At 39.5% G+C, this 144,179-nt stretch overlaps 2 protein-coding genes across 9 annotated transcripts; both read right to left on the bottom strand.

Annotated features, from left to right (window-relative positions):
- Nucleotides 1–43,558: 43,558 nt before the first annotated feature.
- LGSN (lengsin, lens protein with glutamine synthetase domain) lies at nucleotides 43,559–70,524 on the bottom strand. Its single transcript, XM_036916272.2, has 5 exons — nucleotides 70,379–70,524; nucleotides 56,985–57,111; nucleotides 56,153–56,344; nucleotides 49,975–50,141; nucleotides 43,559–44,976 (listed from the first exon to the last, which is right to left on the bottom strand). The coding sequence occupies exons 1-5, from the start codon at nucleotides 70,406–70,408 to the stop codon at nucleotides 43,777–43,779; spliced, it is 1,716 nt and encodes a 571-aa protein (XP_036772167.2). The 5' UTR covers nucleotides 70,409–70,524; the 3' UTR covers nucleotides 43,559–43,776.
- Nucleotides 70,525–75,611: 5,087 nt separating this feature from the next.
- On the bottom strand, nucleotides 75,612–127,288 carry LOC118927729 (uncharacterized). Of its 8 annotated transcripts, none has more exons than XR_008994481.1 (5): nucleotides 122,898–127,286; nucleotides 102,183–102,239; nucleotides 86,469–87,994; nucleotides 86,064–86,218; nucleotides 75,612–77,617 (listed from the first exon to the last, which is right to left on the bottom strand). XR_008994481.1 is itself a non-coding variant. In XM_057494347.1 (3 exons), exons 1-3 carry the CDS (start codon nucleotides 123,565–123,567, stop codon nucleotides 96,507–96,509), a joined length of 963 nt encoding a protein of 320 aa, XP_057350330.1. In that variant the 5' UTR covers nucleotides 123,568–127,281; the 3' UTR covers nucleotides 88,005–96,506. The 8 variants fall into 8 exon arrangements, 2 of the variants coding, with proteins under 2 accessions (XP_057350330.1, XP_036772166.2); XR_008994482.1 differs by having other exon boundaries at nucleotides 86,064–86,201; XR_008994485.1 differs by having other exon boundaries at nucleotides 86,064–87,994; nucleotides 122,925–127,288.
- Between the last annotated feature and the right edge of the window lie 16,891 nt (nucleotides 127,289–144,179).

Raw genomic sequence — 144,179 nt, 5'->3', positions numbered from 1 at the left:
CAACAAAGATTTATTTTTACTCTTTGGAACATCAGAGTCAATCTCATTGAAAACAACAGTAACAACGTTGGCCCGAGACCCTCTACAACCCTAAAATAAGCAATAACTAAGTAATAAATTCTTTTGCTTAGAAAATGTTCCTTCAGGATATAATTTATACTTCACTGGAAAGACTTGCCATCACTTTCAATGTGCCCAGTGGGAACCAAAATAAGAATATAATTGTTCTTCAAAGAAAACTTATTCCAAAAAGTACAAATAGAACCTTGTACCAACAAATACAAATAGAACCTTGCAAACAGATCCTAGATTAAAGCTATGTCCTCAAAATATTAAAGATTCATATAAATCTCTAGCCTTACTAAAGAAAACAGCTTAGTTATACTATAACCCCAACGATTTTGCACACGACCATACAGCTGAGAAGTTAGCTTTGGGTTCAAGTTGAGCATCGAATGGATCCTTTATCCCAAATTCAGGAATTACGATAGGCCTAAAAATGATAGAAAACAAAAATACACCTTGCAGAATTCATTTCCATGCTGGACAATATACAAGTACTTAGAAAATAAAAGATGTCCTTAATAATCTGGTAGAAAAAGTAAAAGTAAATTTTTAAAAATTAAAATAATTTTTCCATTTTTTGGAGGGAAATTTTATGAGATCTGAAGGGATTTCTAGCTGTAAATGTTTTAGGAACTCGCCCCTGGCTCCATACTATGTTCTGCCATGTGATTGGTACCACACAGCTACGCTCTCTATGAACATGGATCACAGCTCATTCGGGCTCTATTGAATTACTATCCCCACCCATCAACTCGGATCTCACCCCAAAAGTTGCTGTGATTTCAAGATTTCAGCATCCCTAATATCACACATTTCTGCATGACTGTAAGACAAAACCTTCCACTGTTATCTACCCTCCATTCAAAGATTTTTTTTCATGGCTCGAAAGAGCATTTTGGAGTCATTTATAATAGCCAGCATGGATTTAGCACTCACTATATGCCAGGCCTATACTAAGCACTTTAACAAATATTATCTCAGTTAATTCTCTCTCTGTCTCTGCAAGGTGGTACTCAGTGCCTCTATTTTACAGGTAAGGAAACTGAGGCTCCAGGTGGTTGCCTGCTTTGCTCAAGATCACACACTAATAACAGCTAGATGAAGTTTATTAAATTCATAAGGTCACTCACTCCTTCTATTATTTATAATTTATAGTTGATCCTTAAAATCTCCCACATTCATTTGTGCAGTTAGCTGGAATATTAACCACACTTTTCTTTAGATTTGCTTCCAGCTAATTCTCTTGGCACTTACTAACAAGGCTATAGTGATCTTATTATTTAATTTCTCTTCTGTTGTCTGTCATTTCTTTGACATCTCACTTCCTGTTTACTTAGTTAAAGGAAGTCTTCTAAAACCCAACCTTCTTATCTACCCCGGCAGAGCGCAAAAAGAACAAAGCCTATAAGCTATAGACAAGCAATCTGTTCCAGGCTAAGCATGAGTTACAAGATGAGAGTAGATGACTTCACAAGGAAACGGGGTGCTCCCCTCACCTGTACTGGGCATTACTGAGACCTCAGCAGGAGGCAACCCTGCCAGGAGCATGTGCTCTTGGAACCAGACTGTGGGTTTGAGTCCCGTCTCCAACACTTTGTGTCTCCATTTGTTCATCAACAATATGGCATAACACCAAACCCATGAGGCTTTCTGGAGGATTAAATGACTTAATATATAAATGCCTAGAGAGGTACTCAGAACCTAGTAAGCACTATGTAACATTATTATTTAAAGAAGGTTTCTAAAATACCTGCCACAGATATATTCACATAATTTCAAGAGTATATTTAAAGCGTTAGGGTGTTTAAAGTATTTACTATTGTCAGTTATGAGTGTTACTGCCATTCTGTTCTCCATCCCCATTGGTACAGATAATAAGGAGCTTGCCAAATATGAGGACATTTGGTTATAAGTCAACATCTACTATGTGGATGGGTACTGGGGGGGGGGGTATTTGCTTAGTTTTACTGAGTTGACTATTAAAACAGTGCAGAGACCCAGCTGCTGCTGAGAACTCCCAGGTGTGCACAGCCACAAACACTGTGTCACAGCCTTCCTGCAAACACCATCCTGTCCCAGCCTGTCCTCATGCAAACCGTCCTGCTCAGGCTGCTCCCAGACTGAGCACTTAATGGTTAAGAGCTCAGAACCTGATGGTGCTGGGTTAAGCCCTCATCTGCCACTTAATTCCCAGGTGGTTTTTCTAGACGTTACTTAACCTCTCTTCTGCAGGATGCCAGTAATGGTCCAATCTCAAAACGGAAAACAAAACTACATTGTAAGGGGTCTGGCCTGTGGCTGACTCTCTAAAAGGTATAGCTGTTGTTTTGATTGCTGTCACCTTTGTCACAGCCATCTCTGTTGTTTTCCTTCCTCTATCCTTCTATTATCCCAGCACCTTGCAGAATCCTCCATTCTCTCCCAGTCTAGGAGAAATGAGCTGAAGCCTGTCTAAGAGAAACGACTGCAGGATTAAATAAAGATGCTGGAAAGACAAAAGCACAAGAATCACCTACTAGTCTTTCCAATTCTCCAAAGCTTTCTTGCACGTAGGCTTTAAAAGTTACTCACACTCGCTTTAACTTAGTGAACTGACCTTCCTTCTTGTAGCTGGTTTCAGCCAAACAGAAAGAGGAAATGGTAGAGTTTTACTCAGGCTGGAGAAGCATTTAGGGTCAAGTCCCTTTCCTAAGTGGCTTATAGTGTGGGAGAGGGAAAATAAGAAAATAATTTCAAAAGGGTGACAATTTAATAATAGGCTATTGCAAGTGTTATTAAAGCTGTGAATGACTTTCATATAGACAAAAAGATGATTGAGAGTCCTTTCAGTGGCATGTTGGGGGCTTCCTGATTCTCTAAGAATCTGTGTCTTCTACTGTCTTTCACTGGAATATTCCACAGCCATGTAGAGATGGAAGTTAACCTGCAAAAAATTAACGGTGATACAGATGTTCCTTGCTCAGTTATGTAAATGGCTCCTGTTTTGGACAATGCAAGTGAATCAGTCCAGGTCATATACAGATCTCCATAAATCCAGTTTTCATTTGTAGTGGTTGTCACATCGTACTGGGTCACTCATTAATTGATAAGTTAAATAAAAGAGTTAACATGTGCTTTATTTTATGTTTATGAGAGACACAATTTTATCATTTGGAAAACTACCCTTTCATGAAAAGTACAAAATTAAGATGGAGGATCAAAGGAGTAAATCCACTACAGTGAATGACAAGATCAAGAAAGACTTGACAGAGCGACTTAACATGAAAAATGTTAAGAGAAATAAGAAATTTTCCAAGAAGACAAGAAGAAATAAATTCTGGGCAAGGGAAATAGCAGGCATAAAGACTCATGAAGGAGAAACGGTATTTAGTCAAGTGAGGTGCAAAAAAAAGGTAAGATGCAGTTCTTACTGTCAGCAACTTTACAACTAGAAGACAAACAATTCAAACAAACAAGTATGACTCAGTGTAGTAAAAAGAAACTAAAAAATGACAAGGGTACTGTGACAACAGAGGGAAGCACATCAGATTCTAGAAAGGGAAACTAGGAAGGCTTTTTGGAGGAGTTACTGCTTGCGATGAGTCATGAAAAATAGATAGAAACCTGGATGGAGAAGGAACAATGGATCTGAAGCCAAGGATAAAGCACATGGAAGCATGGACTCTCTGGTAGTTGAGGAAAGTGCTGACTCAGTGTATCCCAAATGCTACTCCTTCACAGAGTTCTCAACTAGGAGAAAAATGTAAACAGTAAGAGCTGTAGCTCTTCATTTATGCCTAAAACACCCTAGAAATGGGTCATGAACAATCCCTAGCCCAGAAGTGTATCTTGCATGAAACAAACATCCTACCCACCGTCCAAATGGCTTCTCTACCTACCCCCCAGGTTAATACTCAGTCAGTTCAGTGCCTGCCTCAGCACCCAGAAATCGCCCTCTGCCTCTCTCCCCTCCCTTTGCCCTCTTCTCCCTCCCTTCTCCATCCTTCCCTGCTGAGCTTCTGGATCTTTCCTTCTCCATCCCCTCTGTTGTCCCGTGTCTCGCTCAGGGCTTTATGTGAGGTCCTTATGGACGCCTCTGGAGGGAAGATGGGACCCTCAGACTGAGGTACCTACAAGACAAACGAATCTTCCTCTTGCCTTGATTGCCTCTCCCAACTTAAATCAATGTACTATTATGTTAATAAAGTCTGATGGAAAAGAAAAGAAAAATGGAGATAAATAGAAAAGAAATGTATCTTCTGCTGTACTCTCTAGGGAGATTTGTTTTTCATAAAGCAGTATTTATTTACTCCAAAGTATCATGGTTTATTCTGTACTAGTGAGTTTGTGTGTGTGGGTGCATGTCAAATGCTCTTTTTTATGAAACATTAATTTTAATATCTCTTTTTGGCAAAGTAAAAAGTGGCCAGCCCCAAATCACTATCTCAATGTTGTTTTCATTGTCCTTCATGAAACCCACAAGTCAGAGAACTATATCAGATAATATTCAAGAGATTTTCCAGCCAGACCAGATTAGTTAAATTCTTCAGGGCTAGGACTCTGTTGCAAACTATTAGGCTGTTGGTCCGGTGTTCTCTCAACAGTTACACACTAGAAGATTTCAGGGGATCTAAAACATATCACACACAACTTGGAAAGCATTAGTAATACAATCAATGTCAGTTCCAGCACTGAGAAATCAGTTTAAGATGTATTTTGGTATTGTACTAAATTGGCATTCAGATTTGTAATCATAACATTCATATCAAACCTACCTAGCATTATATTCTCTGGACTCGAGGAGCTAAAAGATAATTTAGGTGATTATGCAATCTCATTTCAAAAACTCAAAGATAACGTATCAAAATTGTTCATTTGCACTGACTCCTAACAAAACAAGTGGGATAGGTTGTTTGTAAAGGAGATTTTTTTTACTCACCTTTAAAACAAAGCTTTCAAAACTTGAGCCACATGTTTCATGAGAGCAAAAGAGCAAAACCATTATATTCACCCTTCACAGGTGAAATACCATGTATTTGTAATGACTCACAGAGCCACACTCAAGCAATCTGAAATGACAAAAGAAAAATTTTTTCTGCATTTAAATAAAACACAAAGATGAGCCCAGAAAGCATGAATTCCATAATTAAATGACAGTTGACCAAAATATGTATGCTGACAAGTTGCAGATTTTTTTTAATAATTGAAACATCAGCATGATAAACAATAAACTGGTTTTTTCTTTTTCACTTTAAAAATCTTTAACTCCCAGAAGAAGATGGTCAAAATAAGAGGCAACTCATGCTGCACCAATCTTTCTCAGACCAGACTTCTGCGAGTCCTTATTAAGCACTAGTAATTCAATGCACAAATTAAATGATGTCTCTGTTTTAATTGGAATGCAAGCCATTTCTTATTGTGCCACAATGGTATTTTTTTGTTAAATGTGATTGCCATTTAAATTTAACTTAGCACAGTAACAAAAAGTAACATTATGTGGACATACATGCAACATAAACATATGTGTTCCATATTATACTAAAAAGATGAATATACACATATAAATATAAATATGTGCATATATATGCCTATCTTTAAAAAAAGGAAGACTGGGAATATAATCAGAAAATTATAACATTAGTTTTACCTATAAGAGTTGGGTTGGAAGAGGGCAGAAGGGTTACAGTGGGAGTGACACTTCTTTGTATATAGTTTTTACATAGTCTATAAGAAACATGTTAATATTCTATATACTTTTTAAAAAATAAAATCAACAAGAATGAGAAATGGGGTGAGGGGAACTAAAACTGAAAGCAGTAAACTAAAAATAAAGCTGAAATAAATGAACCCAACTGTTCTTTCAAATGAATGATGAAACCTCAGAGAAGGGTGGAGGCAGGGGATCGATCCAAGTGCCCTCAGTGGAGAGAGAGCAAGATATTTGTATGATCATGAAGTGTCTCCCCATAGATTACTTATTAGTCGTAAAAGAAAGAAACAACTACGCACTTGAGAAACCACACCTTGACCAAGTGGTCAGAATGAGCACCACAGAGCAGACTGACGTAGCGTGTCCTTAGACAGGATGCCCTAAGAAAGATACAACAACCCCGCTTTTGTAATATTTTGCAAGGCAACACATGACCTGAGTCTATTTATGTGGAACCATGAGCCAAACCCAAACTTTGAAATAACCCACTTTAAATGGGAGATAGGGATAGAGGGAACTATGGTCTTCAAAAACATCAATGTCACAAGTCAAAGAAAGAGTGAGAAAATATCCCAGATTAGAGACTAAAGAGAAATGACAACTAAATTTGATACCTGATATTAAGTCTAAATTCTTTGGGGAAAATGTATAAATGACATTACTGGGTCAATTGATAAAACTGAAATACAAATGGTAGTTTAAAAAATATTGCATCAGTGTTAAATGTATGGAAGGTGATAACCGTAATTCAGTTACAGAAGAGAATAATCCTTATTCTTAGGAAATATAACTAAATTTCCTAAGGAAAAAGCCATGATATATGGAACTTAAATGATCCAGAAAAAATTAAACATACATGTTTATAGATACATTTAGGAATACACAGACACACAGGATAGACACTACATGGGCCAACACCATGTACTCCCCATCGCCAAGGTTACTAAGGCTGCTGTAGTTACTGCCCTGCTGACTGTCCAACCCGCCAGCATCAGAGACCATTGGGTAGCCTCAGTAGGGCAGCTTCCTCAAGGAGGTCGGCCAGCCACTTGACAGCAGGCAGATGTCAAAGCAAGAACAGCACCGCACAAGGTTAAACAGGTAAGAAAGATTTTACTCAGCAGTATTCCAACATAAAAGAGACTAGAGAGCAGTCTAAACTCAAATCCTATTCACATCAAAGGGCAGGAACGTTTTTAATCACAGGAATGAGCTAGGGGGAAAAGTACTGAAGGACATTAGGGAGGCGACTGATCAGTGAATTGTGAGGTGCACACTGACTCTTCCCTGAGTTTGCAAATGTTTCTCTCTGCGATTAGGCCTCTGTGTTTGCTAATCAGTGCCCGCTGAGGTTAAGCCCCTAACCTCCCCTACAGACTGAGTGACAGGGGTGCAATCTTCCATGATGATCACAGTTCAAAGGGATGGATTTCAGATCCTTGAGAAAGATATTCCTAAATTATAAAACTGGCAAGAAGCTTTTTAAAAGATTTACATCTCAAAGGGGCAGAGAAAAAAACTGCAATTAGAGTTTTCTAAAGTAAGGAAATGGAAGTCATGGGCTTAGAAGTCAGGAAGACCTATCGCAAATTTAGCCAAGTTGAGCTTGGTCACCGATCACATTAGTTCTTCCTCCCAGAGGAGCCAGTGTTTTACCCTTCGTGGAATTGATACCCGTTACAGACATGGGTTTGTCTTCCCTGACCTCAGCTTCCATCAGCCCCTCTTATCTAAGACTTGGAGAATGAATGCCTCATCTACTGACCTGGTAAATTGCACAAAATTGCCTCATACCGATGAGCCCATTTAGAGCAAATAAGGTGAGAGAAATGGCACAAGATCATGAGATCCACCGCTTGTGTCATATACTCCATCACTCAGAAGCAGGCAGCAAAACAGAACAGTGGAAGGGCCTGTTAAAGGCTCAGCATTAGATTGAGGACAGCACCCTGTGGGGTTGGGCACTGCCCTCTAGGATGTACTGTACCAGCAGCCTACGTATGATGAAGTGTTCCCAAATGCTAAAATATATCAGTAATAGAAAGACTGGCTCCTCTCACCACAATTCCTAATGATACATTTACAGAATTTGTGTTTCTCAACTCCTTGATTGAGAAGTCTCTGCCAGACTAGAGGCCTTGATTCCTGGCATTGGGGGAAGAGGGGCATGAAGGAGAGGAAGTGGGAGGGAAGGTGAGAGATACAAGAGGGAAACACTTCCACCAGGGTATCCACCAAGATTTCTACGTGATGCTATATGCAGCTACCTTTTGGTAACCCTGTAGGCAGAGGAGTTACTGTGCTGGCAGGAGAGATGAGTTCTGATTACTGTGAGAAGCTGAGTGGCCACTGGACAATGGGCTCAGGGAGGAGCATGCTTCAAACACCGTGAATTTACTGGGTCATGCCTTTGCATGTCTATTCAGAGCAAAAATGATGAGCCAACTATTGTAATCACTAGCCAACAATGCCAAAAGCAGGGCTCAGAACTTTCAGAAATAAGAACCAGTTAACTCAAGCCAAGCTTTGGATACCGGGGCGCTTCTTGCAGCTTACTTACTGGCCAAAAGTCAGGAAAATTTAGCATGAGAGGCAGAAGAAGGAGATGCCAAATACCAATTATAGTCTTGAGACCAGCTGCAGGATTAGGCCCTTGGATACTGCAGCTGGTCACCACCTTGAGAGGGACTCTATAATAAAGGACTGAATAGGAGGCTTAGCAGAGCTGAATGAAACAACAGTGGATTGTATCAGACACCTCCTGAAGTGTCACGTCAAATCTTCTGGCTCCATCTCTCAGTCCAGCTATGCATACAGTGCCTAGCATGTTTCAAATGGCTTCCTGCAGATGCAGCTTGACAGTCCCTGATTTTTCTTTTCTGGCCTAAGTCTTCTCTTATTCATGCAGGTCTTCTCTTACTCATGTAAGAGAGTTTACACCTATAGAACCACCCTTGACCAGTAGAGGAAGGGAACTGATCATTGAATGCTTCCCTGTTTTGTGCCCAGAGAGGACAGTTCTGCAATATATGTTACAGGCACTTCAGAAGGTTCCAACGAGATACAACCCCAGGCTCCATAATGGGGGTCAACTCAACAAGGTATTTGTTGTATTGCCTTTCTCTCATTCCTCTTTTACCTCTTCTCTTACTCTTCATTTTTTGGTACCACTTCCCCCACAAAAATACTTTTGTCTAAGACTTTACTAAGTCCTCAATAACCTAGACAAATTGTTTATAACCTCTATGAGCCTCGTTTTCATCATATTTACAAACAGGATGCTATTTACCCAGGGTTTTTGAGGATTAACAGAGGGAGTGTATATGAAGCATCTTCAACAGGAACTGGTCAACATTTAACAAATGTCAGCCATTCTTTCTTTTTCATTTCTGCTACAGATCACTGTAAACTTTCTTTCCTCTGAATGACTTTAGAGTATATTTGCATGGAAAAATAGACAAAAAGCCAGAAACAAACAAAAAATGTCCATTTGATGTTTCTTGCTAATTTGTTCTGCCCTGGATCATTTTCACATAACTCAAAGTAGTACAAACATTATAAACTTGCATTTGTGACAACCAGTCCTCTGAACAGCTCGTATTTCCTTCTAATAACAATTTGAAGAAAGATGTAAATTAAGAAGGCTCTTAATAATTGATGAAGCAAAATTCATGCAGAGGTAGGAGAAGGCAAGATCCACAAACACATGAAGAAATTCATCTTACACATGAGACATCCACTCCCCTTGCCCAGAAGAGTTAAAAGGAATGATGGATGAGATGGCAGGTCATTTTGTAGGGGTCTTAGAAGTTGAGTGAATTCAGTTTCAATTTATAAAGGCAAGGTCATCAGTTGGGATAGAAAAAGAGAAATTGATAAAGGAATTTAGGATTGAAAGGCTTGGAATAATTAATATTAGGTTAAAAAAAGGATTTTATCAAATTAAGTAGATGGAAAAGATAATTAGCGCAAAACGGAGATGTGGTTGAGGAAGACAGAGAGCCACGCTGAGACTGGAAGCCAGAAAAGGTATTAAAGTGTGGGTGGTCTCTGCAGATTAAGAGGCCATAAGAGGATGGATCTGAATGAAACCATGGATGAGGGGATTCTGCAAAGAGTTGCAAATGGATTTACTCCCTAAGAAGTTGAGGTTTGAATTTATACTTTGATGCAGGGTTCTGCTTAAATCTGGGAAAACAACATCAATGAGCTTCAGGGAACTGAGGTCTTCTACATAACATGATAGGTTGTGATGTGTAGCAAAATTTCATCTCTACAGATTATGGTTCCTTCTGAAAAAATGTGTGTTTTAAATGTGGAGTTAGTCTCCCTCTTGCCTTAGTATTAGTGCACATTCTTGCAGGTCAGGTTATTTGCACAGGTTCTCAATATGCATTAGGAACAGAAACCCTCAACACTCCAGTAAACGCTGGCTGTCCTGATCTCTACCAGGAATCAAACTGGAGTAAAGACTTGGGAAAATAACCAAACTGAGCTTTGGCAGTCAATACAGACAGGACTGGTGATAGCCCATGAGAAATATTAATCAAGACAGATGTTGAAAATTTTAGAATTTTTAATGTTTTGACCATTATTTCCAGGTCAGGTTTAATGATATTTCTGGGATTTGAAAATCAAGGCCCCACCCTAATGGCTGGGGGTGAGATTATTCCCCTGAAATGAGTGTGCGGACTTCAACTTACCTCTGTAAGTCATTTTAGGAAGAAGAATATCCTAAGGTAAAAAGACCACTTGAATCCTACTTTCAGCCAAGAAGAAATAAGAAGGATTGGATTTATCTTCCCTCCTTAAACAATTGAAAAACCAGACAAATATATAAAATAATGATTTCCAAGACAATGAATATCTGGCAACAAAAGACAGAGACGCCTAAGAGACAGGGGGAAAGTGACGGGAGCCTATGACTGCCCCGATCGCTACCCAGAGGGAGTTGCCAAGCTGCAGCATGGTGAGCAGGGATCCACATGCTCAGCGCTGCGATTAAACTGGGATTATGGGGAGATTTAAGCAGCTAGTGTTTCCAAGGCAAGCGCTACAGAGGACAGAGCTGCAGAGAAAGTGTTCCAGAGATGTGAAGAGGGTCTGCCTCCAGTCTTCAGCTAAGTGCTGATCAGAATGCATGGGAGGAAAGGATGGAAGGCCAAGGAGAGAACCATGCTCCGGGAGCAGAGGAAGCAATACCCAGAACTCACCCAGGGCACAGAAATCCTTCTTCCCAATAACCAGAATGGAAAAACCATGTTGTGAGTCAGTGGATAGCATATCCTAAAGGGTTTTATCTCAGTGGCAGGGAAACTTTGGCTTTAAACAAGCCTCTGGTCCACCAAAGAGGAACAGCAACACCCAAACAATTGGTCTCTTTCTAACAGTTGGATGGAAGAACAAATCTCAAGAGTATTTTTTAGAAATAAAAAAATAGTAATCAAAAAGGTAAATCTCACAATGCAGGAACCCAAACAAAAGTTACATGCAAAGAAAATGGAAAATTTGTCCTCCAAATAAGGGAACAAATACATCAAGAAACTGACTCAGTACTGGCATGGATTATAGAAATAGTAGAGAACAACATTAAAACAGTTATTAAAACTGTATTTTACAGCATATGAAGAAAAGCCATGGAGATTTTTTAAAAGACTCAAATTGAATGTCTAGATATGAAAACTACCATACCTAACAAGAATCCTGATATGACAAGATTAAGAGAAAATTGGACATAGCCAAAGGAAAGGAATCAATGAACTTGAAGACATAGCAATAGAAACTATCTACAGTGAAACAGAAAAAAGACTAAAAAAAAAAAAAAGAACAAGGTCAACTGGCTTAGTATATAAGTAACTCAAATCTCAGAAAGCAATAGGGAGAGAAAAAATATTTGAAGAAATAATGGTCAAGTTTTTTCAAATTTAGGAAAATTATAATTTCACAGACACAAGAATCTCACTGGATCCCAAACACAAGTAAAAAGAACAAAACTACACAACTTAAAATTCAGGAAATTTTAAAATTGCTTAAAACCAGTGAAAACAGAATTTCTTAAAAGTAGCCAGAGAAAGATACATTATGTCAAGATACCACAGATAAGTACACTAATCAGGGGAAACCAAGAAAGACAAAGACAGTGTAGTAAGATCTTTTAACATAATGAAAGAAAAAAATCTCCAACCTGCGATTTTATACACAGTAAGAATATTCTTCAAAAGTAAACACAAGTTAAAGATTTTTTCAGGCTTACAAAAGTAGAAAGAATTCATTATCAGTAGAAGGCTCTTTCACTACCTGATTTTCAGACTTATGTCAAGCTATCATCATTAAGACAGTTTAGAATTGGTGTAAGAAAATAGGCAAGCAGATCAGTGACACAGAATCAAGTCCAGAAATAAATCTGTACATATATGGTCAACTTACTTTCAATAGAATGCAAAGGAAACCCAGTGAAGTCACATGAATAAGTGTAAAGAGCTAAATAGGGGGCTTTAACAAGACCCTGCTATTTGTGTGTACTTCCCTTTCATTAGTTTTAAACCTTTAGTAAAGTCTTATTAAAAAGATACAGGTTAGTTGTCTTTGGTGTGCTGTGATAAATTAGGGAGAAAGACCTGTCCCATGCTTGGGCCTAATTTCCCATGGGGATAGTACCAGGCACAACCTTCAGGTGTGTGTCAATAACTACCTCTAGCGTAGGATAGCCGAGCCCAAAGGAGGGGCAATCTCTCAAGGATAATAGTAGCAGAGTTAGCATCCTGGCAGGATGACAGGGAAGCCAGAATGATTAACTCTAAGAGACTATTTCCAGGAGAAAAGTGAGAAAGCCTTCTAGGAAACTCACAAAACTAGATGGTGGGACATCATGACAGCAAAGTTTTTTTTTTGCCATCAGGCTGCTGGAGCCTCTTACCTCAATAATTTAATGCATAAAAAGAAATATAAAGTTATTTTGCAGTATCAACATGGAAAGCAAAGAAACATGGTTAGCAATAGAAATGGAATGCTAACTAGGTGGAAAATTCCTCAATAAATGTGGGTATGCAGGCATTCAAAAGATGACAGTGATGATTCATAGTAATACACACAGATCACAAGGTAAGAGCCTTGCAGGAGTCAGTGCAAATTTCCTGCCACATTTTCACTAAGGCAAAGTAGCAACAAGAAGAGCATCTCCCAGTACTGTCCAGCATGGAACATGGAGAATGAGTAGCTTACATGCAAAGGAACCACTAAGAATTAGTCTCTGCAAGAGAATGGCACTTTTTGGGCAATGCAAATATGTGGCAGATGGAAAGATATGTTTTATAATGGACTGGAACCACACAGAACATATTTACTCATTTTTTCAATGAATTTTGTCTTGATTAATTATTGTGCCCCACATAATGGGAATTATCAAAAGAAAAACAGAAGTAAGAAGGTGGCCCATGGTAAGGGAAGTACCAGTATTGTGACAACAAGAATTATGGTAGGAATCAAGGAAGTACAAGGATTCTACCTTTTGCATGATGTCTGTGAATAATAGAGAGGAAACGTTGATACTAACCCATGTAGTAGTTCCATGAAGACACAGGCTGACTGGTATTGCCATGGGCCTAAGATTATGGGATGGAGACCCTTAGCTCTCCACCAAAATTCATTCTCACCTTACCCAGATCGTGGATTATCTGATCCCTTGTACAGTTGATATCGTGACTTAAATTTTATGAGTAAAAATGTGTCTGTCTTCTGGACCAGGACTTCTTTAGTACTTCTTCTACAATCTCTTCTCCCTTCCAGCTAGCTCTCTTTACCAATCCAGCTGAACAAAAGTGACATGTTCTAGAGATGGTAGAGCTTTAGGATGAAAAGAGCCTCCGAAACACCACTTGGAGAAGAGCCACTCATTCAGTTGAATACCCAAGCTGAACTGTTCATGAGCAAGAAATTAACATATGTACTGTACTGCTAACTTAATACATTTTGCAATGTATTTATTATAGCACTTTGGTCTATGCCAAGCTATAGATACAAAAAGAATATTGTTTAAAAGCAATTTTGTCAACTTGAATAGATTTCTTTCCTCAAGAGCCAAAGGGTGAATATCGTTGACCTCTGAAGACATTCCCTCCTTGCTTAAGCCAGCTTTTGTATTCAAGAGTTCAGGACTCAGTTGACGTGGCTTCTTTTGGCTTGAAAGAACCATGTGTCCAAAGAAATCTTTCAGTAATTGACAACAAGAAATTAGTTCCCCACTCCAAAAATTCCTCACCTCTTGTTCTGCAGAAAAAATAAATACTGTTTTCTGCCTCTGAAATAAGAATGTGAGAAATTGTCTTTTCCATCCACAATGGAAATAATTGTTTAGCAACATCTGTTACAAAGGAATAACCTGTTTATTTTTAAATAGGAGCTAGGGCCATGAGACTATAATAAATTCATATGTTTACTTATCAATGTTTTTTCAGCAAATGCTGTGTGATCGTGTACTATAAACATGATCCCTGTCTGCAGAGAACTTGGAGCGTGGCAGTAAGTGATGGCACGTGAACACAGTGTCGTGTAATGGGGGCTAACACGGGACAACAGAAGCTAGGGGAATGTAGAGCCAGTGTCCTTAGCCTGGATTTGGGGCTTCCAGAGGGCTCAGGGGAAGCTCCATACAAGCTGGGAACAGAAGGGTAAGTCTCAGTGAGCTACATGGAGAAGGGCCAGAATGTTCCAACAGGAGGGAAGCAGTGCCAAGACCTGAAAGCACCAAAAATGAGAAAACTACCAAGTCTTAAAGGTGATGGGGATGCATGTCAGACACTTATTTTGCCATGGGATCTGTAGAACACGTTTTTCTGGCCTAGAAAATGGCTTTAATGTTAATCATTTTCTTACTTGACTTTCTCCTTAACTAGACACTCTTCATCACTATTAACAAGACAAAAGATTATAAATGAAATTCAGGCCTGTGCTGAGCTGCCACTTAGTGGGATAAGAGGAGGCGTGGTGCTGATGGGCTGAATGGGAGGCGGGTGCCGGAACACAGAGCTTTTGCCTCTGGCGGGAGCATTTGTAGGAGACTTTAGTGAATCTTGGAGACTCTGTTAGAAGGATTTCTCCTCTATTCTGCTTCAGACACCAAGAGCAGCCTCCATGGAACGAGTCTACTGACCACGACACTATCTCAAGCTCTCTTGACGTGGCTCTTACAAAGGCCAACACAAAAGGAACAGACACAGTTTACCTGGGGACACTTCAGCTCCAGAAGGGTCCCTTTCACAAGACACATTCACATTCAGTCTAATTTCTCTGGCTTTGCAATCCTTTAAAATAGCCTATCTCACTCTCCTTATGGGGCTTGGGGCAGACAGACAGCAAATAAAATGTGCTAATTTGAATTTGAGATAAATGATCATCATTTTAGTATCATCATGGCCCTAATATGTGGAACATACTCCCTGGAGGGGGGAGCTGACCTGGCAGGACATCATAAAATCATGTTTTTCCCAGGGCTGAATGTACTGTGTTTGAACCCACATTTCAGGGTTGTCGTGAAACTGCATCACCTTGTTTCTACACCTTACAGAACTGGGAGCTGGGGCTTCACCACTACTTGCAGAAGTCCTGAGTCGGAGTGCTTGGGGCAAGGAGCCGAAGACAGCTGGGGCTTGGTTCCTAAGCGCTGTCCAAAGTGAAGAACTGACCCTGCTGATTTGAATCTAATGCCTTGGGGAAAAGGAGACACATGGAGCTACTTAGAGACAGGTTGTCACAAAAATTCTCCATGTATCTTTAAAAGGACAGGGTGCCCCATTTGAGGATCAGCATGCTAGAGTAATGCTCACTGGGTTATATGTGGCGGGGGCGAAGGAAGATGTTTTATGTCCTTCACTGACAAGGCATGGTTCGACTTCTGATGAAGCAATACAAATAACAGGAAACACCTAATTGCTTTTACCAGGGACTTATCCCTGTTCTAAGTATCAAACACACGTCGGAACCTACAGAGTCTCACATGCCCTCCAGTAGGGGAGCTAGACAAGGAAACTACCAGGGGGTAAACAGTTGACGTGATGCACACCCCATAGTTTAGGACCTAGGTTATGGGCTCTCGAGCCTATCTTCTGTGTGTTTTTTGTTGTTTGTGGGGGTTTTTTGCCTCATACCTACATTTTATTAAAAAATATATTGTATTTTATAAATGATAGTAAATCAGAATTACGATAAGGTTCATTTCTGAGATTTGAATATGAAGCAAACCAAAACAGATATAAAGACTATTGGAAAAGAACATCTTGAGTGGTTCTGCTACCAACTTTCCCTACTCTAGGAGCCCCAGTCGTGGTCAAATGCCACAGATCTGATGGGAGACATGATCTTCAGCTCTGCTTTAACAATATTTTTAAAAAGTAATGAGATACTTTGCTGGAAATAACAGAAGCATACTTATATTTTATTATTTTAGTCTATGTATATCCTTTTCCTTGTAGAATCTTTTTTATTCAGAAAAAAATCCAAAAAACGAGGACGTTTTCCAACCACCCACAGGAGGGGTATGGGTGAGGGGAGTGGTCTGTCCATCCAGGGCCCTGCTCCTAACTCATGTGGCTTGGCAGCGACAAGGGGTGTGGGGGGTAATGGCCCCGGAACGTCAATGGCATGTTTGTGTGTGGGAAGGAGAGGGGTGCAAAAGCAGGAGGGGTGGGGGAAGGCCAGACAAGGTCCGTACCGGGAACTCCGCAGGCGGGAGGCCATTTCCTCACATCTCTCAGTGACACACCATCGTGGCCGCCCTCTTTCCCCATCAGCAGGGCTAGTCTTGGTAGGCACGGTGACAGTGGTATTGAAGGTGGAGCTTCCACTGGTATGAAGGATGTTTCTGGCCCCAACTATCAGCCCATTCATGAAAACACTTGGCCAGTCAACCAACCGGGACACCAACCTCAGCTGGAGGGATGCGGATGAAGGTTTTTCCAAGGACAGCGACGGCGGCCCAGACCAGAGGGTGAGTCGGAGCCCAGGACGGCCGTGGCCTGACAGGTCCCACAACATTATCCTGCGAGGCTGTGATTTAAAGGCGCAGCATCTCTTTCTGAAGAAGTGAAGAGAAAACTGAATTTTCTATTCTGATTCAGTCTGGTGTCTGTCCTTCCCAGTCTTGACCACTTGTCACATCTGTTTAGTGTGTAATATCAATAGTATTCTAATGGTGTTCCACGCTGATCTGGGCATTTTGGGAGTTTTAAACTTCAAATCTTTAAAACTCAAAACTTATTTAAACAATGCCTGTCATCAACTTGAGGTCTATGGAGGACTTACAGGACATTCAATATGTTCCACTCCACGCTACCTCCTGTCAGTCTGCAAAGGACTGTGAGCTTCCCTTTGCTAAACCTCTGTTCTCAGCTCCTAAATCATGTACCTCACACGCCAAAAGCTCCCTTTGAAAATCACCCAATGTAGACAGAAACACTTGGGCCAGAGGTGCCACTTTTCACCACTGTCACAGGGGTGCCTTAGAATATTTATGTCTTCCCCAGGATAGTGCAGGAATCCAGAAATATTCAGCATTACTTTAGGCTCCTGAAAGCTGGCAATCCCAAATATTTGCACATTAAGTTGTGATTTAGGTATTTTATATACATTATGCATTTTCTTCTCATAATCTATGGGAATTTATTATTTATTTCTCCTTTAAACAATGCAACTGAATATTACAATGTTTAAATAAGTGTCCACATACTGAGTGAAAAAATTAGCAGTTAAACCCCCATATTCATGTCCTGGGAAATTGCTCTACAGCGTTTACTTGCAGTTTGCTTTTAGAAGGTTTTGGTGCTCAGAATGAGTGCAGCATTTGAGAATTTATACTCATTGACTATAATACGCTGTGAATCCCTATTCAGACATTTTCTTTAAAAAATTGGAGAAGTCTTTCCTTCTCCAATTAAAACAAGGGAACAATTTGGAAATAGCCTATTTCCTGTATCTGTCATAGCTTGTTTTAGTCATGTCTGACATTTTATTGGCACTATGTAAAGCAGTGTAATTTAATGAGATGAGCACAATTTAAAGATAATATACATAATTACCCTTATTTATCTAAATAACAGTATATGCCATAAGGTTGTATCTTCACAGACTGATTTGACTAAATTTTGCTTAAAAAAAAACTAAAAAAAACAGTTGAATTCCAGTTAGCACACATATATGCATATACACACACACACAGAAATATATATGCAGAACTTGACAGTTCTCTCTGCTCTAACACTACTAATGTGTTCTTAACAAATCTCAATTTAATAAAAATCATATAATATAAAAAGCTGAGTCACTACGGTGTAAGAAAGTAGAGACTGGAAATGTCTGACTTGCATAACAAAATTAATTTTCTTACAATGACTCAAAAATATTGAGGGTTCTTTTGCACTAGAAGTACATGAACATATTATCTTAAAGACCTCAAACAATGTAGACTGAAACAGAGAGCAAATATTGCTCAAGTCCCCATCTTTCTCCCACATTCCCCTTGAAAAGCTTTAACTCCTAACCATCTTGTGTATATCCTTCCACATATTTTTCTGTGCATCTATACACACATATACATTTATTAAATGATCCAATCATTCCTCTTCCCAGTATTTACCCAAGAGAAGTTAAAGCAGCATATGTCTATACCAAGGATTATACACAAATATTCATTGCCACTTTCTAAGTAATAGGCAAAAACTTGAAACAGCCTATAAGTCCACTGACAAGTGAATGTATACACAAACTAAGCTATCCTGGGTATGGAATGTTTATGTCCCTGGCCCACAAATATGGGCTTGTCACATGACAGGCTTTGGCCACTGAGAAGGGAGTAGACTTATTTGTCATATCTAAGCAGAAACATTAAATACAATTGCATTGTTTAGCTTGGTCTTTCATGCTCCTGTGCCTCCTACAGAAAAAAGCCCTGTCCCAGATAGAAGCTGTTCCTTCACCCACCCACCCCCTCTTTTTACATAATTTTGCAACATTTATTTTACTTAGAACAATGTGCAAGTGATTCATTTAAAAACCATATAGATGCAGATTTTACTGCATCACAAAAAATTGAAAAGCACAATTGAAATATCCAAATAATTGTGAAGGCCAGAGGTGGAATGCTAAATGTGGGCCATCTCAATTTAAAAATGAAAAAGATTGAGGAGAATCCCTGAACCTGATGGGCAGCCTATGACCTAGTCCAGCTCAGTACAGCCACAGCCAAACCATTAGCCCTCATGTAATGTGACCAACAGGAACAACTGTTATTATAAGCCATGAAAGTGTTGGGATTCTGTTATTGCAGCAAAAGCTGACAGTTAAAACTGTATTTTGTATTATTTTTATTTTCTTCTTAACTGAAAAAAAACCTGAGTATGAACAGCTGTTTCTTAACATAATAACAGAACAGATACTTTTCATCTTTTTAATACTGGAAATACTCAAGTGTCATTTGTTTACATTAAACATTAAAATGATCAGCTGAAATTTTTTATTTCTGTCAAGTTACTTTTATATCATAGCATCATAATTTCTGTTAGTCACTGTCTTTTGATGTTGATTTTATATATATATATATATATATATGAAAATTCTGATGTTCCCTATTCATTTGTGTGGTTCTATATGTTTAGTAATTTTTTTCTTCATCTACAAGTATCTAGTCCATGATCTTCTAAATGAATATTTTTAGGCTTTGGTTCATTCTCCAAAAAATGTTAGTTTAGTTACCTTAATTAAGTAAAGTCTACTTCTTAGCCAAGAGTTTTAAGTGGGACTATTTCTCAAAACTGTGTAACACAGGTTTTTATTCATAAATTCTTTACAAATGCAATCAAATGGAACTCAAAATAGTCATTATAGAAACTACTGAAGAACAGGCTCTTAATTCTTTGACTAGAACATTCACACTACCATATGCTTAAAAATACAAACCATGCCTTACATATTTTAGAATATACCTAGAAAATAAAATCATATAGACCTATTTAATGAGCAAGTGTTTCACTAGCCATTATTTAAAATTAAATAGTAGTCTTATCAAGAACAGTGAAGTATCTGAAATAATTCTCCACCCACAAGCCAACAAATTAGCCTGCCCCAATTTCGTGGATGCTGTCTATGTTAGAGAAAAGGACTTTGTTACTCAGAGCCCAGCAAGCCCCTGATTAAGTATACTTGCATCATTTTTCCTTGTCCCCAAGTCCCACAGAGTGAATGCAAATGGGCCCAGATTAATGCTTGCACACACAGTGGCTTGCAATGCAGGAGAGAAACTCTGAGTTTAGGGAACCTTAACATTTTATAATGTTCAGTAAGCATGTCTGCTCTCGGCTCTGCAGGGAGACACTATGTCTTCCAAGGCTGTTTGCTAATCAAACACCCTTGAAAAAACAGAGTATGTAACCGAGGGTAGTTAGCACCTCTTATGCAACATGTGCAGAATCATGAAAGATTCACAGAATATCAACCCCCAACACAATGCCAAATAAATTCTAAGTTGCACTTAAGTTAATACAAATCAATAAAACCAACAATTTTAACAAATTTTCAAGCTACAGAAAGACCCAGAAAATATAAATGAATATTTATCTAATATCTTGAGAGAGAAACGTTCTAAGATTAAAAATAATAAAAGAAATTCAACAGAAAAGATTGATGGACAGAGCTACATAAAATTTGAATTTCAGCACAGAAAGACCACAGCAACAGAAATAAAAGACTAATGAAAGACTGGGAAATATCTGCAATAAATATGAAAGGTAAGTGCTTAATATCTTCACAATAATAAAGACATAAAAAAGTAAGCAAAAAAACTAATCTCCCCTATCCCTAGTAATGAACAGATAAGTCACAAAAGTTCAAATAAACTATAAAAATAATTAATTCTCAACATAAACAAAGAAAAAATGTTATTAATCAATAATGAATTAATCAATTCTTTGCCTACCAAGTTAACAAGCTTTCTTTAAAAAAGATTTCACTTGTAATGAGATAAGAACATTCATACCCTGTAGAGGAGAGATTCAAATAATACAATTTTTTCTATAAAGCAAAGAAGCATTATAGATTATTTTTAAATGCATTATGTATCATTTTTAAGTGTTGGTAACCTATGATTTAGTAATCTCTCCCAAAGGAAAAAAAAAAACATGAATATAAATGAAACTCTATTCACAAAGAAGCCACTGCAGCATTATTTATTGGAGTAAAAAACAGGAATCAATCTAAATGTCTAAAATGGAGAAAAAATTAAGTGAATTATGGCAAATCTATTTAGAAGAATGTGTAAATATTATTTGTATATGCACAAAAAGTCTTTAATTCAGCCTTTATCAAAATTAAAGTGTATTCTTTTTACAGAAAGCTTGAAAGAGTGAAAAATTGCTGATATGAGGACTGTTGAGAATGTAAGGTATATGCATTAGTATTTATTGAGGTAGAAAAGAGAAAATATATACCTCACGTATAAAACAAAACCTGAAATAAACTATTCTTATTCCCTATCTTTTCTAAATCTGTTTATTTAAAAGGTCAAACATCTTATTCTAAGAACAAACATTTTTTATATTTTCATGAACTCTTGGCATTTTTCATCAATATTATGAATGTTAAAGAAAATACTAGTTAAAATTTCTGTTAGAGAAAATGGCATTTGTTGGCTGAAAGTTGTAAATTTTTAAATTGATTTTATTTACTGACTTAATGATAATTAATTTAACCACACTGATCTAGCAATGTTTACTTAACCTAACCAGTATGAAACAATTTGCACATTTAGAAGAAAATATCTAAAAATTTTCCTCCTTGTAAAAACAATTAGTGTGACTCTAAGAAAACAATGAAGAATTTTTGGACAATAAAGCTTTTCCATTATAATGGAATACTCATGAGCTCTCAGTGACCTGTAAAATATTCATGATATAATGCAGGTGAAAAAAACAAGATTAAAAATACTAAGTGTATTCCATTGTGTATATGTACCACATCTTCCTTATCCATTCATCTACTGATGGACACTTAGATTGCTTCCATATCTTGGCTATTGTAAATAGTGCTGGGATAAACATAGGGGTGCATATGTCTTTTTGAATCTGAGAAGTTGTTTTCTTTGGGTAAATTCCTAGGAGTGGAATTCCTGGGTCAAATGGTATTTCTATTTTTAGTTTTTTGAGGAACCTCCATATTGCTTTCCACAATGGTTGAACTAGTTTACATTCCCACCAGCAGTGTAGGAGGGTTCCCCTTTCTTGGCATCCTTGCCAGCATTTGTTGTTGCTTGTCTTTTGGATGTTGGCCATCCTAACTGGTGTGAGGTGATATCTCATTGTGGTTTTAATCTTCATTTCCCTGATAATTAGCAATGTAGAACATCTTTTCATGTGCCTGTTGGCCATCTGGATTTCTTCTTTGAAGAAGTGACTGTTCATGTCCTCCACCCATTTTTTAATAGGGTTATTTGCCTTTTGGGTGTTGAGGCATGTGAGTTCTTTATGTATTTTAGATGTTAACCCCTTGTCGGATATGTCATTTACAAATATATTCTCCCATACTGTAGGATGCATTTTTGTTCGGCTGATGGTGTCCTTTGCTGTACAGAAGTTTTTTAGCTTGATGTAGTCCCATTTGTTCATTTTTGCTTTTGTTTTCCTTGCCTGAGGAGATGCATTCAGGAAAAAGTTGCTATTGTTTATATTGAAGAGATTTTTGCCTATGTTTTCTTTGAAGAGTTTTATGATTTCATGACTTACATTCAGGTCTTTGATCCATTTTGAGTTTACTTTTGTGTATGACAATAATCCAGTTTCATTCTCTTGCATGTAGCTGTCCAGTTTTGCCAACACCAGTTGTTAAAGAGGCTGTCATTTCCCCATTGTATATTCATGGTTCCTTTATTGTATATTAATTGACCATATATGCTTGGGTTTATATCTGGGCTCTCTAGTCTGTTCCATTGGTCTATGGGTTCATACAGTTTTGGATAGTTAAATTTTTTTCTATATTGAGGAAAAATGATTATTGAAGATTTTTTAAATTCCAAATATATCAGTTGCAAATTTCTCCTCTTTGCAGAGTATTACGGTAACATACCATCATATTTTGTGATTTGAGAACTCCTCCCCACAACCCAGTCATACTCAATTTTTCTTCCAGAAAGATGTCATGGTGCCTAAAATTCTCCTATTGGTGTTTTTTCCAAAATATATAAATATCTCTCCAAAAAGGTAAATATCTCTGATTATATTCAAGAAATTAAACTGAGCAATAGTACAGTAGTAACTTATCAGATATTTTACATTTGATGCATAGAACATAAAGCATAGGATAAGAATCAGATGGAGGAAGCAGCGCTAATGACAAAGACCCTTGAAAGGGGTAGCAACGGACATCATCGGTGAGTTTTGCTTCTTACCAGTTTTAACTACAACTGTCTCTGACATGTCATTCAAACATATTAACCCCCAGGATAATCTTTAGATTGTTTAATTGTTGGCTATACCTATGATCATGCATTCAAAAGGTTTTATAAGTAGCCCTCTAGCTGTGCATCTATGTTAATTACACTGGATGACATTTCTTATTCTTTTTTGCTATCAAATATATTGAACACATAAATCAATGTATCAACCTTTTAAACTTAGATTTAATTATAGGATTATACATTAATTGTTTTCTATTGCTGCTGTAACAAACTACCACAAATTTGGTACTTTAAGCAACAGATTTGTTATCTGACAAGTCTGAAGATCAGAAATCCAAAATCATTCTCACTGGGCTAAAACCAAGGGGTCTGCAGGACTGATGCTTTCTCAGCATGCTAGGGGAGAAGCTATTTCTTGCCTCTTACAGCTTCTGGAGGCTGCCACCCTCCCTTGGGTTGAAGCCACATTCCTTTCCTCCAATCTCTGCTCTCCTTTTCTAACCTAGATCCTCTTGCCTCCCTTTTATAAGGACCCTTGTGATTACACTTGCTTCACCCAGGTAATCTAGCATAATTTTACCACCTCCAGATCCTCAATCTAATACCATTTGAAGAGTCCCTTTTGCGATGTAAACGAACAGGTTCCAGGGCTTAGGATGTGAGCACCGCTGGAGGACTACCATCTACCACAGTGTAGTGTAAGTATTGCCAAATAACCTACTAGGATTTCATTTCTTTGAAAGTCATTACAGAGATATAAACAAGATTACAACTATGCTGTCAACTGAGTAAAATTTAATATTCTTTTCACTGAATCAAACATATCATCAATATTTTTAAATAGCTTAAAATAAGTTTCAGAGAATGTTGTCATCTGATAGACCTAAGATGTGTCAATAAAGTACGTTAAATGATTGTAGAGATAAAGATAGTCAACCCTTTCTTTTGTTAGCATTTGCTAAATTTGTAAAGAGCTTTTTCCTTTTGAGTTTTTAAAGACAATTTGAAGACTAAATGTCTGTGAATGTCAGTAATTTATTCAGCAAAGAATGTCATTTAATTAAATTGTAACTAGTATAGCTGTTGGGACTGTACCCTCGGGACCCTTTGAAAATAAGAAAAGAATGATTCAAACTGTTTCTTCTGATTAGAAATAAGGAAGTTGCTGGGGAAACTAGTGGCATGTTAGTAAAGAAGAAAATTAAAAGCTCTGTGAAGGTTCTAATGCTGAATGTGACTTTTTTTTCATTTTTCTGACAGACCTAAGCAGTGTGGGTACAGAAAGGCCTGGATTTGTGTTTTGACGTACAGGAAAAAGCAGTGCAGTGGAACCCAGAACAGTACAGCAAGCAAAGTGAACTAGAGTAGAAAGGTCTTGCCATTTCCACCAGATATATGTCAGAAAAGAGGTATTATTTTTAAGAAAAATAGAGTGCTTTAAATTCTCCAAAAATTCCCAGCAAGTTTCCAGAGCACTTAAGAAGATATGGAATTTTATACTGCCTTTAATAAAAGCCAGAATTTGTCAACTTTCTAAGAACTAAGCCTTTGGAAAATACAAATACAAGTATTACACTAACAATATTTAATCAACCCAGAAAGTGGCCAATAAGCTGACAGAAACTCCCTTGTTTATTTTTTATTTTGTTGACCACTTTGGCATACTATAGATGGAACCAAAATTTTATTCTAATTAAAGAAAATCATCAAAATCACAATAAAGAATGTGAATTTCAATTTGTAAGTACCATCAGATGTGCATCAACTGCCCACTGTGTTCTAATCACTAAACACAAATAAAATACAAGTCCTTGCTCAGCCTCTGCAGTGACACCTAACCTGACCCAGAAAAAAAGCTGAAATATTTACAGGGGCCTAACGAGGCCCCAAATGTTCTGTCCCCACCTTACTTCTCTGGTTTCCTCTGCTGCTTCTCTCTGCACCTGCTCAGCTGACTACAGCCTCGCCCGAGAACCCCGCAGAACCCGCAGCCTGGCTGCCTGAGGACACTGGCCAACCCCAGAACCATGTCTTCCAGGGATCTACTAAGCTAACTCCCTCCCTCCTCCCACTCTTTGCTGACATCTCACCCTCACAGTGAGGCCTGCTATCCAAGGACTCTATTCCGCTCTGTGAGGTGGCCCCCACACCACCACCCTCATGATTCCAGTACCCTCCCCTCAGCTATTCTTTTTTTTCTTACCATGGCACTTGCAGCTTCCCAACATCCTATACAATTAATTGATTGATTTTTTAAATTGTTTCTCTCTCCTACATTGTAATACAAGTTCTACGATGGAATTTTCATCTACTCTACTGACTAATGTATCCCAAGAACACAGAACGGTGCCTGGCACAGATCAGGCATTCATGAACCATATGCTGAATAAATGAATAAAAACTGAGGAAAGGGATTGTTTAAATTACACTCTAATTCTTGCAATCAATTGTAAACTATATGTCCTTATTTTTGCAGAAGGCTAAACTGAGGACTGGAGAAGTTACATGATCTGCCCCTATCATACTGCTGGCAAATAACCAGCTGAAACTCAACTCAAAATCTTAAACGTTTTCCAACATACCACATATCGATACCAGTTTTCATGCGTTAATTCAATACTTATTTCCTCAGTGCCGAGACCACACAAAGTGGTAGGCTATGGGAATTATAAAGTAGAATAAAACATGCTGTTGCCTTCAAGGAGCTTGCTGTCTGGTGGACTTTAAAAGGAGAACAGTCAGAGTGGGATAGATCCCATCTGGTCATCCAGCCAAGCACGCGGAGTTGAGCTTTACCCCAGCGCACCTACCTCAGCTCCTTTTGCAGCTCCTGTTTGGAAGTTGTCAGCATGAATAATCCCTCGAACAGCCGTCCATGTGATCATCTGAGAAAATGGAAGGCCCTCTGAATTCTGTTTTGCCTGGAAATGTCCTGCAGCCCACAATTAACAGCTTGGTTAGACAGTTACAAGTGCTCCCATTGCCCTTGTCGTGTGTGTTCTGCAGTTGCTCTGAGTTGTATTTTGTTTCCCTTTGATCTATGGCTAATGCACATGAGGACAATAAATAATTACTTAGGTAGACACTTCAGGCCAAGATCTCAGGCACCTCTAAAGCATCTAGAACTTGTACCGGAAACTCAGGAGGAACAAGTACATCAGGTTGAGTGTTACGGTCTGAATGACTAGGTCCCTTCAAAATTCATGTTGAAACCCTAACCCCAAAGTAATGGTAATTGGAATTGGGGCCTTGGGGAGAAATTAGGTTTAGACTAGGTCCTGAGGCTGGGATCCTCATGATGAGATTTGTGCCCTCACAAGGAAAGGGGGATGGAGAGCACACTATCTCCACTAGCAGGCGCCCGGGTAAGGCCACGTGAGCACACCGCGGGAGGGCAGCCATCTGCTAAGCAGGAAGAGAGCCCGCACGAACAACCAGACTGGCTGGCACCTTGATTTTGGGCTTCCCAGCCTCAGGAACCAGGCAAGAGAAATGAATGTTACTGTTCAAGCCACCCAGTCTATGGTATTTTGTTTTAGCAGCTGAGCTAAGACAGTAAGATATTATAAAATAAGAGCACCAGCTGAAATACCTGAGGAGAAATATCAAAAGTTTCCCCCATCAGCATCCCCCCCTGACTCCTTTCAGAACAGACCTTGTCCAGACAAGACTGCAGGTTTTTTTGCTATAGGAAGGGAGTTGAACACATAAGCCTTTTAGAAAAGACTCTGAACTGTTGTCATGGGAATTATCCATATTATATGTGAGAAAATGTTTACTCCTTTGAGACTAGATGTTAGCTGATTACTCCCAAGATCCTGGTTGGGTCTGTGATATCCATAAAATCTCCACCTAATGTGCAAACCAGACCAGGACTTTAAAAGACAAAAACAAACAAACAAAAAGTATATTTTTGATTTAGGAATTCAAAAAACAAAAACCTATTTTCAATTTAGGGTGTGGCTTAAAGGAACAAGAGATGGGTGGAGAAGAGCAAGGCAGTGAGCCTGTGAAGGACTGGCTGGGTGGACAGAGATGTGGGGAAACAGCAGCTCAGATGAATACAAGAGAAGAAGCAGCCACGGTGGTGTGAAAACACAGAGTGGGAAAAGGAATCGTAAATAGTTCAGTTTAGCTGGGCCATGGGGTCCTTGAAGGAGGTGCAGACCATGAGGATGAGAGCTGAGGAATGTAAATATTGTTCTAGAGGCAGTTAGGAGCCACCACTGTCTTTGATTCAGGGAGGTGACAATATATGAACCATATTTCAAAAAAATTAATCTGTGTGTAAGAAAGACTGGATGTCTATATTATTAGTGGGAAAATGAATAGGGAGAGGATGATGTTCTGTGTATAAAATGTCAACACATGAAACTCATTATAAGAAGACATAAACTTACTTTGTCATCCAAGAACCAAAATACGGTTCATAGGACAGGACTTGTGCATAAGTTACCTAATTAACTCCTTTCATCGAGAATGACCAGGTGTGTGCCACCCTGAGAGACCTCTAGTGCTAACAGGCTTTTATATTATTCATTATTCTGCCTGAAAAATTCTCTGGAGAACCCACCCACTGAGAAGACCTTAATCTTCCAGCCTGGAAGAATCTGTCTTCTTTGTTAATTATATGAATCCAGTCCTCAGAGATATTACTAATTTGTGTGAAGAATGGAAAGCCTCTTAAGTTCCCACCAACTATTGCTAATCGGAGATTGAGAAGAATGGCTGGCATTCTTAGCATTCCCTAATGCATATGTTCTCTGGTCCAAACCACTCTGGTGGTCTCTCAGAAATAATGTGGGCCATTGGAGAATAAACCACACATTTAAGCTAATTACTCTATAGTTCTAATCAAACACAAACGACTTTTAATAAGCTCTGCCCCATCAACATCATAATGTTATACATTATAAAGGTCCTTCATCATACAAGTCTGTCTGAAGACTTCCTTTCTCTCTTTACCTTTGAAACCACTAATTTCCTGTTTGCTTTGCAGTGTCTCTGAAACTTGAAGCTCTCACCTCATAGCCTTAAGCTGCTTGTGAATTCCACATCTCTCATCCTGTCTCCCACTGGAGTTACTCACCTTCAGAACACATCTGTGGTCTCTATTACCACTGGCCCTTGGAAGTCTTTCTCTGTGAATTCTTTTTTTGTGTGCTTTTCTGAGTCTGTGGTAGTTACCAATGATTGTTTTAAAAAAGCTCACCAATACTATATTTTTTATAAAGTAGTAATTGTTTTTATGACTCACTTACAAGTCTTGGGGGAATTGTACGTGGGGTTCCTACTAAGAAGAAGGGAATTTCTGCAATAGTAACATAACTTCCTTGTTCTCTCTTGTCTTTGAAACTAGGCTATGAGCATAGTAGATGGAATGATTTTTTTATTGCAAGTCTTCTTGCCTTTTGTAATCATAGGCTTTACCAATGCAGCAAAATAAATGTAACCAACCTGCCATTCATATTCATATAGTCTGTGTTTTCAAAGAGGCTTGAATACATTAAAACATTGAAATTGATGCATGATATCAAATAGATCTTATTTAATAAATATCAGCATCAAATTCACCTGTTATGTTTTCCAATAATTTAAGAAACTTAACAGCATTTTAAAGATGAGAAAACTCAGTGTAATGAAGCCAGAACTGATCTTTTACGCTATTTCTGCATACCTAAGATAGAAAAATAATAATTCTGTGGATGATGATTACAATACTGCTAATGCAAATGTGCTGGGTTAATTAGAAAGAACACACTAATGACCCTACTAGGAAATGTTCAAAATAAAATTGCATTTTTGAGACCACCTACATTTTTAAAAGCAGTATAAGAAGACTAAAATGAAAAACAAACCACCTTTAAATTTTGTTTTTCCTTAGAGATGGCAATTCAGTTTTACAATTATTCCAGGCTTGATGTGCATCTGCTTAATTATCCTTCTCTCCTTGTCATCCTCTCTACGTATTATTGCTCAGAAGAAAGGTAAGTATATATTATTAACAGAATGGCTGCCTCTTACTATCTTCCACAGGAAGACCACACTAAGCCCCTTGCATGTTATTTCACAGGAACCTGACACAAAAAAAATATCCATTCCATAGCTAAAAACACAGATGTCTCGAGTTTATATAATGGTAAGTGGCAGCAAATCCATCTCTTTTGCATCATGAGAGTCATTTGACTAATTTATACATAAGTCAAGATAAGTTTATCAGTAAATAATATTACATTTGCACAAACATTGTCTCCTTTTCTCTATGTCCTCCTATTCTTCTTCCCCCTGAAAGGTGTTTCCCAGCCTAAAGTCCAGTTCTCTGTGATCTCCCCTCCTGCTCCTCAGCCATGAACTGTACTGTCAGCAGAAGTTCCCATGGACCTCCAAGGACATATGCCCACAGAAACTAGTTAGTGATTGTCAAAGCAGGTAAATATTTCTGTTTCTCAAGTACCTGGCTGCATAAAATATCACTAAGGAGGTATTTTCTTCAAGGCAGATTTTGGGGGACTTACACTCAAGTAATTCTCTTTCGTTGAGCTGGGCTGAGAATCTGTACTATCACAGCCGGCCAAGATGATTCTCACTCACAGGCTGGTTTGTGAACTACTGGCTAAATCTGAAGCAGAACTGATGTCAGTAATTCCTGAAGGCCAAATGAAGAACAGCTGAGAGGCACATTAAACTCACCTTGGGAGAGCTTTAAAAATCCTGATGCCTAGGCACGGCGCAGACCAATCACATCAGGATGTCGGAGGGTGTGGCTTTAGATCAGTGCTTCTTAAAGCTCCCTAGATGCCCACAGTGTGCAACCAAGGTGACAGCCACTCCTTCACCCGGTGGAAATCACCCGTTTGTTCTGTTTTGTTTTTCTCCCAGGTCAGCTGTCTCTGGTCCTTCTTCCTGTCTCTGGGCTGAGCTGTCGCCCTCACCAACACGATGACGTATGAACATCCGTCTGCCCCTGGAGCGCAGTGCCACCAGGAGCAGACACCTGGGTCTGCAGCTCCCAGCTGCACTGCTTACCGCCGGGTCAAAGTATCTAAGTGTCCAGGACTGAACGTGAAAAAAATTCATCCCAACTTCATTCATTTACTCAACAGATATTCGAACTGAATGTAAACATTACCTTTCACTTTTTAAAAGAAATAGGGATGGTTTTCTATTTCTGACTTGCTTGTACACATCCACACCACAAACTCTGAAATAGCCACACACATAAACACACACACTTAACCCAAGTAATCTTCGTTGCAAACTCTTGCTTAAAACATTGGCCCTTTGTGTTTTTTAGGACTATGATGGAAGAGAAGAAGGCAGACGTGTTAGGCTCTCCAGGCTGGATTGGACACAGAAAAGACAAAATTAAAATCTCAAAGATTATTTAAGTTTGGAGGTAAAGGTGCCACGTGGAACCCCTATGTTTACATAGCATTTCTCTGCTACTCCAGTCCCCAAAGAGCATTGTCAGTAAAAGCTTTAAGGTGGGTAGGGGAATGGTTCAGATCCCAGAGAGAGTATAGGAAGCCCATGGTCCACACTGACACAGCTGTCAGCATCCAGGGTCAGGCAGTCAAAAGCCAACGATGTGATAAAGGGCTAGAGGACTGTGAGTCATCTACACCCACTAGCATTTTTTCTGTTATAGGTTTGAATCTCTTCTTATCTAAAATCTACCACCATTCCTTTTTTTTCCTTAATGTGCTTGAAAATGGTCCAAGGTGCTCTAAATCACCCCAACAGTTGGGATGCTTTCCTCATTTTCTGCCTTAAGAATCTAAATCAGGGGAGCACAGTCTGATTGGTGATTGGGAAGTGGAGAGAAACTGGAAATTATCTCCAGTTTATGTCTAAGTCAATTTAAATCAGGGGATGGGCCCAAATTCAAGCAGGACAAGCTCACAGTTTTATGAGCCAGTTCAAAATGAGTTTTAAAACAAATTTGGAATCCAAAAGGCAATTTAATTCAAAATTCCTCTAGGCAGAAAAGCAATGGCGCTTTAAAACATGGCAAAATGAAAATAAAAGGGCAGATTCAAGGGTAAAAATACTTTATAAGTTCCAGTGACAGCACAAAAAATTCTATTAAATATGGGATAGTAGGAAGCTGACATTGTACAGCATTTTTATTTTTTTTAAAGCACTAGACTGTAAATTAGTCAATCCTGATATAGTTCTGGCTGTGCCAGTAACAGCCCTAGGCAAGTCATATAAAAGGTTCTGGACATTAGTTCCTCAGGCTTAAAGGAATGGGTGAGGGATAATTGGCATATTTGACATTCTGAAAATATTTGGTTCTCTGTCTACTTGGAAACCTCACACTTTGGGTTGTCTGAAAGGTCTACATCATTTGGTTGTTTCAAAAGTGAAACTGCTTTAAAATCAAATATGACACTTAAAATTCCTCCCTCCTACAACAGACTGAAACCCAATCTGATGTCATCCTACTTAAATTTAGCCCATAGAAAATTACGAGTTGCATTGAAAAGACAAATATGGAGAAAATACTTCCAGGTTGGTAAAATATTTCCTCTAGAAACTGTTTTTCATTAATCCCAAAACTGTTATAATTAAAAGAAACCATAGAGTTAAGTACTATTTCTCTCTGGCAAGAAAGAATACATTTAAAAAAATTTTTACTAATTGCTGGATAAGATGTTTCAGTGCTTGACCAGCATGCATTCTCTTCCCTCCTGCAACTTTCTCATTCCCTCTGAACCTCTTTCCCATCATCATCTTGCCCCCCACCACAGAAAGGCTTCTCTTAGCCCTCAAGCTCTTCATGAGTTTGTGGTTCAGAAAATCATTTTGTCCCTTCCTGTAAGTTTTGCTCCTTTCCTCCAAGTGGCTCTGATATTTGACATCATAGAAGCTATTACATTTATTCTTCAGAAACTCATTAGCTATCTGGAGGCAAGTCTTGGAAATAGGACTTCATTCTTACCAGAAATAGCATGCATATAGCTTTATTGCCTAATGCAATGGCAACTACCTAGTTTAGAAATAAATAAAGACACTTGATTTACCATGCAATTCATAGAAGCTTAAAGGTGAATCCTATTGTGAATCTCCATTGATTTAGAGTAAAGCACAGAGAAGCTTACCATGTAATTCTGTTGTAAAATGCTATCGATTTACTGTACGATATATAGAAGCTCATGGTGCAGCTTTATTGAGAGACTCTCGGTCACGGTGCAGCAGCATGGAAGTGGTCGCTTGGTAGGGAGACTCTCTGATTTAGTATGGATCCCAAAGGATTTTATCATGTCACTCCATGGTAACAAAACTCAAAATTTCATTAATTCATTTCAAGTTTCTCAGCAGAAGCCCTTCGGTAGCCCATGTGGTTCTAAACATCCAGGAACCAGGGCCCGCGCGGTGCCAGCATGGGAGTCATGAGCAGGCAGCCTCAGAACAGACGGTGCTGCCAGACTTCCTCTTAAAAGGATGCAAGATTTTATCCTCACCCAAAAAGTCATTAATCCCCAAGTTCACAGCATAAATATACCAAATCTGGCAGGAGAAATAACAGTGTTATAATCAGTGGTGTTGCCTTCATTTTAAGATTTGCTATATTTTATAAATACTTTGAGATTGCTTGAGAACATCTCAATTTGCCTGTATTTCATTTTCTGTTTGGAAAAGTCTGTTAATCATTATTTGAACTACATAGAACTAAACAAGGTAGTACAAAATAAAATAGATTGTTATTTTAGGAATGGTCTTTTTAACTCTCCAGGAAAAAAAAAATCTTACAAGATCTTTGAATTTCAAAACGATACAGAAAAAAACATAAAATGTATAAAATGGTATATTCTTGGTCTAAATACTGTTATCAATCCATAATGTTTTATTTATAAGTTTAATTATAGGTATTCATCATTGGAAAAAATCTTTTTGTTTGATTAAAAGGTTATCATAAATCTGCTACCTTTTAAAATAAGTTTACTTTCCTTGAAATCTATTAAAATGAGCTGTTTTCAGAAGAAAGCCCAGCGTCAAACATCATTTCTTATATATATTAAGTTTTTGTTCTTTAAATACATTATTCAAATCTGCCTTGTCTTAACCCTGAGTATTTATTCTTTGACTTAACATGAAAAATATACTTAGTTGTAAGAAAATGAATGAATATCCTGGCACTTCGGTCTTTTGTATTGTTCAAGAAACACACTGTGACTTGGTATGCTAGAAAGATTCCTTTCAACTTCACAGGCAGATGAAAATCCATTCTATGTGGGATTTCTTCCAAAAAGTTCCACCACAAATGTTGTCTTATTCTTACATGCATATAGAATACAATTATGAAGAACGATGTTTGAGAGACTACTTGAATCTGATATACTATTGTATTTTCTGTCAGTCAAAGATTAACTACCTCTAAAGTGCATTACAAATAACAAAGTAACTCTTTAAAAATCATTCTTACTCAAAAAAAAAGTGTTCCCTTATCATGTCCAAAGCAATGAGAATTATTTGGAATGGGAAGGAGGAAAACAAACATAAAGGACAGAAGACATCAGTGTTAGGTGCCTAAAATGGGTCCCTACATTTGCTTCCTCCATACATGCCCCACCCTAAATGTCTTCTAGAGAACTTCTTTTTTAAGCTATAGCCCCCAGCTGGGGAGATCTCAAACTATATGGACAGAGTAAAAGGAAATCTATGTTTTCTCTTGTCACAAAAAAATAATATTGTAGTTCACTTGCAAATATTTACTTCATACTTCACAAATGTCAGGCATTATTTTAGGGGCTTTCTATGCATTAACTAATTTAATCCTCACATTGACATTTAAGACTTTATTATGAACCTCCTTTTACAGATGCAGTAACTGACCACAGGTTCATGAAAGCTTCCCAAGGACACAGAGACAGTGAGTGGTAGAGCTGGCACTAGAACCCAGAGAGTCTTATTCCAGAGACTGTGTATCACAAGACTCTGCATTACATGGTCCCAATAGGCATAACCACTGTACCTTTTCAAATTGCATATTGTGTTTGTGTTTTAATATAGAAGTTTAGATATATTGTGGATAAATACATTGTTTCTCTCTTTACCATTACTCTGTGTGTGTTTGTGTGTGTATCTGATGTGAATAACACATTTCAGAAATTTGAGAATCCTTTACAAGAACGTGGACAAATGCAATATGTACAGTGTATTTTCCTATAGTGGGTATACATCCTGACACAGCTGTTTCTGTCCTCTGAAAAAATGAGCTTATTACTGGAGAGAATTAAGATGCCTTAAGAGAATTAAGAGGCATTGCATAAATCCAGCCAGTGATGAACCATAATAACCACATGACTTCTTAATCATGCCAGAATTTTGCCCCCTGAGAATACCAGAGAGCTCAATAAGGTTAAATGTGCTGCCAAAATTCAATTCTTAAAAATATCCCAAATCCAGTAAGTTGGAAACCATTCAATCAGAGACTATTCTTTTTAGAGTTTCTCTCCTTCCCTAAGAGTATGTGATGAAGTGAACTGAGATTATTCACATGTCAAGAATGCAAACTGTCTTAGCTGCAAATGTGATTAACAGTCATCACATTGGACCTAATAGCCCAGCAGATACCATACTCTTTTGAAGCTGTAAAAGCCTTCCTTGGGTATGAAGAAGATATTCTAGGTGTGAGAACAGCTGTTTGGCTTCTGTTGCAGTTTAGAACAGCAAACATTAGCCCCAGGGGCAGAAGAGACAAGAAGCATGGAAGTAGCATCTTGAAAGCAACGGAAGCCTTTGTGTTTTCTCCCTTCAGTTCAGGGCTTTCGGAAATCTCTGAACTGTTGGACAGGTCTTGATCTTTCGGGGCAATACTTCTCAAACCTAAGCATGCAGAGGAACGCCTAGAGCACTTGTGAAACACACAGTCCTGCGCCACAGAGCTTGCATAAAACGCGCAGCGATGTTTCTGCTGCTCCAAGGACCCCTTCGAGCAGCTTTGAGCCCTGCCATTGAAGGACCTCCTTGTAACTGCTGTCACTCCTGCAGCTGTCTCACTTTCTCACTGTGTTTTTCTCTTCTCTCATACCAGTGGGACAGTGAAACAGCTCAGGCAACCCCAAGACATGCAAAAACAATGACTGCCATCTGAGCTAAGACCAAACACGAGCTGTCAGGCCACCATGCTGCCGAGGGCTTTCATGACTGGGTGGGCACCTGAGGGTGGACAATGAGTAACCCTCAAGTAGAGGAACCGTTCTTATCCCTCTGCCTCCATGAGCTTCACCTATGGCAAAGGACCTTACCAACTGAGGTCTTCAGGTGCCATTTCATACCCTAACGAGGAGCCAGGATCTGGAATAGAGTGCCTGTGGGGTCCCATTCAGACGCCCTCTGCACATTCCAGTCTCCGTACCACATTCCCTACTCCACTTTAAGTTTCTATTAATCCAGCTCAAAGCAAACTTTTCAGTAGCTGTTAGATGATGAAACCATGCAATTGTTCATTTTGTGTGACATTTTTAAAGGAATGTCCAAAAAATCTTAGCACAAAACATTTACGAAGCTTCTTGGCAATGTAATCTGACTACGTACAGTATTTCTAAGTTAAGAAAAAGAGGAGGACTCATTGTAACAGGTCTGCTGTTGCAGATAAAGAGTATCCTCTTTTTATCAATGGAGGAATTGTGGCTCAGAGAAATTAGGCTACTTGTCCGAAATCATGTGCCAGGAGCATAGAGAGAAATAGCCGACCTGCCGTGAGCCACAGTGTGTGGGGTGAGGTGAGGCCATAGCTGAGGCTGCACAGTAGGGCCTGTCAGCCCTTCAGTAGTTGGAGGACATGCCTGAGACTCAAAGACCAACAGTGCCAGAAAAAGCTGAAGTGGGACTTCTACATGGAAGTCAGTGAAGCAGTAAATAGCAGAGGACCAATGTATAGATTTTTAGGCTAAAGGTCATGAGTTAAACACTGGATGTACTAAGTCTGAGATGCCTGGGAGACATTCACGTGGAAGTGCACTTTGACAAATCCGTTTGGCACTCATCTGCTTGTATATGGAAACTGAAGGTATGGGACTTACTGTGGACGCTCACTGAGTTTTCATGTCATCCCATGAAGATTCCCCCTTTTTCTGTCCCATCCACATTATGTAATAGAGTAGCAACAATTGTACAATGTGATTTCTCCTTCCCAGACCGCAGTTACCTAGGGGAAGAGTGGGTACATGGACCAAACTGAACCAGGCAATTTGAAATCGGAACTAGAAAAGTCCAGCTTCGGGCAACATGTCAAATCTAAATTCAGTCTGCTGCTGCCGTGGTAATTTTCCATTGTATATAGATAGAGAAAACCAGTCTCCAGTAAGATAGAAAGCATAATGCTAGCATGAAGAGAAACAGAGAGAACAGATGTTCTGGTTTATCTACACTGCTTTGGTGCCTGCTTAAATCCCTTTTGGAGACCTAGCTGCATCAAATTTCTTTGGGTCCATGAGCAGCCATCTATCTCCACCAAAAAATGAAACTTCCCTTTTGTTTAATCAAGTTCAGTTTGACTTCCATTACATAAAGCCAAGCATTTGATCAGTAAAAGGTAATACTAATAATAGATAAGGTGTTATGGGGACACTCTTTATAATGAGGAGCGGACTTTTGAAGAACAGAGAAGGATCCTGATTAACAACCACCATTAGATATCAGACAGAAGAGAGAAGTTCACAGGAGGTGGAGAAGTAACCAGAGAGAGTGGGACTAAACCTAGAGCCTGCAGCGGCTGACACGTCCAGAGAAAACCACCTCCACAGAGGCAGAGGTCAGCGGCGCCACATCTACCTGTCCAGTAGTGCGAAATAGAAAGAATGAGATATGCGGCCAATGGATTTAACAAGAGGGGCTCCCTGCTAACCTTGGTGAGAGCAGCTGGAGTAGTTCAGTGTGGAGCTCTAAGGAGTGAACGGCAAGAGGAAGGAGAAAGAGCAAGGACATGTCACCCAATCAGTACACTTGATTCTGAAGGGGAAAGTAGGAAGGGCGCTTGGGATTAATCCAGGGTCTTGTCTTTGTTTTTGTTTTTGTTTTGCCCTCTTGGGATGTATGGGTATGGGGGAGGAGGAGGGTGTATTATACACATTAGAAACATGCTAGCATTTTTAAATTGTGATGGGAAAGAGGCACCAGGAATGGGCCCTGCTGGAGATGCAGCAGAGAAAGGGACAACTGGTAGCTTTAGGGCCTGAGAAGGCCAGGAGGGTGGGATCCTGAGCGCATCTAAGAGACACCTCTTTTTTGCAAGCAGAGGGAAGAGGGAAACTCCCTGAGGCTGAGGTAAGATGCCAGCACACAGAGAACTGAGAAAGGGGGACAGCCAGATGCAGCGACCATGAGTGTTCGTTTTCTGCTCGCTTCACTAGTGCATTTCTTTTCCTTCTTCAGTCCTGGAGACAGGCGTGCTAAGAACCTCTGCCATCCTGGGCGAAAGAGATTGGAGCCAAGGAAATCTGTGAATCACATGAAACCTTTATTATTTAATGAGTGGCATCCTCCACTGCCCTTTGGTTCTCTTCTACAACACATGTGCTCTGTCTTCAATCCATAAACATTTATGAATATGCCTTATTTCCTCAATCAAACTGAAAACTCTTTGTGGGAGAGAACTATGTATCGTCCAGTTTTGCACCTTCCTCTCCAGTAACTTACATGTAAAATGACTCTCAAAAGCAATTATGTAAACAAATCAAATAGGCATGCTACTTAGTAGCTATCAGTAACAATTCAAAATCTAACCATCCTTTTTCACTTCAGACTACCGAAGTGTCAACATTTCTGATTACCTTGTAAAAACTGAGTTAACTTATATGTCCTCTAGAAAACTAGTACTTTGTAGAATTTATTTAATTCATAGGTGTTTCAGAGGTTTTATAATCTGATTCATTTAAATGAACTTTCAAATGAATAACAACTTATAACTGGGCTTTTTCAAATCATGTCTTTCGCAGTTTATTAAATATAAAGCATTTCTTCTTTAGACCTTTCCAGAACTGTTCATTCCAAATCCATTGCAGCTGCATCTCGACTTTTAAAACTCTGGACTAATTTCAAGCACCACATAATGAAGCCGATGTTTCCATGGTTTCATATTTCTAATGGCTCTTGAATATACTCTTCAGTATCAGTGATCCAGCCTTTCAATACTCCTCTCTCCTCTGCCCTTGATATTGAGCCTTGACTTAATACCTGCTAACCTTAAACAGATTCAAATACAAGTCATGTGATTGGAAATTCATTTCTGCTGTTAGTATTTCTAATACATTCTTTTTCAATTTCCATTCATTTAAGATCTGGTTACTTCCATGTTTCCGACTAGGTTTGTGATGAATTCTGTGCCACCGGTACTGGCTATTGAATGGTATGCTGCTGCCCTCTAGCTTATGCCTGAAAAATTCTCTACATTGCAACAATTTATTGCAAAAAATTCCTTGTTGTATGCCTCATAAATAGATATCATTTGGTTTTCAATGAATTGTATATTAGCAGCTTTATAACAAATTTTATAGTGATTAAAGTTACACATTTCTTTCCTTTCCAGATAAGATTAAAATGACCAGTAAGTTATTGATCATATTAATCACTGACATTTTAAAACCATAAAAAAGAACATAAAACTCTATTATTTCATTGTATGCAAGGTTCTCAGCTGATTACCTTTTCACCTTAACTTATACTTTTTGCTTTCAGGTAAGCTGGCTGTTTTTTAAAATTCAATGTACTATCTTATCTTTTATTCCTCAAGTAGCTGGAGAGAAGTATGAAATCTTTTATGCTCTCAGTGAATGCTGAGTACTTGTCAAAGGATATTTCTGAAGATGGAACAAAATAATTTCAGTTCAAATTTCAAGGACTGTCAGAAATTTCAGGCAGGTCTTAATGTTAAGAAAAAATTATGAAACTACTCAAGTCTTAAAACTACAATTCTTCTCTGAGGAAAGTTCTGAAATAAATGCTATCATGGCACGATACTTCTTTGTGGTGAGATTTTTCTGGTCTGGATAGAGTTCTCAGACACAGATAGCTATTACCTGAAAATTCCACATCTGGTTTGCTGAGATTTATTTACAGTCGAACATACGGACTAAAATTCAATGAAACTGCATTAAATTGAGCTGATATTAACAAAAAGGAAAAGTCCAATTATTTAAGTGTCTACCTCCATTCTGGTGCCCAGAAGGATAAAAATTGAAATATAATGTGCAGCATAATTTTCCGTTGAGCTCGGCTGGAATTCTGTAGTGAATGGCACTTTGGTATAGCACAGAGACCGTGAGATTCAATGGATAAAATCTGGAATTTGACTCCCAGTTCTCTCAACACTGAATTTCTCTGAGCCTCACATCTCTTATTTTTGAAATGATGAGCATACTTTTCCCATGAGAGAATGGTAGAGACCATCAAATAAGGCAATGCACGAGAAAGCATCAGCATGTTAATCCAATGTAAACACTAAATTGTGCCTAGTTTTCTGATTAAGGCATACTCTGCTTCTTTCCCTTTCTCCTTGATCAAAGGTTCTTACGCTGAGTATCTTTATGTATACTGTTTTACAGTCAGGCTTCTTTTTAAAATTCTAGCTAGTTCAGCAGAAAATGAATTTATTAAAAGATATTAGATAGTTCCCAGAATCTGAGTGGGGGTCAGAAAATCAGATTTGGAAGCTGCACCTGACTGTTTCAGAGAGACCCTAAACCACTGCCTCTGGGCAACAGGCCACCAATGCCACCCCAGGACATGACTGCTGGGTGGCTTGTCACTGCGGCCTCTCTCGGGCTGGAGTGGAGTCCATGAGGGCTAAATCAGTGCCTCTGATTGGCAGAGTCTTTTCACCAAGGCTGCAAGAAAAACTGGAGAAGTGAGGTTCTGACTTCTACCCTGGGAGACAGGAGACAAAGGGAGAGGAATTCCACAAACATGCAGGAGACTGTTGAAGGACTGGTTCCACATGGCCAAAGAGTATGACCGTTCCAACCTGCCCTCTGTTTTTTCTGATCTCCATCAGGCTGATCAAATTGTTTACTCATGAGTGCCTATAAAAAGACAAACTGGAGAAGCTCAGCTAAGGGCAGAAATTTTGGGGCCGCTAATACACCACAAATCATTGGCTCTCCCAGTTGTCCCCACCTCTGCTTTGCACTCTCTCTAGGTAGGTGACCATGTGGGAGAGAATACTATCCTGCACAAGCACTGAGCTGTATTACGCTTACACTGGAGACATTGATTGATCGGTTGATAGGTGGATGGACTGACGGAACATTTACTAACTCCCAGAACACCTGCAAGGAATAAGAAATAGAAATGTAAGATCTGTGCCCTTCACTCTTGGAACTCACATCCTAATTAGCAACTCTGTCCTATAAACCAGTGGCCAGAGGCAACATGAGAAGAGCTTGAACAGGGAAGATGTGAGGCACAGGACACGGATACAATGTTTAGAGATACAAGTTCTAACACTTGTAATGGGAAACCAAAGATTAAAGGTATCATCCATAATACCTATATCACCACATTTGGTAAATCCAGACATATGTCAATAGATTATTTTGTGTGTTGCTGGTAAGTTCAGACTTTACTGTGTGCTTTCAATTTTTATTCATATTAGTTTTCAGATCTTTCAGTCCCTTCAAATCATCACTTTAAGCTTTTTTGTTATCCAGACACTGTAGAATGATCATAAAATCATTATGAAATTAAGATCATAAAATGTCCTTGAAAATAGAAACTTACTATGATACTAATGTTTAAGTTTCTAGTCTTAAAACATCATAGTTTTTAATTTACACTTATGTATACTCATTTAATAACCAACTTTAAATTCAGTAATCACATTTTCCCCTAAGCTTTGATTAGAACAATTATAGTAAATGAAAATAAGAAAACAATTTCTGTAAAGATTCATAAAATGGCCTTTTCAAGCTATAAAGCAGCCTTCCAAATAGTCTTTTTTTACCCAGCATTAGGCCTACAAAAAACTGTTCTTTCTGTTCTGCTTAAGATACACTGATCCAAAACCCTTTCATTGTCCACTCAAGCTCTGTATCATGGTCTCTTATAGTACTATGGCTCCCAGCAGAAGGCTTGGCCCACAAAATGACCCAATAAATGCTATTGAATGAATGTCTAGCCCTCTTACCTAGACTAAGAAGCATCAGAAGAAAGTGCCCTCAAAAACAGAAAGCCTATGAACAGATAAAAGAAATAGAAAAGACACAGACAACTGACCTTTTACATCTATTCCAATTTTTCTGTAGCCCTGATCTCTCTTTGGCCAAGGTTTGCCTTCAAGCACAAGGAATGTACATCAGCACACACCTGAGGGAAATTTCCAAGAAGCCGGCAATGCCAAATTATGTTGTAAAGTGATTGGTAACACATAGATGAATATATTTGTCCAGTGAACACTGAAGATAATATTCCCAGTTACCTAATTCCCTCACTCTGACATCCTGAATATTGTTTTAAGTTGTGCTAATATAATGTCATAAGGAAAAAAAATAAAGGCTACAAACATCTTGATTAGCAGAGTTTTTATAACATCTTTTGCCTGCTGTGGTAAAATGGTAAAACCAAGCCAGAACACTAGACATTTCCATAAGGGCCCATGGACTTTGACGGGGTCCCTACCGCTCTGTTAGGGCAAAAGACAATACAATTCTTTGCATGTGTGGATCCCTCTAATTCAGATTCTCTTCTCTAGAAGCGGAAAGACTGAGGAAGTGTCTTTCACTGTTTCTAGTTATCTTTATTCTTTCTTCCCCAAATCCTTCAAATCCCCCCACACACACACACAAGTAAGAATAAAGACAAATTTTGTCACAAGTAACAAAGACCCAAAATCATTGTGCCATAAAGGAGACGGAAGCTTGTTCCTCAAGTAAGAATCCAAATGTAGGCAAATCGAGTTCTGCTCCACGCAGCACAGCCTCCGCCTTGTGCGGGCTCCATTCCCAAGGGCATCACTCTTGCCACTGGGCTTCACCAGCAGGAAGGGGAGAAACAAAAGTGGGGGCAAGGGTGGGGAACCTATCATCAGTCCTTTGAGGAAGTTTCCTATGTCTTCTACACAACACTTCAACTTACATCTCTTTGGCTTGAATCTGATAACATGGCCACACTCAGCCACGACTGAAGCTCAGAAATGTCATCTTTATCTTCCATAGCGCATTCTCAACTGATACACTTAGGTGCCATTTCACTGAGGACAGAGGGGAAAATGAACATTGGCAGATGACTAGCAAGCTGCCATGGGGCTCTTTCTGCCATACAAGGTGCAAGATTTCATTCTGGTAGGCTTCAGGGAAAATCCCTTTCCTTTTCCACCCCCGCTACACTACCTTTCCTTGTACCTTTTAATCCATCAAGGATTTTGTTCTTATGTTTATTCTGTATTCAGACACACTTCTCAAAAGAGAAAAGAAGGAAGCAATTAATGAAGGACAGACCAACTTTCACTATGTGGGTCCTACCAATTTGAATAGGAGGACTTGAGCCAAATTCTAATCCTCTACTGGTGTGTTTCCTATCTAAACTGAGACGACAGTCACTTTTAATTAAACATAAAATCTTCTGTTTGATCCTAAGCAGTAGAATAGAGTTTTCATTTGCTAGTAAGTGGATTTTGGACTTCTTCCCAAAAGAAGCTAAACTTTAGTGATAGTTACAATATTATCTCATTCTAACAAAGGTCTGGAATATTTAATATTCTCTGGATAGATAGTAACCTCTGTGGGCAGCAGAATCCAATTTAAATACAAATTTAAGCTGCAAACATAGCGCTAGTTATCTAGACAGTTGTTCTCATACTTCACAAAGCACCAGAGATGTTTTTGAAAGCTCTAGTTTCAAGGAACAGAACACATGTAGAGAATTGTCCAGTCCTCCCCCTCTCCACAGATACCCATTGCGTTTAAAATTTCTGTATTGGCCTTCTGTATGAGATATTGTTTAAGAAGTATTTCTCAACTTTGAAATATTCTGACCTCATTGTTCCCAGCCCAAATTCTATTTCATGTGGCTTTGTTTCTTTTGGACAGTTTAGCCCTGAAGTTCCTTGGCCTTTCAGGAGCTAGTGAAGAAGAGTAGAAAGAAAAAGAATGTAGGAGGAATTTTCTGCTGACTTGTCATCATAACATATTTTTGCAATGCTTGCAAAATAGATCCTCCATGTGTCTTGATTAGTGAGATTATGTTACTAGGTATTCTTGTCTCCCTGACGGTCATAACCTATGTGTATGACTGAAATTATTTCTTCTTCATCCTTTTAATAATTTGCTAATTCTTAAATAATTTTTATTTATTGCCTGAGGAAAACTGAATAATTCTATCAGGGCAACACACACCAAGGAAATGACGACTCACTGGCAAGACCTGGAAAATTTGCGTATTACAGCTTCACCACAACTTTATTGTTTGTTTATGTTAGCAGAGTCCTCCCAGAAGTCCCACTGCATCTGCCAAATAGTCCATGGGGACAAAAAACGATGGAAAGCGTTTGTCATATTGTTGTTGCTGTTCATTTCAAAAAAAAATTCTAATCTTGTCTTGCGGGAAGATGAGCTACTCAATAAAAATCACATCTCTAAAGGCTTCCATTCTAAATAAAATACTCTAAGAATTTATTTCTCTCAGCATCAGTTTCTTCACTTTCTAACTCATACTTTTTCATGGCAACAAAATACCGAATAAAAGTTTCTCCCAGAGCCTGTTTCAGACATTGATCTTCCTCCAGCGCCACAAGAGCATCTTCCAGTTTCAATGGGATCTGGGGACGTTTTGATTGGCAAGGGTCTGTGCTGTCATCTGGACCAGCCAAGACACCATCGCTGCTTTGAAGCCCATCCAAGCCTGCAGCCACGGTGGCAGCCAGCACCAGGTAAGGATTCGCTGTTGCTGAGCCCAGTTTGTTTTCTATCTGGGTGCCTTTCTCCCCATGACACTTGATGTTAAAAGCGCAGCTGTTATCGTTGTATCCCCACGTTGTAGGCACACTCTCCTTGGGGTCCTTACTCTCCTTGGAATAACGCTTCCGGCAGCTCACGGCAGGAGCCATGAGGCAGCTGAGAGCGGCAGAGTGTTTCAAGAGCCCTGTCAACCATTTTCTCCCAGTGAGGGTGAGCTGCTCTATTTCAGAATCGCTGCAGAACGTGTTCTTCTTCCCATCAACATCCCAGAGACTATGAGACAAAATTCCAGAATTGCACAGTCCAGTCTCAATGAAAAAGCTAGTGATGTAATTATATTTCCTTGCCACTTCTTTGACACCTGTTCTGAGGGTAAATGCATTATCAGCTGAACTGATGCCAGATTCAGGCAGAAAACAGATTTCCACCTGACCAGGCCTGGTAGAGGAGGAAAAGCTCTCGACATTGGCCCCAGTGTGATACAAGCCATCAACGAGTTCCTGGATGAAGGGCTGGTCATGATTATTTAGCAATGCTGAAGCAGGAAATGATATGGTCTTTGAATTGATAATTTCGGGCACACCAAAGATGCAAAAATCATAGATGAAAGCAGATAGCAGGGCAAAGCCAGAATCCTGCAGCTGGCTCAGCTGCCGCTTTGCAATGTACCTTGGGGAAGTCAAGAGGGGCTCGCCAGTCACAGTGAATGTGTCACATATCACTCGTGCAGTCCTCTCAGCCCACGGCAGAACTCTAAAGGTTGATAGCTCTGGCATCAGGACTATATCACTATTAAAACATGTTGCTCTTATGTGATCCACTTCATTGTCCTTAGGATTTGGTATTGATTCAAGATAACCTCTGGGCATGTAAACGCCATGCGTCACTTTTTCCTAAAGAAGTTAAAAGAGCAATCAGGTTTTGAAACTTGAAAACAAACAAAGAGGTGGGGGAGGGAAACCTTGGTAGTGAGGAACATCTGTTTGTGAGCCCTGGCTTAATATCAGATAAATTTTAAGTATTTTAAAATAAAACCTCCAAAGGTATTTAATAAACAACTCTTGGTATTTTTAGCCTTGAAGGCTTTATTTTATATGCTCTTGGATCTGAAAATAGCGGTTCATAAAGATAAGGCATAATGGTAAAGAAAATATCTTTATAGCAAATGTCGAAGGTAAAAAAAGCCTTATGAATTATTTGAAACAGTCATAACAAAAGTACTTTTTAAAGCACTTCTTTTTTTATGGCATAGTTGCTAATACTTAACATAATACTTTATTTTGGCTTATTCTATTGTAATCCCCATAGTTAACTGACTCTCAAGTCAACAGTAAATAATCTTCGGTCTTTCTCAGAGAGCAGACTCTGGTCAGTCCCACAACCCAGAGGACAGTCCTCCTGACCCGAGAGGGGCCAGGTCTGTCTGCTGAGCTGCTCTCTCTTCACTCACTTCTACAACCCACATAAGAATGAACTACCTCATGGTCTACATCTCCAAAGCTATAGTTTCCAAATGCTGTAGACTTCAAGTCAGGATAAACTGGGCATCACCAAATCTCACTTCTAGTCCTTGCTTTTTCATTACTCGTGTGAAGCTACACAAGTGGCTAGATTATGTGCCTTGGCTTCTGTGTCTGTGGAACACAAGTGTTAGACTGAATGACTGCTAAGGCACTTTCTAGCCATATTCCAAATTGGGTTCAATGGATTTGATCATTTATTGAACTCTTGCTGTGTGCCAGACAACAAGGAACTGATGAGGTATAGAAATTGTGTAATAGAAATATCAGCGAGGTTTCATGTGTTCAAGGCTACCTACACTAATGGGCGGAGTAAAGGCCAACTATAAGGCTTGGCTCCCACGATGTCGGTGAGCATCATGAGGTTAATAAGACCTACTAACATTCTGCAAGCCAAACTTACATTACCTGCAAATGCCAGAGCATGGCTACCAAAGAGGCGTGGTGCTAGCAGAGGCCACCTACTGGTCCACTCTTCTGCCTTCGTTAGCCAATGCCTCTTTCACTTTCTACCATTTCTACATTTATTTTCAAATGCCATTTGACATGGCTGATCCAAATCTGCTTTTGCCAGTAATAAAGTTGAGCAAATCCAACACTATTTAGTGCCTGTTTAATTTCTCAACTCACTCAAGGGCCTGTATACATAAACTTTATACACACACGCGCGTGCACACACACACACACACATACTGTGGAATTTTAGAGTATTTTCATATGAAATCCTTTAATTTGAATTTTCACTCTAAGAAATATTATTTCCCAACTTGTCAATTTTTTAGTTTGAAAATACGTATGTTAGTTTGGTATGCATCTAAAATGAGGGATAATGAATTTTATTCATGAGATTCCAAGAGTTCCAGCAATTTAAATTTGTGTTTGTGTTTACCTGGTTGTGAACAATAGAGAACAGCTTGTTACCATTTCAGTCCAATAACTCTTCCTGAATTTAATGGTACAAAGTCACACTTAATTCTTCAGGCTAATTAGTCTGTATTTTTTGAGCACTCTCTTCTAACACTGTCATTTTCTCTATTCTTTTTTGGACATTCTGAATGCATATTAGAGTATTCTTTATTAGTAGCAGGAAATACATAAATACATATAAACATATCTTACTCATGACAACAAATAGTCACCTTCTGTGTATGAATAAAAGGCACAAAGACAACTACATTCTCTAGTATAGGCCATTGTGGACTCAAAGTGCTTGTGGAACACTGATGGACAGTGACTGCAATGGGGCATGGGGGGGACTCAATAATAAGGGTGAATGTAGTAACCACATTGTTTTTACTGTGAAACCTTCCTAAGATTGTATGTCAATGATACCTTAATAGAAAAAAATAATTAATTTTAAAAAATGCTTGTGGAATAGCTGAAATCTCTATGATAACTGAGATTTGGACACAGTAAAGGGCACCTTCTGAAATAACCAAAAATATTAGTTATGAGTTCTATAGCAATATGTCATGGTTTGATTAGATCAAAGATAGAAAGAACCCACATTATCCGCACATAATTTTAAAAACACCAATCCTTTGTTAGAACAAAGACAGTATAAATTGGTTGTAAGGTTTAAATAGCTAATGTTTGATAAGGCATTTAGCACAGTGGGAGTCACATGGTAGGTTCTCTAAAAACAAGATACCATCATTATTAACGTTCCCTGCTTGGCCTTTTCCAATTATGTAACAATCTTTTCCTCTCTTCTGAATAGCTAGCTTTTGTTTAAAAATCAATATTTTTCAATTTAGTGAGAAAGAATGCTTAGCACAAATGAAGAATAAAAGGAAATATAAAAGTTGAGTTGGAAGCAGTAGATGCAACAAAAAATTTTTTTAAAAAGGCACTGGAACTGGAGATGAGGAATCTCAGAAAAAGGCTGTCCGGCTCTGTCATTAATTGCCTGGATCATTTTAAGAAAAGTTTCTTTAACTTCATTGGGCCTCACTTCCCTCATCTATAACTGAAAAAGACAGATTATATTATCACTTATATCCTTTAAGGGTCTAACAAGAATTTTCAAATTGACATTTCCTTTCCACAAATAGAAGAAAGTTTTGAAAACTTTTTATAAAAATTGAAATTACTTTTCACTCAACCATAGGCAAATTCGAACTATTGACTCCACTCTTCATTGAATGAATTTTCCATACAGAATCATATTTATATACAAATGTGCATTGTTTATATTGGCCTGTCCAGATGAATCTATTTACAATGTGTGTTCACAATAAATTTTCTAAAATGATTAAAAAAATTTTTAATTACAAATACTAATGATATACATATCATTATTTATACCTTCACAAGCTTCTAAATGAATTTAGGTTAAAGTGTTTGGCTAAAAATACATAGATACTGTATAATCATTAAATAAGAACAAAATAGTAAGTAGATAATGAAACAGGAAAGTGAGTTTACATTAGATAACTAGGGCTAAAAATAAATGCAGCGATTAAGAGAAATCCAGATGAATCATATTACAATTCTTATGATAGACCAACTTTTTCCCTAATCTCCAGAAAAAGAAAAGTGGTCTTAGATGTGGGACATTGAACAAGATAATGGAAAATACTTTCAATAGCATTTGAAGAAAAAAAAATGTAGACATTTTCTCTTTATGTCAATTATAATGTAGGTAGCATATTAAATTATATTTTCATAAAGGAGTTCCATTGAGGAATTAGAGTAATGTTCTAAATATGTAGCTTTTAGATGCCATTTGTGGAATAAATTATTAGAATTTGATAAAAACTGAATAGAGAACAGTTTTATACTGAGTTCTCCAGCAAGTGCCTGAAGTGGCAGTTATGTTTTCTTATTGACTGAAAGAAATTCAGGTGAACAGATTCTGAGAAAGTCCATGGTAAATTTCTCATTTTGTTATCAAAATTAACCAACATGTATTCTTTCTTTTTCTTTTTTCTTAATAGAAGTATCGTTGATATACAATTATATATTAGTTTCAAGTATACAACACAGTGGTTCAACAGTTACACACATTATTAAATCCTTACCCACCCAGTGCAGTTACTATCTGTCAACATAGGAAGATGTTATAGAATCATTGGTTCTATTCTCCATGCTATACTACTATCCTGATGACTGATTTATATTATGATTGAGAATTTTTGTGCCCCTTTATCCCCCTCACCCTCCCCACCTGCCCAACCCTAGCCCCTCCCCCATGGTAACCACTAGTCACATCTCAATGTCTATGAGTCTACTGCTATTTTGTTCATTTTGTTTTGTTTTGTTTTAATATTCCACAAATAAGTAAAATCATATGGTATTTGCCTTTCTCCTCCTGGTTTATTTCACTGAGCATGATACCAACACATATTCTTGCCTGGAAGAACAGAAACAATATTTGCAGCCAGGTCTACAGAATTTCTTAAGAAAGAAATTTGAATCTCTTGGGAGTTCTTTTAAAAAATGTTTTGAAGATTCCCAGTTTTCCCAACACAAACAGATGAGAAAAAGTATAATTTGATATTAAAGTGATACAAGATATCCATTTTAAAAATAAACTTAGAGGATGCTTAGCTTTTTCTTTATTCTGTTATCATTAATCTACAATTACATTAAGAACATTATGTTTAGTCCCCCCTTCACCAAGTCCCCCCCACAAACCCCATTACAGTCACTGTCCATCAGCATAGTAAGATGTTGTAGAATCACTACTTGTCTTCTCTGTGTATGCTTAGCTTTTATACTTTCATATATACTGACTGATGTTTCTTCCTAAGAAATGATGTGCCAGTAAGAAACCAACCAATCATTAAAATAAATACATGACTGAAATGGAAAAAAAATCAGGAAGTCTCCAAATATCAAAACTGCAATAATTCTTAATATCACTATTTTTGATAACTTGATAATATTCATCAAGTCATCCAACAAAAATAGGGCATTTTTTAATCAGAATAAGAAGCTGAAAGAGATATTCTTTTTATCTAGCAAATTCTTTCTATTTAATCTTTTTTTCCTTTTATATTGGCTCTTGGGTCTTCTCTGGCAATTTCCTCATGTCAAACAAAATATAGTCCTCATAATTGCAGTAAGAGAAAAAAGGACAATTCTGTGGAGGGAAATTATTCAAGGCAGAGGACTAAAATTACCAGTCTTAATTAGTTTTGTGTTTCTATTGGGTAAAAGAATTGCTGCTTGGGAGCTGAAAGTTTATGTTCATCTCCTTGAGGAGGAATAATGTGTTCGGGGAGGGACAGGAGAAAAAAACAAAGTAATTTATTGGTTTTCAGCTTGAATTGCTGTACAGATTACAAGAAAATGAGAAAGAGCAACAAAAACCATTTGCTTACTAATAAAATTACATTCAATCATAGCTCTGCTTGGAAAACTCACTTGGAAAAAGTGTGCCGGAATACTCTTAGACCTGGACACACCGTGGAGGTCTGTTGCTTCAAATCGCACAAACTGAAGATGATTTTTGGCCATCTCTTGTTTAATGTGCTTCATTCTAGAGGAGAGTTGAGGGGTGGTCAGAATCGGAGTGCTGTCCCCGGTGTGATCTGAAAATAAAGAATGGTTCTAAGTCATGAGATCATGATGACCTGAGAAACAAAGGAGGCTACAGAGGAGTGAATCTGTTGTTACGATTCTTAATAAAACATCATATACTCATGTCATTGCCTTGGAGGTGGACATCTTACCTTTCTTATTCTGCCTCTGCAGTACTCCCAAGAACATTTTCTCTACACAGCCAAGGAGTTTGTTTATCACTTGGTATTAGGTGGAACTTAACATTATTTGTATGTGTATATAGCAATATCATATGTCAGTACTTACTGAAAATGCCTTTGCTTATGGAAATCAGAATATATTTGCATAACTAGGCAGCTTTGACTCCATGTAAGTTTGTATGTAGGTGACTATCACTGAAAAGACTTAGAGCTTCTTGAGCTAACTGGTAATAACTAAAAGTTCCTGTACAACTGAAGGTAGAATTGTTTGTTTTTATTTTCTGTGTGTTTTTTTGTGCTTCTTTTGCCATAAGTGCTTTGTAACAGCATCTGAATTTAAGACCTCTACATCTGTGTGATCTCAAGTTGGATCACGTGTGAAAGTGGTTGCACAGGCAAAGGGCTCTAAAGGCCAAGGAAAAACCTGGAGATGCAGCACAAGACATGAGGATTTACTGCGACTTATGAACAGGGAGTCCAGGGGCAGCCAGCTGGAACAGGTTGTGCACTGGCTGCTGTGGCTAGGGAGGGAACTGTTATATGGGGTGAGAGGACAGAGACTATGTGCTTTGCTAGAAGAGATCATCCTTGTGCGACGAGTATCCCAAGGAACAAAACCTTGGTCAGAGAGGTCTGCCTCCCCATAAGCTGTTTCCATCCTTAAGACAGACCTAGATTTGGCCAGACCTAGGCCACCAACATAGTGTTTACTCAGCATGCCACCCAAAGGAGGGGCAGTGTGGACATACAGTTATTCTGGGACAAAAGCTTACAGGCAGGCAGTGCTTGTCCCCATAACATCTATCTATCAGATCTAAAATTTTAAATGTGTATAAATAAGCAAATAAAAGGGTTTTTCAAGGATGAGAGTGTAAGAGATGGAAAATTTAGACTGACTACTCAAATTTTAAAATTAGAAATCTAAAATAATATGTTCTTTTCAAGACTTCTAAGTGATCTGCAAATTCTAAAACTTCAGAGTTAGAAGAGATTTCTGGAGATAAATCACCTAATCCAATCAACTCATTAACTTGGTCCCAGAGAAGTACAATGATGTACCCCAAAGAGACTCTCGGTTCATTGCCAAATCTCTTGAATCCAGATCTCTTGACTCCCAGGGGTGACTCGTTACCATAAAATGAATGAATATGTCTACAGCACATAGAAGGGTCAGACACAGGAAGCATCATACATGCTGGCTATCTGTCCCGACTTCGAGTAGTGCACTGCAGTGATTCAGCACAAACACTGAAGCCCATCTGCCTCCCTCCAATTCCTGCCTTGGCCCTGGGGACCTTCTTATCCTTTCTGTGTTTCTGGCTTTCTCCTTGATACAATGTTACCTACTTCATAGGGTTGTTATGACAATTAAACAAGTTATTTAACAGTTCCTGGAAGATATTAAGCACCATATAAGTGCTTCTTGAACACATAAAGTGGGCACAATTACTGTGACCTTTGGACGATGCCATGATCTGTCTCAATCTGCATATCCATCAATCTGTCACATCACTACCTTGAGCAGCTATAACTTTAAAATGATACCTGAATCCTTTTTCAAGATGTAATTAGGCTTTTAAAATTAACATAAAGATTGACAATTTAAAAACATAGATTAAGTGGATTTTAAGTACATGAAGCATGAGGAAAACAAATTACTGGTTCCACGTATGCAAATATATTAGAGATAATGTCCTGTCACTGATGCACTTGGCTACTCAGAGACTCCTGAGGCTTTATAACTACCTTCCATTTAATACAAACAATTAAGCTGTAGCAATTACAATGTTTCATGCTGAATTAACAGTTGCAGTGTTCCCAACATTCTGAAGTATTGAGTGTGCTGCCCCCCGAATAATGCTCTTTAAATAAAACCTACAGGCATTTTAAAATATGGAAATTTTCAGATAACCACTATTGTAAAATGACAGGCAATTAATATAAGCTATATTTTAACAACATAAAAAAATCAAAAGGCATCTCCTATTAAAGGAGCAAGTTCATTGTGTTAGTTCACCAGTAATATAATCACAGGTAATCTTATTAGTTTTTGCCTTATCTGTATCTTCTAAACTTTCTACAATAAATATGTGTTATTTTAAAATAAGAATAATATTCACCCATTTCAAGATAGAATTTTTCAGTTACCACATACTATTTATATTAGACATACTTAAGAAGCAGCCAGAAAAGGTCCTGCCTGTAGAGCTTTATATTATTGAGCAGCGAAACAATTGACAATACACATGCCATCAAATGTAAAGGTGATGTAATTTGCCAGGGTGAAAAGTGCTAGGAAAAAAAAAAAAAACACATACACACAATCACCTGGAGTAGTAATTCTATGAAATTTGATCACAGTGTAGATAGCTCCAAGCCCTAATTCACTTTAAGATCACCAAGTTGTACAACGGCTGGACAGCGAGTGTGTGTCTCAGTTTGCAAGGGCTAGCATAACAAATAGCACAACCAGGTGCCTTAAACAGAAGTTTATTTTCTTACAGTTCTGGAGGGCAGAAGCCTAAGATAAAGGTGGCAGCAGAGCCGGTCTCTTCTGAGGCCCTCTGTCCTTGGCTTGTACATGCGATGGCTTCACATGGTTTTCCCTGTGTGTGTGCCCTAATCTCTTCTTCTTGTAAAGACACTAGTCATATTGGGTTAAGGTTCAGCTTACAGAACTTTTAACATTATTTACCTCTTTAAAACCCTATCTCCAAATATAGTCACATTGTGAGGTACTAGGGGTTAGGATAGCAAAATACAAATTTGGGGGAGACATAGTTAGGTCATAACAATGTATCATCCTGTTTTTATTTTCTTCAGAATCCTTATCTTCACCTCTTATATTGTATAACCGCATGTTTACTGTCTGTGTGTCCCCACTTGTGTATCACCTCCAGGAGCTTAACTTCACTTGCTGCTGTATCCCAGGTACCTATAGCAACTCAGGCATACTGGAGATATTCAATGATTACCCCTTTAATAAGTGGGTTTGCAAATAAATAAACTAATACATCCTGTGTTATATGACCTTGTCTAATTAACAAGTAAAAATTGGCATCATATATTTTAGTATGTTGCCTCAGTATTAATTTTTCATTTAAAAGTTCAGTTCTTTCACCAAGTATGAGAACCCTATCCAATCTAATTTCATTTTCAAGACATCAACTAATTGTACTGCATCGCTGTCTGAATTTCTTTTTTTCAAATAAATCATACTTGTTAGTTACAATTAAACCTTTTGATCAGCTTTTGCAGATGCACGTGATGTATAGCAGGCCGGTAATTGCTAGTTTGGGGGATCATTTATTTTTCTTACAGTGTGGTTCCTGGGAGGTGTTCTCCTTCCCCAACCCCTCAGAGGGCTAATAAATTAAATCAATGCTCTTTTATAGAGGAAGGTTTACGGCTGTGCATGTTTAGGGGGAAAAAACAGGAAAACATTTTTTAAAAGCTCTGTAGCAACTAGAAGGCCTTGCAGAAATGTCTCCGTGTTCAGTGACAATGAGGGCATATTTCAATTACAGATTGAATAGGCATTTGGGTTTTCAGGCATACCAATTCTAAAAGGGAGAAGTGCATCCGAGAGTTTGCTCAGTTGTACACTTAGCCCATGGAGCCTTTCCCAGCGCCGGCCCTGCTCCATCCACGGTGACTGTGAGACTGTGAGAGTGGCTGGCTCAGTGCAGATGGGGCCCCACCTTCCTGCCATAGCACATATAGCACGTTAGCCCGGTAGTGTGGCAGCATAATGCTGTACAAAGCCCAGTAACAGAATAATGCTGTATAAAGCAGGGGGAAAAAAATAAGAACAATAAGAAAGTGTGTGGGAGGGGGTGGGGAGGGGCTTTATTTGGGAAAAAAAATTATAGTTTAAAACCTCAGAGATATCACAGAAAAGAAAATACTATGTTGAAATTTCTTACACTCATTGAGCGTTGATTTTTATATTTACTTTTAAATTAGGTATTGGTGGTTTGTTTAAGGTTATATGTTTGATGCTTATAGTCTGTAAAAAACTTGATCTAGCCCAGGGCTGAAGAGGGAGCCTCAGCAGTAACCCCGCAGGTCAGTAACGGCGCCCCGGCACCCCTCCTCCAAGGCATCTCCCAGAGCTGGTTCGTGCTCACGACTCAGGACACAAGTTTCTTCCTCAGATTTTTTTGATTTGAGACTAACAAATGTAAATTCCATCTCTCTGTTATGGCTGAAATTATATAAAACAAAGGTCACAAACTGTTCGTGGGAGTGCCAATGTGGCCGGCAGATGTTTTCTTATTAGCCTTCCCAGGGTCTGGATTTTTTTTTTTAATTAGTTGACACCTAAATATCAAAAAATTTATATAAAAATTTTGAGTTTAGGCTTCTTTTGAAAAAAACACATTTGGCAATACTGGATGGATATATCTCCATAGCAACATTTGGCTGGAGTTTTGAAGGTGCCTCAAGTGGAGCATGTACCCTCAAATTCATGGACTGGCAATGTTTTCTGTAAAGGACCAGATAGTAAATATTTGCAGCTTTTCAGGCCATATGGGATCTGTTGGAACAACTCAACTATGCCATCGTAGCCACAGGTAATACATAAACTTTGTTTACAAAAACTGGCCAGCAAGTTGACTTTAGCCTGTGGGCCATAGTTTGTTGGCCTCTGCTGTAGTTTCTGACAGCCAGCACCACTGCCTCTTTCCTCACACCAGCCCACCTCCTTCATGTGTATTATATGGCTAACCCCTGATGCTAGGCTGCCCGTGGTCATCTTCATCACTTCAAGGAGAAATTCATGAAGCCAAGGCATGGAGAAGTGCAGAGATGGCAGGCACTGTGGTAGGCAGAATTGATGTCCACACTCTGAGCTCTAGAACCTGTAAAATATGTGAAACTGCAGGGCAAGAGTGACTTTGCAGATGTTAATTAAGGGTATCAATCTTGAAATAGGGATATTGCCTTAGATTATCCAGGTGAGCCCTTAAAAGCAGAGAACTTTTTCCTGCTGTAGGCAAAAAAGAGGTGTGGGGGAAGGGGAATTTGGAGATACTCCAAACATGAGAAGAATTTGAGGCATTTTTTTGGCTCTGAGATACTCGATCAGAGAGAGGCTTCCAGGAGCTAAGGGCCACCCCCAGTTGACAGCCAGCATGGAAACAGAAACCACAATCCCACACCACCAGGGAACTGGATTCTCCCAACCACCCAAATGAATTTTAAAGTATTGTTCCCTACCATCTTCAGATAAGCATCCAGATAGCCAACACCTTGATTTTGGCCTTCAAAATCTGAATTGGAGAAAGCAGATGAGCCACCTCAGACTCCAAACAGAACTGTGAGATAATGAATTGTGTTCTTTTAAGATACCATGTTTCTGGCACTTTGTTACGGTGGCAACAGAAAGCGAACACAGGTGGAGTCCCGACTGTGCACACTTCCCGGGTTCTAGTTTCTCCCTAGCTCCTTTGGGTAGTAAAGAATTTGTCCTTTCCCAAGGAAAGCTCTGGCCTTTCCCCTTGGTTCCTGGAGGTAACAATGAGCCTTTGGAATGTCCTGCCAGACAAGGGTGCCTTTGTTTACCTGCGACCTCTGGGCAACACTTAGGATAACAGAACTCTACTTTCAGAAAAGATTTCAAAGATCATTCATTGCAACCTCTGCATTTTCCAGATGAGCAGTCTACGGGGTAGAGAAAACTATGAAGCATGTTATAAATGATAGGTGTATAAATTCCTTTAAGTGTTCTGACTCCCAGGTTAGCATCCCTCAGTCAACATCACATTATCTCTGATTCAAATGCCGATCTGGGGCTAGTGGCTAGAGCCACACGCCCATTTGCTGCAGAGCCTTACCGGTACGGCTGGAGTTCGGAGGAGAGTCTCTATGAGCACCAGCTGATGTTTTGGGAGACGACGGTTCTACCACTATGTGAGCCTCAGAGTCCCTGTTGTCTTCTGGAAGATGAGACTCAGCAGAACCAGGTCCCAAAACTGGTTTGTTCATATCCACCACCTTGTGACACACCATTTGGTTTCTTATCCTTTCTGTAGTAAGAAAACAGAAATGTTAAAACATGCTGCCCTTTTCAACTGTCTTTTAATAAGATAGGGAGAGGAATGCTTGAGGAAATAACATATTCCTAGGCAGTGACATATCAAATGAGGGAGAGTGGGGGTGTTAAAAACCTACAAAAAGTCTTCTTTTTATTGTTACCATGCCCTGGCCATTCCTAGGATGGAGTCTGTTGTCGTCCAGATTAACTCCTGGTATCACCACTGTTTCAGATCTATTGAGTCTAGTTGGAATTCCAACATCTGGTATAAAAACTTGTTCCACATGATTACCATGGCTTCTCAAGTCCTTAGCAATGATATTTGCACTCATTCTCAGAGCAGAAACATACTTCTCTTCCTAGGCAGATGTTTCTCAGCTATGTTTGCTCTTGTTTTTCCCACTATTATCCTAGTTCAGCCCCCTTTACATTCTGAATATTTTGATTGGTTATTTTTATATATTTACATTGTAACCTTACATTGGCCATCTTTTATATTACCTATGAAGAAACAAATTTTCTTTTTTTGCTTCTCCCTTAGAAAAAAAGAAAATGTTTTATGAAAAGGGGACCAAACAGAGATTGTCATCAACCACACAGTCTTGAGGGATGATAGTACCTATGATAGATACCTTTTGGGTTGGATAGATCCACGTCTCCTGCCTCAGCTGAAACAACATGCAGTTTAGTGACTTTCTTTCTTGTCCTTAATTTACTTATCCTGCAGGCTTCAGACTCATTACCTTCATCTCTGGAATCCTATAATAATTAATAAACAAAAAGCCAAATAACAGATCACACAACTAAATTTGGATGTCAAGAATGGTTGGATAACTAAATTTTAAAGTGAATATAGGAGACTTTTATAATGAGGTATGAGCATCCACCTGAATGACTCAAAATTAAGAAGCCAAACATTCTGTGGACAGGCAGGGTGTTCTGTATCTCCTCTTACCATATTCTGTGTTCTTTCACTGTAATAAACCATAACCTTGTGTATAGTAGTTTTCAGTAATTTCTGTGAGTCCTTAGAGCAGGTTTTCAAACTACGGTCAGTCTCAGGGAACTCCCAAAGAAGCCGCTGGTTAGAAGTAAGAGTTGCCTGGTGGACACAGTCTCTCTAACTTCCGACTTGACCCTGACCCTGCCACTTTCCTCTCCCCTCCACCCACAAGGAGGAGTTTGTAACAAACACTAAAAATATTGGGGTCAGCATTTTTTTTTCATTTTTAATTTCTTCAACATTAGCTTTTGTGGGTCCAGATGGCAGGGTGATTCTGCATAAACAAAGTAACAATAATATCATTTACAATGTTTATATGGTTATTAACAATGTACTCCTAGGCAGTGATACATCAGAGGGGCAGTGGGTGTGCCCTGCCCCAGGTGTAAGCCATAATGAGGTGTGTCGGCTGCCGAGAATTTAATAACGGTAATAAAGTCCACAAAAAGACTGATCTTTATTCTTACCATGCACTGAATATTCCTACTGCCCCTGCAGTAGCATTAAATAAATTAAGATCTTGTTTAACTACTCAAGATTTCTTTCTTTAGGATATTTTACACTATTTATTCCTAAATAATTTTACAAAACCTTTTCAGCTAAAAAGTCCTCTTTTATGATTTCAATTTTTTTTTTTTAGAATCTCTAACTTTTGACCAGAGACATAAGTATCTGAGGAATTAGATTCTCTTCTCTTTTTCTTTATTCTCATCCTTACTGCATCAATATTTACTTTATTTCAAAAAACAGTTACATTCATAAAATGTTGTTTTGTGACTGTTATATATATATATATATATGTATGTATGTATGTATGCGTGTAGAACAAATGTCATAGCCAAACTGCTTTACAGCTTGGGAAAATCTAAAGAAAAACATTTTGAACCAAAATAACCTAACTTCTACAATCTATTATAATCCTTGACAGGGTCTGTTCATAGACCTGTCAAAGGCTATTCCCTGCTGGGAGCTGGGCAGGGAGGCAGGGCAAGCAGGGAGAGAAATCGGGTGTTTCTACACCAACAGTGGCCAGAATCACCCTGCAGGCAGGGAACACAAAAGCCAGCATCGAAAAAATAAACAGTGGGAAAAAAATGCTGACACTGGCATTTTTAATGTTTTTTACAAACTCCTCTTTGTAGTTTGAGGGGAAAGGAAACTGTTGTGGTCAGGATCAACAGCTATATTTTTAAATGTTTTGAGCTATTGTCTTTTTAAAGAGCAGGTTCTGAAAGGCTCCATATCTGGGGGCGAGTCATAAATACCTGTCCAGAGGTTGCTGGGGAACAGCTTTACCCCTGTGTCAATAAAACCAATTTAGCCTCTGAAGGCTGAAAGAAGAAAAGAGATTTTCACATTTTTTGTGTTTACTAGTAATTATGGTACATTGTTATTATTGTTACTATGTTTAAAGAAGACATATGTCACAGGATAAAGTCTTTTGTGATTTTGAAGTTTCACTTCTTAGAAAATCATGGTCTCATTCACCCCAGATAATCTTATTTGGATCATGTGACTTATTCTGAGATATAGTAGTTAATTTTTTTCTGGTTGTTTCTCATTTTATTCAAATGTTTGTATAAATTTTCCCAGCACATTTCTGACAGAATGCTGACAGTGATATACTAACCTTAGTGTACATATCTGCCATTCACCAAAATTGCACTGCCAGAAATATGCATTATATAATTGTATTTTTGATAAATGTTTTTATATATACATGTCTCTGCTTTTATTAAGAATTCTTATTTAGAAAATGAAATACTTGGCCAGATATATAAATACCAAAAAAACTTTGGCACCTTTTTGAGCTACTTTGACCCATTAGGGATCCCCTCATATTCAGATTAAAGGAATCAACTGAGTTGAATTTTAAGATTTCTTCCAGCTTCAAACTCTAACCTGCAGTGGAATAAAAATGTGCTAAAACTGAGCACTTTATCAGGTACATTTCCTCACCATATCCCTCAAGGTAATAGAATCTCCATTTTACAAATGAGAAAAGTCAGTCCCAGAAATTACTTGCCCAAGGCCCCAAGAGTAAATGAGAGAAGCAGTTTACAAACAGGTCTTCCAATTTCCAAAATACCATTCTGCTTCCTAAATGCCAGGGCCTCAAGTGCAGAAAAAGTTCATTTTAGTAAAAAGTTCATTTTAGTAATATTCACCTGCTTTCATGTAAACCAGACCAAAAGAAAGTTTCTTGAAACACAAAGGCAATTTACCTAGTTACTAACCTGAGAATTTCACCAATAAGAGTCCAAGAACTAAGTCATAGTACATGCCTCTGACTCTATAATAGATGCTCACAATTTTTTTTTTCAAATGAAGAATACATTTAGTTCAGTCCATCAATTTCTTTTTATATACTAAGGTGGTCAGAGTATAGACATAGTTCTAATAGCTGAAACAAATTTATCAAATGCCTAATTTATCCTGCCTTCAGTATAATACTTTTATTCTCCTAAATCTTTTAAAATTATGTTTAGTTACAAAGTGAAGGATGTTTCAGTAAAAAACCTATTAGCCAAGATCCATGTAGTCTGAGTTCTAATTCTGGCTTTTCCACTAAGCAGCCAGTCCTCCTGGAGTGCTGGCATTTTCCTCTGTAAACACTACTATACATATAATCATGCGCAGCAAGTATATTACCATTTTACAAGTATTTTTGAGACAGGAACCGTGGGTGTAGTCAGAGCAGGGTGAGGGCCTCCGGAAAAAGCAAGGCAGGATAATTACAGTCAGAACAGTGTACATGCAAGGAAATCCCCTACCAAAACTCTGTGCTAAACATTAAGCCCGAGAGTCATTCTTCAGTGAGATCAGTTAATATTCCCCAGATAAAGAAAAGTATCTCAGCATAGACTGTTTTTATTATGCTAATCATCTGTAAGATTAACTTTAGCATGCTAAAAGGGACTTAATGTCTCACCAAGGATGAACATACTAAGAGCACTTTTAACAAGTCCACACCCCTAAGCCCTTTAACACATTACCGAAAATCCTCAACTGCCTATAAAACCCCTAGACAACACACAACTATGGACTCTCTTGTCCCTTCCTGGAGTGAGCCAGGAGCTCTTTCCTCTTACTTTATCTTTAAATAAAAGCTTCTCCCTGGCTCTCCTACTTTGAGTGTTTGCTAAGTTCATTCTTGGACTCCACGAACAAAAACTCAGCATCATTTTCATAACCAGACAATATTTCATATCTCATTTAATATTCACAAGAACATCCAGGGGACATTTATTATTACCTATATTTTTGCCAAAGCAGATATAGGTCCACAAATGGTTAAGTAATTTCTTCACGTTTGCGGGTAAATTGCAGTATTTCCAGACTCTCTTGCCTAGCCTTAGCGCATCTCCATACCAATAGGTGTTTCCAAGGGGTGAAGAGAAGTAGACCATCTCCACATCAATAGGTAATTACAAGGTCGAGCAAGGGCATATCTAGACTGAAGAGGTGAGTGGGGCCTTGTGGGTAAAATCATAGTATTTCCAGAGTATCTCACCTGGTTTTAGTGCACCTGCAGTATGAACAGGTGTTCAGGGGTGGAGAGAAGTATGGCTTCAGTACATTTGCATATCAATAGGCATTCCTCAGGGGTGGAAAGCAGCTCATCTTCATATCAATGGGTAATTACCTGGGCAAGGGAGGGCTTATCTAAACCTGAGAGGTAAAGGGAGGGCTGGCTTTGCTTCGGCAGGAGCAGGAAAGAGACAGCCGAGACTGCAGTTTGTAGGCAATAAATGGGTTTTAAACTTTACTTCTCCCTTTGATATTTTGCCCAGGGATTTCCTTTTCCAGGCTTACAGGCCTCTTCTTCTGCAACCGGGTCACAAGAGACATGGGCAAGCAGAAGTGGACGACTGCTTGTGAACAATAAACAGGCTTCTCCCACTTTATTTCTCCCTTTGACTGATATCAGTTTCAAAGGTATTTTGCCCCGGAATTACAATGGCCAAATGACTGACCTCCAAATTAGAATAGGGATTATCTGGGGAACTTCCCACATCACCACAGCCAGACAGTTGAACTAGACAGACTCCCACTGCTATTATATAATGATATCTGTATGACTGATAAAAATTTGTTCACTCAACTTCCTCAATTATATTTTCTTTTTCAATTATGGGTTTGTTTTTTTTTTTAATAATTCTCTCCTGTATAAGGGTTAACAACATTTAAACTCAAGTCACCACCAGCTTAAACTTCATCAGTCTAAACAGTGAGGGCTATGGATAACCTAATATGGGTAAAGCAAAGTCAAAAATGTAAAATAAATAAAACATGGTCCCTTTCATAAAAAAATCTTACAGTCTAGTACAGGCAATGCAATGCTGTTATGGAAGTTGAAAGCTTCCAAGTTGCAAAGAAAGAGACATAGTTAGACAGACTATAGACTTACTTAGTATAGCCTGGATAGCAAACTCAGAAACCAGGTGGGTAACAAAAAGACATAGAGGACTGGACAGTGACCCCAGTGCCGATACCCTTTCTAGGAAGGAGCCAACACTTTGGCTCCAGCAATAGTCACCATGACAAAAATGTAGCCCCACTGTTGCCAGTTTTATGAACTTCCAAGGGGCCAGATATCTGGATTTTTATGTGAAATGCGATGATTTTTAAATGTTGGTAATTAATTTAAAATATAAAGTAAGGAGTAAAGAAGAAAAGAAGGTTTCTCAACTACCACACAGCCAGAGCTCAGAGAGACTGGAATACTGTTCAGAATATGCAGCGATCCTAGAGGGCCCCTGGGCAAAATGATAGCAGCAGTGACCACCTAGCTTTTCCCTAGCAGTGGTATCTAGTGTGGTACTGAATGATGGTGGCCAAAACATGTAACCATTCATACAGCTAATAAAAATAACAAATGCTTTCATTTTGCCTATTATGTGTCATGTCTCTTCTAAATGCTTTGCATGCATTAATTTGTTTAGTCTCAGAACAAAGAAAAATTAGCTCAAACTCATATATCTCATAAGTGACAGAGCTGAAATTTGAACACAGGCACCTGGCTCCAGAACACAAGAACTTAAATGCACCCGTAATGAATACTATCAGTCAGAATGCTCGTGCATCCTTGCTGGGGTGCTGGGAAGTGAGGGTGGGGTTCTAAATGGCCCAGAATGGACCAGATGTTAATTTTATAGTTAACGAATTGTGGAGGCATCCAGGGGCCCCAGGGAAACAGCAGAACAGCTAGAGAACTTTGGTGGGTTGAGGGGCATGCTTAGGGGGCTCCTGACAGCAGCGCTTACCAATTAGTTTAGAAACTTTTCACCACTTATCAAGCAGTCAGCAATAGAGTTCCAACTGGCAAATCCCCTGGTTGAACCATTATGTTGTAGAGGCTGTGCCTGATGCATAATAGGTACTGTTAGGTGTTCATCATGATTATTTTTACCCTGGCACTATGCATTACTGGGGATCTCTGCTAGGAAAATACCTCATTTTAGGTTACCTCATGGGCCCTGACTCATGGGAGATCCCACTGAGTCAGGCTCTATTCCCTAATTTAAACAGTTCTAGATCCTGAACACAATAAACTAGGGGAACCTCTCAGTGAGGTTACATTGGTTACGCAGTCTAAGGGTTCGCTGAGGGGGAGCTGTGACCAATATACTCATGCTTGAACTCTACACTGCTGCTATTATTAAACAGGCAGGATATTTTATAAATAGTCTTTAGACTGCCAGGGAAACTAAGCCAAGCTTAAACAGAAATGGGGACATGAGCTGAAGATAGAGGTGAAGTAAAGCAGGTTGGAAGAACCATGAGCATAAGCAGATATGCAATTTCATTTTGATCACATGACATTCATGCTTATTTAGACCATCTCAAAATGGTATGACAACGGCTTAATTATTATTTCTTTTGACATTTCCACCAGAGATTTCCTCACAGCAGAAATGCTTCTATCACTCCATCAGATGACTCATTTGTCTCATACATCAGAATGGCCTTAAAGAATGTCTCATATTGCAAAGTATTTTCATAATTCACATTTTTCTCATCATAGTCCTTCTTTTGAAAGTTGTTTATATGGCTTAATATAAGTTTCTTATTTTGCATTTCACCTCAGTGGCTTGATCAAATTAACTAAAAGAAGTTTAACCTAAAGGGATTCTGCCAAGCATTAAATTTAATGACCTAATTTGACCTAATAAGTTTCCTTCCAATATATTAACCAATGTTATTTAGATTCTAAATATCACTGGTTTTATTCATTTACTTGTAATTTTCTCTCACAGTTACTTTTTAATGTCAATAATTTAAAAACTACTGTTTTGACCCCTGTCTACTCACTATGGCCTAAAGTGTAATCTTAATGCGTTATAAGCAAACACTCTAATTTTGTAATGATGGGGATGCATGAAAAAGAAAACAAGCCAAAAAAATCTCATCAAGTTTTAACCTTGATTAGAAATAATGGGAAAAAAGAATCAAAGATTATCAAATTTAAAAGAATACATCAAAGAGAAAAGAATTTGTCTTTGGTTTCCTTGAAGTGTGTTCAAAATAAAATGGAGGAAAACGTATTCAAAATATTTACAGCAGAGGTATGTCAAACAACACATCACAAATATGCATAACCTAATCTAAAAATATCCAAACCTACTAACTACCTATTTCTACTTCTAGAAACTTGGTCTAAGAAAACAATCCAAAATATGTAGTTATGTGCATGTCCAGTGTCGCCTTTGCTGTAATAGTGAAAACTCAAAAGCAGCATAGATTAAAGTAGGAAGCGTTAATACACTGTGGTAATTCTGCTCAATGAATTCACCATTTAAAAATGAGAGCTTCTGTGTTCCCTGTTCTTCTTGCATTTGGTGCTACCATTCTCCTACCCTTCCTCTAGGCCACTTCCTCTACGCTCATGCTACTTCTCTAAATAACAATTTTGGTCTTCTTATTTCTTTGCTTAGAAGACTTCCAGAATTTTCCACCATCTTCAGAAAAATTCAAATCAGTGTTTTCCGAGGCCATGAATAGAGTAGCCTCCCAGATCTTCCCAGGCTCCAAAGCTACCTTCACACACAAATCCTATTTCCATCTATATAAAACTAATCTTATTGTTCCTCTAGCCCACACTGTTTCCTTCTTGCCCAGGCTTTTACTGATTGTAAGACAGTAATCTGCTCTTCCGGTCACAGCTCAAAATTAACCACCTGGATGATTTCTTGTAACCACCCCATTCAAAGATGATTAATTCTTAAATTCCCAGTGAAAGTTGGTCCCTTATTAAATTTTGCAGCCTGTTCAAATACCCATAATCATAATCTTCTTCATCATAATTGGTTAACTACTTAGTCTTCTCTTAGAGATCTCACTTCATGCTTTGAAAAATAATTTTCAGTATCCTTAGAGTAGCTTTCTTTCATCTACATACTTATTTTTCCAAACCAAAAGGCAATGATTAGTTTATCCTAAGCAATGTAATTCCTTAAGTGTCAAGAGTATATTTAGGTGCCCCTTCTAGAATGAAGAACCACCGCAGCTATAAACCAAGGAACTACCTATTCTCCCAATATCCTTTTTGGCCACCTAGGGCAGAGATTACACTGATCTGAACTAGGATAATGGCTGTGGGGATGGAGCAGTGGTGAGGAGCATACTACAGATAGATCTGGGAGGCAGATTTGGCAGTTTAGTGCCTGACTGGATACAGGAGGTGAAGGAGACAGAAGGGGCAAAGCCAGGTTTCTGACCAGGAAATCCAGAATGAGAAGACCTGAGAGGGGAGCTGCTGGGCTCTGTTTTGGACATACAGAATCTAAGATAACTGTGTGTCACCCAGAGGCATCCAGCAAACATTGGCCCTAGGAGTCAGCATCCAAAAGACACAAAGGAAGGAAAAAAGCCCTGACAATGGTCGCAATCATGAAGAGAAATAGCAGAGACTGAGAAAATAAGAGGACTGAGAGAGAACAGAGAAGCAACACTTAATGAGCAGACATCGGAATGGAATCCCAGAGAGCAGTCAAGGGAGAAATGACCGCAAGATGAAAGGAAAAGCTGGGACCGAGGGGTTTCCCTGACATCAAGAGTGACATCTGTACTAAAGGAAGAGGCCATCCCACTGGAATGATAAATAAAGCTCATATGATGACTTGTCTCTTGAATGGTGCAACCCAGGTCACTAGAGGCCTTGGTAAGAGCAGTTTCAAGGGAAGAAAGTGAGCAGCCGCCAGACGGTGGTAAGTTGAGGAGAAATGAGAGGTGTCTAGCCCAGGGTCTGCACACAGGGAGCACACCAGGCATGTCCTCCAGTATTTGGTGGACACAGAAAATGTAACTCAGAAGTGTGAAGAGGAGAAGAAGACATAGGAGGCCAAAAAAGCTGACATTCTTTAAGGAAGAAAAGACTGGCACATAAGTAAATGGTTAAAGAAAGGAGTCAATAAAGACGATGTTAAAGAACGAGGAGAAAAAAAAGATAAAGTAAGATCCCTGACAGGGCAGGATGGGAACTAGAGTTGAAATGAAGGGATTAACTTCAATATATCTTCCTCCACAAGAGGAAGAAAACAGAATGTTGGTAGAAGGAAGGAAGAGAATAAGGAGGAAGAAAAGGAAACAGGACTTGTCAGCATTTCATGAGTGCCTGTCAGATGATGTGACCGAGTCCCAGGAAGAGTGTCAGCCCATAAGTAGCCCAATCTGAATTCAAAACTGATTCTTAACTGTGATCTTCCTTATCAGTTCTGGACGAGAAAGGTGGACACCTGCGGAGCTTCCAGTGTTCTCTTTCGGATGGGAGGTGCTCTGAGAGTGAGGATATGAAGGACGAAGCGCTGAAGGGGCACGGAGGCGGCCAGATGTAGTCATAGCAGAGGAGGAGAAACAGCTAACTCAGGAGACAAAATGGTTGTGTGCCCTGCAGGAATTGGAGACTTTAAAGTTGGAGAGGCTTCCATCTACACAAGTAAATTATTTTTCCCCAGCAAAGCTCTTTTGGATATGAAAACCACAGGGTTGAGGTTTTGTGAGGATACAAACTCAGGAAGACAATGACAAAGATAAGTTAAGGATATTGGTAAGAAAGAAACTAAAGTAATGAAATGTGGAATCCAAGGCAGATGGAAAGGAAGGGAAATTGGAAAAGACTGACAAGGAGACTGTAAATTTCTAGAAGATGGCCGTTTAGATATATCCTTGTGCTTAGTATAGTGACTGAATAAAAAAGGGATTGGGTAAACATTTTCTTTCTTTTTTTAACTTCACATCTCAACTTAGAATTCAGTAGCATCTCTGTCCCTTGAGGTGAAACTAAGCACAGACAGCAAATACAGAAAAATTTCTTGGAAATTACAGAAAATCTGAATTTTCCTTAATACAATGGGCTTAAATGGGATGGGCTATTTGGAAAAGTGTCAAGTTTCTCATCCTCAAGCACATTTGTGGAGGGGATAGATAAGCAAATGTCAAGGATGAGCCAGAGAGTTCCCAGTTCTACCACCTCAGATGCTCACCACTTCCATAAAGTAGCCTAGATCCAAGCTGGCAGATTTTATGTCCTCGTCCACCCAAGAATTATAGAGAAACTATCCAGAGCCTCTGTGTGAAAGAGGTGTCATGATATAAATGATGCACTGCTCCTCATGTGAAGAGCTCTGGAACTTGTTTTCCCAACAAGAGGATCAAAATCTGCAACAGAGCGTTCTATGCGAATAAAGCATGCCTAACCAATCGTTTCCAGGAAGGAAAAAATTTTATAAAGGTCTAACACCATGTTATTTTCATAACATGAAGCTAGATATCAAAGAATACTAACATAATAAAGGAAGCAAAAAGTTTGGGCAGTTCCCTGAGTTTGGTGCTAGTACAGGTCTTACAAACATTTTCCTAAGTAAATTAAAAAGAAAATCTCCACTTCCAGAGAAATTAAGATTTTGCACCTAAAATATATTTACCTGTAGAGATAGGATAGGAACAAAATAATTTTTGAAGGTTTTGTGGGTGGGCAGAGAAAGTAACACTTTCTTCAAAGACTTGTAGAAAAATTTAAATATATGTGTAGTATATAATATATGTTTATGATAAAGGGTTCTGTAACACAGTGTGAAATAAGATCAAGAACATTATAGAACTGTTGATGAAGATATCAAGTACTGGCTGCTGCAGATAAAAATAGTAGGGCTCATCAAAAAGAATATTTTAAACATGACAGGAGAAGGAATTCCATCTTTTAAAAAAACATGATGTGCCCATGTTCAGTCACTGTACCTTAGGAAAGCCTTAATGGGCTAGAAGTGGACAGATAGGTGTTTATTTATATAAATGTATGCTACATATAATTGTTATCATTATACAAAGGGGCAAATAAAGTTCTACCACATAAAGGAAAAGTATAAAACCTAGGGGAGATATAGGTCAGTCTGCAACTTAACAAATGATACATGATGAATACCTCCCATTTAATGAATGCTCACCATGTCCTAAGCACTGTTCTAAGCACTTAACATGTATTAATTCATTTAATCTCTCGACAAAATCTCTTCCAATCACTACTATGAATGTCCAAATGAAGCACAAGGGAAGTCCAATCATTTGCCCCATGTCACACAGTATAGCCAGGATGAAAACGCAGGCATTCTGTTTCAGAGAGTGGGCTTTAATGACTGCGTTTGAAACACAGACCTAATTTTTAACATTGTGAGAGGCACTGAAAAGGGGATAGATCGGAGATAGTAAAAGTAAATATAAAATGAACTAAAAACCTTGAAATCTGAAAACAAAACTTTGAATCCTAAGAGACAAAACACATTTAAGATATAAAAATAGAATCGGGAAGTCTTAATAGAGTTGAGCAGATGATAGCATAAGGCAGGGAGAGAAGGGTGAGGGGGGCAGGTAAATTCCTAGGCTGAGACCTGCCTCCGGAGGGTCACGGCCTCCCGCAAATGGCACTTAATGCCTGACCCACACATGCAAACGAGGCTGCAGAGCAGGGGGCCCCTCTGGTCTCACCCCAGATGCCATCCCTTCCTCCTGTGATAAGGAAGTGACCCCCGTGCCAGTGTTTTCTGTACTGAGTCATAAACATCTACAGGACAGAGAACAGATCTCACCCAACTTGCTTGGTGTTATCACCCAGCTCAGCCCCCACACGAGGTCATTGATAAATAGGTTTTAATTATAATGTGCCACCATCTCCCTCAGTTTACAACTTCATACAACATAGGGTCTACTTTGGGGAATGAGAATGGGTTTTGATCTATTTTCTGTTCACCACTGCTAAGAATTTGGCTGAATGCATGACTTTACAACATTGTTCTGAATAGCAAATTTCAGCAAAATATTCTGTTGGGAAATATCAACTCTAAGATGAATTACTATTCATATTTACTGAAGACTCTGCCAAAGAATTTATGCAGCTTGGGGAAGTGATCAGTCTGAGGGATTTTGTTCACACACACAATCCGCCCTTCTGAATCCACTGAGCCTTTGTTCAGCTGCACACGCTCCTGCTGTTCACACTTCCAGAGCATCTGGTAAGGGACACAATCATTGCTCTTTTCCAGACATTAGTTAACTTGAAAAGGAATGTAACACACCATCTCCTTCTGCTTCCCATACTCTCCCTCTTCCTGAAAATACGACTCTGCAGGAGAGCACAGAGTCATCCAGTGGAGAGCTGGGTCAGGGAGACACCAAGGCTCTCCTCCGTGACGCCTATTAAATAAAATGCTCCGACCTGGTTATCAAGGAGCTTTGCCCCAAAAGACAGAGTCTGAATCTTGCTGTGAAAATTGTGTACTTTAAAATCATATTGTCGGTTTTTCTGTTCCCTAAAGAGTGAGCAATCATTTGGTCTGGATGGTCTCTGGGGAGAGCATGACCTAGGATTTCCACAGGAGCTGGGGCACCTGGAATCCTTGGCTAAAACTGTGGGAGAATAGGGGGAAAACACAGTTCTGTCATAGGCTCAGGAGTAGTAAAACCCAGTCTAAGCAGAAGTTAACAGTTAGAAATCAGAATTTCAAAAAGCTAATGATGTGCATAGTAATTACTCTCTCCAAGCCATTATTCTCCAGCTACAAATTTACTTCCAGGTAAATTCACTCTTATACAAACATATTAATCATTTAATGCTGCGGACAAGAACAGGATGCTACTTGATAGGCCCCAGCTACTCCTCAGTGTGTCCCTTCTTCACATCGCCTTTACCCAGCTTCCCTGTGGAAAGTATATCCCTTGTCTCCATCCCAAAGCCCACAGCCTAGACTCCTTTTACCCAGCAGGGACCCCATTCTTCCTTAGGTTTTTAGCTGTCTTCTCCACTACATGGAGAAGGCATGGGGATCAGGTCTACTGTCTAAACACTGTTTCAAATACAGCACATTGGTCTACCACTGTGCTTTGCACAGAGTGCTTCTTGCATTACATTTTCTTAACAACATTCTTCTAGACTGGACCACAACATGCCTCCCAGTCTACTTTCAGAATGGTCTGTCACAAATACAAGAGTAGAAGTTGGGTACATGTACATTAAGAACTAAGGAGAAATGCTACATTTCGACAGCTGAGTCTGTTAATGTATTCTAGAGCAGATGAGTGGGGATCATTATTTAAAATGCCATGCATTTCAAATATAGTTTGAATACGGGTTCACACCTTTGGTCACTTAACCTCAAACAAAGCATTTTTAATAAAATGAAGCAAAAGTTTTAAGAGAAACAAAGATTATGTTCTTAATAACAACTAAAACAAACATAAAAATTTTTAGAGCATCCTTTGGCCCCTGAAACTCAGTGACTAATGCAGTTATCTTAAATGACTATGCAAACTAAATGAGCTTTCCTAGTGCAAATCCTGAATTCAGTTTTTACTAATAAACTCAGTGTGTAGTAGCGAAGAGTTTCTTCACAAACTTCTCCAAAGCAGTTGTAAAACAATTATAATCAGGCTGCCCTTACTCATACTGGTGCTCAAATAGTTGACATAGAATAATAAAAAGCTTTGCTGTCAGTACGTCTGTAAATAACCTTTTAACTATTAACTTCATACCTCCTGCGGAAGGTCCCCTTCATCATTCATCTCACGCTTTTTTATTTGGAGTCGGCTTTGGAAACCACATTATCCTTAACAGATGCAGTCAACGTGTATTTATATGTATACCTGGAACAAACACCACAGACTATGAATTCCACAGAGGCTGTTTCCAGAGGGTTCTGGCAGGTAATAAAAGATAAAAAGCAGACTCTGATGTGTCATGCCCAAAGCATGGTATGCTAGAAATGCTCTGGAAGCATCGGGTGACAAATGCTCATTTATGCCTGACTCCCTACAAACAAAGGACATGCAAAGCTTAAAACTGTGTTGATTGACTTTTTCTCCAACATACTGTATTTTGTTACATAACAATTGTATTCTGGAATGAAACCTTTGTTCGACTCAGATGATGAAACATTTATTAGCCAACTATCCAATCAAAGTCCACAGGCAAAACCACACATGGAAAAATACAGCTGTAGGCGAACCGGATTTTTACCAATGGCAAAGATCCTCTCATTTGTAATTCCCATTTTTCTTTTCTTTTCTAGGGTCCCTTCTGGCCTCTAAATTAATTCTGGTCCTTCCTATAACTACAACCATTTTTCTTTAGCCTTTCCAATTCTGCAAATGTCAGTCTCTAACAAACCCCAGCCCTTCCCAGCTGGCCACAATGAACACAGAATCACAGGCTGCACCACATGGCCTCCCAAACAATCCTAACTCAGAGGAGACAGGGGATGATTTCTCAAGGGGGGCTGGAAATTATGCTTCTGCCATCTTTAACTTTTGACTTCTAGTACAGTGGGTGGTGGAAGGTTGTTTTTCCAAATCAGATCAAACCCTCCCTCCGCATTCTCCATGCATGAGCACAGTGTCTCCAGAGTTGATAACCTGCTTCCCGGACTCCCAGGCCTGAGGACACCCGGCCATCACTCCAGCCCGTCAGTGAGGCCTGACTCTCTCATTCTGTTTCTGCAACTGCAGTCATTGTTTTACGTTTGTTGCAATCTACTCTACTTTTCCCCTTGTTTCTTTGTTCATCTTCCCTGCTGGCTCGCTCTGTCTTTTCCACTTTACATAATTTCAATATCTTCCCAGTTTACTCTCTGTGACTCTTCCTAATCAAACCACAAAATGCACACTTCAAACAGGCTTATAACAATTGCTGTATTGCTGACCAATTTTCTTCTCTGCTCTTAATTTAAAAAACTGTATCTGAGAGGCTTTTCATTTTCCTCTTAAAACTTGAAAATTTAAATTGGGCCTATTTACCTATCCACTTAGCTGAATTTTTACAATTTCATCCAAATCCAAATGCTGATTCACTTTATAAACCTTAATAACTAATCTATTTATTTTATTGAATCAAAGTAAAAAAGTTATAGCTGAAGTTTCCAGATAATCTATATTATTTATACAAAACACAGCAGTCTAAACATGGTTTGCATTTAGAGACACATCCTCTTTCCTTAATCCTCCAAATTAATCATTAATCCTAATTCTAATATTCAAGATAAAATGGAAAAATTGTTATATCATAACATAGAATTGGAACATTTCTGACAAATAAACCAGATAAAGAATTAGATCTTACTAAGTTGTTAGAACTTAACTTTCTTCATTTATAAAGGTGTTCATTCATGTGACATGCAGAGCGGCCTTATCTGCACAGCAGTTGTACAGGTTCCACACTGTAAGTCAGAGAGATCCTTCAGAGATCATCATTTCCCATGACAGCCTATCACTGAGCATCTTTCCAGTCCTGCTGTTCCCTCTGGGCCTGTACCGCATCATTCTAACCTCCTACTCAAGTTATCTTTAGCCCCTCCTCATTATAATTGGACTGTCCTCACTCTAAACCTCAAGAGAGCTATTTTAACAACCCCTCCCCAACTTCTTCACCCACCCATTTAGTTGTATACTTACTAAAAATAATACTAATACTGGTTATTTTCAAAATTGTTTATCCTAATTGCACTGGTTATTGCAAATATGCAGCTTTATTAAATATTATGTAAACCAATATGAAGAAAGATATGTAATATTTCTTTAAAAACAAGCTGAATGTTTTAGAAAGACTTGAAAATGATACAAGTCGTAGTTCAAACTGCTGTAAAAAAAGTACCAGACTGAGTAGCTTAATATACAGACATTTATTTCTCACATTTCTGGAGACTGGGAAGTCCAAGATCGAGGTGCCAATAGATTCAGTGTCTGGTGAGGGCCCACTTCCTGGTTCAGAGACAGCCATCCTATGTCCTCATGTAGCAGAAAGGAAGAAGTAACTCTCTGGAGTCTTTTTTATAAAGGTACTAATCTCGTTTATGGCGATTCAGTCTATGGCAGTACACGTCCAATAAAAATTCTTGAATTCCATTCAGGTAATACAACTGTAAAAACTAAGACAATTTACTGAAGTTTAGAATTGTCTTTCAGAGTGTCCTACAATGGTCTTTAAGATCTTGCATCACAAAAAGTAAAAATTTTATGTTATTCTTACCTGATGCACTGTGATAATGGTGTACACAAGAAAGAAAATGTGAAACTCAAAGTAGTGGATGCATATTCAGAAAAAAAGCATTGTTCCAAAATCAACAGATTGGCTAATAAATGTACAATTGTATGACTCAATTTAAAAGAATATGTTTAAAATATGTCTTTTTTCTGATTCTTGACTTCAACTGACTTTCTTGCTTAATCAACCAATTCTTTTTGCCTAATTGTTTAGGATAAAAGATCATCTTTATCTTTAAAAAGTGGATGAGACCTTTTGGGGGCAGATGTCAGATGTAATATATGCACTTACTTTTACCTGCTCCAAAAAAACCTAAATAAAAGGCATAAGCGAAAAAGGAGAAAGAAAAATGGAAATAGAGACAACAGAAAAAAGAAATGGATGGTAGGAAGCAGGTGGACAAATTATAGCTAACTGAACAAATCTCAGAAAGATAATCTGAATAATCAGTGAGAGAAATTAAGAAACAATGCAATGTGCAGAACTTTCCAGAAATAAGAAAAACAAGACAAAGAAGATAGACGGGATTATAAAAAAGATGGCCAATCTGTGAAGTACACATATGAATAAGAATTTCAGGAAAAGATAACTATCCAGGCAAAGCACTCTTCAAAAATTAATTTCCTAGTAATGAAGGGCATGAGTTTCCCAAATGAAAGTGTGAGCTGAATATCTAGCTAAATGGATTAAGGTTGATATGCACAGAGACTCGGCATCATATAATTTCAGAACACTATGGATAAGGAATCATAAAGAACTCAGATTTCATAATAGTGACGCTGGATGCTGGAAAACAATGGTGAAAGGGTTTAAAAATTCTGTGGGAAAATATCTAGCCCATAATTTTATACCGAGTCAAAACTATCAATCAAGTGAAGATCAAAATGAAGACACATTTCACATACCAATCATATATGCTTTCTCAAGAAACTAATGAAGGATGTGTCTTTCCAAAATAGGAAACCAACACAGATTCAAGTAACAGGAGACCCAACATGGGGGAGAGTGAAGAGAATCTCCAAGGAATTGATAAGGCAAAAGCTCAGCATAACAGCTGAATATCAAAAGTAAATACTATCAAAATGAATAAATAAATAAATAAATACTCTCATATAATTTCAGGATAAAAGCCAAAGAAAAAATTTTCAGAAGAATAAATTAGTAAAATATCTCCTGAGTCTGGATGTTTGGGGAATAACTGAGATTGAATTTTTAACATATACATAGGATAGTAAGCAACTGAAAAAAAAACTATGAACTCTATAGAAAAGAAAAAATCACATGAGCAAGGAAAAATCATATAGTATACATGGCTCAACTGTGAATAGCTTTACGTAACCATAATAATGTAAATACTAAATATTGATCCTGCTAACATTACTGTGTTTTATTAGCAAACTTGGGGGGATCAAGAGTGCATGTGCATTCAAGGAGGAAGGAGGAGAGACAGTCAAATCCTCATTTATCCAATGGGAGAAGTCAATAGTTAATGGCAAACTGAAAGATAAATAAATTGTAATACAAGTACAATTTTTAGAGATAATGAGTTAAAACAAAAAGATCCAACTAAGTGAGGTGAAGAACTGTTTGCTTCTCTAAGCCACAGACATATCTAACTTTAATAAATATGAAAATGGTGGTGGGAGGGTGATGAATGAATTGTTGATATTCTTTCTTCAAAAAGTTCTTTCAATTGTTGTATTTACTTGAAATTTTTTTTTTTTTTTTTTTTGGTAAGAGGTCTTATTTAAATTCTTTAGGTACGGTCTGCCCACTACCCTCTGACTTTCACATAACTATATATACATCGCACAACTGATAACCATTTGTACTGTATATTATCTGTCTGTATCTCCCACTGAAGCTGTGAAGTCCTAGAAGGTTTGAATTCTATTTTGTTATTCAGGCACCTGGAACACTGCTTATTTCACAATAAGATATCAATATAAATATACTTTTGTTGAATGATTGAATGAATGAGGTATGAGAAAGACTGAATTTATTTTCTGGGGAAAATCGCCACACTTCTATTATGAGAATTAAGTAAGTATTGCCAAAGAATAGTCTCTTACATAATTCTACATCAAATCTTTATGATGACTTCATTTTCAAATGATGTCCTCTATGTCTCAGTCAATCACTGTAGCCACTGAAGTTATCATGAATGCTTTCTTTCTATTAAATAAGGGACTCAAAATCATCTATTGTCGGACATCTTCACCCATAAATGATGATTTATATTCATAAGTATTTTTTAGGTAAAGTCTGAGCCATTCACACAATACATATACCAAACAAACACTTGACTGTTTTCTGACCAGGTTGCTGCTTTGGAAAGAAATCTGTATTATTTACTTCTATTTCAGGCTTCTTGGGAATCATTCTAGGCATGCTTAGTTAACAATAATTCACAAACTGAACACAATATTCCCACCACAGTACCTCCTAGATAGTAGAATTAAAGACAAATTGTATCTTCTACCTAAATCTAAATGAATTCTGAATAATTTTCAGCAAAATGAACTGTAATCTATATATAAAATATTGTTTTTAAAATGTAACTATATTGGACACTAAAGTAATAGGGCCTGAGCTCATCTGGAAATTTTGGTTTCCATTGTGTACTGGCTATTATAAAGACTGGTGGATGATAATCTAAATGGTATATAGCTCATATCCATTGGTACATCTTATGGTATATCACAAATAAATAAATTTCTGATGGCATCATAAAGTTTAAAGGAAGATTTATTTAATTAAGCAAACATAATTTAAAACAAGAAACAAGTGGAAAAAACTTCTAAAATACCTCTTTCCTCAGCTCATTAACTGAGCTCTTTGATGAAAGCCTTTGTGCCTGCCTAGGAGGCCAGCATAGCTCTTCACTTTGGAATGGTGACCTAGATAGAGCTGGAGCAGCCACACTGCTTCCTGTACTCCAGCTGTAAAAGTCAAAATCTGTAGGAATTTTACAAAAATGTAGCACCATTACATTACTGTAGTAGATAAAATAGGATATACTTGCATAGCTCTCAGTGTATACAGGTGAACTTCTAAGTGCTCTGCAGATACTCATTCATTTAATCTCCCCCGAACCAATGAGGTACTATTACTACCCCCATTTCACAGATGGGGTAACTGAGGCACAGAAATCTTCAGTGTCTCGCTGAAGCTCCAACAGCCTGTGAGTGGCACAATCAAGATCTGAACTCCAAGCCTGGCCCCAGAGTCCACACTTTCAACCACTAAGTCAAGATGGGAAGAAATTCAAGCTTTAAAAAAAATGTAGTACCTAAGAGAGCAAAAATAAATATATGCTTAAATATAAGATGAGGGAACTTCAATGACCCTTGTCCCTTTGCATTAGCCTCTAAAATTGCCTGATCTGAGTGGAAACTTACTTGACCACTTGCAACAGAAATCAAATTATCCATCTATTTTAGAAGGACTCAGGTGCTTTTTAGTTTTAGGAGTGATGTCTGACATCGTATAGTTAGCATTCCTAAATACTGAAGGCTTCAAATGCAAGTCTGCATAAGTAGAAACAGAAGGTTCTTCCATCTGTGGAAAGTGAGTGGTAGTTGAAGGTGTGAGGAAAGAGAAAATTTTTTGAATAGCATTTGTAGAGAATTTGAGACCAAAATGTATTTCACGTATTTTTGTCTCCCCTTTTCTAGAAATTGCTCATTTGACATTTTTTCTCAACTCTTGAGAAAGAAAAATCATTGAACGGAAAGGAATGCTTAAAAGAAACTATTAAAATATGATTAATGTGCACATGTGAATTTAGAGAATAAACCATGATAGGATTGACAAACTTTTTTTGTAAACACAAAGTATTTTAAGCTTTGTGGGTCACATGATCTTCATTGCAAGTACTTAACTCTTCCATTGTAGGGTGAAAACAGCCATAGACAACAGGTTAACAAATGACCATGGCTATATTTCAGTGAATATTTACAAAAACGGGCAGCAGACTAGCCAGTAGCCAGTTTCCCTGATAGAGAAGATTTGATCAATAAGGATATACATTTATGCTTTGTGATCTCTCTTGAGACTTTGTTTTCATTTTTTATATAATAATGTGATAATATATCCTATACCTACTACATGCCATTTTGCAAATAAATATAAATATTTAGAGAAGACACATGAACAAAAGTAATTCTGCTTTTGAAAAATCTCCTTTCATCAAGGTCCATATTCCTGGTAGAATTCTTATTTAGCATATTGCCCATATTCTGTTCAGCGTCAGCAAAAGTAATACTATTTGCTTAATATAATTACCCTTCTGATTTGCTTTCTGTTTTTTATATGAAGTATATACATTTTTTTCCTCAGAATGATTTATTTCTTCTTTAAAATACTGATTGAAAAATGTATTATTTAAAGTCCAAGAAACCAAACGACTTTCTAGAACAATTGTCATTTTAACCAGGGAATTTTATTGTACTCAGAATTTATAAAAGGCTAAAGTTCACTCTTAAACTAAAAAGTATTAAAGTCAAAACAAATTGTATGAGTAACAAAGTCATTTATTTTACTTACACATATTTATATGGGCCTATCTTATCTCCTGTTGGAAAATTCTTGGTTCTTTGCTAGTTCACTCATTCATTCCTTTATTCATGTTGTCATTCCAGTACATGCATGGCCAACAACTTCATCATAGGCTAACTATGCAGGCAGCTACTATAATCATTTGTTGTGCTTGGATATGTGGTATATAACCAAACCTGTGGTATTAGCATAAGATATATTAAGAGTCTTACTATTGTTTAGAAATGAGTTTTCAAGAAACCAAAATTTAGTAAAGGGCTATAAATATAGGTGGGAAAAATAATAAAATTGTCAACAAGTCCACATTTCATTCTCAAGCATTTGTTCAATACCTACTATATTCAGAGGGCTGAAGCAATCAAAGAAAGGAATGTAGCTATTGAGCCACGAATATAAGATTCAAGTCTTTCCCCTACCACTCTTCTGAGATAACATATGGGAAGACTGTTCAACTCAAGTACTTCTCTTGCCAGAGATGTAATCTAATTGAGTGGATCCAGAGAAGAGAGACTAAAATGATTAAAAGAATGATGGGATTCATTTTATGAGAACAGATTGCAGTAGCTAAAGTTTACTAAGTACCAACAAGGGGAAACAGTATGTTGTTTACCACTAAAGTACTGCCTTCTGATGAATTATTTAACAGGATTAGAGAAGCAAAAGATGAAAATAAGTAAAAGATTGAACCTAGTCTTTCACTGTAGGCAAAATTATGGGAGAAAATGAAATCACAATGATTCCGGTTTTATTTCATGTTTTATATATTAGATGTTACAAAACAAGACACAAAATTCTTCCCTTGCCAGCACTAACTTGTAAAGAAATAGGACAAAACATGCCCAGTGTGACTAAGGGACTAACTGATTGGTGAGAATAATAGAGGAGCCCAGGGAAGGAAATAGTCTTCCTCACCACCCCATCTACCACAAAATCATGATTTAGGGTCGGCATACGTTCATGACAACAGTGACAGAAGGAAACTTCCACTTTCTCTTTCTCAAGATCTGTGGTTGTTCTGGAAGCTGCATAGGTTTGCTCTGCTGTCACCTGTGACAACCAGAAGACTGCCACTGACACCCTTTATTGAGGAGAATATGGCAACATTGTGAAGAGTAATATTTGGGTTCTCCTCATAGTTCTGAAATCCCTGCTGACAAAGCCTCCCGGAATCCCCCTTCGCCTACCCAGCTCCTGTATCTCCCCAGTTCTGCTTGGAAACAGCTCATTTTCTAAGGAGATAGATTTGCCTACAGGATATGAGGATTTTTTTTTCTCCTTTTCATTTGTTCTAGAGAGCAAAGTTCACCTGTTATCGACTCTTTCTATAAACTTAACTAAGCAACACGTAGAAAACAATGTAACTTCCTGAAAAAAGTTTGCAGCAATTATGTAGAACTGATAAAAAAAACTAGTTCAAAATGATATTAATTTAGCATTTTCAATTATTGCACATATCCACAAGCATTCATAAATTTAGTACAAACTAGTTAAATGAAGTCAATCGTGAATGTAGAAGCATGAAATCCTGAGTTCAAAGACACATAAGAAGCTTGCAGTCACATATGAGTTAAAAATAATTGCAAAAAAGCCAGAGATATATTTAAGAAAAGACAGGGAGTGCCCCAGAATACATTTTTCATTAGAACCATTAATTTAACAGATCTGATGGCTGGTGGTGTCCATGTTTCCTTCTCTTACTGATGACATCATTCTAATTACTGGGATAGTGTTCTCTGGAACTCTCCATGGTACAGTCGTGAGAGAATTAGAGTGAAAAAAGGCAAATAACATCTTAATATTATTATTAAAGTAATTTTGATTCCACCACATTTCCGAAGGGCCTGGGGGCATCCGGGGGTTCTGGACCACAGTAAGAACTGCTGCTCTAGTGAAATAGTTCCAGATGAAACCTTGTTCCTTAAAAGCAAATCACCTAATTTTCTTTATCTTTGATCCTTTACATGCAAAATGAGGTGGGAGGCAAGATGAATTCTCATGTTCCTCCTAACTCTAATGTTCTGTGATTCGGTAGACATTCAAGAAAGGGAAACCCACCCGCAGTTCCCTACACTTACTTATGCTCTTATTCCAAGTTCTATGTGCCCCCTCATTCCCATGCTGTAACTGTCATAACAGGAAACTGACCTTATAAGTTAATTCCAACTAAGCACCCAACATGACTAAGTTCCCAGGTGCAAACTGTAAAGTTTCTGTGTGTAGAGTATCTGGAATATAAAAAATGATGGCATTCCTAAAAGCAATGTGGGATCTGAGACAGAAGGACATTCATGGAAAAACTGGTGAAATACAAATTTTCTAATAGTACTGTACCACCATCAGTGTACAGTGATACCACCTCGACCCTGACCATTTACAATATGTTAATCTCCTTTCCCTCTATTCTCTCAGGCTTATTTAGCCTTCTTCAAAAGAAGTTGAAAGTTTTTCCTAGTTTGAGCAAAACTTTACTCTGTCTCAAACATAAGAGACCTTTTCAGATTCACATCTTATGTTTAATAGTATAAAAGACTTCAAATTTCTTATACTTTAATTGTAATAATGCCTACTCACATCATTAGAAATATAGTAAGTTGAACTGTGTTAATTATGATTTCATGCCAATAGAAGGCTTGAAAGAAAACAGTCTGTAATCTAATTCACAATGTACACCGGCATAATTTTTTAACTGAGTGCTATTCACATTTGAACCTGAATCGCCATAAAAGATAAGGCATTCAGTTACATATTTATTGCTTCCTACTTGCTTTAACCAGCCAGACATATGATCTGACACTTAAAAGTTCCTATCACTTTTAATTTTATGTTCATAAAACATAAGAGTCAAAAGTATGTAACTTAAGTAAATGTGTGTCAAAAAATGGATGACCCAGCTCACAAGTCCCTGATTTACAGATGACCAGTCCTTCCCCACTCTTCATTGCTCCCGTCACTCCCCAGAGAATCTGTATGGGAAACCTCAGCCCTGGAAGTATTGATTTTGAACTGGAAAACAACAATGCACAGAGTGAGGAGAGCATTTCCTAACCAAGCAGCAAGGGGAAAACCTCTTTTTATTGCCCTTCAGTTTATTGTGTTCTGCAAATATTACATTTTTTGCAAATTGAACATTTATGGCAACCCTGCATTGAGCAAGTCCACCAGCACCATTTTTTCCAATAGCATTTGCTCACTTCATGTTTCTGGTCACATTTTGGTCATTCTCACAACAGTTCAAACTTTTTAATTATTACTATATTTGCTCTGGTCATCTGGGATCAGTGATCTCTGGTGTTACTATTATCACTGTTTTGGGGCCCAGTGAACCATGCCCACATAAGATAGCAAGCTTTAATTATAAAAGTTGTGTGTGTTCTAAGTGCTCCACTGACTGGCCATTCCACCATCTCTTTTCCTCTCCTTAGGCCTCCCTGTTCCCTGAGATACAACAATATCGAAATCAGGCCAAGCAATAACCCTACAATGGCTTCTAATGATTCAAATGAAAGGAAGAATTGCATGTCTCTCACTTCAAACCAAAAGCTAGAAATGATTAAGCCTAGTGAGGAAGGCACATTGAAACCTAAGATAAGTTGAAATCTGGTTTCTTAGGCCGACAGTTAGGCAAGTTGTGAATGCATAGAAAAGGTTCTTAAAAGAAATTCAAAGTGTTACTCCAGTGAACACATGAATGATTAGAAAGCCAAACAGCCTTACTGTTAATGTGAAGAAACTGTCAGTGGTCTGGATGGAAGATCAAACCAGCCATAACATTCCCTTAAACTGAAGCTTAATGCAGAGTGAGGCCCTAACTCTCATCAGTTCTATGAAGGCTGAGAGAGGGGAGGAAGCTGCAGAAGAAAAGTCTGAACCTAGTTGGTTTGTGAGCTTTAAGGAAGGAGCTGCCTCAGTAACAGAAAAGTTCAAGGTGAGGCAGCAGGTGCTGATGTAGAAGCTGCAGCAAGTTACCCAGAAGATCCGGCTGAGAGAGTTCATGAAGGTGGCCATGCTCAACAACAGATTTTCAATGTAGATGAAATGACTTTCTCTTGGAAGTTGTCATCTAGGATATTCACAGCTGGGAAGGAGAATTTAATGCCTGTCTTCAAAGCTTCAAAGGGCAGGTTGACTCTCTTTTTACGAGCTAATGAAGCTGGTGACTTTCAGTTGAGGCCGATGCTCACTGGCCTTTCTGAAAATCCTAGGGCTCTTACTAAGTATGCTGAACCGACTCTGCCAGTGCTCTGTCAGTGGAACAACAAAGCCTGGATGACAGTCCATCTGTTTACAGCATGGGTTACTGTTTATTTTAAGCCCGCTGTTGCGACCTACTACTCAGAAAAAAAATATGCCTGTATTTCATATTACTGCTCATTTGCAATGTGCCTGGTTACCCAAGAGCTCTGACGAAAATGTACAATAAGAATAATGTTATTTTCATATCTTTTAACATGACATCGATCCCGCAGCCCAGGGATCAAGGAGTGATTTTGACTTTCAAATCTTATTTTTAAGAAATACATTTCAAAAGGCTATAGGTGCCACAGACAGTGATTCCTCTGATAGATCTGGACAAAATTAATTGAAACCCTCTTGGAAAGGATTCACTATTTGAAATGCCAGTAAGAACATTCATGATTCATGGAGAAGGGGTCAAAATATCAACATTAACAGGAGTTTGGAAGAAGTTGATTCCAGCCCTCACGGATGACTTTGAGGGTTTCAGCACCAGCGGTGGAAGTAACTGCAGACGTGGTGGGAACAGTAAGAGAACTAGAACTACAAGTGGAGCCTGAAGATGAGACTGAATTGCTGCCATCTCGTGACAAACTTTCATGAATGAAGAGTTGCTTCATAAAGGATGAGCAAAGAAAGTGGTTTCTTGAAATGGAATCTACTCCCGTTGAAGATATTGTGAAGATTAATGAAATGACAAAAAAAGGATTTAGAATATTATACAAGTAGGTGACCAAGCAGCGGGAGGGTTTGAGAGGATTAACTCCAACTTGAACGAAGTTCTACTGTGGGAAAAATGCTTTCACAGCATTGCAGGCTGCAGAGAAACTGTTGGTGAAAAGGCAGTCAATGCAGCAAACTTCATAGTTGTCTTGTTTTTAAAAACTGCCACTGCCATGCAACCTTCAGCATCCACCACCCTGGTCAGTTAGCAGCCATCAAAATCAAGACCCTCACCAGATTATGACTCACTGAAAGCTCAGATGTGCTTTCCATATTTTCTTATTCTTATTTTTAACTAGTCACTAACTGGAAATGTGTAAGCTGAATCTCACAATGACTAATGTTTCTGAAGCCTGTCTAAATAAATGGTAACCACTAAAATTTCAAAATAATTGCTGAGTCACACATGACTCACACAGCAGAGACTAGTCAAGGGATGACTTATAGAGAATTATTACTAATATTAGAGAAAGGTTAACTCTGTGAATGAGAAATTTAGAAGACTCTATCTCTAGCTATTGAAGTTTTCTTCAATATAAGCAGAAAATATTTTTCTCTGTGAAATCAAAAGCAAACAGCAACATTTATTTATAATAGATGAAAATATAAATGAGTTGACAATTCAATATTAGCTAAGTACCAAAGAATATGGACTAATGTAAAGACTTCAGCTCTACAGCCAATGCTTTGAAAAATAGTAGCCACAAGAAAAAGAACAGACTAGCAGCCTGAACCGCGAAAGATACGGAAACATATAAGCATTCGCAGTGAAGATCTATGTGCTCTTAGCACATTGTGCTTTCTATTTCATTTAGTTACTAGCTCAACCAATATTTCGAAATATCAATTCTCTATGAGGTACTACCAGGTGTTGTAGAGAGACAAAGATAACCAAATCCAGGTCTGGCCTAGAAGAATTATCCACTTGGCAGGAGCAAAGAAGCATTTATTAATTACCTTAACCCAAAGTGGAGTGCTAACTACACCAGAGATACAGATTTTTTCAGCTAAATAAAACAAAAGCATTCAAGGGAAAAGAGGTTCATAAAAAGCTCTATGGAGGAGTTAGTCCTGAAGGCAGCCTTGACACGATGACGTGTGGGATTCATGCTTACTGTACAGATGAGGGGAAGCAGTGAAGCCAAAGCCCTGGGCTAGCTATGCACAGAAAAATCAGGAGGATTCTCCATCTAGTGGTGCATGAAGGAATGCAGAGAGAAACATGTGGTACAGATTTTGATTTTCAAAGACTTATCTTACATGCCATGAGAGGCTTTCAAAGTGTTGGTAGTTTTGTTATCAATTTAAGCAAGCTGTTAAATTTAGTTAGAACTGTGTACTACAGAGATTTACTGAGGGGCCTATTTTTATAATGTGAATTCACTGGAGCATTAAGGCAGGAGATTGGAGAGTAGAGACCTTAATCAGAAAACGTTTGTAGCTGCACAGGTGACAAGAATGGTCAGGAGAATTCTAAAAAGGCACGCAGAATTCCCAGCTCTTGGTTTACACCCACCTTCTCTCCCAGTTACTCAGGCAAACACTAATTTAGGTGTTGCTGTGAAAGGCATTTGTGATGTAGTTAAGGTTTCCTATTCACTGATCTTAAGGTAGGGAAACCATCCTGGAGTGCCTGGCCTATCACTGAGTCCTGTAAATCTGTGTCTAGGGTCAGACACAGGGAAGTTAGACAGTGAAAGGCTGAGAGGGATTCAGCAAGAGAAGATGTTCCATGACTGGCTCTGAAGATGGAAAGGGCTAATACTTGGCAAGGAAAGCCTGTGGCCTCTGGGAGCTGAGAATGGCCCCTATGCAACAACCAGCGAGGAAATGGAGTCTTCAGTCTCCTAACGAAAATGAATTTGATGCTGTCCACAAGCTAAGTTTGGAAGTGATTTGTCCCAGTGTTTCTGTACAAAAGCTCAGCCTGGCCAACATCTTGATTTCTGCCTCGTGGTACTTTAAGCCCAGAACTCACATGCCAGGATGTCTAACCTACAGAAGCTGATACCATAATGTATATTATTTTAAGCCTCTAAATTTGTGGTAATTGGTTAGCAGCAACAGAAATAGTAACAGTAATGAGATGGAGTACTTTATGTCATTTTGAAGGACCTGCTTTTTACTGAACCAAGTATTCAGCTCCACATTTAGGGTAGACAGCATTTTGGGACCTGCTTGTCCAGGTCAGCTTCATAGGCTAAGAATATATGTCAGTAAACTTCAATCATTAGAGACCTGCCTAGAGATTTACAGATGAGTGGCTTATTTTTAACCTCTTAAAAATTATTCACTCAACAAGCAAAAGTTGAGAGTTGAAAATTATCATATAAATTAATTTAATTAACTCATAAGGAGTAATACAAGTGATTAAGCTTTGGAGTTAAGATAACTGGATGTATTGTTGTTTGGGCCATGGAATAATAAACAAGTACCTTGATTTCATTTTACTTTCTTTATCTGTAATATGGAAACAACTGCTGTATTATTACTTCACAGTATTGTTACCAGGACCAAACTTACTAAAATATACAAAGAAATTTATAAACTGTAAAACAGTTCACAGATTTTAACTATGATTATTATTGGACTAGTCATATTTTTCAACAGAGCATAGATTCTCAGGGCAGTTAAATGAGCCTGAAACACAGTTGTGGAGAAAGTGAAGGTTCCTGTGCCCAGGATCCTCACCTGGCCCTGGTCGGCTTGCTCACTACACACATGGGCAATACACTGTTATTGACTCTGTATAAAGAGCTCCACCCAGTGCTCTGGGCGACATGGTGGCAGGGCTGCACGGGTGCAAGACACAAGAGGCTGGAGTGGTGGCAGCACCAAGGACAGAGACTGAGATGGCTGCGGGACTGGAGAGGCCCAGAGGCAGAGACTGGCTTGCTATGTGCAGACTCACTCTGAGTGGATGGGATTCTAGTGACTGACCTGCCACCACGGGAATAAAGTTGGGTATAACCTTTTCACCCCAAGAATGTTCCACTGTCATTTTTTCAGTCTCATAGTGAACTTGTCAGGGAAAACCCATTGGCAAGACAATGATTGCAAAAATTATTTAAATTTTACATTATTTCTGGTTAAAATCAACAGTATATTTAAAATATTTAAAACATGTACATCATAGAACTACAGAAAGATACAAAAGACCATTTGCTAAGTAAAGAAAGTGGTATCTTATCCTAATAAAAAGAAATTGATAATCAGACTGTAAGTCTGGGGAAAGGAAATCCTGGGGCAAAATACCTCTAAAAACTGAAATCAAAGGGAGAAATAAAGTTTAAAACCCATTTATTGGCTTACAAACTGCAGTCCAGCACCATCTCTCTCCCTGCTCTGAAAGAAGCAGGCAAGAAAGCCAGCCCCTCCCCTTAAACTCTCAGGTTCAGACACACCCTCAGTTGCCCAGGTAATTATCCACTGACATGGAGATGAACTTCTCTGCACCCCTGAGGATATGCAAATACACTAAAGCCAGGCGAGATATTCTGGAAATGTTACAGTCTTACCCACAGGTCACCCCTCCAGAAATCTCGCCTTACAATCTACTTGTTTCCCTTCTTCCGCAATGGTCCCTGGGCGAGAAAACTGGAGCACTGTGACCTGACTAATGACATAACAATAGTAACAACAATAAAATCATGACAATCCTCATACCGGAAGATTCAGCTAGATTCAAAGTCTTATGCAGATTAAGTCCTCAGCTCATCCATTCCACAGGCGGGCAGTAGCTGAAGGTTCAGAGCAATCATCACGCAGCAGCTGCAGCCAGGGGGCACATTCAGGCCACAAGGACTATAGGAGAAAATAACCTTAAGAGCGATAAGATACATGTTTTAATGACACCAGCATAAGCAAATCTTGTCCAACAGGAAGGATACAGGCAAGAAGAGAGGTCTTGTGATTAAACAGTGGCAGGAATGGGATCTCGTCCTGGTCTAGTATACTAGACTTTCAACCCCCTCCCTGTGCGAGTTACAGATGGGTCTATATACAGGGCTATGGGAGGTACATGCACTGGCTATAAAGATAAAACAAAACTTCCCTGCAAGATGCTCTTACCTCCTGGACGTTTTGGGCACACTACTGTGACCTTTGGGGGCCATTCAGCTGTTATTCCAGGAATACACAGGAGGCCAGCTTCCAGGCCTTTCCCCCAAGGTGCCAGAAGGGCCAGCCATTGCTGGTCCATGTGTCAAAATGTCCAGGGCCAGGTCCATTCAACAGTGTCTCCTGGGCATAACGCAGTAGGGATTGGCAGCAAGACGTTGCTCAGTTGGCCATATCTTGGCTTCAATAACTCTTCTTTGGTTTGGACGTACAATTGTATAGGAGAGGCAACAAGGTGTGTGAGCATATCCACAGGGCTCAAAGCTCCTCTATGTGGCTTCTCATTCAAATGCCACAGCACTGTCCATAGGTGAACTGACCAACCCCAGGGACTATTGGTATCCAACTTCAGGCCAGATTTCAACAAACCGTTGTACCTCTCTATCATGCCTGCCCCGATAGGATTATATGGTACATGAAATTTCCACTTTATTCCTAATTGCTGTACCCATTCTTGTAATGCATGTCCAGTAAAGTGGTTGCCTTGATCACTCAATCACTTGCAACCAGCCATAGGCTGCAGAGAGATGCTCCAGGCCCTCCTCAGTGGTTTGCTGATCTACATGATGTGCAGGAAAAGCAACGAACAGTCCAGTAGCCGTGTCCACACAAGTCATAGCATACTGATATCCTTCTGATATGGGCAGAGGGTTTCGGCTACCAATGGCTCAAAAGTAAGTTCTTCCTGCTTTCTACTGGTATAAGTCACTGGCCCCAGTAAGTGTTGGAGTTCTCCACTTAAGGGGCTAGTATAGAGGACACTGCACTGCTGTAAATATGCGCCCTCATTTAGCCAGTGTACGTCTATGCCACGCCACTCCATGGCCTTTGGGCCCATTCTCACACCCACCCCGCAAGGGGATAGGTGGTTATTATCTTGGTTGGAGCTATTCCAGCGATTGGTTCCATAACCAGCAAGGCATGGTACACAGAAGCCAATTGCTTCTCTATCAAGATGTACCGGACCTCTGCTCCTTCCCATCGTTGTCATCAGAATCCAATAGGTTGGTGTGTCCCTTCAAGCCACTGCCAAAGACCCCATCCATAACCATCTTCGGTTACATGAACATCGAGTTCACAGGGCCTTGATGAGTCTGTTACATTCAAGGCCTGTAGGGCCTTGACTGCACGCTTGGCAGCAGCAAAAGCAGCTGCACATGTCTCATCCCAGTCCCACGTGACACCCTTTCATACCAACCGGTATAAGGGCTTCAGAATTTGTGCCAAGTGCGGGATAAACACACTCCAGTAGTCCAAAAGACCCCAAAACTCTTGTAATACTGCCACAGTGGTAAGGGTGGGGAAAGTCTGGACCTTGTGTATAACTGCTTCAGGAACAACTCTATTTTTACCCAACCAGACAACCCCCAAGAACTTCACGGACAAACCAGGTCCCTGAAATTGGTGCTGTTCACAGCCCATCCTTTTTCCTGTAGATGTTAGATGTTGCAACAGTCTAGGAACTGCCCCTCCTAAATCTGAAAGAGAATCAGATGTGAGCATTAATATCATCAATGTAGTGATACAACCGCACTGTTTGCAGTTTCTTCCATGTGGCCAAGTCCTGGGCTACAAGTCCATGACAGATGGTGGGACTGTGGAGATATCCCTGTGGAAGGACAGTGAATGTCCACTGCCGGCCTTCCCACATGAAGGCAAACTGTTCCTGGCTTTCCTGTGCTATGTCAATAGAGAAGAAAGCATTAGCAGGGTCTACTACATACTGATACATTCCCAGTTCATGGCTGAGGGTGTCCAGAACGTCTGCATGCAAAGGGGGTGTGGCTTTACTCAATTCCCTGTAGTCTACAGTCATATGCCAGGAGCCATCTGGCTTTCTCACTTGCCAGACTGGGGAATTAAAAGGACTATGAGTGGGCTTTATGATGTCCACCCTCCCCAACTCCTACAGAGTTTCTCCAATTTCCTTGTGCCCCCCAGGCAATTTATACTGCTTAGTATTTGTCACCCACCTAGGCACAGGCAAAATATATTCAGGGATGGGAGAAATGTACATAGTATACTCCTTTGGGGGTAAACGCCCTATCCCCAATGAGATTTGGGCTTTCTTCACTCTAACTGCCTTATCCCCATAGCCATCCATCACAGCAGGGGTCCTGGGAAAATGCTCAGTGTTGCCATGAATGAGAGAACACTCAGCTCCTGTGCCCACCAGCGCCAGGACACAGTGTACATTCACAGGGGACCAATGAATTTCTAATTCTATATGTGGCCTCTGGTCCCCACCATGTCCCCCAAGGTGGGGACTTTGAACCCCCTATTCAGTTGAACTGTGATGCCCAATCATCCTCCTCTGGGAGTGAGGGCTCAGGCGAATCCTGAGTACTGTCTCCCACGAAGTTCTGCAGGGACACAGGCCGGGCATGAGGCCTTGACTCTGGTTTCCACGTCCTGGACCTCAGCGGCTGGAACTGCTGCTCTGGATTCAATTGGTGCCACAGTTCCAACAATATTCTATTGGGCTGCCCATTGAGTCTTTCTTTCACTACCCCGGCCTTTATCAAATCAACCCACATCTGGGTCCTGGAGACCTTTATGGGACCTTTTGCACCTCTCCTTTCGGTCGTGACCCATACTTCCCTCCATGCCCTTATTGTTTCAACCTCCCCCAGATCTGCTGAAGTATGAGTAGCCTCACTTATGGGTTGCCCTACGTGGGGGGCAAGAGTATTCACTAGGGACCCAAAGAGAGATGGGGGAGCTGTGTGCAGCACCAGATTTCTCATTCCTATAGTGAACCCCTCCTCATCAGGGCCCCAGAGGTCCATATTATAGATGATATTTTTCATACCCAATTCCTGAAGTACCTCTTGGAGATCTGCATACGTTTTCCAACTATTGGGAAAATATGGTAAATCACCCTGATTAGGCCAAACTATCCTGATGGCAGCTGTCAGCCATGCCAGGAGTGTCTGATTCCCTGAGGCGTGACAGGCATTTTGCAACCACTGCCAGAGGGAAGGGTGAGTCATCAGGGAAGCCATTCTACTCATCTCAGTATCCAACACAACAATGTTTTCCACCCCCATATCTCAGAGACATAAAAGCCATGTAGGCAGGGATTCTAAAGGCCTCTGCCCATAACAGACGCTCATGTCCACCAGCTCATCCTGGGTATAGGGGCGGAACCTGGAGTGCTACACAACCTGGGGAGGGTCTGTTCTTCCCCCTGAGGAGCCTGCAGTTTTTTCATTTTTTTATTTTCTTAATTACAGCTGGGCAGGCCTTTAAAACAAGAGAAGATGGTACCTCCAGCGGTGGCCTGGGTAGTAGATCTGCTAATGACCCTGTTTCCTCCTCTTCTCCCTCGGGCTTCTCCACCAATGGCTCCACCTCCACCATTTCCAGGGCTGAAGGCACCACTCTTTCCCCAGGCTCCCTCACAGCCTCCTGCAACATGGCTTTTCCTGCTGCCTCCCCACTTGCCTCTAAGGAGTCTTCTGGGAGCATAACCTGTCTTTTCAGTAACTGTCTCTCTTTAACAGCATCCCATACATTATTGCTCAGCTCCTCCAAGCGATGCTGAAGTGTGTCTCTCTCCTGCCTAAGCCCCTCTCTCTCATCACTAACCCTCTCGATGATCCTCTCTTTCTCCTGTATAACATTTTGCACTATCTAGATGAAAAGAGACCCTACAATGCCAGCTGCTACATGGCCCCCTAAAGTCTCCAAGCAGTCTTCCAACTCACAGAGGGCTAATTCTGCAGCTTTCAGTGTTTCCAGCCTTCCTCAGTGGGGAAGGCCCCACCCCTCTAAGAGGTACTTTACCCTAGACCAATTCCCCCCTAGGAGTTCCCAACTTGGAAGCCCCACAGCTGGGGGGATAATAACCAGTGCAGCGGCACCCTCTGCGCTGCATCCAGTGAAGCAGCACCCTCTGCCGCTGCATCCACTGGGGTCTCCCCACCATCCACAGGAGCAGCCCTCCCAAAGGTCACACCCATTATGAAATTTTGGATTCAGAGGAATCCTGCCAACTTCCACCAGAAGTAAGTCGGGAAAAGAAATCCGGGGGCAAAATACCTCTAAAAACCGAAATCAGTCAAAGGGAAAAATTAAGTTTAAAACCCATTTATTGCTTACAAAATGCAGTCCAGCACCATCTCTCTCTCTCTCCCTGGAAGAAGCAAGCCAGCCAGCTAGCCAGCCAGCCAGCCAGCCCCTCCCCTTAAACAGTCAGGTTCAGACAGGCCCTCAGTTGCCCAGGTAATTACCCATTGACATGGAGATGAACTTCTCTCCACCCCTAAGAATATGCAAATACACTAAAGCCAGGTGAGAGATTCTGGAAATGTTACAATTTTACCCACACTGACATATAAATATATTTACAGAAAAAAGAAAACTCAGACATTTGCCTTATAAATATTTAGAATTTGAATCTTAAAATAAAACTAGCATCAATCCAGTAATCTTAACCGCATTCAATTACATCAGAAACTAAGGTGTTTTAAAATGGGGTTTCAATTACACATACTTTATGTCTATTCAAATCTGAAAATTATTCCAACTTACTGGGGAAGATTTAAGGTCACTTCCTCAGGATTTTCCAATATATTAGTGGAAGAATTGCATGTAATGACCTTGCAGATGGAGTAGTTAAGAGTAACAAAATAAATCATTTTAAAAGAAGAAGGATTTGAGATAAAAATGAGTCTTTGAGGCAGAAGAAATGCAGTTGAAGGGGAAAAGTAGTTACATAAAGTGAGTATGCTTCCAGGCAAACGGTAGGGGGCAACATCTCCACATCCTTGTTTTTGAAACGTTTGTATAACATCAAGATAAAACAGGCTAAATGATTCATGAAACATGGGACTTTCCAAAACTCATGTATTAAAGGGATATTTACGCAGGAACACATTCTTTGTTTTTATTCTTTCTATTTTAAAATATCATACGTCTGTGTTATCAGAAGGACTTCACTAAGATCATTAATCTTAAAAATGTTTTATACGTGAGTCAGATAATCCACCTAAACGAAGGAACAGAATTTGTTTCCCCAACAATTGACCAGATGAGGTGGTTGAATCAAATAAGGGTGAGAATCCATGGAACCGTGGATACTTTTTTTAATGTTAAAAAAAAAAAGCCATAGTGTGGTCTCAATAACCAGAGTTTGCAGTAAGTGGCTGCAGGAAGCACACCGGCTCGCAGAAAGCTGAAGCTGCAACAGGCTTCCAAGGGGCCCGGCAGCTGTGCAACCCATCTGCCCCGCTCAGGAAGGCGGAGGGCTGAACACATGTAACGTGTGCGCTTCTCACACACCAGCCCACAGACTTACGAAGCCGTTTTGGAAGATAAATGACAGAAGGCACTGTGGCCTTTGAGGTCCTTGGGTATTTTTATTTTCCAGAATGATGAGATTTGTTTTTTAATGTTTTCCTGGCTGGAAATCAGAGTGGAGGGGTTCTGCTTTCTAACAGCAGAGGTCACTAACATCAAAGAAGGAAATGAAGCAATCTGCGCCGCACTTGCTGTCACTATCATTGAGTTTCACAATCAACAGGCAACAGGCTGACTCACTACACACACACACACACACACACACACACACACACACACACACACACACACACACACACACACACACACATTCTACCACAGAATATGGGGGGATGAACCAGACTAGAATATAAAGTGAAAATTTCCGCTATACACGTTTACAACTATTGACATTTTTTTCTTACCTCACCAACCATCAATTTGAATATATCTTCAGAAAGACCAAATAGTAGCAAAGAAAAGAATAAGGAAACTAAAATATTTTATCCCTGCAGACTTTTGGCAAATTATTGAGTGCCTAGCACTGTTTTAAATACTTGGGGTACAAAAGTATAAATACATATATTATGTCTGCACTTGCCCGGCAAGTAATTCTGTGACAGAGGAAGTGAAGTACTAAATAGCAAACATCAGAGGCTACGACAGATAGAGAAAATTTAGAAAAGCGGGGGAAAATTTTCCTGTTTTGAGCAGCTGGTCTGGATTTCATTTTACTTTGATCCCTGCAAATTACACAGCTGGCCCCTGCTTATGAGAAATAGATTTTTATCACACGTAATTTTTGTGCATACATTGGAACGAAAACACAAGATGAATAAATTGGTTCTGTCAGAGTGGAAAGCCTAGCAAATTCTCAAAAATGTTAGTTTTCTTCTTATCGATCAGTGACTTGTTACAACACAAGTTCTCAAACTTATAATGGAAACGTCTATGTCCAGACATCTCTGTATCTCGGATGCTTTTCTTCCAATAATTTCTATTTTCTACGTGCTTTAGAGCAAGATAAAAGCAGGTCCCTGACACAGCAATTAAAGTTACAGGGGCGCCAGGCTCCAGGCATCTGGCAGAGGCTGGGAAGGCCTGGGGAAGAGGCCGTACCCCGGAAGTACAGGGGTGGCTTCATACTGAGCTTTGAGCAAGCCCCGGGCCTCTGGGAGCCTAAGATACAAAGCCGGCCTCCGCACACAAGGCACAGGGGGATCTGCAGAGCCAGCGGAAGGGTGGGGTGAGTTCTGATGTATGCGGCCACTGCAGCCCTCAACAGGATGCATGGTGCTGTGTCCAGTGACAAATATAAGGCTGGAGGCACTGGAGGGAGGGGTGAGCACGTCGGACACTGATGACGTACCAAAGTCCCTGGCTGCTGCCCCCTCCCAACCTGAAAAATATGCCTTAGGCTAGCCAATCCTCGCGCCGCTGTAAATCTATGCTCTGCCTCCCCCTACTTTCTTTAAAAACTCAGTGCCTCCCCCCAACAGAATTCTATTGTTGTTAACATGTATTTGCTCAATAAACACGAAGGGTGCCCTCTCAGCATCACTCTCATGCGGGTTCAGCCTCGAGTCCCCTGCCTGATCCTTTCGGGTCTTTGACACCTCATCGCGTCTCCCACCCCCCCATGCCCCCACCCCACCCCCGGCTGCAGGCCACAGGCAGGGGGTAGCCGACACCTCAGGACTCATACAGAAATGAACATGGCAGAACACAGCCAAGTAGAACTGTGTGAGAGTTTGAAGAGCAAGACAGGAAATAGTAGAAAAAGGTAAAAGAAATCGGTCTGTTTTTATAGGCACAAGCGGCATCTCAGGAAAAGTAAGAGCAGGTGAGAGAAAATAATAATACTTCAATAAGAAGCCAGATGGAACTCAGAACTAAAGACCTGGAATTTGAGCTATTCAAAGCAAAAACTTCTCAATATTCTAGTAAAACAGAATTGGAAAAATAGAAGCAACTCTACCTGGAAGAATTAAGTTAGAAATTCACTGGAAAATAAACTAAACATTCTCCGCAGGACTACTGAGAGGCTAACAGAGATGAGTGCCACACTTCTTGAGGAGAACGCACAGAACAGGACTTCACGCAGCAATCTCACTATGAGGCCAGCGCTGGAAACAGCTCCAAGAGAAAACTCAGTGGTTCCCACCACAAACCCGTGGACTTCAGATGACACGGAGACGTTCTTTGCCAGGATGCAGCAGGAATTGGAAGAGAATATAACTAGAGAACTAGAAGCTGCTGCTGCTAAATTTGAATCTGAATCCTGTAGAGTTCCTCCACTAGGATCTACTGATGCGTCAAATCCAACTCAATATCTACTTTTGAAAACAGCACAAGAATGTGCACAGATTTTGAGGGAAAATTACATGATCTGAAAGATAAAGGTAAAAATGAATATACTGGTCTGTTTATATATACTGGTCTGTTTATATAATCCTTTCCCATTAAACATAGGACATGTGAAAATCTTTACTAAGGGAAATTATTTTTGAATAAAAAAAACAGGGCACTCCTTCACACTGAAGATTTCTTAAATCCCACATCAAGCGAGAAGAGAGAAATCTGTTTTTTTCCCTTACTATGATGATAAGAGTTATCCATGGCACATTTTAAATTGTCATTTTTAAAAAGTGCTACATGGTTATTGTTGAGGGTTTGGCTGTACAAGTACATAATGGGAAAATAAATATTCACAGTAACTCAGAAAAAAAAAAAAAAAACTCACTGCCTGCCCTGCTGGGCGCGACTTCTCCAGCCTGTATTTGTGCAGACTGGTGAACCTCGCCTGGGATTGCACTCAAATAAATGGCCTGGCCTTTTGTTGCCTCTCGTCACCTGCTTATTTCAGTTAGAATTTATCTTACAACAAGCACGTGCAGCCATCCACAGTGCTAGTAATTCCACTGAGGGCAGCCTTGGGGCCACACCCTTTGACTTTTGGCTAGCACCCCCTGGCAGTGGGGGCTTTGTGACACCTCCCTGTGTGACATCACAACAGCCCTCGTGGGGCAGCTCAGTGTGCGCTTGGCCTGAGAGGAGGCAGAAGCAAAGGAGACACTCTCCTGGTTTTATTACGCCTTACTCTCAGATCATTTGGCACACAACAGATTTTCATCATGAGCAACGTCCCTCGAAAGCTTCATGCCCCACCCCGCCGCGATCCTCAGCCCCACCTTCACTGCCCTCCAGTCCTTCCACACGAGATGCTGCCCCTCATGCCAAGAAGCACCCCGTTTCTCCTGCATCTGTCGACCACCCTGGCCACAGGCTGTTCCACTGGGATTGTGTGCCTTTCCCAGCTGGCTTTTCCACCGAGCCCCAGAGGCAGAATGTAGGCCAGGTGCTCCCCTCCGGCAGCCTCCCCTTGATGAACCGGAGGGACAAGCCCGAGAAGCTGACAGGCTCAGCACGTACGTCCACGACGTCAGCTGCCCTCATCTCCAAAACATCCTCGCTTAGCTATTGCCCAAAACCGGGGTAACATGGAGAACAGCACTGACTGCCAGAGAAACAAGAACTCAGAGGATAAAACGGAGGTCCAGGCTCATGGCAGTGCCACTGGGCCTGCCCCTTCCTTTTCCCCACCTGCCCGGGGAGTGCAGGCGCTCCCTGTCCGTGACCACTCACACCTCAGAGGTCCCTGATACCACCACCAACCTGACTGACCTGTGTGCCAGGCCCCTGATCCCGCTTTGTCCTTCCACCTTCCCCAGATCCAATACTGATCAGGGAACGAGAGACATGGCCCCCAATTCTCCTCCTCCCCCTCCTCCAGTTCCGGCTGATGCTCCTCCTGCTCTTAGTCCCAGTCTCATAGTGGGAATTCCACCGAGAGAAGGAGGGCCCTTTTCACTCAGTCACTGCTACAGCTCCGCCTACTTCTGACATCCCCACACCGCCCAGCCCCTCCACCACCTCCTTGCAGCAGCCTTCCTGCCCAAGGTCGGCCCCATCACCCACGTGGGTAGCTTCTCCCCCTCCTTGTTTCTCACCTGCCCCTGTCCCAGTGGTTCCCTCAGTAACTCGGTTCTCGGTGTCCAGGCAGCCACTTCCACTGCAGGCCCTCCCACCACAGCCGCCCAGGCACCTGCAGGCTTGCCCTCCACACCTACTTCACATCCTGATATGGACATGGGCACGACGCCCCCTTCTCACGCTGACATCTGCCCTTCTCCCCCTGACTCCCCGGGGAAATAGCTCCCGAGTTCCAAACTCGGCTGTCATGCGAACCACAAGCACCCTGCAGAGGAACCCGTCTCTGCCAACCCCACTGTATGGATCCCCAGCCAAAGACACATTTTTAACAACCCCAGCGGCCCCCAGTAGTCCCCTCACCCCACAGTTGGCCTGAAGGTCGGGCAGCCGCAGAATGCCGCTCTCCCCAGGGCTCCTGTCCTCCCTGGGTTGTCCCTCAATGGAATATTCCATCTACAAGAACGCAGCAGGCAGCACCACTGCGAGCTTCAACCCGACTCTCTGTGACGATGTTATGGACATGACACCTCCTTCCCAGGGTGTCGTCTTCCCTTCTCCCCCAGACTCCATGTGGAGATCGCTCCCATGTTCCAAAGTCAGCTGCAATGGGGACCACAGGCGCCCTACAAAGGGACCCATCTCTGCCAACTCCACTGTATGGATCCCCAGAGCCACAGACATTTTTAAGAACCCCAGCGGCCCCCAGCAGTACCCTCAGCCCACAGTTGGCCGGAACATCGGGCCACCACAGAATGCCGCTCTCCCCAGAGCTCCTGTCCTCTCTGGGTTTCCCCTCCTGGCATCTTCAGTCCACCAGAACACAGCAGGCAGCACTGCAAACTTTAATCCATCTCTTTGCAACGATGCTCTGGCCACGATTCCCCCTTCCCAGTCTGTCATCTTCCGTTCTCCCCCAGACTCCACGCGGACATTGCTCTCCTGTTCCAAACTCAGCTGCAATGTGGACCACAGGCACCCTGTAAAAGGACAGTCTCTGCCAATCCTATTGTACATATCCATTTTTAACAACCCCAGCAGTTCCCAGCCCACCCCTCAGCTCACAGTATCACATATATTTCAACTGCAAATAAATTGTATTTCAATATACCAGAAACTAATGAGTATGTTAGGCAGGAAAATAGATATGATCAGGGTGGAGAGAGAATAAGGCCAGTAAAGCCCACTACAAGGGGCTCTGCGTTAACCAGTTAAAACTAGAGAGCCAGAAAGGACTCACAGAGAAGATCTAAAAGGTGAGACATTCTGTGTTCATAGACTGGAAGACTCAACATATCAACATAGTAAAGATGTCTCTCCTACATGATCACAGTATTAACTAAAGTCCTATCAAAATCGCAGCAAGATTTTGGTAGATATAGGTAGTGTATTGTATAAGTGATATAGAAAGACAAAGGAACTAAGTACTACAACAATTTTGGAAAATAAAAATAATGTGGGATTAATCACACTACTAGAATTAAGACTACTCATACAGCTATGTCTTATTATTATAGCTTCACAAATCACGGTAAAAAACAGAGAATCCCGAGAGAGGCCTACACAAATACAGCTCACTGATTTTTTTGCTTTGGCTACATTTTTTAACAGCTTTACTGAGATACAATTCATATACCAGACTATCATTCCATTTAAAATGTACAGTTGAATGGCTGTTACATTACATTATTAAGTTTTTTAAATTGTGATATATATAAAACATATAATTTTCCATTTTAAAAGTTTTTAAGTATATAATTCAATGACATTTAAGAAATATGGGACTCTGAGCAAATTTGCATGTCATTCTTACACAGGGCTCTGTTATCACTCCTATTTTAGTATTCTTGCTGCCCAAGTGTGTACTGGCCAACTGATTTTTTATAAAGGTTAAAAAGAAACTCAATAGAGGAAGGATAGTCTCTTTAACAAATGGACATCATTTACAAATTGGATATCCATCAGCAAAAACCTGAAAACAAAGAAAACCTCAACCTCACATTTTATACAAAAATTATGTCAAAACAGATCATAGATTTGTATGTAAAACACAAAACTATAAAATCTTTAGAAGAAAAAATAGGAGAAAATCACTGACACATTGGACTTGATGAAAAATCAAAAGCAAAATCAGTAAATTGGACTGCATCAAAAACAAAATCTTTTGCTCTGTGAAAGACTCCATTAAGGTAAGATGGGAGAAAATATTTGCAAACCACAAATCTGGCAGAAAGAAGAATCATTTCTAGAATTTATAAGGAACTCACATAATTCAACTCTAAAAGACAAACACTCCTACTAGAACATGAATGAGCAAGAGCCCTGAAATGTCCGTATACATAGAAAAGCTTTTATGTTTAGCAGCATGACTGGTTCTGTAGCCACTATGTAAATAGGGCCTGAAATTATTAAACAACAACACCCCAGGCCCCGCAGCTGGGGGAAGTTTTGCAGGTGTAACTCAGAAAAGACACTGCAGAGAAAGACATCAGCAATGACCAAGGCAGAGGTGGCTATAAGCTGGGCCTTTCTCAGAAACTGCTGACCAGAGAGACCATGAGACTTCAGAGAGAGGAATGGATCTGAGCTAGCCTTTCAGCACTAACCTGCCTGTCCCAGGGCATAATGAACAAGGGGCAGAAAAACCCAGCTCTCCTTGTTTGAGGCACTTAAATTTGAACTTGAGCCAATCTGGGCTGAGATGGATGTCTTTGCAGTTTCATCACCTGCTCTCCAGGACTGCTGCATGCTGTGGCAGCTTGGTGGTTCCAAGTGGCCAAGTGGCATGGATTCCATGATGTGTATGAAGTGATTCGTAGCAGTGCTACGCAAGGCACTGGAGAACAAGGACAAGTGTTCCCGCTTTCCCGTGTTGGTGGAACATTAAGAGGTTAGCCCAGCTACTCAGCATCCATTGTGTTTGGCCAAGTGGCCTATAGGGGCCTTAACCTGACACCAGCCCCTTATCCAAGTGCATACCTTAGATAACTAGCTGGCAGAGTCACAAGCAAATGTAGGCTCCTGACGACTTTCCCAACAGCTCTTGTGATAAAGAGTCTGCCAGGGCCTTCCCCTTGTGGGCCCTTTAAATAAGACACCTGCAGAGCTTACCAAAACCCTGCTCTTTAGCAGGCTTTAGCTTAGGAACCCTGAAGCACTCCATCCACAGGCCCTAATAAAGGCACAGCCCCAGGCCCTACCTCTTTCTCTCTCTGTCTGCATCCTGCCCCCATGTGGCATGTGGCCCCTTAAAGCATGCCATATCCTCCCTCAGACCCCATGAGTAATAAACTTCCCTACTTCAACATTCTAGGGTCTGCTGAACCTTGGCTCACCACGTGACATGGCAGGGCTCCACTGAACAAATGCTATTTGACAAAATCATAACACAGGTCAATGAGGGAGACAGAGTTAAAACCACCGGGAGCACCTCCAGAGAGGTGTGAGATACACAACAGGGCTGGGATAACCCATGACTAGGCTCAGAGGAGTGTGCTGAGTAGGGCGGTGGCCCCTCAGGCTCAGGCCCAGGGCCTCTGGAGACCCATCCTGCATTGGGAAAGCAGGGTCACAGGGAACATGGGATCACACGGAACGTGGGACATGCCCGGTGAGCTCTGTACTTCCTCCCACACACCCCAAAATGACCTGGCTCTGTGCAGAGGTGTGCTTGTATATTAACCATGACTTCCATTTTCTGTATTTAATGCTTTGACATCTCAGAGCTTCTCTGACCCTGAAGAGACAGGCCCTCCCGGGGCTGGTCAGTCCCCACAGATAGCATGCCCCTCATATACATACCAACTAATCCAGAGCCCACACCCCAACCACCTTTCTAATTAGGGATCTGCACCCCAGGCCACAATCCACTTGCCCTCATCATCCCAGGACCAGGTACCAGACAACCAGGGGGTGCCCCCATGTCCTAGACACCCTGAAATTACTCCAACCAGCCAATTCAAACCCAGCTTACCCTGCCTCACCCATTCCTTCCTGTGGAAGCCATAACAAAGGCTCTTGTCTATGTTTTCCCCTCACTCCCTCTGCCTCCTGACGAGTGCAGGTGCTGCCCCATGTGACCCCCCCCATAATGTGGCATGCCCCCCACCCCTTGGGAACTGTGAGTACAACAAACCACGTTTTTGATGGCAGTCATCTCCTGATCTGTGGGCATTACTATGCCTCAGCTTTCCTATTAATGCACTGTACTGGGAAGCACCTTGTCCTTGAGATTCTCACTAGTTAAACTTGACAAACACAGCCTCCCATTCTGTAACATGGTTCCACTTTAGGAACAACACTTTTTGGGCTGCTTCATCAGATCCTGACTTAACAGGCATCCTCTGGAATACTGATAAAAGAAGTTGAGACAACCCCCCAGGTTGGTTTCTAGAGTGTGGAAAAAAGTCTGCAGCCCACCCTGGGGATGAAGCCCAGCTGGGCCAAGTACTGGCCAGTACACAGGATGAGACCCCCCTGGCCCCAGCAGTAATGGGGGCTTATGCCAGGTCTCTGGGGACACTGAGCATTCTTGTCACTATTTGTGGTTCAGACACGGTCACACACAGGGCAGCAGTGATGGTGCCACCAAGACACAATGAGAACGAGCAGTGTGGAGAGGGCTTCATGCTAAATGTTAACTGGCCTGTTCATGAGCTGATGGAAGGGTGATTTTACAAAACAGTTACAGGAAACAGCTCACTGTGAAAAGGTGCGAGGGATGAATAAGGCTGTTTTTCCAGCAGGCCTCTGATTTAAAGGGTACAGGAAGTGAGCTGCAGGCTCTCAGTTACTCCTTCAGGGTGTAGACCAGGACAATGTCATGACTTTGTATACACTCTCTGTTTGCAGTCTCCCCAGAGCTGCTCCATAACGCAAGCAATGCAGTGCTTCTGCTAATACACACTTCTGGGTCTCAGCAGCTTTCTTCCCTGTCCTTTAAACGGCATTACCTGAACCTAAATCATCTGGTCAAAATTGTTTTGTCTTTTTTTTCTCCCCCTCTTCTCGCCTTACCTTACCTCTTATCACCACTCTCCATAATTCTGTAAACTTCACTTGCTATAAATCACCTTAAAGACACCTTGAAGCCACTAGAGTTGCCAGCATAAATAAATTCTAAATTGCACAATGATATCTGTAATACTTAAGAGTATTGGAAAACAGAAAAACACAAACTCAAGAATAAAAGAAAGCCTGAGCCTCCTTAATGCCTCTTAGACTTTACTGTATTGTAAACTATACCAATAAAAACAATAAAGGTATTAAGAAAATAAATGCAATGTGATAAAATAATACCGAACTATGTAACAACCAGCCGATTAAACAATTATTGTAAGGTATGAAGTTATTTAATATGTTCAACCTGATTTAAATATGCTATTATCAGCACATTTCAAACAGGGGCTGTAGTTTAGTTTTATATATTAAAAGCTGAGGTTAGTATTAATGACTTCCTTTACCATTTAAGGACACAAAAAAAGTCAACTACATGTCTTATCTGGAATCACAATTTTTTAATAATTAATTTACCCATTATCTATTATTGTACAGATTCAAACATTCAAGAGATAATCAGGGGCAGGGTTCAGGAACATGACTTCCCCTCTTTCCATTTTCCTAGTAATGGGTACAGCATGATAAAAATATTAAGTGTGAAGTATTTATATATTCTCTAATCTCTTTCTAGTCATTCTCTAAAGGGAAAAGTAATCAGCACAGTCAGCTCCCTTCAAAGGGAGGAAGGAGGAAAATTGTGGCAGACACTTTATGTCAAGCATAAGTAGGTGTCATTAGCCCTATTTTAAACCTGTGAAAACCAAGGCTTTATGAAGGGATTGGATCACATGCCCACTTCAAATGGGAAAGAAGCAAACCAGGATTCAAACTCCGAACAGTCCCACAGCGGACCAAGTTCTCACTCTTACCTGTCATAGTGCTATTTGCTCTCTGCCCATCTGCAATTGCTCAAGCAAAGGCTTGGGTCTGTAAGTTTCAAATCAACAGGTTTCTTTTACGTTTGATTACCCGCACGACCTGGTTTAGTTTTAAACCTCAAGCCTATGATACATGTTTGTATACTCAGAGAGCTTTTGGTTATACCAACATACAATGTCTTTTATCTGATCACTCAAAATTTTAAAGACACCTAACTCCTTAAGTCAGGAATAAAAAAAGAAAATATATGAATAACTACCAAAGGGATATGTGAAAAAATAATTATGTTCACTTTTGACCTGAATAAAGAATTTATTGCAACTCTAATTTTAAACAAAGGAATATAGAAAAGTTTTCCCTCTTCCAGCTTCCTGACATCTGGCTTTCCTCTATTATTCTCAGAAGCTGCCAATATCCTGAGTTATACACAGATTATTTACTGCAACAGAAACTTACCCTGTGATGTGTTACTGTGTGCTATTCCCATATAGCTGTTTCCTCCATTGCTGTGTTCTGATAAAGGAAAAGAAAAACAAGTAACTTATTTTTTAAGAAAATGTCTTCAATAAAGTGAGTGAGAACACCCAGCAAAAAATTTAGCACACTGCAATACCAAAACTCATTAATTAGGTACTCTGAAAGGAGCTTAATAATTATGGAAGATTTTTTTGTTTGCTTTTGTTTTTGTTGTAAGAAACAGGAAACTACACACAGGAACTTCCTTTGTTTTTAACTTAATTTCGACAGATGCTATTCTATATTCATTTCATGTCAGCTGAAATCAGTATTCAAGCTAATTTGGCAACTTTACACTTAACATCAGAGAAAAAAAAGAATAAAAACTGAAATAGGATTATCTTAAAATATATAATAACACATGTAACATTTAAAAGCATTCCTTACACTGCACAAAGGAAGGAAAAGTTAAATACCTCTTAACTCAATAATTATACATATACATGTTACACAGGTAAGACCATTTGATACGTTTGGTCAATGGCGGTCTTAATAATCAGAGTTAAACACTACTGCTCCACCTAGCTTCAGTTTTACTTCTGAATCACCTTCTCAAGTTTTGTTTATAAGCCTAAGATGGCTTTTCTAGCATACGTATCATGCACACACGTGTGTACAAGTACACACACACACTCTAACTCCAAAAAACCCCCCACAAGAATCACCATAAAATAAAAGCAATGTAAGTTCCAATCAGGTTCTACACAAACCACAGCGTACTTCACTTACGGTTCCCTCCTGTCAAGAACCTCTTATTAGAGAGAAAATAAATTACTATCCTTAGAATAAGCACTAAATAAATAAAAATAAATTTATTATAATTGTTCTTGGATGCATAACATAACTCAGTCTCTTTTAATACTACCATTTTGTAGAACTGGGGTTCCCCCCAAAAAATACATATATTTACGAACAATTAACTGCTGTCATTGGCATCATGAGAATATGCCCATCAAGGTGGCATGGGCCCTTTCTCCCTTCCCACAGCAACTTTAATCAAAGATTAAGGTCACATTAGAAAATGAACCCCTATAAAGAAAGCCTGCTTCCCTAAATTCAAAGCAACTCGATTAACATTCCTACCAGATGAATTAGGTAGAAAAAGGCTCTCTCTTTACTCCCGCAGATAAGAACTAACAACCTTACCAGCATTTTGTTTCAATCTTCCAATTAAGTACAGCAAAACCTTCCTTTAATGAGCCCTCTGCTGGAAACAAAGCTTTTTTGTTTAACAAAAGTTGACCAGGATTTAATCTATTAAAAAAATTCATCAGTGTAAAACAATGATGATATGGGTAATTCTGCTCAACACTGGGAATTCCTACTAAAAATATGCGTGATAAAAATATCTGCAATAACTGCCAGTTCATTTAATCATAGCTGACTTATTAAAAATGAGAACTGCCTGCATAGCATCTAAGCTCATCTTTTCTGAATTCACTTCTTTAACCAGTAGCATGGCTTCACTGCTTCTTAAATCCTGTGCCTATCAGTGCAAATTGAAAGTTGTCTGATAACATGCAAAGTACCTGGATAACGTATTCTTTGGTGTAAAACAGTTTATCATCTTCCATATTGTTTTATTGACCACACAGTTTTCCATTTTGTAAAAGAATAATAAAATGAGGAAATTCACTTAACATTAAGGGAGAAAAAGCAGGTTATGAAACAGCTTACACATTGTTATCCTAATTTTGTTTAAACATGAGGAAAAGCAGGCTGAAAAGATACACAAAACTAATCATCTTCAAACTGAAGGGATTATGGGTGACATTGTTTCATTAGGTATTTTTATATTTTTGCTTTCTTTTCTCCATTCCCAATCAGAATAAACTGCCAAAGTTTTTTAAACCAGTCACCAAATCCCATTTGAAACTTCAAATTAACTTATTTTTACCTATGTTTTTAGGAAAACCAAGTAGGAAAACTAATCAATATTTCAGAAGATTACTTATGTTTTATTGTTAACTAAAAAGTACTTACTCTACTGTTAGTAATTCTACTGATTCTATTTATTTAATCTATATATATTATTCTACTGAGTTATCTATACATTTAAGGTCTTAATGTACAAGCTTCAAAAGAGGTGCAATAGAGCAATTAATTTGACTAAGGGGAAAAAAATAAAAATACTAAAACAGTTTTTTCAGCATTCCAATCGAAATTAATGTTTCTTCTTCAGAAGGATTAGAAAAGTACACATCTCAACTGTGAGTATTAATAAAGGGAAACCCTAATGACACGGCATTGGGAGGCCAGCAGGGGAAGCTCATGTCCCACCACTCCTCCTCAAATGCAGACCCCACCGGGAGAGGAAACCCTGCAAGTCCATACTGTATTTGCTACTTTACTACCCAAAGGAAGGAAGGAAGTTTTCTGCCTTTGGCCTCCTTACAACAGCCTAGTCAAGAAGAGACTATTCTAACTCAGCTGTGATACGTGGAACTGCCAGTTTACTCTAATGTAATGGACTTTTTGCTTAGAACAGCCTACTCAACCTGGCCCTTTATAAAAGAGCTGCATCTTTGTTCTCCAGACATGCCTATGGCTTTGCCCTAGCTTTCTTGTCCCAAACTGCAATTCTGTGCTATTCCCACTCAACCATTTTTGCTGGTAAAACAGCTGTTTATTTCTAAGGTTGACACAACTAACTCAGTGGCTTCCCAAAAAAGGGTAATGTATACTAGCTCACTATTCTGTTAAAGTCAAACAGAGCCTTATGAGACTGATTTACCAGAAGGCAGACCTATGTACACGAAGGCAATAGAGAATGAAACATCAAAAAGGCTCTTGACCAGCACACATTTTAATCCATAATGTAAAAGACTTATTATGTCTTGCCAATTCTTAACACTCAAAAAAAAAAAAAAAACCCCAAACAGAAAAATGTAGTCTAGTTTAAACCACAGACCACATTCTCTCTTTCTACTCTCCTTCAGAGGCAAGAACATCAAAATCCTATCCATGATTGTTTATATAGCCAGGCAGACTTTATGAGACGTTCTGAATGAACTGAAGGATGAATATATGAATAAATACATAGATGTGAGATAATGCAAATATAATGGTGGAATCTTAGTTGTCAGGATTCAAGTAAAACTCTTTCTATCTTGCTATATTTGAAAATGATCATAATAAAATGTGTGTTTGGGGGTGGATTTTTTTTACAGCAAATCACTCAGAAATTGAATGCTAAATGTGATATATAACATTTTTTATACTAGTAAATTTATTAAGTGCTATTTTCATGAGCATTACATGAAGAAAAACTGTTCATTAATGACTGAGAGTTCTGATACTTTAAAGAAATGGGGAAAGGTTGCCTTTGGAAGAATACCTAAGAAACAAGCAGCCTCTGGGTTGGAAAACTGGAAACTGGGAAGTCGGGTGAGAGAATCTTACTTTTCACTATGAGCCCTGTTGTACTGTTTTATCAAGCTCATCTATTACCTATTCAAAGAAATGATTTTAAAACTTGTCATTTTTCTTATTTAAAAAAATCAGAATGCCTAATTGTGTAATTTTAGACAAGTATCTTCTGATAAATCTCTAGTCTCATTCCAAAGCATTTAGATTTGTGGGAGATCAAGAAAAAGTGTCACTCCTTTAAGCATGATTCCAGCACTATCATTCCCTAGTAACTTTGAAAGAGGCTATTATACAGAAAATAAATTAGGTTAGAAATAACGTGATCACAGCCATTAACTGCCTTTAACTAGGTAGGTGACTTAGTTTTCCTCACCTACAATTAAGGAACTGTATAGTCATCACAAGTAAAAAGTCCTTTCCAGCTCCAAAATTCTCTTAAGACTGTATTCCAGTTGTAGTCCAATTATAATTACAATTCCAAACAGGCTGTACATTCAATTAATAGTGAAGCACTTGAAGACATCAAGAGTAACTGCAATTCGTGACTACTGGATTCTGAGTTCTACATACCAGTATCAACCGACTAGAATCACAATTTCTGAAGAAGCAAAAGGCTGCATTTCAGAATCTGCCAAGAGTTTGTTTGGTTTCTTTGTTCTAAGCTCTAGTTGGCAAAGGCACTACTCAGATCACCAACCCTGAAGGGCTTCCTGCCAAAATTTCAGATCTTAATTCTAGGCAGTTTCACTGTCCTTTAGAGCTGATTACAAATCAAATGGAGAAAAGACAGGAAGACACAAGAACTGACAGGATAAACCTGTAACTGGGATGAGACCAAAACCCAAATAGAACGAATAAAGCAAGTGTTCCCCAAATGAAGGAAATCCTAATTCCTTAACATTATCTAGGTATACAGCCAGCTACAATTTACACTTTTTACCCTTAATTTAAAAACAATCTATTCATATTCCCTAATTCACTCAACAAACATTTTAGCAGATATGTTAAGTGTTATGGACACTAATAATAGGCAGGATGCCTTCTTCCTAAGAGACTCAAGGAGAAGGTGTATACTACTACATAAATGGTGTGTAAGACGTGCCAGAAAGGATGGAGACAACTCTGCCTGCTGGGACTGAATCCCCAAGAAACCAATGTTTGAGTTCAACCTTGAAAGATGACTAGGAAGAAAAGTAGGGAACGATGTTTCCAGAGAAGAAATAGCATGTCGGCAAGCATCAGCTGGCTTTGATATGGCTGAGTTGTACAACTGTGAAATAGGGAAAGGGTAAAGAGAGAAGCTGTAAAAGTACGACCACAACAGGCCTTGTAATGTAATGCTAAGAACTTTAAACTCAACGGGAAAACACTAGGCAGTCAAATGATACAGTCAGAACTCATTCTGAAAGCTGTTATGTGGAAGATGGATTTGAGACAGTAAGACCAGTTAGAAAGTAAGGGGAGAGGAATTAAAGATGGTGGTTACATTCTCACTGGGCAGCTGAGTGAAAAAGCAGAAAAAAGAGAAGATTATAAATTCAGTTTTAGACATCCCTAACTTTAAGGTGCCTGAGAAAATGCCGAAGCAGAGAAATAAGCAGTAGGCAGTTGGATATATAGGTTTAAAGATCAAGACTGAGATCTAGAGCAGATAAGGATCTACAAGTAATCAACAAAGTAGTATTGAACCCAAGAGAAAATATCCAATTACCAAAGGACTAAGATAACCCTGTGGACCACAAATATTTTAGGGGGAAAAAAGGAAGAACCAAAGGAACTTGAGAAGGAGCAGCCAGTGAGGACACAGGAAAACCAGTGGAGCTAATACCAAAAATCATTACAGTCCAGGGAATACACAAAACAAAATATAAAAATGGAAAATATTATAAACAATAAATTTCTATATATTTTAAAAACTGTTGGACTCTTAAATATAATTATATACCTGAAATAGTTTATTCAGTATAATTATCTTAATAAAGCATGCTTAACACTCTTTCTCGATGACTGCAGTCCCCCGTCAGAAACATAAAACAGTAAAGGGAGGAGTAACACTCTGGTGCTCTCTCTGGGCTCCTTCTGTGAGCAGAGCTGCCAACAGTTGTTTCTGAATTCTTATGCTCTACAAAAAGTGTTTTTGTTTTTTGAACTTTTTTCCATCCAAAATAGAAAACAAGATAACCTGTGACTGAGGTTGAGCCAGAAACTTGAGAAGTAAAACTTTAATTTTTGTGAATAAAACAGATGACCCCTGCCTCTCCTTGACCTTCGGTTAAGTATTTAATTTCAAGTTGTGATCACTGCTATGCAAATGAGATACAAAGAAAAAGACTAGTGTATGTGTTAAAAGGTGGGGAAAGCATACATTCGGATTGATCTAAAGGATCATATAAATTCTCAACATAGAGAGGTCCAAGAGGGAGTAAGAAAAGACGAACCTAAAGCCAGATGGAGAGGTCCAGGACACACTCTGGGATTTAACCAACCTCTCAAATACATTAAGAGCTCACTGAGCTTAAGAATTACAATAATGATTAAAGTAAGAGTGCAACAACTGTAGGATGACAGTCTCAACAGAAAGTAAACTGAATTTAGCATCCAACATGTACTCAGTATGTTAAATTTTCTAATACTTTATACTTTATAGTGTCCACCCCTTGGTTGACAAGTTAGGAGACAAATGATGAGCTAGCTGGCTATGATTAGAAAACATTAAGAGTCGGAGGACTAAAGTGGGTCGGGAATTTTTTGGTTAATCAAAGCTGGAGGTCTGCTTAAAATGTTAACTTCATGGATAAACTGCTGTATTTGCCACTGTCCTAGATCAAAGTGAAAGAACATCTGCTTAATTGAGTTAGCCTTATATGGACAGTAAACATTGAGACAGTCTCATCAGGGACAGCTATAGAACTCTGAATGCTCTCCAGTTATCAAAAAATAAAACTATTTTTTAGGTTGACATCTTCTAATGACGTGAAGATGTATGAAAGACCTTTCAAACTTCAGGTAGAATGGGGAAAGGGAAAGGGGTAGCAGGGATGACTACGTGTGATTATTTCTGAGTGTATTTTTTGCGCAGCTCTGACTCTCAGCCCACAGTATTGCTTCATGATGTATATCCTTCTCATATATATAAACCATTAAAACGAACAAAGGTGTATGGGGTGGGGGTGGGTCCAAAATGGAATACAAACAGTAATAAAAGAACCTGACTGTATTACACATGAGTAACATGACCACACTGAGGAGGCCAGAGAAGAACCTAAGGAACTGCACCTTGACTGGAGGCTGTAAAGCCAAAGGCACAAAAGGATTGCACAAAAATTCTGTAGCCTACCTAACATAAGTCTCTCTCCTGGAGATAGGGGCAAAAATATGAAATTATTTTGTGTATAGAGAAAGAAATAAATGCACTGTAGATGATAAAAGCTGTGTTTCTACCATTGGAGAAAAAAGTTATAAATAAGAAAAGGAGCAAGAGTAAGATGAACTCTATGATGTGAACCTGGAAGCTGAGGTATCAGTACAAACCCATGATTTTAAACATATGTACAGACAGATTTTTTAAAAACGTAGATATGCATGGGTTAGTATACATAATGTCTTTCTTAGCTCTGTCTGCCAAGAGAGCCTAGAAGCAAGAAAAATCCAATGGAAATAGCTCTGCTCTCATGGAGATCTTAATTTCTAAATACTATTCTCTAAGTAAAACAAACCAAGGCTCCTTAGAGAAATAGTTGGTACTAGGAGTGGGACGGGGAAAATACAAGATGAACCTGGAATATCATGTGGCACCAGAAATTAAGCGACTGCTCAAAAAATACAGGAGTTTGTCAAAAGAACACAGGAACCAACCTGAAGGAACTTCCAAAGGCCAAAGCTGGAATAACTTGAGCAACAGAATAAATAATGATAGTACTGGATTTTAACCCATAAAATAAAATAGATATCCATGAGTCAATACTGATATAATCACATAAATAAATGGGAAAGCAAGCTCTTCTTACAGAGGAATTTTACTTAACAAATGTGGAAAGGAAAAGGGAAACAATTACCATCAGGCAAATCCTACAAATTGCTGCAGCTAAGATTCACCAACAGATGCTACAGCAGTTACTGGGTGAAAGTTTGAAGGAACAGTATCAGCACTAGCTCAAATCATCTCCAAAACATTCATCTACTACAAAAATACAGCAACTTTACAGTGGAGAAATACCACCTTATCCAAGTGATCAAGGTAAATGTTACCATTAATATACATCAACTTCAGGGACCCCTCTATATGCTGCACCAAGGACACAACATGATTTTTAAAGTATTCTTGCCAAAGTACACCGCCTAATTCCAATGATGAGAAAATATCAAACCAATTTGAGGGGCATTCTACAAAATAACCAATTCTCTTCAAAAGTACAAAGGTCACAAAAGACAGATGAGTTACAGATTCAAAGACACCAAAAAGAAGTAACAACTAAATGTAGTATGTAATTATGAAACAGAAAAAAGAAAAATTGGCAAAATTCTAATAGTCTGTAGTTAATATTACTGTATCAATGTTAATTTCTTATTCTTGATAATTATTCTATGACCATGTAAAATGTAAGGAGAGGAGGATGAGGGACAAAAACTCTACTACCTTTGCAACTTTTCTCTAATTCTAACATTAATTCAAAATAAAACTTAAAAAATCTTTCCAGTTTCAAAATAAGACATATGAAAAAATACATACACAACAAAGCAGTTAATAAAAGGCAAAATCTGTAGACTCAAGAGGCCATGTTTCTTTAAAATCAGCCTCTTTATTTCATCTTAAACTCTAAGATGAATACAAAAAAAAAACTATTCCTAAAGGAATACAAAAAAAAACTATTTTAACGAAGTCACAAAATGTCTAAGGTAAAAGGGGACAAGCTGAGTTTCAACTAAGCCTCACTGAGGCACACTATCAGGGAACTAACACTTGGTTCCAAGATCAGGCATCTTGAGGCTGAAAATCTTAGCACTAGTAGATCAAGGTTCAAAAGAAGGGAGTAAATATCCCAGTTTAATGCAAGACACTTATGTATTAAAACTTATGACTTTTCCCATATATAATAAAGAAGCAAAATCACTTATCTTCATGTAAAACTGGGTTTAATTAACTCACTAATACTTATCTAGCCAAAACAGTATTTATATCCAGAATATAGAAAGAATTCCTATCAATAAAGACAGCATCATAGAAAAGATGGGCTAAGAGCTTGAAGAAATACTTCACAAAAGAGCATCACATTGAAATGGCCAGTACACATGCAGGAAAAAGTGCTCAATGTCATTAATCCACAGGGGAATACAAATTAAAAGCACAATGAACTGCAACTACACAATCACACAATAACCTAATATGAAAAAGAACATATGGAGTGAACAATCTAACCAGACTTACTACTAGTGGGAGTGTAGACTGGTATAACTGCTTTGGAAATAATAAGCATACCCTATAATCACTCAACAAAAACATGCACATACATTCACTGTGAGAATGTTCACAAAAGCTTTATTCTCAATAGCCAAAACCCAAAAGCAATCTAAATGCCCATCAACAATAAAATGGAAAACTATTATAACATTCACACAATAGAATATTATACAGCCATGAAACTACATAACTACATAAACCAAATATGGATGAATCTCACAATGTGTTCAATGTTGAATGGAGGAAGTCAGACATAAGAACACTTGCTGTAGCTGTATGTTTTCATTTGAGTTTAGTAACAAGTTAAATTTTAAAAAAAAAACTGCAAAGGAAAACTCCCCTGGGGGTAACTAACCTGTATCAGTTAAGGCATACTATCTACCTACCTACCTACAAATATACATACATACATACATAAAGAGACCACAGGGATTGAATGGAAAATCCAGAAGTAGGCCCCCAAGTAAACGGAAAATTAGCATGTGAGAAAAATACTATCAAATCACTGAGGTAAAGATGTACTTGTTAATAAGTAGTGCTAGAACTGCACAGTCATTTGGAAAAAACAAAATTAAATCTGTATCTTACCACACTCAAAAATAAACTCTAAGTGCATTTAGGGATATAAGTGTAAAACAAACAAACAAACAAAACCATACAAGTGAATTTCTTTTTATTGTTGGTAGAGGGAAAAGCTTTCTAACCATAACTCAAAATACAAAATAAATTTGAGTACACAAAAAATGTTTGCATAACCAGAAAGCAAACATATACAAAATACCATAAACAAAGTCTTAAGATAACTGACAACTTAGGAGAAAATATTTGCAAGATACACCAGAAAGCCAATACGGTAGTATGTAAAGAAATGAAAAATTGCAGAGAAAAGGACAAAAAAAAATCCAATTGAAAAATGGGAAAAAGATACCTCACACACAAAAAAATTAAAATGGCCCTCTGATATTTGGGGGAAAAAAATGTTCAAACTCACAGAGAAATGCAAATTAAATAACATCATTCTCTAACCCATCACTCTAAAATCTGCATCTCTTAACACTGTTGTAATAAAATTTTCAAAAGCATCTCAGGAGCTCAAGGATCTTCTCTGAAACCACAGCACATCTTATGGGGCTGGAACTCATAACCTACAGGTCAACCTCTGTCCAGTTTCAAATACATATTTACACGTGCAAGCATGCTCACACAGAACACTAATTCCTATATGCCTCTTCTCTGATATTTATGATGGGCTTCACTTACAGTGTTCTAAAAAATATATAATTTAACACAATAGCTGGCATTGCGCTAAGTGAACAACCACCCTGAGCTGGGTACTGTTATCATCATCTGCATTTTACAGATGACAAAACAGCTTAGTGGTAGACCTAAGATTCATACTCCAGAGTCTAAACTCATAAAGTGACAACAACAAGGTCATTCAATGATAACTTTCCAGTCCTTATTTTACTTGACCTCTCTATGCAGGCTCTGGCCTGCTGACAGGTCCCTCCTGAGACTCCCTTCCCATGCTAGCCTTTCTCTGTGTCACTACACTCAGACCACATTCAAATGAAGAACTTCTATTCATGAGAAAACCATTAAGAAAGAATCACAAGGTCAGTAAATATATCTATAACACATACAATCAACTGGCTTTTTATCCAGAAAGTATGAAGCAAATCAATAAGAAAAAGATAATCCCAAAGTAAAGCAGGCAAAGGATGTCAACAGACCATAAAAATGAAAAGTTGCTCAACTTCATCTAGCCAAAGAGATGTAAGTTAAAATTAGAGTGAGATTGTACTAAAGACCCACCAGAAGGGCTAAAACTAAAGTGTCTGATAATACCAATTACTGGTGAAATACCAAGTATTGATGTAATGCCAAGTATTTCACCAACTACTGGTGAAAATATAGACACAGAAACTCTTATTCACTGATGATGAAAAGTGTAAAATGGTACAACCTACTTGAAAAAGACAGTATCTACTAAAATTGAATATACACTAAAAATCCAGCAGCAATTTCATCCCTAAAGACATACCCTAGAGAAGGACGTGCACATGTTCAGCAAGAGATGTGTACAAGTGTTCATGGAAACATTATTCTTAATAGCCAAAATTGGGAAATAACACAAATGTCCATCAAAAGTAGAATAAAAAATAGAATTAAAAAAAAGTAAATAAAAAAACTGTGGTATATCCATAATCAGAACACTAAACAGCAATGAGGATGAATGATTTCTTATGCAGCAACATAGTCTTAAAATCATGAAGTCAGAATAGTGGCTGCCTGAGGGAAGGAAAGGTCTTACCAGGAAGGTCACAACATATGAATCTTGTATCAGGCCAGTGGCTACCTCTGTTATTACGAAGAGGCAAGGGTCATGGGAAGCTTCTGAGAAGCTGGCAATATTCTATTCCTTGCCCTAGATGGTGTTTACATGGGTGTTTACTTTATGATAATCCATTACTATTACCTGCTGGATGTACCTTTATATAGATATTATATTTCACAATAAAAAGGTATAAAAAGGAAATCAACTGACAACACTTAAGTCAAGGTAATTTACATAAAAATCTGGATTTACAACCTGTTTTGAAAAACTGGAAAATCAGGCCTACTTTCCTCCATGCCAACAATCAACTGTAGGCTGTGCAATAGCTACTTCCTTCAGACCAACTTGTGCTCTCTGACTGCCCTAAGTACCCTCTCTCCTGGCTTTTATGATTCATGCTACTGCTGGCCTAAGACTCACCTAAACACCCTTCCATACCCATCTCCCTGACACTCCTTTAGAACACAGGAACATTTAAGTGAGTGCATACGAATTATAAAGCATTTATAAAGCAGGTGTGCAGTTAAAGCAAGTAAATTTAACCTCATGTTCCTCATCTATAAAAAAGATACTAGTAGGGATCACGGGAAGATGGCGGCATGAGTAGTTCAGAGGAAATCTCCTCCCCAAAACATACATATTTATGAAAATACAATAAATACAACTATTCCTAAAAGAGACACCAGTGGATGCTGTACAACAGCCAGGATACATCTACATCTGTGAGAACGCAACATCACACAAAGGGGGTAAGATACAAGCCACGGCCAGTTGGGACCCGAACGCACCCCCACCCCAAAACCCGGCGGGAAGAAAGGAGTCAGAACAGGGAGGGAGTGAAAGCCCAGGATTGCTAGACAACCAGTTCTAGAAATTCGCACCCGGAACGCAAACACAAGGCTGCTGGATATTAGGGAAACGGAAAAGCAAAACCTGTGGGCAGGTCCCCGCAACTGGTGCCCCTGAGACAAAAGAAAAGCAAGTGCTTTCTGCAAGTCTTAAAGAGACAGGGACCCCATAGCTGGATGAAGTTGTCCCGGCACATATAGCCAGCAGCTGGGAATACCGGGGAAACTTAGGCGCCCTAAACCCCGGGGAGGCAGTGCAGCTCTGAAGCCCCTCAAGGCACTAAGCAGCCTGCCAGTCGTTCCTCCAACTGGCGCAGACCCTGACACACCGGCCCAGTAGTGGGAGAGTGGCAGCACATGCCAGGGATGGCAGCGCCGGAAGGGACCGGGAGCAGATCCGTGCGCCACAGGAGAGGCTTGTGCTAGCCCACAGCAGCGCAACTGAACAGCCTGGGCGTGGCTCGCGTACACCCACAGCATTGAAGCCAGAGGAGCCCAGTAGAGGCCCGCGTGGAAGAGCCCCGCGCACATCTGCAGTGGAGCCAGAGCAAGCAGGCGCACTCCCAGCAGCTGACCAGAATCGCACCCCAACGCACAGCCACCCGGGCCAGACCCAAAGGCCGCGGCTGCCACACAGCTGCCCGGCAGGGGTGCTGCTACCACAGAGGCACGCACCTGGCGTGCCTACCACTCCCCACAGGGCTCCGTGCTGCTCTGACGGAGACCCTGCCCACAGCAGCTTAGGGGACTAACCCGGTGGCTGCTCCAGGAGTGTGGGTAACCATCACAGGCAGCGGAGAAGAGCAAGGCATCCAGCAAGCAGGAAAGGACTTTCTTCTCCCAGCTGACACACCCGCAACCTGCCTGCAGCCACTGCTATCACCATGAAAAGGCAAAAAAATTAGTCCAGTCCAAGATAGTTCAAACAACACCTCAGAAAGGATCTGCAGAGGCAGACCTAACCAGTCTCCCTGAAAAAGAATTCAAAATAAAAATCATAAACATGCTGACAGAGCTGCAGAGAAATATGCAAGAGCTAAGGGATGAAGTCCGGAGGGAGGTTACAGAAGTGAAACAAACTCTGGAAGGATTTATAAGCAGAATGGATAAGATGCAAGAGGCCATTGATGGAATTGAAACCAGAGAACAGGAACGCATAGAAGCTGACATAGAGAGAGATAAGAGGATCTCCAGGAATGAAACAATATTAAGAGAACTGTGTGACCAATCCAAAAGGAACAATATCCGCATTATAGGTGTACCAGAGGAAGAAGAAAGAGAAAAAGGGATAGAAAGTTCTTTGAAGAAATAATTGCTGAGAACTTCCCCAAACTGGGGGAGGAAATAGTTTCTCAGACTACAGAGGCACACAGAACTCCTGAGAGATGGGACCCAAAGAAGTCAACACCAAGACACATAATAATTAAAATGGCAAAGATCAAGGACAAGGACAGAGTATTAAAGGCAGCCAGAGAGAAAAAAGGTCACCTACAAAGGAAAACCCATCAGGCTATCATCAGACTTCTCAACAGAAACCCTACAGGCCAGAAGAGAATGGCATGATATACTTAATGCAATGAAACAGAAGGGCCTCGAACCAAGACTACTGTATCCAACACGAATATCATTTAAATATGAAGGAGGGATTATACAATTCCCAGACAAGCAAAAGTTGAGGGAATTTGCCTCCCACAAACCACCTCTACAGGGCATCTTAGAGGGACTGCTCTAGATGGGAGCACTCCTAAATAGAGCACTGAACAAAACACCCAACATATGAAGAATGGAGGAGGAGGAAAAAGAAGGGAAAGAAATAATCATCAGACTGTGTTTATAACAGCTCAATAAGCAAGTTAAGTCAGACAGTAAGGTAGTAAAGAAGCTAACCTTGAACCTTTGGTAACCACGAATCTAAAGCCTGCAATGGCAATAAGTACGTATCTTTCAAAAATCACCCTAAATGTAAATGGACTGAATGCACTAATCAAAAGACAGAGAGTAACAGAATGGATAAAAAAGCAAGACCCATCTATATGCTGCTTACAAGACACACACCTCAAACCCAAAGACATGCACAGATTAAAAGTCAAGGGATGGAAAACTATATTTCATGCAAACAACAGAGAGAAAAAAGCAGGTGTTGCAATACTAGTATCAGACAAAATAGACTTCAAAATAAAGAAAGTAACGAGATAAAGAAGGACATTACATAATGATAAAGGGCTCAGTCCAACAAGAGGATATAACCATTATAAAGATATATGCACCCAATACAGGAGCACCAATATATGTGAAACAAATATAACAGATTTAAAGGAGGAAACAGAATGCAATGCATTCATTTTGGGAGACTTAACACACCATTCACTCCAAAGGACAGATCCACCAGACAGAAAATAAGTAAGCACACAGAGGCACTGAACAACACACTAGAACAGATAGACCTAATAGACATCTACAGAACTCTACATCCAAAAGCAACAGGATATACATTCTTCTCAAGTGCACATGGAACATTCTCGAGAATAGACCACATACTAGGCCACAAAAAGAGCCTCAGTAAATTCCAAAAAATTGAAACCCTACCAACCAACTTTTCAGACCACAAAGGTATAAAAAGAACCTCAGTAAATTCCAAAAGATTGAAACCCTACCAACCAACTTTTCAGACCACAAAGGTATAAAACTAGAAATAAATTGTACAAAGAAAGCTAAAAAAGGCTCACAAACACATGGAGGCTTAACAACATGCTCCTAAATAATCAATGGATCAATGACCAAATTAAAATGGAGATTGAGCAATATATGGAAACAAATGACAACAACAACACAAAGCCCCAACCTCTGTGGGACGCAGCGAAAGCAGTCTTAAGAGGAAAGTATAAAGCAATCCAAGCATATTTAAAGAAGGAAGAACAATCCCAAATGAATAGTCTAATATCACAATTATCAAAATTGGAATAAGAAGAACAAATGAGGCCTAAGGTCAACAGACGGAGGGACATAATAAAGATCAGAGAAGAAATAAATAAAATTGAGAAGAATAAAACAATAGAAAAAAATCAATGAAACCAAGAGCTGGTTCTTTGAGAAAATAAACAAAAGAGATAAGCCTCCAGCCAGACTTATTAAGAGAAAAAGAGAGTCAACACACATCAACAGAATCAGAAACGAGAAAGGAAAAATCACAACGGACCCCACAGAAATACAAAGAATTATTAGAGACTACTATGAAAACCTATATGCTAACAAGCTGGGAAACCTAGGAGAAATGGACAACTTCCTAGAAAAATACAACCTTCCAAGACTGACCCAAAAAGAAACAGAAAATCTAAACAGACCAATTACCAGCAATGAAATTGAAGCGGTAATCAAAAAACTACCCAAGAACAAAACTCCCGGGACAGATGGATTTACATCAGAATTTTATCAGACATACAGAGAAGACATAATACCCATTCTCCTTAAAGTTTTCCAAAAAATAGAAGAGGAGGGGATACTCCCAAACTCATTCTATGAAGCCAACATCACCCTAATACCAAAACCAGGCAAAGACCCCACCAAAAAAGAAAACTACAGACCAATATCCCTGATGAACGTAGATGCAAAAATACTCAACAAAATATTAGCAAACCGAATTCAAAAATACATCAAGAGGATCATACACCATGACCAAGTGGGATTCATCCCAGGGATGCTAGGATGGTACAACGTTCGAAAATCCATCAACATCATCCACCACATCAACAAAAAGAAGGACAAAAACCACATCATCATCTCCATAGATGCTGAAAAAGCATTCGACAAAATTCAACATCTGTTCATGATAAAAACTCTTAACAAAATGGGCATAGAGGGGAAGTACCTCAACATAATAAAGGCCATACACGATAAACCCACAGCTAACATCATACTGAACAGCAAGAGGCTGAAAGCTTTTCCTCTGAGATCGGGAACAAGACAGGGATGCCCACTCTACCCACAGTTATTCAACATAGTACTGGAGGTCCTAGCCATGGCAATCAGACAAAACAAAGAAATACAAGGAATCCAGATTGGTAAAGAAGTCGTCAAACTGTCACTATTTGCAGATGACATGATAGTGTACATAAAAAACCCTAAAGACTCCACCCCAAAACTACTAGAACTAATATCGGAATTCAGCAAAGTTGCAGGATACAAAATTAACACACAGAAATCTGTAGCTTTCCTACACACTAACAATGAATTAATAAAAAGAGAAATCAGGAAAACAATTCCATTCACAATAGCATCAAAAAGAATAAAATACCTAGGAATAAACCTAACCAAGGAAGTGAAAGACCTATACCCTGAAAACTACAAGACACTCTTAAGAGAAATTAAAGAGGTTACTAATAAATGGAAACTCATCCCATGCTCCTGGCTGGGAAGAATTAATATCGTCAAAATGGCCATTCTGCCCAAAGCAATATACAGATTTGATGCAATCCCTATCAAATTACCAGCAGCATTCTTCAGTGAACTGGAACAAATAGTTCAAAAATTCATATGGAACCACCAAAGACCCTGAATAGCCAAAGCAATCCTGAGAAGGAAGAATAAAGTGGGGGTGATCTCGCTCCCCAACTTCAAGCTCTACTACAAAGCCACAGTAATCAAGACAATTTGGTACTGGCACAAGAACAGAGCCACAGACCAGTGGAACAGAATAGAGACTCCAGACATTAACCCAAACATATATGGCCAATTAATATACGATAAAGGAGCCATGGGCCTACAATGGGGAAATGACAGTCTCTTCAACAGATGGTGCTGGCAAAACTGGACAGCTATATGTAAGAGAATGAAATTGGATCACTGTCTAACCCCATACACAAAAGTAAACTCCAAATGGATCAAAGACCTGAATGTAAGTCATGAAACCATAAAACTCTTAGAAAAAAAACATAGGCAAAAATCTCATGGACATAAACATGAGTGACTTCTTCATGAACATATCTCCCCGGGCAAGGGAAACAAAGGCAAAAATGAACAAGTGGGATTATATCAAGCTAAAAAGCTTCTGTACAGCAAAGGACACCATCAATAGAACAAAAAGGCATCCTACAGTATGGGAGAACATATTCATAAATGACAGATCCGATAAAGGATTGACATCCAAAATATATAAAGAGCTCACACGCCTCAACAAACAAAAAGCAAATAATCCAATTAAAAAATGGGCAGAGGAGCTGAATAGACAGTTCTCTAAAGAAGAAATCCAGATGGCCAACAGGCACATGAAAAGATGCTCCACATCGCTAATCATCAGAGTAATGCAAATTAAAACCACAATGGGATATCACCTCACACCAGTAAGGATCACCATCATCAAAAAGACAAACAACAACAAATGTTGGCGAGGTTGTGGAGAAAGGGGAACCCTCCTATACTGCTGGTGGGAAATGTAAACTAGTTCAACCATTGTGGAAAGCAGTATGGAGATTCCTCAGAATGCTCAAAATAGAAATACCATTTGACCCAGGAATTCCACTTCTAGGAATTTACCCTAAGAATGCAGCACTCCAGTTTGAAAAAGACAGATGCACCCCTATGTTTATCGCTGCACTATTTACAAGAGCTAAGATATGGAAGCAACCTAAATGTCCATCAGTAGATGAATGGATAAAGAAGGTGTGGTACATATACACAATGGAATATTACTCAGCCATAAGAAAAAAACAGATCCTACCATTTGCCACAACATGGATGGAGCTAGAAGGTATTATGCTCAGTGAAATAAGCCAGGCGGAGAAAGACAAGTACCAAATGATTTCACTCATGTGGAGTATAAGAACAAAGAAAAACTGAAGGAACAAAATAGCAGCAGAATCACAGAACCCAACAATGAACTAATAGTTACCAAAGGGAAAGGGACTGGGGACAATGGGTGGGAAGGGAGGGACAAGGGCGGGAAGAAAAGAAAGGGACATTACAATTAGCATGTATAGTGTTGGGGGGGCACGGGGAGGGCTGTGCAACACAGAGAAGACAAATAGTTATTTTACAACATCTTACTACGCAGATGGACAGTGACTGTGAAGGGGTATGTGGGAGGGACTTGGTGAAAGGGGGAACCTAGTAAACATAATGTTCTTTCTGTAATTGCAGATTAATGATACCAAAATAAAATATAAAAAAAGAAGAAAAAAGATACTAGTACCTAACAGAGCTGTTACGATTAAATGAAATAATGCACATAAAATACCTGTCACAGAATCAGCACTCTGCATTAGGAGGGCTGTTATTTATTTGACACATGTATCTCATACTTTCAACTTTCAGAATGTGAATACCTCAGCATAGCCCATGTCTAGTTTGTATCGATTAAATGAGGCTATTGTAAAATCTACTTTAGCCGCTAAAAGGCCCAGTTTATCTTTAACTACCCAGATACTGCTTTTCCTCCTCCAGCCCTAATCAAGTCAGTAACTTAGCTCACCTTGAAAGCAAAACAAGCAGCCTTGACTGATATACTACCAAACCAAGAAACTGCTATTCTGAGAAAGGATCAAAGCAGTAAATTTCTTATGTTAACTCCGCAAAATAGTCTGAAAACCCGATAAGAAACTTAGTGTCTCTTTAAAAATAAACACTTAGAGAGACCATCTGGTAGATCCACATCCCTAGCTCCTGGTCTCTCAACTGCCTATAAATCCCCTAGACAACGCACCACCACGGACTCTCTTGTCCCCTCCTAGCGTAAGCCGGGAGCTCTGTTCTTTCACTCTATCTCTAAATAAAAGCCTGTACCTTGCTCTCCTACCTTGACTGTGAAGCTCATTCTTCGGCTTCGTGAACAAGAACCCCAGCATCACTAACAGTATAGTGCAACTTGTGCCATTACACAACTTATGAGAAAAGGCACTGTATGATTTGAACAGTAGCTGTCTTACAAAGCTGTCCTAAAACCAACCTAAGACTTGTAAACATACCCAGGATTACCAGTGACATACACAGACTACAGTTTTAACCATGAACATCTGTAACGCCAAACATGCTATCATAAAAGATTAAAAACTTTTTTGCCTTAAATACTATAAAAATATTACTAGTGAAAAGTAAGTCTTGTACAAACTTAGCAGGTCCAGAAAAATATCACTATAGTGAAGCTTATTAAAAGTTGGCAGATGTCAAGTGACTTCTCGTAACGTGAGGTTTTAGTTTACCTTAAAGTAACATGAAGCAAACATGCATTGATTATGAAGTACCAAAATTAAAACTATATGTAACAGCCACGCAGGACCAAATTCCTGTCTATAAACACTAATTTTGTAATTAGTTTTGTTTATTAACTTAGTTACAGTACTTAACTTTCAAATGTTCAGCTATTAGAAAAGTCCACTGTGCCCACTTGATACAATAAACTAATTCCTAAGAAGTGGTATAAATAATTTTCATACTAAATGACAGTATAATTTTAGAAATAACCAGGAGGAAAGGGGGTAGAACTGTCCCTGAAACATAATGGAAACATTTAAGCAGCAAAGTCTAATAAACATATAGAACAGGACAATCTTAAATTTTATTACTTCCTCCAATGTGAAACAGTTTGAAAATCTAGAAACCACTGCAACTTCCTTCAGCCACTTTCCATGATTTAACCAATGGAAAAGTTTCTAATTCTGCCAGCCAGAAAAGGAACTGAGATCAGAAACTTCAGGGCCATTATTATATCAGCTCCAGATGCTTTGAATAAACATTTCAAACAGAAAAATAAATACGTGAAATCACTACCCTTAAGTACTGCGATACCGTTTGATATACTAATTTTTAAGGTGGAAGGTTTAAACAACTCACATTTCTGTGTTACTGTAATTGATAAAAATAGCAGGTAGAACTTTATGATGAAAAATATTAAAATGTACAAAAGGAGAGAAATTTAATGATTTTTAGTAACTCCAGCTTTTTAATACAAGACATAAATTAGCTCCAAGGCACTGAAAAATGGCATACTACAATCACATGGAAAAACTGTTAGCAAAAAGTGTTACTTTTTTGCTAATCCCACAAGTCTTTGCTATTCGTTTTTAAGAATTCATCTTATTGTCCGCTTGTAGGGGTATTTCGTGTTACTTTTGAAAGTTTAATTCAAGTTAAACTACTAAAAATGTGTTAAGGCGTTAATGTTTTCAATGTTACCTTAAATAACACAACGTGAAAAAAAAATCCGACCAACTACACACGAGCTGAGCGTTGTGCTGTCTTCAATGCCTTATAGCCGGGGCGCGCAGACCGTAAAGCGTGACATGAGATCGTAACCACACGGTTTCGCCTGGGACCAGCCACTCCTCCAAAGACAGCAGCCACTGGCTTGCTGGAAGGGGCCCGCCCAGGGGCCGCAGAGCCCACTCCCCGCGCCGGACCCGTTGCGCGTCCCCGCCCGCCGCGAGCCGGAGCCAGGCACCCACGCCGGCAGCGATGCACCGCCCCGGCCGGCGCTTCGGTGCGCCCGCCGCCCCCTCCTCTGGGCCGCCGGCCCGAAGGCTCCAGGCGCGCGCGTCCCCCAGCGGCCCGGCCCACCCGCCGTCCCCGGCGCCCCGCAGCCGCCCGCAGGGAGGAGGGAGGAGCGCCGGCCCGTCCCGCTCGGGCTCGGCCCTGGTGGCCGCAGAGGGGCTCACCGTGGCGGCCGCGGCTCTGGCGGATACCTTGTCTCTTTCCAGCGCCGCGCGAGGCGCCTCGGAGCCGAAACTCCGCGCCGGCAGCCCTCCGGCCCTTCGCGCCCCAGGGCAGATACACAGCTCCCGGGCGCGGGGGGGCTGAGGGCGGGGCGGCAGGAGGGGTCCGGCCCTCGGAGAGGGGTCTCGGCTCAGACCGAATACGGGAAGCGCCCGCCCCGCCCCACCCGGGACCTCTCCTCAGGGCGCGCCCGGCCGGCACCTCCCTCCGACTGCGGTTGCCCGGTCGGCCTTCCGAGCCCTCGCAGCCGGGCCACGTCGGCCCGGCCCACCGGCAGCACCGCGAGTCTCTGGCCTCCCCGCGGCACGCCCGGTGACTCCTCACAAGCCGCCTCCCGCACGTAACTTCCCTGGAACCAGACGCGGGGGAAACACCGGCCGGCGACAGGTTGAGGCGGCGCCGGCAACGGCTACTGCACGCGGCCCCGCCCACCAGCCGGCCCAGCCCACTGAGCATGCCCGGGTGGGGCGGGGCCACGACGGAGTGGGGCGCGCGGGCCACGCCCCTCTCCCTCCCGGGGTCCGACCCCAGCCGCGGAAGGAAAAGTCCCATTTCGGAAGTAACTTGGCAGACAGAGTTTCCTTTGGCCGGCAACTCTTCCTCTTTTTTCATCAAAGGTCCCGCAGAAATCGTCCCCCGAGGAGAAAGCTGTGTACCACGTCTTTCCGACTTCTGACAGAGACTTGTCCACTTGCTCCTCAACGAGGGGCGCGGGATTAGCACCACGCAGGAGGGCGGCTGGAAAGGCGGGCACAGAAGGACCTGACAATCGTGTCCTTACCGTGGAACGTCACAGCTGTCACCATATGCTGGCCATGCTTCTGCATGGAAGGCAGAATGAGTTTTTCTGTAAAGCAAGTCCTGGCTTTCAGCTCTGAGGATCAACTAATTGCTCTCATTCTCAACAGACTGTCCCAACTAAAACTGACAACGAGGTCATGGGCACCCCAGGGGCAAGCAACCTGAGAAATACCCAGGAGGGTTTTTGTGCTATGTTGGCCCACTCACATTAGGCCTCAAGATATTATCCAAAGTCTCTCTTCTCCCACCCATCTAGACAGGGATCTCAAAAGTTTATTTTGGACATCAACAATGCTGACATTCTTAGGGGTGAGAGAAGGGGTCAGTCTGCCTTGCATTTCTAAACCCAGTTCTCCAGCTCACGCTGAGCAGAAAAGGAAGTCCACAGTCCAGTTCAGTCAGCCACTACAAAAACTCCCCAAAATGGTCACTGCCTTGCTACCCAAAAAACATGCATGAAATCCTTCCCGGCCTCATTACATTTCGTAAAATGTAAAGCTTTTCACAAATGTCAGATATTCTGAGTAACATTAAATGATATCCTTAAAATACCTAGTATAGTGCCAAAATGTACACAAGAAGTGGAAAAAAAGCACAAACTTTAGGTTTTAAATAATGGTTCTCTTTAGAATTCAACTATACAAAAAGATCAAACATCTTAACCAAGAAATACCCATGTAACTTACATACATAGCAATAGAGATTTCAAAATAAAGTATATTTTGCAACTGAAGCTATCTGAACTAGAAAATTGTCTGGAGCTTCTGGTGCTAGTCAGTGAAGTGGTATTTACTTTTATTTGCCATGAATTGGTATCTCTCAAGAGATTTCTCTCTCTCAAGATGAAAAAGATGCACCTTAGTTCCAATATAATACATTATTTTCTTCTGAACTTTGTTCATCCAAGTACTTCATTAAGAGTGTAAGTTCCTTGATGATAGGGACTATGAATCTCATTGAGCTTAGCAACCTTAGAGCTTAATGAGGTTCCCAGAGTGGTATGACTGAGAACTGTACAGGTTTCCTACTGTCAGGACTGTTACCTGGAAGTTCTTTTCACTCCAGTTACCTGCAGGCATCTGGGCCAGTTCCTTAGGGCTCTCATCCAAATAAGAGGAATGGTGTGGTCTTCCTGTCACCTCCTCCAGGCCTCGCCACAGGAGGACCAAACATCTGTAAACCACTAAACCAAGAGATTTGCTTTATAAATCAATGAAAATGACATTTCCCCCTAGGGAGACTTCCACCTGGGATAATTAGAAATTTCTACTCCGGAAATGATTTGAGACTTTGAGCTACCTTAAATTCTTTTCATACATAGGGTATAAATAAAGAATCAACGTTATCTCCTTCAGAGCCCTCTGGTGCCAATTTTTCTGTTACCTCCTGAGAAATCAAAAGAGCCAGAAAGTGAAGGAAGTAATAATTCTCTGTTCACTCCATCTGCTGAAGTAGTCACTAAATTTTTTCTTACATTCACCTGTATATGAGGTGATTTATTCAGCATTCAAAACAATACAGGTTTTATTAGTGCAAAGACATAGAAGCCAAATACGGAATGAATTCTATCACTATGAATCAATGCATGATTCCTGGTCCCTTTAAATTCTAGTAGTTGAGTGACATAATTTTTCATGTGTGAGGGGAATGGTGGTAATTGGAGAATAAGAAACCTAAGAGTAGTCTTGTTAAAGAACTACTTATTCCTGGCTCATATTTTTATAGCACCAAACACATTTTCCCCTTAATCTCTCCTTTTGCAGAGCAAATAGAGTATTACCAAACAATTTCATTTTTCATGGTAAAGCCCTCTACCCTAATCTATGCTTTGTGGTCTGTGGTGTCTGCAGAATCTTCTCCAACCTGCATCTTCCTTGAATTGTTGACCTTAGGAATTCTATGTATATAGCTCGTGAGGATGAAAAGGCAATTCTGTAACTGAATGAGTCTTCTTGTGCTACTACTCCTGATAACGTGTATCATGCAAAAGATACTGCGACTAAAACAGAGTCCTCTGGGACTATCACATCCAGGGGACCCCAGGAGGGCAGCTCTCAGTCCCAGGCAGAGTAGGCAGTTGACTATGTGGCAAAATCAGAAAAAATCTCTCCAGCATTCTGAAAATAATAACCCCACCAAGCACCAAGAGGCAAAAAAAGTCTTCAGTTAGGTTTCATTTCTTTGGTCAAACTGAGCAAAAATGATGTCAACATGCTGAGAGAGGGCTCTATCTTCCCTAATTTAATTCACTTTCAATAAGCTGATCAGATTTTTTAAGCTTCAACTTAAGTGTTGGTGAGTCAGTGAGTGCTAAAAAGAAATGGTTATATACCACCAAGGGGATTTTCTAAGTTCAGGATGAGAATAGCAAAGAATTGATCCTACTTCCCAGTTTTAACCAGAGCTCATCATACTGATGATACACTGTAAGTTATTTCATCAGAGTTTCTTTTAGGATATGTGAGAATACAGTTAGACAGGAATAACAGTGAAGAATAAAGTAGAAGGACTAGATAAACAAAGTCCTTACCTTGTAATTTCAAAACTGCTACTATATGGAATCTAAGACAGCATGAATTGTAAAACATATCATTACATACTAATAAGAAAGAAAAAAAACCCTGCCAATTAAATAGTGACAGAAGGCTCTCTTAACACTAATCATATTTATGTATACTTATTAAAAGAGCTCTTTTGAACTTCATTACATAAGACAAATGATTCAGTTGTTTCCCTACAAATTCTCTACATTCAGAGCCTACCTCACTTTTAAGCTCAGACTCACCAATGTCCATATTTTTTTAATTCTTTCCACACAACATCACCCTCTGTTCCATCAGCTGCATTGGTGATGAACTACTTCATGAAATAATCCACCAAAGAACAGAAGGCATTGACACAAGTTTCTGTACTTACTGGAGATTATGTAGAGTTGGCATACCTTTGACTCTCATTTCAAGAATGTCGTAAAGACCTGTGACTCCCCACTTTTCATACTTCTTCCCCACAACCGATTTGTTGCTGTGGTTTAAGAGTGCTCTATTGAGAAATTATGATGAGAAAAGGGATATTTACACCATTAATAAGTTTCTTCTTCCTGACATATATTAGTTACAAAGGGAAGAATGGTAACTACAGAGGAGGAACTACGGGACAGCATCTTAACCAAGTGATTGAACTTAGCATTAGTAATAACCAAAAAATATCAGTGACTCCTATGATGCACTGGAAAGGCATATCTATGATATTCCTGACCCCCAGCCAAATAGTATAACCTGAATCTAATTGTGAAGAAACGTCAGAATTAACTTAAATTACAGTATAGGCTACAAAATAACTGGCTTATAATGAAAAATATTAGGTCATGAATAGCAAGGAAAGACTGAAGAATTTTCAATTAAAGGAGATTAAAGAGATCAGACAATTAAATACAATATGTGACTCTAGTTTGGATCCTGAATCAGAATTATGACTTATTTTGCTATAAAAGACATCAGTGGAACAATTGGCAACATGTAAATACCTTACAGTGTTTTATCAGTGCTAATTGATTTACTTTGATAGCTATATTGTACTTATATAAGAGAATGACTATTAAAAAAAAATACACATTGAAGTATTATTCAGAGACAAAGGACATCATATCTTCATGTCTTCACTGCAGTTTACTCTCAAATCATTCAGAGAAAAATATTTTTACATAAAATAAAATATTTCATTTTAAAATGGAATGGTAAAAAAATGTCCTAAAATGTTAGCCTTTGTGGAATCAGGGTCAAGCTACTATGGAAATTTTTGTACTGTTTTTCTGAAAGTTTGAAGTTATTTCAAAATAAAATTGTTTTAATAGAGATCCATTTTTTCTCTGGCACTTTCTTTCAAACAGTTGACATTCATCTGCAAGTTTTACTGATGGTTCTGAGGTTTCCCAAGAAGTGTGTAATGCCACTTCAGCATCTTGCAGCCTGACTAAGCAGTTGTCACATGTGATTGATTTTAAGATGCATTACATTTCCCAAGATGTTAACATGGTGAAAACATGCAAGACTCAGGGACTTAGTTTAGTCAGAATAGTCAGAGTGGGACACCAGATTTAACCAAATGACGATTCTCCCATTTAGTATCTGTATCAGTTTCCCATTGCTGCTATAACAAATTCTACACTTAGTGGCTTAAAACAACGTAAATTTATTATCTTATATATCTGGAAGTCAGAAGTCCAAAATGAATCCACAGGGCCGCATTCTTTCTGGAGGTTCTGGCGGAGAATCCTTTCCCTCACATTTTCCAGCTTCTGGAAGCCGCCTACATTCCTTGGCTCCATGGCCCCTTTCCGTTATTTTATCTACGACAGCATCTCTGACTACAAAATCTACACATGGCTTGGGCATCTTGTGTGTCCCTCCTTGACTTCTCAATCCCTTGTTTAAAGAAATAGTGTTGCACAAACGCATGATCTTGTAATGAGAGGAATTTGAGAATGGAAGGAAGTGAGAAAGAAAAGTTGCTCATAATAAAATGTTAGAAAAACCTCATCTCTCCAGGAAGACTATATGACACATTGGCATAAATACGTCTTAATTAACATGGGAGCTCTGCTTAGGTTGAGAGGCTCTATCATGATTGACTGTAATTGTTGATTTTCTGGGGTGATAGACATGTTACTGAGAAATAATAATTCAGTTTTTCTTTTTATTATCATTAAGGTCAGCAAGGATACAAATGCTAGTAATTGAAGAGTTCTAGAAAAAAAATTTTAATTGGGCTAAATGTGCCCAAAGTCCATAAAAAGCACTGTGGAGTGGCTAAAAGATTACATTGCTGGTGGTCCTCATGATCAGTGTAGACTTTCTGTAAATTGTGTCAAATGAATACACACACACATATATGTGTGACAAGAAGTCTTGGCAACAACTATATAAGAGATAGTAAATATTACTGTACATTTATATTTAGATTATCATATAGCAATCATATGATCTTTCTTTGAAAATTTGCTACTGGTTTCCATTAAAATATATTTTGATTTCTTTAATTTTTATTTTCTATGCTTTTCAGCACTGAGCATATACTATCTTTGGATTGGAAAAAAATAAAATATTCTGTTAGGAAGTTTCAATGTGATTATGTAGGTTTAATAAACATCACTTTCAACAGCTACTTGCTTTGGCTCTCTCAACTGAAGAAGAATTTCCTATACTTTCCTTCTGCAAAGTGAGATACAATTCCCAATAAGGTTTCTGTGTTGACACAAAGTTACTGAAAACATTTAAACCTGTAGGAAATGCAAAGTGAAAAACACACATCTGAAAGGCAAATACAACTCATGACATCTAGAATGAGGATACAGGGCACACGTACTTAGGAAGAAAGAGAAGACAACAAGTTTTCATCTTGATGCAGCAGTGACACACAATTTCACCTTGTGGGCCAATTCACAACATATCAGAAATGCTCCCTCCATAACTTCCCTGAGGGCCGAGAAAAATGCATCTAGAAAGCGAATCTTCTCAAGCCAATCACAGAAGACTTTACCTGTCAAACATGGCAGATTTAGCTTGATAATGCTTACGACGCTGTCTACCAAAGAAAGCTGCTTGAATGTAAAAATAGTTTTGTGCCTAAGAAGGAATGCTGTTTCTTTCCTCGTGATATGTGTCTGCAGACTCACATCCACACAGAATACCACCCAGTTTAGTTTTACAACTTTCTGTTCTGTAGTTTCGAGATGTCTGCTTAGCACCTGCCAATGTGCAATGTGGCACAGAAATTCAACAGTAGAAAGATAAAGTCTCTAGCTTTTTGAAAACTCTTGAGAGCAATGAGTTGAGATGCCCGCATTTAAATAATGAGAAAAAATGGCAAGTGACTAAAAGTCACAGTAGATCTTTAGATAGAAAATAATTTCATGGCAGAGTGCTCCAACATTAACTAAAGCAACATTTTCCAAAATTAAAAAAAAAAGATTCATGGATCCTATTCTGAGAATTTGATTGCAGTAAATTGAGTGCATGACTAAGGACTCTATATTTTTAAAAAGCTTCTGAGGAGCTTCTGATAATTGTATAGATATTGACCAGCAGCCCAGACAGAAGGAGGCAGAGAGGACCTGAGATAATTTGTTCATATACTCTCATTATGCAAACCTCTCTGAACATCAGTCGTGGCGAAATACTGAAAGGGTGGTTTTACTGGCAATGTAGATAAAGCAAGGATATGACTGCCCATCCATTCTTTATCCTTTTTTCCCCTCACATATGCAAGCATTCACCCCTAGAGGGAGCTGTGACCAACTCTGGAGCCGGGCAGGCCCTTTTTTAACAGATCTGGTGGCACTGGTTGTCTGTTAAGGTTTGTGCCTACGGGAAAGGACAGGACGTGCCAATAACAGTACTTTCTCCTCAAATGCAGAGCTCAGGATGCATGGCTCCTCCTTCCCTTAGTTCTATTTCCCAGCATGTCGGGGCCTCTCCGCACCTGGCTGGGCCGTCTTCCCCAAGCTTGCTCCATCATGAGGAGAAGCCTAGCTCTGACCAGGGCATTTACTCTGTGAAGCTCTCGAAGCAGCATGGGTTTTTATCTGGGGGATGGTGGAGGTGGGGTTAATCACTCATTCTGTTGCTCTTAACCATTTCTTTCTCTGCAGCATCACTTCCATGGCTGTATCGGAATGAATCCTATCCAACTAGAGGCGAGGCAAGAGGAGGAAGGGCCCATGGGCAGAAAACCCTGCAGTGCTATAAAAAAAGATAAAAATCTGGTCCTTTGGTTATCCTGCTTGAAATTCTTTATTGGTTCCTCATTGCCCTCCAAATGAAGCACAAACTACTTAAATATGGTTACAGAGGCCATCAATAGCAGGCCACATCAGGGAGCAGCTCACGTGGAACATTCCGTCTGCTCCCCTACATTTGCAGGTCCCTGTCGTTGGGAACCGGGAAACATGTAACTAGTGCTAGTCAGTAAGATGGGGTGGGGGGGTGATGTCCTAGGCTGCCATATAAAAGACACCCAGATGTCCCTTTCCTTGCTCAGGTGACCAAGAACCAGATGTTCCTGATGTGGCAGCTAGGGAATGGTGAATCTCTATCAGCCAAGATCCCTACATGGCTGTGTGCACTCCACCACTACCGGCTTTCCTCCAGCTCACACTGGATACGAATCTCAAGTAAGAAATAATTACTGCTGTGTCCAACCACCGATAGCTGGGCATTCCCGTTACTTGAGTGTGACCTAGCTAATCTGCACTTGCTACCGTTTTCATTTCATCTTTTGCTGCTATTTTCCTTATCCTTCAGGCTGCAGCCAAACTGAATTTCAAGTTTCTCAAACATGCGTACCTCTGACCCTGTGCAAATGCTGTTCTAGATTGCATTTTCAGTTCTTCATTTGTCTAACTTTTCTTCCTCCTTTCCTCAGCCAGACCATCACTTCCCCAGAAAACTTTTTTTTTTTTTGGCCTTCTCAGTCTGCATTAGATGCTCTTTCTCTAGCAACTTTAATTTCCCCTGTACTTATCACACCATAAAGCAATGCCCTACTTAGTTATCCTTGTGTTCCTTTGGGCTGTAAACAAGTGTAGACAGACACCATGCCTGCATTGACCACCTGTATATTCCTAACATGGAGAATAGGACCAGCCACAGGGTAAGTTCTTAATACATGTTTGCTGAATGAATGATTAAACAAACTCACCAAAGCTGAGGTTGGAGAATCAGGGCAAAAGGCAGAGGGAGGCAGCGAGGCACAATTGGAAGGCTGCTGAACGTTTACCTTCAGGACCTGCAGGTGATAGTTAATGATCTCCCATCTCCACTCCACTGCCTGCTTGATTGCAGGGCCTCGTGCCCCCTCCTGATGTTGCTCTCTCCCTGTTGGCTTGCCATAATTTATCAAAGATACTAACGTTAGTGTCTATTGCCAAAGACTAAAAAATCCAACTGGCTCCTGAACAGTAAGTGGCAAACATTTACTATAAGACAGATGAAGACAGGCTGTTCCTTTAGAAGTATTTTTCTTCCATGTAAAAGGAAGATTAATTTAAAATTTGATTGCTATAGTCTCAAGGAGACTGAATACATAACTGTCTGATTATTTTTGAAGTATCCTTTGCACTCCAAATAATTTTCTCAAATGAGAGCAGTCTGTTCCAGATTAGAAAAGTTAGGGTAGAAATAGCAGCCATTTGTGAGCATGCCATTGTTAAAAGGCACCTTGTATGTTTTAATAAAAGTTATTCACCCAGAGATCTTGTTTCAGCTAATAAACTGATTCCAATGCTGAAAGTAGATGAGTTGATGGGGGAAAATACAAAATAAAATACTAATTTCCCATTTTCCGTCTTGCCAATAGGTTTTAGCCTTTGACAAGTTCATTATGGATTCAATGTGAGCAAAGAAATGACAGTACTATGTTCTTGGGGTGAAAAGGTTTATTCCCACGATGGCAGGTCAATCACTAGAAGCCCGTCCACTCAGAGCGAGTCTGCATGCAGCCAACCGGTTTCTGCCTCTGGGCCTCTCTACCCCGGCAGCCATCTCAGTCTCTGTCCTCAGTGCTGCCACCACTCAGCCTCTGCTCTCCTCTCCTGCAGCCTTGCAGCTATGCCATCATGCCACACAGAGCACTGGGCAGAGCTCTTTATATAGAGTCAGTAGCAACATATTTGCCAAACGTGTGTAGTGAGCTAGCCAACCAGGGCCAGGTGAGAATCCTGGCTGTGAGGAAGTTGGGGTTCCTATGGCCAGGATCCTCACTGAACTTAAACCACCTGATGCTGTGACTGGCCTGTTGCTAGGCTACCACTTCCACACCTTTAGGCAATAAGCTATTATTGTGCTATATAGAGAGCTCGCTTGGCCCAGTGCTCTGGGCGGAGGTGGAGGTGCTAGTGCGTGACCTGTCGCTGGAGAACAAGCCGGGTAATAAACCCTTTCACCCCAAAGAAAGTTTTGTGGTCAATTTCTTTGGTCACACTGAATCCATAGCAAACTTGCCCGGGTCTGAAACCCATTGGCAAGACACTGGCCACAGGAATCTTCACTTTATCTGCATTCCCCTTCACTTTTGCCTATTCTCTAATAGTTCCTTTCTTATATTTAAAATTCTACTGGGCTCAAGTAAGAGGCAGTCAGATAATTAGGAAAGAAATTAAAGAGAAATGCAATGGATGAATGTTTTTTAGAAGCCCGGAAATGGCCGAGTGTATTCATTGTGATTTTCTCGAGTCTATTAGAGTTATCATGCAGAATATCAAATCCAGGCATCGTGGTCTTTCTGGACATCAGCATTAGTAGCCAGAGGGCTTGCTCTTCATCAAGACCATCTTCGCCCTTCATAAGCTGGCACTGAACAAATAGAAAGTATTGATTGGGAGAAGTGAGGATGGAGAATATTTCTGATGTTTCTTCATCTTTACATAAGACTCTTGGGTGTTTGTTCTTTGCATTGCTCTCTGCTGAGAGCCCCAAGGGTGTCTTTTCAGAAATGCTCTGTTTTCTGCCCCTAGTAATAAGCACTTGGGGAAAAAAAAAGAAAAGAAAAGAAAAGAAAGCTTCTTCCCTGCCCCTGAGAAATGTATGAATGGTTAGAGAGACAATACCCAGGAAAATTCAGGCACAATTAGAAAGCAGGAGTGGGACATGGGCAAGATAATCTGGTATAAAGTAGGGGCTATGGAATAAGGAATCACATATTGTGGGGCGAGCACTATGCAGTGTTTTAGAATATGGGTTCTCGACTGCTTGGGTCTGAATCTCATCATTGCTGTTTTACTTATTGTGTGACTTAGGAAAGTTATTTAACCCTCTAAGCAAAATGGGAATAATACAACCTTCTCATTTGCTTCTGAGGATGAAATGAGACATTAATAGATTAAACAGAAAGTGATGATTATACCTAGAACATAGAATATATTCAAAAAAGTTAGCTATTATTAATATCTTCGGCAATATTGTTAATGAGAGAATTACCTCACTTATATGAGAGAATTTTCTACCCACTTCCTAAAATATTCTTCTTTTTTTCTTAGTTCATTTCGACTCAGCATTCTCTTGACCCTTTAAAAATGTTTCAAATTTATTATGTTACTCATTATTATTAAAATAATGTAGAAGCTAAGTGAGGAGTACCTTAAATGAGTTACCTATTTAATCTCCCCAAAACTAATGTATACATTTCTGCACAAATGAATGTTTGTATATTTTGTTTCATGTATCAACCTAAAGAATCTGAATCAAAATCTTTTTATCTATGATCCAGGTTTTCTTGAAACTTTAGTGGAAACCAATAGCAATATTTTCAAAGAAAGATCATATGATTGCTATATAACATAAATAAAATGTACAGTAATAATAGCTAGCTCTTATATAGCTGCGAAGACTTCTTGTAACACATGTGTGCATGTGTATGTGTGTGTATTCATTTAACACAATTTCCAAGAAGTCTATACTGATCGTGAGGGCCAAGAACAATGTATTCTTTCAGCAACTCCACAGTGCTTTTTATTGACTTTGGGTATATTTAACCCAATCAAAATTTTTTTCTAGAACTCCTTAATTACTAGCATTTGTATCCTTGAGTGACCTTAATGATTAAAAAAGAAAAACTGAATGATATTAAATATCTTTGGATAATATTGCTTCTTCTATTCCAAAGATGTTCCTCCCTCACTATGTGACAGTTCTTAGTTAAATATCATACCATAGTTTCACACTCATGATAGACCTACCAGCACAAATATTAAATCATCTGGTAACTTAAAAATAGATAATCCCCTAAATGCCATTTTTTTCAATCATTACTGTTTCTCTTAATTTTCAAGGATAAAAAAAGGAAAGCATAAAAGGGGACCCATGAATATTGTGTTTTTCTGCAAAATCTATTAAATTGGGTAGGTAAGTATTTTAAAATATATAGAATGCCAACCATACTGTGGAAAGCATCATACTTCAAAATGTACACATAAAATACCTCTGTACCTTTGTGTATCTACTTACATAAATAAAATATTTTATAAATATTATATCTTATAAAATATTTATGTAAGTACCATAAATACTTACCAGAAATAATATTGATTTGACAGTAAAAGTTTAGTTATCCAAAAGTATTTGCATACACACACTCCCATACCCAGAGTGTATTGTGCCTTATGCAACCTTTTAAACTCTCTTCACCTCACCTGTCTTCCGTTCTACACATGGATGACGCAATCAGCCTATGAACTTTCAAGCATGCTAGTGTAAGTGACCTTGCCGTGGGCCAGTCCCGGGAGACTCTCACCTTCTGTACAGGTGTTCTCTGTTGAGGCCCACCGTGTGGGATGAAACATGCTTTGCACCCATGCCTTGTGCTACCCAGAAGGGAAAGGCTAATCATTTGACCAACAGCAGGTCAAACAGATCCTATGTCGGAAGGATACTCCCAAGACATGCTGTAAATGGCTGAAGTGACTGAGCAGCTAGCTGTGTGGAGAGACAGCCACTTGACAATACAGTCTCATTTTGCATCTCCCTCCTTTCCTGCTTTGTTCCATCTATCCCCCGACCTTAGGTCCCTAGGCTCATACTCCTCAATAAACGGTCTGAAAACAAGCTTTTGTCTCAAGCTCTGTTTCCTGGGGAACCCAAGCTAAGATATAACTGCACAACATACAGGTGCATATAAGAATTACAGTCATCATCTTCTGTTAGGTTTCAACAGTTAAAGGGGTGTAAAAATCAACTTCATTATCATTAGCACTCAAAAAGAAGAGATTGAGTCAATGATCTTCATGAGTTGGTGTAATAGCCACATTCTGTTAATAAAATAGCTATAGGCATATGTATTTCAAATTTGAAAGATTGCTTAGCTTTGCTGTTTATGTTTGCCTTAGAATTAAAATGTTCAGTAACTTTGAAAGACAGATTTTTAAAACTCTTTTCCTCAAAGACAGAAGGGGAATCAACCAAGTCATCCATACCCAGAAAAAGGAACATATCTCTCTCTGTCACACATACACACACACACACACATACACACGCACACGCAGGGTGACAAATGCATATTCACCAGGAATAGGTATACACCAGAACAGACTAGACTAGTACTTAGAGGTAGACATTTTGGAAAGGACTTTTTTTATCCATATATCCCACATTATCTGATGATTATGTACAAATTATGCCCTCATGAATAAAAATGAGATACATGACATTATAATTCTGCTAAATCTTTGCTGAACTGAGTTCCTCTCTTAAACTGTGCTGGACATAAAAAGGTCAAAAGTATTGGTCACTAGAATAAATATTATAGGTCACTAGAATAAATATGGTACATCATAATAACTTCTAGTATCTGTGGTGTCTTGCCAGTGGGTTTCAGACCCAGGCAAGTTTGCTATGGATTCAATATGACCAAAGAAACTGACAGCAAAATGTTCTTGGGGTGAAAGGGTTTATTACCCGGCTTGTTCTCCGGCGGTAGGTCGAGCACTAGCGTCTCCGCCTCCGCCCAGAGCACTGGGCCGAGCTCTCTGTACAGCACAATAACAGCTTATTGCCTATGGGTGTGGAAGCGGTAGCCTAGCAACAGGCCAGTCACATCATCAGGTGGGTTAAGTTCAGTGAGGATCCTGGCCATAGGAACCCCAACTTCCCCACAGGTGGAATACTTTATAGTTTAATAACTCCTTTCACCTAAGTTATCTTATTCAATCCTCCAAATCAGTGAAATAATTAATTTTACCAACTCCATTTTACAAATAAAGAAATAAAGCTCTAAGGAGGTAAATAACTCATTTAGGGTAAAGTATACCACCTATATGTATAGTCAGGAGTTGTATAACTAATTCTTGAGTCACTCTTCCAAACTCACCTCATTTTATTTCTGGGTATCTCTTATCATACACTGGCTTCTCTAACACAACATTCTAAAGGGCACCCAAATACCTTGCTTTATTTCCTAGTCTCCCCTATTCACAGCTTATTCAAAGTCTTCTCTGCCTCTAACCCTTTAGACCAGCCTAAACCACCCATGAACCACAAGCCCGTGATTGTTGTGGACGCAAACTGACTGCCCTGCTGACAGTCTTCTCCAGCTGCTGCTTTGATTGAAGGGCCTTGAATTCATGTGGTGTTTACCTCTTCCCACCACATGAACCAAGGAGCCTTACCCCATTCTCAGTGCCAAGGTTAGAACCTAATAGGCCTATGCCAGTAATTATGATCCCATTTTTTTGGCCAGGGATTGGTTTAAGGATGGCCACACTAAGGAGACAGACATGAGGGGAGAGTATATAAGAGAACCTTTTGGGAAGGTTTTCCACCATTGTCATGCGCTGAATTGTGTCCTCCCAAAATTCAAGTGTTGAAATTCTAACCCCCAATACCTCAGAATGTGAGTGTAGCTAGAGATGGGGCTTTTAAAGGGGTGATTAAGATTAAATGAGGTCACATGCATGGGCCCTAATCCAATCTGGTGTCCCTTTAATAAGTGGAAATTTGGAACACAGAGAGACACAAGGGATGCACCTGCACAGGGGAAAAGGTTACATGAGGACACAGCGCAAAGGCGGTCAGGCCACCTGCAAGCCAGAGACAGAAGCCTCAGGAGAAACCAATCTGCCAACACCTTGACTGTGGACAGCCAGAGTCCAGAACTCTGAGAAAACACATTTCAATTGTTTAAGCCATTCAACTTGTGGTATTTTCTTATGGCAGCCCTAGCAATCTAATACAACTTCAAACAAATGATATAAGAACCCTTTCTGTCACTTATGCTTTCATATCTGGATATGAACATGGGAACTCCTGTAGCCATCTGAGGAGAAAGTAAAGGCTCCCGTGGCCCAGATCCTCATCTGGCCCTGGTCGGCCGCTCACTACACACGTGTGGGCAATATGTGTTACTGACTGTATATAAAGAGTTCTGCCCAGTGCTCCCGGCTGCTGCACAGCTGCAGGGCTGCAGGAGAGCAGAGCAGAGGCTGGAGTGGTGGCAGTGCAGAGGACAAAGACTGAGACGGCTGTGGGGGCCGAGAGGCCCAGAGGCAGAGACCGGCTTGCTGCGTGCAGACCCCCTCTGAGTGGATGGTATTCTAGTGACTGACCTGCCACCATGGAAATAAAGTTGGGTATAAACCCTTTCACCCAAGAACGTTCCACTGTCATTTTTTTCAGTCTCACTGAATCCATAGTGAACTTGTCTGGGGCTGAAACCCATTGGCAAGACACCATCTTACAACTGTGCAGAGAAACCATCTGATAACAGGTTCATACGATGAAAACAGCAGACCAGGAAAAAAAAAAAAAGCAAACCAAACCTATTTACCTGATAATGCCATGAATCACTGAATTACTTTAACCTGTATCACTCTACCTCCAAGTTTACATGAGAAATGTATTTTCCTGATTTTATTTTTAAACACATTATATAGTCAGTACATTATAGCCAAAATCATCCTATTATAGAATTACCTGACTAATGTTTAGTATTGACAAACCAAGGCTGTGTCACCAACTACTCCAGATTTTCCTCTTGTGCTCCTGACCAGTCCTTAGTCTTATTCCATTTCCAACTAATTCCAAATTCTTTGCTCTTAAGCTTTGCCTCCAACTTGTCTTTAACCTTTTAACTTGTTATCTATAATTAGTTTCTCCAGCATTTGACTCTCAATTGTGCCCTACAGATATTTTCTTAATCCTTCTTGCAGGGGAGTTATAACCCTGAATCCATCTACTTGTAATGAAGTCCAAGACCAGTTCCAAAATGTAGGCAAATTCAGAACAATATTAACCTACATTTCAGAGGATACGGCCAACCTACCCCCACACAACTGTGCTATGCCCTGCTTATATACAACGGCAAACTGCTGAAGGGCTGACATTCAAAATTACAGAGGCAAAGAGTCTGAAGTTTCAACATGAGTCTTCTGACACTAAATACTTTGAGATCTTCACTAGTCCACACAATAAATTAAATAAGTAAATGAATAAATGAATATGTATATGTCGGACCAGATTGTATTCACTCAGCAGTTTTGAAAGAATTAAAAGATGAAATTACAGAAATACATAAAGTTTCTAATCAATTTTACAAACAGCCAGAAGTTTAAGGATTTATATTTATTAAGAGGTACCTTGGAATTATGGACTCCTACCTCTCTAGTTAGAGAGCCTTGGTGAAATGGGAGGGCTGGACACATGGCACTTACCTACAAGCCCAAAATTATGTAGAGAAGATGTGTCCTCAGGTAGTCTTTTTCCTTATTGTTATTTAGCTGACAAACATGTACTCTAATGTGCCAATTGGGAATGAGTATCTGTGGCTTCCAGAGGGGTTTTTTGCTTTGCTCTTTTTTGGTGGTGGTGGGGTGTTGTTTTTTTTGGTGGATTCTCCTTATCTGATTTCCTGACCCTGTTTTGGCAATACTGCTTACATATTTCCAACCTCCTTTCCTGCTTTTCGCATCCACTTTTTATGAGGTATTGATTTCTCTGTTTCTAGCCATACGCAGTTAACCTAAATGTCATTCTTGAAAATTCTGCATCCCTAATAATTCAATTTTAATAGTCTTGGTGCTAAATGATACCTTGACTATAAATCCAGCCATGAAGTTCAGCAAGAGAACCCAGTCCCTTTCCCTGATTCAATTAATATTTAATGAGAGTAATCCGTTGGCAGAAAGGTAATGTGGTTTCTGTAAAGGGATATCACAGTTGTCTACTAGGATTCTTTAGAACAATAAATTAATAGATAAATAGGGACTTTGAGACCTTGCAATCAGAGATTATCTTAAAAATAAATCATTATTGGACTATAGTCACAGATAATATTTTATCATGGATAAAGAAATGCCTAGAGCATAGGAAATAGAGAAATACAACCAATGTAGGAGATGCCACAGAGACCAGCACTGAAATTAATTTTTGTGAATAATTTTAAAAATAGAAAAGGCATACAGAGTATAATTTCATAATTCAAAAATGACTCTTCTGGGTGGTAAATTACAAAGGCAAGGAAATATTTTAAGAAATTTCACAACCTAGGAAGTTGGTCAGAAAATGAAGCTATGAGCTTCTTAGTAAGAAATGTAAAGTCCTATTATAAACTAAATTATGTCCCTTCAAAACTCATATAGTGAAACCCTAACCCCCAATACCTCAGAGTGTGACTGTACTGGCATACAGTCTTTAAAGCAGTAATGAAGCTAAAATGAGGTCATTTAGGTTGACTAGCATCCTTATAAGAAGAGGAAACTAGGACACAGACATGTACAACCGGAAGATCATGTGAAGACACAGGCAGAAGAGAGCCGTCTACAGGCAAGGAGAAGGGCCTCAGAAGAAGCCAACCCTGCTGTCTTCCTGATCTCAGACTTCTGGTCTGCCTAATTGTTAGAAAATAGATTTCTGACAGAAGCCACCCAGTGTGTGGTACTTTGCTATGACAACCCTAACAAATTAATGCAGGTCCTAGAGCTAGAGATAAATAATAAAGAAAGACTGGCTCACAATGCCTTTGGAAAAATAAGGGAGACCTTGTGGGCAGTCTAACGTGGTTCTAACAGGCCAAAAGATCATCAGATCATTGAGCAGCATAAGGCAATGAGTTAAAAGCAAAATAAATCTTCTTAGCCTTGGTACCAAGCATGTAAATTTACTCAAAAGCCATCTTGGGATGCACATGTTTAAGTTTAATTCACACAAGAAGTAGTAACTCTGGCTTAGTCTACAATGATGAAATACAAATAGTATGAAGAAGAAAAAGAGGAGGAGGAAGGGATGGGAAAGAGCTAGCCCTTAACAAGTATCAAATCATTTAATTTCTAGAACTGCCCTGTAAGTAACTAAATGTAACATTATTGTGCCCACTTTACAAAGGAGGAAACTGAATCACAGTTTAATTGCCTAAAATAAAGTCACATAGTAAGTGGAAGAGCTAGGATAAATAGCAGATCTGTAAGAAAGAATCACTAAAATTTAAAAACTTCCTTTTCTAGTACTAGTCTCACATTTTGTTACTAATAGAAAAGAACATTACTTAACAATTTCAGAGAAGAAAAGGATATGGGCTCTAATTCAGTTCCTATCTTCCTACATTTCTGTGTTCATTTTTAAATAAGCAAACGTAATATACACTAAATTTAGAACATATCAGCCTTACTGACAAAAACAGCCCATTGGCTTTTCCTGTTTCTACCTTTGACCCTGTTGCAAAATCAACACACTATGAATAGTGGGGGGAGAGAAAGGAATAGGAAACTTTCAGTGAACCATGTTGTTTTAACCTTCATGAGAGCATGGCTTGTGTTTTGAACAATGATTCTTTGTGGCTCCCCCAAATCTTATTTGTATACAGAACTCTTGGCTGCTACTATGTGCTATGAAACTATTACACAGTTGCATTTCAATAGTAAGTATGTAAACCAGTGAACAAGCAACAGTATTTTGTGAATTTACCTTTACTAATGGAAACGATTATGTCAATGCTATTATTCCCATACAGGAATCCTCAAAGGTGGCACATACAGAAATAAATTGTCAAAGATCATAAAATGTAATTATTATAAAATGATTTTTGGCAGTAAAGAAAAATAATTTGGTCAGTGCTTTCTGGAAATAAAGTGTATTAATGATAAGCACATGCTTTGAAGTTTAGCTCATACTTATATCTCCCTTCTCCCCCAAAAAAGTGAGAAATTTTTCTAGGTTGCAATTAATCTAGCCTGAAGGAGGAGTAGCTTCTGTGAGTGCTTAGGAGGGACACTGCAGGCAGAGGGAGAGGAGAGACCCTGAGGGGCGCAGCAGCTGCGTAAAGATAAGGAATAATTCTACAGCTCAGGGATTTGGGCTCCTTCTTTGTGAATAAGCTTCTTTAGACTTTGCTTATGTATTATTTATTGAGTTCCTGAGTGAGTTTGCTGCAAGTGGTGTTTTTTTAAAAAGAAGCAGAAAAACTTAAAATCTAAAAATGTCTAGATTTAGAATCATTGAAAAGAGAAAGAAAAAGAGTCCATAAATTTGGATTAACTGTTATGTCCTTAAAGTACATGATTTATTGCCAAAGTTGCCATGTCAATATCAGTTATACTTTTTTAACTAACAATGAACAAATTGTTACCGACAAATTGAATTTGTTTTACTGACAGAATTGTGCTCATGGATAGGAAGAATTAATATTGTCAAAATGGCCAACCTGCCCAAAGCAGTTTACTGATTCAGTGCAATCCTTATCAAAATGCCAATAACACTTATCAATGAATTAGAACAAATAATCTTAAAATTTATATGCAACCACAAAAGACCCTGAAGAGCCAAAGCAATCTTGAGAAAGAGCAAAGCGGAGGTTATCACCCTCCCTGACTTCAAGTATCCTACAAATCTACAGTGATTAAAACAGTATGGTGCTGGCATAAGAACAGAGCTATATATCAATGGAACAGAACAGAGCCCAGATATAAATCACATATATAAATATGGTCAATTAAATATGACAAAAGAGCCATGAACACACAATGAGGAAAAGACAGTCTCTTCCATAAATGGTGTTGGAAAAATTGGACAGCTACAGGAAATAAAATGAAACTAGATCACTGTCTTATACCATACATGAGATTAAACTCTAAATGGACTAAATGCCTAAATGTGAGACATGAAACCATAAAACTCTTAGAAGAAAACACGAGCAAGGATTTCATGAACATCAACATGAGAAATTTCTATATGGCTATATCACTACAGGCAAGGAGAACAAAAGTAAAACTAAACAAGTGGGACTACATCAAACTAGAAAGCTTTTGCACAGCAAAGGATACCAACAGCAGAACAAAAACAAACCTACAGTATGGGAGAATATATTGGAAATGATATATCTGATAAGGGGCTAATATCCAAAATATATAAAGAACTCATACAACTTGACACCAAAAAAAAATAATAATAATGCAATTAAAAAATGGGCAGAGGACCTGAATAGATATTTTCTGAAGAAGCATTTTCTGAAGATGGCCAACAGATACATGAAAAGATGATCAACATCACTACTCATCAGGGAAATGCAAATCAAAACCACAATGAGGCATCACCTCACACCAGTCTGAATGGCTGCTATCCAGAAGACAAGAAATAATAAGTGTTGACCAGGATGTGGAGAAAACACTATTGGTGGGAATGTAAATTGGTCCAGCCCTGTGGAAAACAATATGGATGTTCCTCAAAAACTGAAAATAGTAATAGCATATGACCCAGCAATGTTATATGACCCACTTCTGGGAACACAGACCCACTTCTGGGAAATTACCTAAAGAAAACAAAATCACTAATTCAAAAAGATATATGCACACCTATGTTCATTATGGCATTATTTACAATAGCAAAGATATGGATGCAACCTTAGTGTCCATTAATAGATGAATGGATAAAGAAGATGCAGGACAAATACACGATGGAATATTACTTGCCATAAAAAAGAAGGAAATCTTGCCATTTGCAACAGCCTGGATGTATCTAGAGGGTATTATGTTAAGTGAAATAGGCCAGGCAGAGAAAGACAAATACCATATGATTTCACTTATATGTGGATTCTGAAAAACAAAGCAAACAAACAAAAAAAGAAAGAGACACATAAATATGGACAACAGACTGTTGGTTACCATAGGGAGGTAGGTGGAGGGATGGGTGAAATAACTGAAGGGAATAGAGAGACACAAACTACAAATTGTAAAATAAGTTAGTCATAGGAATGGAATCACAACACATAGAATATAACCAATAACACTGTAATATCTTGGTGTGGTAACAGGAGGCACTACACTTAATGTGGCAGGCATCTAGTAGTATATATAATTATCGAGTCCCATATTGTACATCTAAACCCAACATAATACTGTATATCAACTTTATTCCAAAAAAGAAAAGAAAATCTGAATTGAATGAGTTTAGATAATACCCTTTAACTTTTTTCTTTTTGGAGAAGAGCCAGAGAGAAGCTTTTATTTAGAAATAAAGTGAGAGGAAGGAGCTCCCGGCTCACGCCAGGAGGGGACAAGAGAGCACGGGGTGGTGCGTTGTCTAGGGGATTTATAGGCAGTAGAGGATTTGGGGGAATTGAGGGCTTAGGGTGTGGACTTGTACCACCTGCCCTGTCTTCAAGGTGGGCTGGGTTATTGTAAAGAGTACAGCATTAAGTCAGGAATAAGAGTGAAGCATAGATTGCCTACCTTGCAATGGTGAGCACCGGGTTCCATGAAACTGATGAAGTTAGGAGAGAGTTAGGAACACCCCCTGCCTCACTCAGAGACCAGGACGGCCTGAAGAAGCAGGTTTGAAGTCAGAGACAGAGAGAGAGACACACCTCACAGATATCCAGTTGGGCTGTCAGGGCCTGATTCCAGACATGCGGGCCTTTGAGAAGCCGTTGAAGTGCAGACTCAGCCTAGACTC

Source organism: Manis pentadactyla, chromosome 16, assembly GCF_030020395.1.
Source record: "Manis pentadactyla isolate mManPen7 chromosome 16, mManPen7.hap1, whole genome shotgun sequence".
Lineage (NCBI taxonomy): Eukaryota > Metazoa > Chordata > Mammalia > Pholidota > Manidae > Manis > Manis pentadactyla.
This window is presented reverse-complemented; position numbering and strand designations above follow the sequence as displayed.

Excerpts from the sequence above, each read along its gene's own strand:
- LGSN (XM_036916272.2), bottom strand. The coding sequence starts at position 70,408 with ATGAATGATGAAGGGGACCTTCCGCAGGAG. Across the intron at positions 57,112-70,378 it reads AAGGGGACCTTCCGCAGGAG|GATTCCAGAGATGAAGGTAA; the intron begins GTATGAAGTTAA and ends TAATTATTATAG. Across the intron at positions 56,345-56,984 it reads GGATCTATCCAACCCAAAAG|AAAGGATAAGAAACCAAATG; the intron begins GTATCTATCATA and ends TTCTTACTACAG.
- LOC118927729 (XM_036916271.2), bottom strand. The coding sequence starts at position 123,567 with ATGAAAAAAGAGGAAGAGTTGCCGGCCAAAGGAAACTCTGTCTGCCAA. Across the intron at positions 102,240-122,897 it reads CCAGAGCCGCGGCCGCCACG|AACACAGCAATGGAGGAAAC; the intron begins GTGAGCCCCTCT and ends TTCCTTTATCAG. Across the intron at positions 96,770-102,182 it reads ACACAGTAACACATCACAGG|GGTGCCTGTGGTCCACATTG; the intron begins GTAAGTTTCTGT and ends GTCCTTTTACAG.